We start from the raw sequence: 103,989 nt of genomic DNA, 5'->3' as shown, positions 1-103,989 counted from the left end.
GATTATTCATCTAAAGTTATTTGATGACTTATATACAGGCAGAATACCCCAAGGGTCTAATCTTATCTTTTTTACTTAAAAATAAAAATTATAATTTTTACTCAACAAATTATAAAAACATTAACGTGTCCACAAATCCCTTGATAAAAAATGACTCAAAAGCTTTGATATTCAACATAATACAATGTCCTATTTTCCTGAGACACAAAATTAGATCTATTAACCTCCAAACTGTTTCGGCTCCCACAAATGTTGGTATTCAGATGCAATTAAACATTTTTAAAAAGCCATTCATCAAAAGTGCTGAGATGAGATTGTGCCACCTATGGTCAGGAGAAAAAATTAAGGTGTGTACCCGTTACGTTACATAACTGTTATAATATTAAATATAATATTAAATTGAATTACTATACATAAATATATAACATGTATATTTTCAATATATATATATATATATATATATATATATATATATATATATATATATATATATATATAGTTTATATAGCCTGTATATAATATTTTTTTTAAGTATAAAGTAAATCATTATAAAATAACTAATAAAGTTATTGTGTGTTCTTTGTTATTTGGCCGGGGGAAATCATAAAGCTAAATACCTATGGACAAGGACAACGAAACAAAGCTGTCGCTTTAAGATTTCTTTTGGAAGCGCGCTCTAGTCTCGCGGGCGGACTGAAGCTCCACGCGCTTCAATCTGCAGAGCGCTGTCACACTCGACTCACTCGAGCATCTTATTCAAACGCCATGCAGTGAGCTGAATGGGAGAACAGCTTCTGAAGTCTGTGCGATATTAAATCCAAATGAGTGACAGATGGAGAGAACAAAATAGTTAGACATTAGAGTCATCATGCAATTTCTTAAGATCCGCGCGTTTCAGGTCAGGCATCACTGACTTTATCGCAATGCGCTGCTATGAATTTCTTCAAGAGAGCAGCTGAAGTGCTTTTTCCGCCGTTGTTTTATTTTACGAGTTTAAAATAGTTTCGCTTGGCATGTTCCAATGAGAATTTCTTTTGTTTAGAAACTGTACTAATGCCGTAGATAACAGCGCAAGTCTTGTTGGAAGCCGGACAAATGGCTTTTGTTGTCATAGGAACCCTGTTACTGATGCTCTCTAACATCTACAGCTCTTCAGGTGAGTTAAAACACTAGTTTATTGATCTGACTTTTGGTTCAATACTGCAGAGTAAATTTAATATGTTAGTTTAAGCCTCCGACTTTCATGTTAGTAGCCTGGTCACTACGTCAAGTCACCTTTATTTATATAGCGCTTTTTACAATGCAAGATTGTTTCAAAGCAGATTTACAGACAGTGGTACCAGGAAAATAATGCAACAAAGTTCGTTTTGGCTGTACAGCAGCTCTACAAGAAAGTAGTGTCGTTGAACAGCTTAAGTTCAGTGTTGATTAATTTCCGTTGTAAAAATCATTACTTATTTATTTAGTTAATGTATCTAGGCCTACAGCCGCTTTGGGGGAAACAGTGATGTCATCGTCCAGCTCAGTTCAGTTTTCATACAATGGTGTCAATGCATGCAGATCAGTAATATTGTTGAATATACAGCCAGATGACTTTAAGTTGTTGGATATTTAACTTATTGGATGTGAATTTTTAATACTGTTGTTGAAGCAACAAAAATTAAACATATATTAAAAACAAATCCACAAAAATGTATTTATTTTGCACTCGAAAATCTTCCATTTACTACCAACGTTGAGTTACATTAGGTCACATCTTGTTCCATAACCGCTGTCAACTGACTGCACATTGTATAAAATGTACATTTATGTATACATTCATTAATATTAGTTCATTGCACACATTTTCAACCACTTAAATTGTGATTTCTGATTAAGGAAAAATTAAGTTGAAACTCAAAAAAAAATCTAATCAAAATAAGTTTTTCTGACAAGTTAAATAAATAAAAAATAATGTTTTTTATAGTGAAATGTGAGACAATAATAAGAGAAAGTTTCCATTAAAGCATTAAAAAGATCATAATCACTCTGAATTTAACATAAGACAGCTGTGTTATAAAATATTCATGTTCAGGCACTTATCAAAGCGTATTACAAGAAAGACTACCGTATTTGATTTCTTCATTTGGTAGCTAATGATACAAAACAAGTACAGCAGTGCAAATACAAATTGTGTAAAGAAAAGCATGTTTAGTTATTAGAGATGGTGTTTATTTTTTTGTATCCAATTATAGCAGTACTCACAGGGGACGTGTCATAAGTCTGGACATAACACCAACTGTTACACTACTATATGAGTAAATATTTATATAAGAGACGTTTTCATGATCTCCTATAGCCTGGAGTATGTTTACCGTCTTTGATTGCGGTGAAATGACCTGTAAGAGACTGACCGAATATGTTTGGCGGGTGCAAAGAGGGATGCCACTGCTGTATCATCAGTCTGCAGGGCGGCATGATGTGTCCCCCCGCTGAGGCCAGCTTAATGGCCTTTTGCATTAAAGGAGACAGCGGCTGCTTTATACACTGCAAGCTTTAGAAATAGAATTTATGATTTATGCAAGTGTCTCCACATTGTGGGGGTGCCCGAGCTGAAAGGATACACAAAATAGAGCAAGGCTTGTATTAATATGCAGCGGGTTTATCAATTTGACTGTCAGCTGTGAATATGAAAAGCATTGTTTACTTGGAGAAAGTTCTGAGTTAAAACATACTATGAAAGATTATGGATAATACCAGATAATAGCAGACATAGTCTGGTTGCTAAGAGACGTCTGTACCACAGGCAGAGCTGTTTGTTGGATGAATTCACAAATTGTTTTTGAACGTGTCCTTAGTCTAAATCTGACCAAATATGACAAAGTTAATGATTTTTTTTTTAAATAATCCAATGTAATTCTCCATTTATATAGTGTATATATAGTATATACTTTGATTAACTGCAGCTCTTTTAATCCAATTATTATTTTAAGACATGTTGACACCATTTACGGTAACAACATCACATAATATCTCTATAGACCAATGAGTCATTCTGCTTATTGCTTTTCACTTAGCAAATAAGTGTTCCACATTTAATTTTTGTAAGTAAATGTGCTTGTTCCTTGAATAAGCAGGCATGTGGGTGTGTTTGTGTTTGTGTTTGTTCATTAGCAGAAAACGGCAGACTGCAAAAAATCTCCCGCAACTGTCATTAATTAATGTAAGAGATCTGAAGCTTAGAACTGACAAAACAAAAGCAGTTATGCTTGTGTTACTTAGCAGTTTCAGTCAGGTTAGGGCAAATGCCAACTACAAGAGGTTGAATGGGGTTGACGGAGATAATGGCGTTTCTGAAACGATGACAAATGGGCTGAGATGGATCACCCAGCAGAGATGTAAGCTGGCACAGTTAGTCGATAAAGAACAGTTTTTGCTACGCTGTGAAAAGCGATGTGCCTGGCGTAATAATGGATCTAGGATTCATACCATCAGATCTCTTTCATGAACAAATGTTTTGTTTTGTTCTTCGATCAATGTACACCAGTACGCACCCATTACTAATGTCTGTTGAGAAAAACATTGGATCATTACCGATCCCAGGGAGCCAGGTTGATGCTCATATTATTTGAATATGTTTGAGGCGAACAGTTTAGTAAATTCGACTGGGCACCGTTTTTCATAACGCATTAGTATTAGTGATGGTACATTTAAGCCCTAAGGAGAAAGATGGTGAAGCATGCCTGTCTAATATTTGTAAATATTAATTACTGTAATGCTTTGCATAACGCCATAGCTTGTAGCCATGCGCTAAATATAACTTGTCAACAGTATTCCAAAGGAAAACTTGATAATCCTCTGTTCAGATTAGCAAATGTTTAATAACATTTCTATCTGTCTGTCTGTCGATTGTTCTGTGTAGATACATTTTCAGGCATTAAGCCTAATGTTTGTTTTGACAAACTTTACTTTTTCATTTTAAAGTGATGGTTGTATGAACTTAGTTTGTTGTATGAACTTATCAATTATTTCAATTCATTTTAATTATTTCTTGCGATAAAAATGTCTGTATTATTTCATCATGTCACTTCATCAATTCCATCTAATCATTTCTATCTCAATTCTGAATGGTGCGGGTGCATACAACAGTTTTTTTACAGTTTCTGTTCTCCTAAAAAGACAGCCTTTATTAATTCCTGCTCTGTTCTGACATGGCAAAGTTTCTACGTTTTTAGGTTCAAGAATGTGAGGTAAATTTGCAGCTAATAAAATGTATCCGAAAAGTTTTTCCCATCAGTCAGGAAATCACTGAGAGATTCTGTGAGAATAATCTCTCAGAAATTTCTCATGTGATTTGCATGTGTAAATATGTTACAGCTCTATGTCTTACTGCATGGCACAATCTTCTCCAAATGTAACCTTTCCTGTAAGATGTGAACCTGTTAATGTGGTCTTATACCTCTCATTCACACTTTCCAAAGGAAGCAGCGACTGTGTCGTGAAATCACTGACGGATAATTATCCTTTCAAATCAGCATGACGTTTCATGTGTGATGGGATTGAAAAGCACGGCTTTTATTCGTTCCTTTCATTCTCTCACAAGGACCAATTAGCTTGCCATAACTTTAAAAATGATGATGCCTCAGAGTAGTGGGGAGTTATATTCTCGCGTGTTGTAAACGGATGGAAACATACTTATGAGTGTAATGTGCAGCGGGAGGCTGATGAACTATTTAGGTGTTCATGACTGAGTTTTTATGAAAGTCATTAGTAACTTATTGGATTTAACTTCACCAAGAATAAACACATTATGCTATCTAAGAACTGTTTACTTCCTCTAGAGTATTTTCAGACAAATTAAGTATTTGGTTTTCCATCCCATAGATGATATTATTTTATTGCTGCACACACTCACCAACTGTTGAGAATTTCCACCCCTTTAATGACAAGAAAAACCCAACACATGGCCACTGCTGTGCATTGCACTGCAAGTATTCCAACTCTTAAAAGCCCTCACACATAAATAAGAAACCCTCTCTGTCAGTTCTGTAGCCCCAGCTTGAGCAGAATTCGGCACTAATGGGCGGTGAGGTTTGGAGCCTTATTCAACCGCCGAAGCCATGCTAGACTCAGCCTTAATGTCAGCTTCTTTTAACTTCGCACTGATTTCATCTGGCTCTCTGGGCTGAAAGCTAAATAGGTGCTGAGTCATCAGCCTTTGAGAGGTTCATCCCCAGCTCCCTTTCCCACTGGCCATTAGAAGCCTCTCTCCTCTGGTTCCATCCTTTCACTGATGCTGGTGAAGACTATTTGTGTGGTTGAATGGTACACCCTGATACTCTGTTATGAAAGATTTTTTGTTGTTTTTTTAACAAAATGTTTTGTAAAATTTTTTACAAAGTTCCACACACCTGCTAAGCAGTTTTAGACCTGGTTAGTTTGTAGTACTTTACCAATTTTCAAGACTGAAAACTGCATCAGATGTAGTATATTTATTTAACAGACATGCATTTAGCTATTTCATTATAGCCCCATTCACACAGAATTTTACGGAAAATACACTGATAATGTTTCCTGGGGCCGTTTGATTTTGGTTCATTAACACTGTCATGTTACACTTTGGTTCATTGGAATCTGTGCGTGCGTTCACACACATCCCGTAAAGACACGTGACATCTCATGGGAAACCACGCTCTTGCATAATTTTTTCTGATTCAATCATAAACTAGTGCATCGCGTACCGTTCCACTAAGCTGGCGAATGATCTCAAACATCATCAGTACTACACACCCCTAACGCTTATGCTTGTGTTTAAGTAAAGAAAGCTGATTATGGCAATAAACTCAAGTAATGAAGGTTAACGTCCGTATAAATAATGTAGTCAATAATTTTGTCCCTTAAAACTCATCTTTGATCACCAAAATGGCATATTTAAACGTCTTTTTCCTGTGAAATAAATTATTTAAAATGGCTTTGAATGTAACTACAACCTTGCTTCATTAAGTATACGTGGGCCATGAATATGCAAATATTCCCACCTACCCTCACTCATACAGGCTCATCTACAAGTCGATGTATCAGAATAGTAATGCGTTTTATGTATCGCTCTCTACAACGTCGGACTCATTACATCAAACAGCTAATAATGTGTTGCTAATTTTACACAAACCATGTTCCTGTTCGCCATCTCAGAGTCAGACAGCTGCCTTCAAACAATCAGCATCCTTAGAAATGTTTTGAACAACTTGAACAAAGGCTACAATTAATGTACTATTGTTCATTATAACATCGTTATACACATCATATACATAATTCTCCGGCTATATTGCTTAATGTACATGATTATTTATATCAACAGAAAAATATACCGGGTTGGGTTCTCTTGAGACTCCCTTGCTTTGCAGCATAGTGAGGATGATATGCTAAAGCCCGCCAGCAAATTTATTTTTAACAAGAAGCTAGGTTTAACTGCCTGGTTTGGTTAATTAATTTACACTATAAGTGCCAAACATTCCTCCAGTATATCATATGTATGCTTTAACTGTCACTGTTGATTTCTCGCAGGGTCCCGTCCACGTTTGGAGGATGCTCCTCCCAGGATAGTGGAGGATCCCTCAGATCTGATCGTGTCAAAGGGTGAGCCAGCCACCCTGAACTGCAAGGCAGAGGGTCGGCCCATGCCCACGGTGGAGTGGTATAAAGACGGCGAGCACGTTGAAACTGATAAGGATGACCCTCGCTCCCACCGCATGCTGCTGCCAAGCGGCTCCCTTTTTTTCTTGCGCATCGTTCACGGACGCCGCAGCAAACCCGACGAGGGTGTTTACACTTGCGTCGCCCGCAATTACCTAGGAGAGGCTGTTAGCCGAAATGCCTCGCTGGAAGTAGCCAGTAAGTATTTTCTGATAAATTCCACCTTGTTCTGTGTTTCTAGATGGAGCATATCTGTGCTGAAATAGAAGTAATCTATTCCTCTCAGACATGTCCTGAGGTTTTGTTTGTTGAGTTCTTTGTGGCAGGCTGCTGCTGAGTTTTTGCGTGCTGTGACAGTGTGTCCTCCTGCTGTGCGACTCTGCTTTGGGCCTTTGGCTCAGTCGTAATCCAGCTCCTTGGCTCAAGAAAGGCACCATATCCAGCTTCTCCGCCAGAAGAAACTGGATTAGCAAGTTTATTGATTAGAATAGGAATGCAACGAAGTTTGCTCATTAACAAAAAAAGCCAAATGAATTTTTCTGGTGCCTGTTTTGCACATAATTTCCTCTTCTACAAACTGTGTCTTTTACAGTACACAATTACATTTCTCGTAGCTCCTTGTTCTTTTTAGGAGTCAGATTTTTGGCAATTTTGTGTGCCGCTTGGAGATGGAGGTGAGGCTGATCTGATGGGTCAATGTCATGTCAAGCCCATTTTGATGCATCTACCGACTTGCCGAAAGAAATTATTAAATTGTTTCCCTGTTCGAAGCGGAATGAGATCTTAAAATAGACATCTTTAACTGCTGAGGGAGAGTCAAGCCCTTAGAGCCATTACAGACTTTTGCTTACTGTCCCAGAGGATGCTGAGTAGCAAAGCATGCTGGGTGAAAATGATTTGCAATCATGCACTCTGTGGTAGATCCTATCCTGAAGTCTGCATACTTACACTCCCAAATAGCTGTTTGTATTTTTGGCCACCTAATAATAGCATGGAGGGGGAATACTAGCTGACTGCAGCACCTTATTTTAAGACCTAAATCGTGTTAAATCTCACTTTTCATTCAAAAATAAAACTGAATGTGGATTTTCTGATTCTCTAAATGATGCTACATGGCCTTTAATTCCAAGTCATAATTACATAACAGAAAATATGTCGTCTAAGCAAGACTTACAAGATGATTTATTATGTACGATTAAAGCCAGTAAGAGAAAGGACTCATAGCTCTCTAGAGTCTATATAGATCTACTCTCGGCACTCCTTTGAGCCTCAAATCAGGCTGGATATTAGCTCGTGCTGCACAATGCTCATGAATTAAGTGTTCGCCCTTGTGGAAGAGGAGACTGGGGTCATGCACCAGGAGACCCAGCTCACCACTGGCCGTATCTTCTCCTCAGCAGTGATTAATGTGCTAATTAGAGCTGGACAGTTGCCAGCGCGACCACGGCATGAGGGCAGAGTGGGTGGTTTATGAAGACGGAGGATCCTGAAGGGTACAACAGGTGAAGGCTGGGGCGAGAGCGAGCGATCCTTCTCACATCTTTGAGACCGCATGCATGTCCTGCAGGTCAGATTATAGCAGCAAACGGATTGAGGTGGAAAAAAAATAATGATAGTACATGGGATCAGCCTGTTTGTGATAAGTGAGCAATATTTGCCATGACAAGTCTGATGCGGCCATGTCCATCTGTGAGACATGTCATCTTATGGTACTCATAAACATAGAGAATTGTTGGTTTATGAAATGCTCACTTTGTGCTTTTTTGTTGGTGAGTCAATGGTGTTTTTCAGCATTAGACGTGTGATATAATTAACTGTTCTAGTAGAGACGTGAACATCCTTTGTGAGAGAAGTTTTGGATCCACATTAATAGTTTGATCTGTGGCCACACTTTCTGCAATGATAATAGCAATAATGAAAATTTCAAAATATCGTCTTTTGTGTTTTGCAGATAAAAGTGAGTCACGCAAGTTTGGAAACTTATATTATTTTAATATATATATACATACACTGTATAATATAGATATAAGTAAAAGTTTGCTGTTTGTTATGTGTTTTTTTGTCTTTTTCAAAGTTTTTTGTTTTTAAATAGCTTTCATTTATTTCTATTTCAGTTTTAGTGCTTTTACTTATTTCAGTTAGTCGCCAACAGTTCTAATTTTCATTGAAGTTTTTCATCATAATGATGAAATAATTCTATATAAATTATTTCATCATTATTTCAATTACTGATTAGGCTTATTTTTAATATTTTCAAGGTTTAGTTAACAGTACAACACAGGTTTGGAACAACATGGTGGTGAGGAACTTTTCCTTTATGCATTCAGACTTACCATTTTTTTTCAACATCATAGAGAAACCAGTGCTCGATTTGGGCTAGGGCGCACTAGGATGCATTACCGGCACTTAGAGTCAAAGCATCAGTGTCCCATTTTATTATTTAAGAATACGTATTTTTAACGGCAAGGCCAACTTTCATGTTAATTTATTACTTCCATGTTACTGCCAGGCACTTTTTCTTTTCCACTTCAAGCACTGAGAGAAATTATATTTGTTAATGGCGGACAAGGTCAAATGGCGATGCATGCATAGAGTCGAGAAGTAGGTTCTTCAAATTCAGTACATACTCTAACAGTACGTGTTTTCAAACAAAAGCCATTTACAGCAGTGAGTTGCAAGCAACACTCACATTTCCTCAAGAATATGTAAAAAGCGACTTTATTCTTCAAGGTTTAAACAGCCATAGCAAGTATAAAAAGCTCTCTAAATGCAACACTTCTGTTGTTCGTGGTGCTTTGACAAACAGAAGATCTGCGTTTTGTGAAAATCCAGTGTTGTTCTGTAATATTAAAGGATGCACCAGTGAGGGAAGGTTAAATCTGGGTCTTACACTAATATATTAATCCATCCCATTCTAGACTGTGGTATATTGGGGGATATAGTATTATCCATGTAACATATGTATGCCAAACGACCAATGCTTAATCTGACGCTTGTCATAAAGGCAGAATGACAAGTGGCAAGTGCGACTAGTGGTGCCTGTTATAATTTTTTTTGGCAGAGGTAGATATTTAGCTCTCAGCTTGAATACAAATCGATTCACGTATTCTTTTAAAATAGCAGCTTTGTGTTGAAGCTTTTATGCAAGAGAAAAGCCGTATCTATTTCAAAGCACTGAATGTGGCAGTCTGTCTGGGGTAGCAAACTGCCACGTTCCCTGAGCCTGGATTAAGATAAAGTAGGACAAATGAAAAATAAAACTTGCTTAAAAGGCTCTAGCCCAGCTGTCCCTCTTTCTCCCAGTGTGGGATTATAAAGTAATGATGCTCCGTGGCAGCTTTTCCCTAATACATCTTTCCCCATGCGCTCTTATCTAAACCCTCTGAAGGGCTGTTATGGGGTTTCTTGCATGCACAATGTTATTGAACATAACGCATTCACTATTTATCTTGCACATCTTCCATGCTCTTTGTCTGTTTCATGTACTATGCATAACATTTTCTGCTGTTGCACTGTGTAATTTTCAGAAGACAGTCTCTGGCTCTGTGACGCCAAGTTTCTGTCCAGTTATTGATTGTTCAAGAAAGCATGTAGAAGCCGGAAAGCGATATTAAATGGGATGTTATCAGTCCGAAAGGAAGTAAACACAAACGATGTGTGGATTAACCCAGTCACCCTTTCTCTGGGTGGGTCGATTAGCCCAGTCTCGAGATGGGGAGTAACGTGGCGTGGGATTAGCCCACCCCTGGGATGGATTTATTTATGTGGCTCTGAAATGAACAATAACAACATTCTGTCTAGTCTACACACACACTTCCAGCCATGTGTCGCAATGCCGGCCTGTCGTAACCCTTCGCAACCACATCCACTTTCATGCTCCGCCATATAATTACACGTTGTTACATGTAATTACGTAATTGTCAGGCTGAAAAGTGTAGGAATGCTTAAATTAGCCTGAAACATTTTTCAAGTCTCCTCCCACTTTCACACACACACACCACACACACACACACACACACACACACACACACACACACACACACACACACACACACACGCGTCGACAGATGGGCGCTTGTCAAAACCGTCACAGATTCTTCAGGTTAGAATGATTATCCTTTAAAGACCAACGCCTGAGTCACAAATGGGCGAATGTGTTGTGGGTCTCCATAGTGGGGGATGCAAATGAACGGCCGTGTGTAAGGGAGGAGACAGAGCGCGTGGTGAGTCAGTGGTGGGCTATTAATAATGTACATCCCAACAGGCTTGTCGTTTACAATCATTCCATGATCTCTACAGGGGGGCGGAGAAGAAAGACTTCTGGCCTTTTGAAATGAGCTCGACCTCAAAAATGTCCTTTCACTCCCGTAAGTCAAACGCATGAGTTGTGGAAATACCACTATCACATTTAGACAAATCCACTGTTTTTGGGTGCAGTGATGAATATGTTTATATTCACTGCAGGGTCTCCATGTTGTGTCATGTCTAACAACCTAACATGCTAACGCATGAAAATGGGTCAAATGCTCAAATGATTAGGTACTGATAACTTCTTGGTTGTGTCTCAAAACCTAGTAAACTATATATTAGGGCTGGGAATTTATTAGAAAAAATTAACTAATTAATCGCACAACTTGCTGTGTTTAATCGCAATTAATCGCATTTTCCCCAAAGCTGGTTATCAATACTTTTTACATTTACACAATGAAGTATATTTTAAACAGAACATTTTATTACAATGATCTTATGAACTGTAGACAGTCCCTCCTGGGAACTAGTATGGGTAATTCCCATAAAGTGCAACATTATAAAACAAAGTGTATAAGTGTAAGTTGAATTTTATCAGAACTCCTGAATCATCTTATAAACTAATGCAATAAGCCAAAAGCAATTTCTTCATATCCACCAACAATATAATTAAACAAAGTGTAAGTTTAAACTAACAAGATCATCAAAATGGTTAGAACTTAATCCGTGCAAAAACATTTTTTTTTTTATGCACCAAATATATAGCAGCCTTTGCAGTGCGAATAATACAAGGAGAATGTTACATATACCACAACATTCTTTAGCTTTGAGCCAGCAACTTAAGCCTTGTTTATACTCAACGCGTCCGCAAGAGCACGAAGGTGCGCGCGGCAAAAATGACGTCATTGCGGTGTGGGCAGTCGTGTGCGTTGGGTGCGCAAGAGCCCATTTCCCCTGGCGGTGTCCTCGGCACTTTTTGTAACATCGCGCGCGGCGCCGCATCCGAAGATGAACGATTTTGAGCCAAATCTGGCCGAACTGGTACGTCTGTACCAACATGTTTATGATCCTTCTATACAGAGACATTTGCATTGATGGGCGACCATAAAAGTCTCTCATTTTGTGAATAGGAATGCATTTGCATTAAGCACCCAGTTTGCACTTGGCTAAAGTAACTGCTCACATTTACAAAATAAGCCTACAATAGCAGAAGTAAGCCCTGCTGATGAAATTAAGGTTTAAACGCTCTTCAATAAGGCTTCAGTTGTTTAACTAGTTTACATGCAGTGAAAGTACAATAAACCCACTGCATTTATTACTCTTATATGAATCAGCAATTAATAAACGGAAAACTACTTCTTCACTGCTGATTCCTGGTGGTTTAGAGGAGAATTACTCCGAGTCGCCCCCTGTCGTTTCACAGAATAGCACAATGGCGAGTGCGTCAAGTGTAAACGCCTCGTCCGTTTGGAGAGGTGCGCGCGCAGTCAGCGGAAACTCGCGCTCGTGCGGACGCGTCGAGTATAAACAAGGCTTAAGACAGACCAGTTTGTTTACATTATCAGGAGACAAGGAAGCTCTCTTCTTTTGGACGATGTGGCCTGAGAGTGAGAACAACCTCTCACAAGGCACTGTGGTTGCAGGTGTGGACGGGTGCTTGCGTGCTATGCGTGCCCGATGGCCTCCTGTAGCCTCGCTAGTTGCGGCAATAACACCTGGGTGTTTTGTGTTTAAATGGTATAGTAAAGACGAATTGCTTCGGTGGTATTTAAATTCTGCTTTGCAAATTGTACATACCAGCACTTTTCTGTCTAAAGCGCCATCAGGACATTTTTTAAATGTAAAATTTCCATCTAAAACTCCACCGTTATCGCTCTACATCATGCAGTGTGATTTGGCTCAGTTAGCACACTCATCTGTCGCAACAGGAAGTTATAAAAATGGACGTGATTGGCTTGCGTCAACTGTGTTAATTTATTTTAATGCGTTAAACATATCAAATTAATCGCAGAGATTAATGCGTTAACTTTCCCAGCCCTACTATATATATATATATATATATATATATATATATATATATATATATATATATATATATATATATATATATATATATTCCCTGAAGGTGGTTTTTGTTTTGTTTTATTGTACTAATTCTTGTTGAATTAGTACAATATAAATGTAAAATAAAATTATAACAAAACCGGCATATATATATATATATATATATATATATATATATATGCCGGTTTTGTTATAATTTTATTTTACATTTATATTGTACTAATGCCAGAAGAGATTATTAATGTAACATCGTAGTTTCCAATGAAGAGGATCCAGCATCAAAGTCAAGGTTACATTTATTTAAATAGAATCCACTCAGGTACAAGCAAGAGTCCACGAAACAGAGTATTTAGCACAAACAATACCAGATGAACCAAACAGAAGGACAAAGGGGCCATTTACACGACAAATTATTCAGTTTACTGTTTAGACTTTTTATGCGTTTTGGCCGTTCATTTACACGACAACGGCGTTTTGGTGGCTTGGAAACGCAAACTTTTGAAAACGTCCTCGGGTTACGACTGTAACCCTTGTTCCCTGAGAAAGGGAATGAGGACTGCGTCGATTGACACTTTGGGGGGAACGCCCCTCAGCGTAGCGCCTCTGAAGTATGAATGAAACTAAGCCAATCTCTGATTGGTGTTGCGTCATGACGTAATGTGTGACGGCATACAAGCGGAAACTATAAAGGACGCCGGCACACATGAGATATCAGCTTCTGTGATGAAGCAAGCGCTCCCAGGCAGGGGAAGGCGTGGCGAAGGGACGCAGTCCTCGTTCCCTTTCTCAGGGAACAAGGGTTACAGTCGTAACCCGAGGACGTTCCCTTTCGAGGGAACTCGGACTGCGTCGATTGACACTTTGGGGGAACGAGTACCCACTATGCCACAACGCGCCCTGCCTGTCCTAGTGTGAAGCTGCTCAAAGGCACACATAGGACGAGAGCACGAGAGTGTCAGGTGTTGACGGAATGTCCAGGCTATAGAACCTAATAAAGGTATGAGGGGTGGCCCATCCAGCTGCAGACTTCCTGGATCGGGGCCTCCGCGAGAACGGCTCTAGAGGACGCCATGCCTCTGGTTGAATGAGCCCTCACGGGCCAAAGGTGAAGGCAAACTTCACACCTGGAAGGCCAAAGAAATAGCATGGACAATCCAGTTGCTGAGGGTCTGTTTGGAGGAGGGAAGACCCTTCTTAGGCGACCGGAAACACACCAGCAACTGGTCCGACTTCCGCCATGAAGAGGACCTCTGAATATAGAGTTTTAGAGCTCTGACAGAACAGAGCAGATGAAGTCTCTCCTCATGCGCCGCCACGTGAGGTGGAGGATGAAAGGCCTGCAGAACCGTAGGCCGTGCTGAATTGGATGGCACCTTAGGCAAATAGCCCGGTCAGGGATGTAGGATGGCTTTAATGTAGCCTGGAGCAAACTCCAGGCACCCGTTAGATATAGAGATCGCCTGGAGATCCCCTACCCTCCTCAGAGAAGTAATGGCCAACAGAAAAACCACCTTCAGGGAAAGGTTCTTGGCCTCAGCTGACTCCAATGGTTCGAAGGGGGCCTCGGCCAGCCCTTCGAGAACCACTGCCAGGTCCCATGTGGGAACCCTGGAACGAGCCGCAGGTCTCATCCTCCAGGCCCCACGGAGGAAGCATACGACCAACTGCTGTCTCCCAAGAGGTCCATCACCCAGTGGTGCGTGGAAAGCCGCAATGGCAGCCACGTACACCTTGAGTGGATCCACCTCATGCTCTCTACACCAGTTGGTAAAGACATTCCACTTTAAGCCGTACAATTTCCTCGTGGAGGGAGCTCTGGAGCAAAGTATGGTCTCCACTACTCCAGCTGATAGGCTGGCCTCTAGGTACTGTGCCCCCTCAGGGGCCAGACCCACAGTTTCCATAACTCGGGCCGAGGGTGAAACATTGAGCCCTCTCCCTGTGACAGCAGGTCCCTCCTGAGGGGAATCTCCCACGGAGGGCCGTCTAGGAGCGATACAATGTCTGAGAACCATACTCGGGCCGGCCACAACGGGGCTACCAGCAGTAGACTGATCCCGTCGCGACGGACCCTCTCTAGAACTCCCGGGAGCAGAGCGTTCGGGGGGGGAATGCATACAGACGCACCCTCGGCCACGTCTGCCTCATGTCATCCAACCCCAACGGGGCTGGATGAGTGAGGGAAAACCACAGTGGACAGTGGGTCGTCTCTCGAGACGCGAATAGGTCCACTTCCACTGGGCCAAACCTCTGAGATATTGACTCGGGGTGGAGTCTCCATTCCCCTGGCCTCAGCCCCTGTCTCGACAGGATGTCTGCTCCCTGATTTTGACTCCCTGGGATGTATGTTGCCCTTAGAGATAACAGCTTCCCCTGGGACCACAGGATGATCTGATGCGCCAGTCTGCATAGAGGGCGAGACCTCAGACCCCCCTGATGGTTTATATAGGCCACAACCGACATATTGTCTGACCTCACTAGGACATGATGACCTTTGAGGTCCAGCAGGAAGTTCCTCAGAGCTCGGAGCACCGCCAACATCACCAGTCAGTTTATGTGCCAGGAGGAATGATGGTCCTGCCATAGGCCTGTCGTAAAGCGGCCGTCCATGACCGCACCCCAGCCCGTGAGGGAGGTCCAACACTGGACCTCGGGACAGAAACCAAGCTTTTTTCCACATAGATAGGGAACGAAGGCATCTGCGCGCAACCCTGATCATGCAGAACGGGTCCCCCCTCGGGGAGAACCCCTTGGTTTTCAACCCTCACTGGAGGGCCCTCATGTGCAGCAGATCAAATGGAATAATGTTGGACGAAGTGCTGCCTGAGCCCCAACACTCTTTGAAAATGTTTCACTGTAATGGCTTGGCCTCGTTTTATCCTGGACACTGTGGCCAGAATGGACTCGGTTCGTGCAGGAGACAATCGTGCCCGCATCGTGACCGAGTCCCACACCACTCCCAGGAACGTGGTTCTCTGGGCTGGTGTCAACACGCTCTTTTTCGTGTTGAGTCTCAACCCCAGGCTTTGAATGTGGGCGAGGACAACATCTCGATGCCGAACCGCCAGCTCTTGTGACTGGGCCAGAATCAGCCAGTCGTCGATATAATTGAGCACCCTGATGGCCTGGAGCCTCAGCGGTGCTAGAGCTGCATCCATACATTTGGTAAATGTGCGTGGGGAGAAGGCTAGGCCGAACGGAAGAGCGATATTGGTACGCTTTGATAGCCCTGTTATTTTTGTCTCGTTTTCTATACCCTGAATCGGAGGACTGGCATGGAAGAATCGAAAAACGATTTTTGATGTGCAGAAGGAACACTGCATGGCCGCAAGCCTGCGTTTGCTGCTTATCATTTTAATTCCTCAGAAATAAAGCCATAAACGCTGTATAAGTGAAACACGGTCTGAATGGTAGATTGAATTAAAATATCTAACTTCCGATATTCAAAAGTCAGAAATATTTCATCATTTTAATTTCTTAAAATTAAATGCAGCCATAATTACCAGACAATACTGTTTTGTGTTAGACTATCTCGTAATCCACACGCTGCCTCGGCAACGCGAGATTCGAGTCGTTCATAATATATTTGGCTTCAAAAGGAAGGAAGTCAACAGGTGCGAGGCTTAAACATCCGACAGCGCACAGATATACGCGTCAAGATATTTCTCAATGAACACAGCCAGCACCCTCGGGAGCGACTGTTCATGGCTCGCGCACACACACAGAATCTTTATTGCAAAGTAGACACGTAATCTACGCGTTGCCTCGGCAAACGCGAGATCCGAGCAACTAGATTCTGTATTGCAATGTAGAACTTTGATCTACGCACTGCCTCGACAAACGCAAGATCCAAGTCACAGAATCTTATTGCAGAGTAGAACCGTAATCATGCTCTGCCTCGGCAAACGCGAGATCCGAGCCACTATAAATTCTATATAGCAACAGACCCATTTGCGAGCCCCATGAAGAGCGTTGCCGCGCCGCCTCAGCAGACGCGGGTCCCGCACCACGGGGCTCGCGAGCCTGACCATCCTCTCCTTTTTTTTTTTAAATGGCCAGGCGGGAGCGCAGCACACGGATTGGAAGTGTTTCACAATCCTCGCAAGCAGCCCCCTCGAGAGCTGCCAGCGTGTGCTGCACTCACAAACAATGTGTAGGCCTACACAAACCATGTGTGTCCCCACCCGTGATATAACGAGGGCAGGGATGCACACACCGAGTGAAACTTGGGCTCGCCATAATATATATATATATATATATATATATATATATATATATATATATATATATATATAGTTGTAATGCTTTGTGACAGACAACACCAAATAAGACAGACAAGTCAAACAGAGAGCGCTTTGCTGAAGAACAAAAAGCTGACATCTCATGTGTGCCGGCGTCCTTTTTAGCTTCCGCTTGTATGCCGTCACACATTACGTCATGACGCAACACCAATCAGAGATTGGCTTAGTTTCATTCATACTTCAGAGGCGCTACGCTAAGGGGCGTTCCCCCAAAGTGTGAATCGACGCAGTCCGAGTTCCCTCCAAAGGGAACGGGTTTCAAAGTGCAAGTTTTTGAAAATGACACCTTTATCATCTCCGTGTAAACTACAAAAACGCGAATCTGTGAAAACGGTGACGCCATGCACATGCGTAGGCTTTTACGTGTTTAGTCTATAAGTGGTTATAAGAATTATGCAAATCAGCAGCACAATATAACATTTTGTCATCATGAAAAATGAAGGTTCCTTACAACAGACTCAAGGATGATACATGTTTTCGACGCCTTTGTGTTGTGTTTGTTTTGACGTTTTCTTAAAGGAAGTAAAAAGGGACTTTATATTACAGGAGAAGATTGTAAATTTGGGATTACAGTGAATGTTTCTGGCTTTGTTAAGATGAAATTTACCCAGAAACCAAAGTAATAATACAGTATTATCAAGATTAACATCCTTAGAATAAAAATCGGACAATATAATAATAAACTATGTAATTTGTGTCTATAGTTATGTGTGTTCGGCTTGAGTGCACTGTAGTAAAAATGTGTGCGAGCGCGTAGTCTTTCTTTAAAGTGACATCGCCAACTACTTGTCTGGCATACAAAGTTTAGTCTTTTTCACGGATCCGTGTGAACAGGGATCGTTTTGATAATGTAGTCATCTGTACAAAGAAAAAATGTTTCCGTTTTTAGCACATTGTTGTCGTGTAAACGTTCCCTAAATAATGAACAAAATAGAAATAGGTGTGTTTGCATACATCAATAATCATGGTGACAAAAAAGTGGCGGAAAAATGAGAACAAAGGAAACAGGAAACCATGACCAAACGCCATGCCATGAGTCCATGAAAATGAAACAAGATAAACGTAACTGAATTGAATGTGACAATTAAAGTATTATGGAGTATTTATTAATTATGAATTAGCTTTTATTTCATATTTTCAGTTTTATTCTCAATTTTAGTTTGTTATTTGTATTGTGCTCAATTTTAGTTTGTTATTTGTATTGTGCTTTTGTAATTTTTTTTCCGTTTTTAAAAATATTTATAATTTGTTTTATTTTATTTTTATTACTGTTTTAGTTTGAATAATTTTAGCACTTAAACTAAACTTATTATAGCTTATTTTCGTTAGATGCCAAAGCAACATTTCTAATATTTTTAAGTTTAAGTTTTTCAATCTAATTTTTATATTTTATTTAATTTCATCTTCCCTTCAATTAACAAAAATGATATCTAATACTTTTAGGTTTTAGTGAACAGTAACACTTTTTGTATAAACCTAAACAGAAATTTTGTTGAAAAAAAAGTTGATTTTTACAATAGCTTTTTTTTTTTTCTCCTAAATTTTCTGCGGACCCACAACCACCAAATTGCAACCACCAAGTTTTAAAACGAGCCTAAATAGCATTTTTGGGCATTGTGGGGGCTGAATGTTGTCTTGGAAAGCATCTCGCTATATTTTGAGACACAGCCAATGTATAAGGAAGCAGTTCCTGCTAATTCATGTGGATTTATTTCCGTACATAATTTAAGCAGTAACAGTAATTGGTTTGTACTGCATATGTAAGGGAAGATGATGATTTTGCCTTGCATGGTCTGCTCAGTGGAAGGAAGCCAAGCAGAATTAAGAGAATGACCATAACGTTTTGTGCCGGTCACGTGACCCACCGGAGCTTTCAGCTGTAGCTAATGAGTCTCTCTGCTCATGTCAATCATCTCACAGATGATTAAAAATCAGATAGCTTCTTTTTTTTTTTCGTGCTTCATAATTGTGTAAAAGTGTAGAGGATGAGAGGGGGAACGAATGGCTTCCCGAACACACCGCCAAGAGGGACGAACCCTGTCAGAGCCAAGCGTGTATCATTCTTACCCATAACTAGGCAAGTGGTATGGCCGAGGGCACTTACGAGCTTTGTGTGCGGGCTGGCCGGCTCTAGGTAAACGTTGACACTATTTTACCCTCTCTTTTCTTAACCACTCATGAATAACACATGGCTTCGTCTCCTGAAAAATGCAACATGCTGTGGGCTGTTTTGGAACAGCCTGTCCTTGTCCTTGCTTGTGCATATGCCTCCTGCGAGTTAAATTCTGTTCAGGAGGTGACGGGCCACCACAATGGACTGCAGGGGACGGAGAATCTATGCACATTGCCAATTTGCAAGCTCATGCATGCATATATGCATTACCCCCCTGTTTTTATATTTCTGTTTTGGGGCCACCAGTCACCCTCAGCATTAGCTATCATTATCAGAGTGGCCATCGGATCTGCACTGATTGGAGGGTGTCCCATCGGATGGGTTTTGCGGAATTTGGCAGATGCCTGTATTGGGAGTACCGTTAGTCGGTTAGCCACTTTTCTGCAACATCTGTGCTCTTTCTCTCGTAAAACATGCTTTTATATGCTAGGGATGGCTTGCCTTGTGCTTTTTTTTGTACACTGTCAGAGTGGCCCAAGGGAATGAGTGGTTCCTGGCACATGGTATTCATTTTTATTAGTATATTTTGTATTAAAATGGCTATTTATAAATGATAAAATTATCCTTGGAAAAACATGACTTCCTTCAAAAATTTACCTTTACATACAATTCAGTGTGGTTCTCAGCTGAAATTGACCCTAGTGGCAGTAAAATACCAACTATTTTTATTCCTCTTCACACAAATTATGATTACAGGGGCAGATTATTGATTAATAAAGACTTGCGTGGTTTCTTCCACAATACATGTTATGACCTCAAAACATTAGTATGTATGGCATAGTAAAGTTGTTCAGTAGCTTACCTGGTACAGCATTACACTTGTGATGTGGAGCACACTGGTACGAGTCCCTTGAAACACAACACAAATCACGATAAAAGAGCTCAAAGACTTGTAGAAGGGCATGGTTGTTTGAGTAAATGCATTTTTATCCCACGTTTGCTTTTGTTAGGTTTAATGGGGTACATTATTTTCAAACACGAAAGAGCATTAACCTATGGGTGCCACTCATGGGGCATTTCCAAACTGCTGCAATATGTACAACAACCAACATAATAGAACAATATATTTTATGTTTAAGGTAATATGTGTATATATATACAAACATTTAAGTATTTTGAGAGCATAGTGATTGGGTGTTCCCTGCCAGGTCTTTTTGCTTGATTTGTTCGCTGTCATTCTCTTATTGGTCTAATTTTCTTCACAGCATCATGGGTAATGTAGTTTTTCACCAGGAATTTTGCTGTTAAACACGGTTCTTTAAGAAAAATACGTTGAAATAATGCAAACTGATGGCTTTAACAAAAGCATATACCAGCAATTAACAACCTCATTGCTCGCAACAGGTCTGTCCTTAAAAGTTTACGAGTTATTGTTAAAAATCAGTTTCCCTATGGAGAAAATGAATAGAATTTTGACTTCCAGAACCAAACTGCTGCACTCTATTAGCTTTTATGAGTAAAGCTGCACAATAAGGTTAATTTACATAGAAAGGATACACATTTGCTCTGAAAAGAATGAGAGTGGGCTAATTTCAACACATTTCCACCTGTTTAGACTGGATTGCGAGTGGTTAGTGAATAGGACGCAGGAAATACCATGGCACAAGTATCTAAAATGTGAAGATGGTTTGAGTAAACTAGAATGTGGCAGATTGGGTTGCATCATGGAGTGGTGAAGTTGTTTATGGCCAGGTTGGGTGCCCAGACGACTACTTCAAATCCTAACATGAGTCACTTACTGCCCATAGACAGACCCGCACTATTTGTCCCAGCCTGAAAGATATGAATATTCATAGGCGGGCGATGAGCATGAGTTTAACTAACAAAGAAAATGGAGCACTCTCTTCTCTGGATCTCACCAATAACATGACATTTCAATGAATATTTATAAGTAATTATCACAAGTCATTGCATTTATAAAAGTCTGCCAAAGGACGGTGTAGCCAGGACTCGGTATTACAGCAGAACTGCTGCAGAGGTCATATCATAATTATGAATCGATGGCTGAATGTATTTATTTAAAATCATTTTCATGCTTTACATTCTTCGGTTTCCTTTTGCAGCCAGTGACCACTGAAATTACACATTATTGAGGTGTTAATCGAAAAAATTCATCCACAAAGTGTTTAAGAGATAAGATAAGAAGATTTTGATGCCACACTCGTGATTACCGGTAATCTGTGAACATTGGTGTACATTTTTATTACGGAAATGCATTTATAATTCACTGAGATGAGAATATGAGTGGCATTTATGCGTGTGTGAGGCACTGTACCAGCCGCTGTTGTGAGTCTACAGCCCCGTAGGAGCTCCCCCTTTGATGTAGGAAACTCAAAGAGCCCCCTGAGGCAGCTGCCATAGGGCAGGGGTCGCATTTTTAATCTGTCAATAACCTATGGGGATTTATGGGTAACTTTTCCTGCCAAGCCAGGCAGTGGGGAATGCATCATTCTGCCATTCGGTCTCAGTGTGGTAATTGGGCATAGAAAAAAGAAGGGGCCAGAGTTCACTGTGTTTGCCATTAACACTGATGCTTACTAGTGAGGATAACTTAACCAACCATTGTTGAATTTGGTTGTCTGTAGATTTAAAAAAAAATTGGCTTTCCTGTTGGATTTTTGTTTTGTAAGACTTGTGTCCAAAACCTAGAGAGCTGCCTACTAATGGTGCATTGAAATTTTCCTGGGAAGTTCATATTTACAAGTCGGGAAGTCGTTATTCTGACGTCTGATGCGTTAAATTCACTTTGATCAGAACAAGACGGCGAGTTCTCTTGGTTGTGCAATGAGATCTCACGTTATTTTTGACAAGATGACAGAGTTGAGTTTCTGGCAAAGCCTTTCACAGTGTTTGCAGGGCTAGAAACTATCACTCATGCAGGGTTGTTCTCACGCCACACGTCCATTTTCTCAAGCGGTGAAAAACATCGCAGAGAAAAGAGGACACTGACAACGTGCCGAAAGACAAAACAGAGCAGGTTGCTTTTGATATGAAACAAGAATCAGCTTTCAAATACATCAATATATTTCTAAATATGTGAATTGTTCATCACAATTTCAAAATAAAAGTTTAAACGCTTGATCTGGTCTGGATCAGATTCAGCATGATGATCAAAACATAGATGGAGTAGATCGAGTCCTTCAAAACCCACAAAGCTTGCACATTCCTGACCACTTTCTGGGTCTGCATTTCATTCAATAACATTAGGACGTTCTGATTTAATTGCTGTTTATTGTTGATGATCGGATTATTTTTCATATGTGATCGCACGTTTCTGATTCTTTTTTGCCTGTGTTTTGATCAGCAGATACTGTACTTGTTCAGGGGATGCTTAATAACACCCCCTACCTTATGACAATGATAACATGGAAAGCCATAAAAATTCATTAATGGGAGGGAAGTGTTTTCTCATAAAACACGTGATAACTCTTCAATGGTGGGGAAAGAGTTCAAATATCAAGCATAAAATGCACATTATGAGGAGGTAATATAAACCAATGGGTAAGAAAACTAAATGAGGATTTTTCAAATGAAGCATGATATCAATAGGGTTACATTATCTACTAGTAATATCATAATATAAGTTATGCATAAAACTGTATACAGTACTAAAGACAATATACTAAACATTAATAATACACACAATATACTGGGAATATGCCTGTTCATTCATAGAAAGGTTTGTCTATGAATAAATGGAAAGTCCTTTTTTATTGAGAGCGGACTCTTTCTACATTCCTTTGGTTGGTAAACTGTAGCATCTGTGCTGGTTTGTCTTTGTTGCCATGGTAACCAGGGGCCTGTTCTGCCTTTGGGAGTTGTCACAGACATCTTGGCACCTAGTTTTGTTGTTAGGCGAGGGGTCTGTCTGTTGGATAATTCATTAAATATAATTAATAATTGTGTGTCTGATAGGTCCAGCTGCTACATTTGCAGCAAGGCAGTTTGACAAACTGATTGTTTGGTTAGCAAACATGCTAACGTCAATTGTAAACAGTTCTGAGTAAACAAGTTAAATGTTGGTATTAGTGTAGCTTTAGTTCTTTACTAAAGAAAAAAGCATAATTTTGCCAAATACAGTAAATTTGGTTTCTATGTATTTTATGCTTATTTCTGAATTGTGTTGTTAGATTAGTAACAGGCTAATGCCATACTTTATTGACATCAATTCTGTGTCGAATCTCTCATGCAGAGCAATATTTGTGTGGCACACAGAGTTGCTGCCTATTTAGAGCACTCCATATTGGTCACTTATGAGGTTCCTGCTTATACACGTTCAAAAGTTTGGGGTCGGTAAGATTATCAGTGTTTTTGATAAGTCCCTTATGCTCATGAAGGCTTTAGTTAAACAAAAATAAGTAAAAACATTAATATTGTAAAATGTAATAACAATTCCATTTTCAGCAGCCATTATTCCAGTCTTCAATGTCATATTATCCCTCAGAAATCATTCTAATATGCTGATTTGCTGCTCAAGAAACATTTATTGCTATTAATATTGTTAAAAACATATACTTTTTTGGAAATCGTGATCCACCTTTCTAGGAGTAGAAAGTTCAAAAGGACATCATTAATTCGAAATGTAAATCTTTTGTAACATTATAAATGTCTTTGTTCACCTTTGATCATTTTAATGATTTTTTTTATTTTATTAATTACTGAACCCAAACTTTTAAACAGTAGTGTAAATATTAGGCAGCTCACTAGGTTTTGGAACAGACCCCCAGTAATGTAATGTCTCTTTTTTTCTTTGGTCAATTATTCAGCTGTATTTTAATGTGAATGTGTTGTCATGAAAACACTTTATAATTGATAAGAAGAGAAAGCCAAGGCATTACATGCAGGAAGGAGCACAGGAGATTTGAGGACAGGAGCTGAGAAAATCTCTGACTCATAGTTCCCAAGTTCCTCAATGAATATCCATGAATAAACAACTCACACAGGGGAGCACAAAAAAACCCAAAAAACAACACAACATAGAGCTAACACTTGTCTCAATCTCCCATAGTTCTCAGGGATGATTTCCGCCAGCCTCCCAATGATGTGGTGGTGGCAGCCGGAGAGCCTGTTGTACTGGAGTGTGTCCCTCCCAGGGGTCACCCCGAGCCCACTGTTTCCTGGAAGAGGAACAATGTTCGTGTCAATGACAAGGACGACAGGATCTCTGTGAGTCAATAGCAGAAAGTGCAATGTTGGCACAGGAGTGATGATTAGGTTGTAGTGTAGCAGTGACATCACTCTACTCTGCAACCAGCATCGATTGGAACATAAATCAGCGTACTTAGTAACGTCCTGTTCTCCACCAACAAATGACATCACTGCCAAATACTAATTGAGTGTATGTAAAAGAAAGGTGCACTTTTGCAATTTTTTATGTTTTGCTGGTTAGCAGTGTCGTTAACTAAAACTATTAATAATTGTTTTTAAAAAGCTCAAATAAAATATAAGATTAAAAACTCAGAAATGAAAAAAAATTGGAAGTGTTGCTTTGGCAACTAATTGAAATAAATATGTTAAATTAGTTGAAGTCAAGTCAAGTCAAATATATTTATATAGCGCTTTTCACAATACAGATTGTATCAAAGCTGCTTCACAGTATCAATCAAAACCACTTAACAATGTTTGTTTATTACTGGAAAAAAAGACATCCAAGTTTGGTAGAGCTAATCAACGATATGATTGGTTAATTAATTTGAATCTCCCCAACTGAGCAAGCCAAAGGCAACAGTGGCAAGGAACCGAAAAACTCCATCCAGTGACCTAATGGTGTCCTAACACCCCATCAAATGACCCAATGGAGAAAAAAAAACCTTGAGAGAACCCAGGCTCAGTCGCGGGCCAGTTCTCCTGTGGCGTTTATGAACTAGAGGCCGAATTTACAGTAACTGTAAGATAAAAAATTTATATGAATGCCTGGCTAAATAGATGCGTCCTCAGTCTAGTTTTAAACTGGGAGAGAGAGTCTGAGCTACGAACAATATCAGGAAGGCTATTCCAGAGCTTCGGAGCTAAATGTGAAAATGCTCTGCCTCCTTTGGTGGATCTGGATATCCTAGCAATGACCAGAAGCCTCGAATCTAGTGATCTTAAAGAGCGCGATGGATTGTAAGGCGATAGAAGATCCGTTAAATAGACTGGAGCTAAACCATTTAGAGCTTTATAAGTCAAAAGCAATACCTTGTATTTAATACGGAACTTTATAGGTAACCAATGAAGTGATGATAAAATCGGTGTTATATGATCATATTTTCTTGATCTAGTAAGAACTCTAGCGGCTGCATTTTGGACTAACTGTAGCTTGTTAGTTGCTAACTGAAGTACTAAAACTGAAATAAAATAAGGTAAACATTTTTTATTTTTTTTACACGTCAAAGGCTAGAAAATAAACTAAATTTAAAATTAAAATCTAAAATTAAAAAAGAAAAGCTAATTCAACATATATAATAGTATATAATGACACTAAAATTACATAATACTAAAATGACACTGCTGGTTACTGAAAGAAACTGTTTGGTCATGTGACCTCAACATGGTGGCGCCCATGAGGCGATCAGAACCATTTAAAATAAAACCAGGCTTTTATTAGGCTTCTGAAATAAGTCTTTATGTCATGTATGTGTACATATTTGCCAAAGTTAAATGATGATATGGAGATATTTGTTATTATTTTTGTTTATTTTTTCTTCAGATGCGTGGTGGTAAGCTGATGATTTCTCACACCCGGAAAAGTGACGCAGGCATGTATGTGTGTGTGGGCACCAATATGGTGGGCGAGAGAGACAGTGATCCAGCCGAACTCGTTGTTTTTGGTAAGTTCAATTTCCTGGCTAGTTTTTGTTGTTGTTGTTGTTTGTTTGACAAAAGGGTGAAAATAAGCACAGTGTGATTTGTCTGTGTGATTGCGGGAGCAGAGAGGCCAGTGTTCATCCGCAGACCTGTGAATCAGATCGTTTTGGCTGAGGAGACTGTTGACTTCTTGTGTGAGGTTCATGGAGACCCGGCTCCGACTGTCCGCTGGAACAGAGACGAGGGAGAACTACCACGGGGGAGGCAAGACTCTGCTTACAAACATTTGTGATGCTTTTTTCCGTTGTAGTTCAGTTAGTGAAGGAGAAAGCTCAATAAACATCAAACTGGGATGGAACCTTATATACATACTACATTAACAAAGAGAAATGTTTTATTGCATTATACAACAACATACAAAAAAACATTTAAGGGATAGTTCATCCACAAATGACAATTCTGTCATTTACTTACCCGCGTGTCGTTCCAAACCCTTACAAATGAACATATTTTCAATAAAACCTGAGAGATTTCTGTCAATCCATTGAAAGTCCATTCCACTAAAAATTTATGAAGTTCACAAGTTCATAAAGACAGTTTTAGACAGTATGGTTGAGCTTCCATTTACCATATTGGATGAGCTCTACTGTACGTGTGTTGATTGATGTTTAAATGATAAACAGATTTAATTTAGGCTTTTATTCCCATATAAAATGGGTCTGCATAATATTGAAGAAAAATTAGATATGAGATAACTTGTTAAATAATGTTATTTGCAATATGACAATTATTTTTACATACAGTATATTTAAAAATGAAAATTATATAATTTTAGGGATAGTTAACATTAAAGGGATAATTCACCCAAAAATGAAAATGATCCCATAATTTACTCGCCCTCAAGCCATCCTAGGTGTATATGACTTTCTTCTTTCAGCCAAACACAATCGTTATATTAAAAAAAATATCCTTGTATTACCCAACCATTGTATAAACCAACCCTTTAAGTTTCAAATTTCCGAAGTAATAATTTTTGGTCGGCAGCAGATGGGGGTGATAAGGGTTATCTCTTCATCTCATACTAGATGAGATATATATAGTATATATGGCATATAGGGTGAAATAACACAGAAATGTCCTCTCAGAGAGTGGAAGGATGTAGACATGGTGTAGGAGAAAGGTGTGATGGCTGTTCAATCTGCTCTCTTCACGGACAACCATTGTCTCTTTTCACCCTCTCGGCTGAATAGATTTGAAATCCGTGGTGACAACAGCCTTCATTTGATGAGGGTCAGAGCGGAGGACGAGGGCACTTACACATGTGTCACCGAAAACAGCGTGGGCAGAACCGAAGCCTCCGCCGTGCTGCAGGTCCATGGTAAGATGTGCATGCATGCATTCTCAGCCATTTACATGTGTGTTGACACATCACAGAGCACATGAAATATGAATCACAAAGAAGTGAGCTGATATTCTTAGCTTAATACATATGTTGTTGCTCATCTCCATTAAACAGTCCTCACCGCAGCCATTTGAACCTGTCAGGCGCAATCAGTCTGATCTGTGTGAAGTCACATGGAAGAGTTTATCAGCTCCTCTGTTGCTGCCTAAATATTAGCTCTATTCTAGTGAACTGCCTCATTGCCTACACAGGCAGCCTACAGTAAAGTCTAGTTTTGACATACACGTTTGGCATAATGAACACATAGTGCTGCGTCTGAAATCGCATACTGTATATAACTTAAAGGTGGGGTATGTGATTTGGAAAACGACTGGCAGATTTTGAACATACACAATTCAAATGGTCCTACCTTCTTTTCTCCAACGCTGGCCCTGACTCCACCCATTCGAAGAACATGGATGCGCAATCATGCTCGAGCGAAAACTTAGATGCGTGAGAGATTGTAATGACGATTTACTACTAATCATGGAACCGGCTTTACTGACGAGATGCGGATGCGTCACAAGCTTTGAGTATGCGCACGAAGGGGGTGACGCGCGCTGGGGGGAGGGGGGTATGGTACAACCGTTTGATTGACGAACTTACTGTCCAATGATTCTAGGTGGTCTTGGAAATGATTGGCTGGAGTTTTTCGAGTCCTGCCCGTTCCACAGATGATTATATTGCTTAATTTTCATTTCAGTGCTTCTAACTGGATTTCAAGTTATTTAGAAAAAATGGACAAAAATGAGAATCACATACCCCACCTTTAATTCATGAACATAAAAAAAAATACATTCTATATAGTATGAATGTTTAGCCTGACGTCGTCATACTCTGAATGTGAGTCTGATACTGCTCCATTGGGGTGTGATTATGGGGCGTGTTTCAACCGAACCAGGAAAGAAAATGCCTCTGCACTCAATTGAATCGACAAATGCCTTGATGGCGGTTCTCTGTTCCTCTTTTAAAATGAATGCGCTGTCTACATCTTCTATAGCAGACATAATAGCTGAATCTACACATCTAAATTCACCAGTGGCAGCCATTCTTTGTTGTAAACGAATTTAACTCAAGCTTGATCATCTGTCCATCATCTTATAAAGTCCGCCCTGACAATTTGATTGGTCCGAACAGCTTTGGTTCGAGCACACTTGCTTCACAACGGATCAAGTCCAGACCGAACTTCCCATCCTCAAATGTTGTGGGCGGGGCTAAGTTCGGCTGACATCCAGGCTAATGAATGTGTTCAGTATGAATGAAATTTGGACGTACAGGTCCTTCTAAAAAAATTAGCATATTGTGATAAAGTTCATTATTTTCCATAATGTAATGATAAAAATTAAACTTTCATTTATTTTAGATTCATTGCACACCAACTGAAATATTTCAGGTCTTTTGTTTTAATACTGATGATTTTGGCATACAGCTCATGAAAACCCAAAATTCCTATCTCAAAAAATTAGCATATTTCATCCGACCAATAAAAGAAGTGTGTTTAATACAAAAAAAGTCAAAAAAACTTCAAATAATTATGTTCAGTTATGCACTCAATACTTGGTCGGGAATCCTTTTGCAGAAATGACTGGTTCAATGTGGCGTGGCATGGAGGCAATCAGCCTGTGGCACTGCTGAGGTGTTATGGAGGCCCAGGATGCTTCGATAGCGGCCTTAAGCTCATCCAGAGTGTTGGGTCTTGCGTCTCTCAACTTTCTCTTCACAATATCCCACAGATTCTCTATGGGGTTCAGGTCAGGAGAGTTGGCAGGCCAATTGAGCACAATAATACCATGGTCAGTAAACCATTTACCAGTGGTTTTGGCACTGTGAGCCGGTGCCAGGTCATGCTGAAAAATGAAATCTTCATCTCCATAAAGCTTTTCAGCAGATGGAAGCATGAAGTGCTCCCAAATCTCCTGATAGCTAGCTGCATTGACCCTACCCTTGATAAAACACAGTGGACCAACACCAGCAGCTGACATGGCACCCCAGACCATCACTGACTGTGGGTACTTGACACTGGTCTTCAGGCATTTTGGCATTTCCTTCTCCCCAGTCTACCTCCAGACCCTGGCACCTTGATTTCCGAATGACATGCAAAATTTGCTTTCATCCGAAAAAAGTACTTTGGACCACTGAGCAACAGTCCAGTGCTGCTTCTCTGTAGCCCAGGTCAAGCGCTTCTGCCGCTGTTTCTGGTTCAAAAGTGGCTTGACCTGGGGAATGCGGCACCTGTAGCCCATTTCCTGCACACGCCTGTGCACGGTGGGTCTGGATGTTTCTACTCCAGACTCAGTCCACTGCTTCCGCAGGTCCCCCAACGTCTGGAATCGGTCCTTCTCCACAATCTTCCTCAGGGTCCGGTCACCTCTTCTCGTTGTGCAGCATTTTTTGCCACACTTTTTCCTTCCCACAGACTTCCCACTGAGGTGCCTTGATACAGCACTCTGGGAACAGCCTATTTGTTCAGAAATTTCTTTCTGTGTCTTACCCTCTTGCTTGAGGGTGTCAATGATGGCCTTCTGGACAGCAGTCAGGTCGGCAGTCTTACCCATGATTGCGGTTTTGAGTAAAGAAACAGGCTGGGAGTTTTTAAAAGCCTCAGGAATCTTTTGCAGGTGTTTAGAGTTAATTAGTTGATTCAGATGATTAGGTTAATAGCTCGTTTAGAGATCCTTTTCATGATATGCTATTTTTTTGAGATAGGAATTTGGGGTTTTCATGAGCTGTATGCCAAAATCATCAGTATTAAAACAATAAAAGACCTGAAATATTTCAGTTGGTGTGCAATGAATCTAAAATATATGAAAGTTTAATTTTTATCATTACATTATGGAAAATAATGAACTTTATCACAATATGCTAATTTTTTTAGAAGGACCTGTACTACATCGATCATGTTACGTTGTCATGTGGCCTGCAGCGTCAGTTGCGTTGCTTTAGTGCCACTGACAAATCCTCTCCCATTGCCTCATGGGATAATAAAGTGTCCTTCGGTTGCGCACTTCAGAATTTCGCTGGAATTAATAGGTCATCCGGGTACTTTTTGCCTAATGTTTTATGAATACTTAGACATGAGCCCATACTTGGCTCACACACTGTTTTTTGCCTACTATATAGTATGGAACTAGGCATATTAGGGCACAGGGATCACCTCCTCCGCATGTGTGAGCTGTTCATACAGAGTACAGTTAGAAAGTTTTGGCTGTGTATATAGTATTGCACAAACGTTGCTGATGTACGCAACTCGCACTGTACGCGTACCCTAGCATACACATAAAAACCAGAGTATACTTTAAACTTAAGGTGGAATCTTAACTGTCATGGAAGCAACTGATTTAGAAACCTCTTCATAGGCAGCAATACAAAGCACAGCACAAGTAGTGAGAGACTCAATTCACAATTGACGTTAGTATGCTGCTAAGCTAACAACACAATACTGAAATGCGTATAAAAATACTTAGAATGGACAGACGTTTGCTACTTTTAATGTGATTTTAAACCATTCAAGTGCAAGAAGTAAAAGAGAACTCAGTTCAGCAGTCGAGCTCTGTTTTCTGTGCTGCGCACACAAAAAAACAATTATCATATAGTGTGCGAATACTGAATTGAGTTTCTCATTCGCATCTTGTTGCGCTTGAATGGACAAATACACACAAAGTTATGTCAAAATATCCTCGTAAACAGTCACACAGTTCCTTGTGTAACCATTCTTTTGGCTGATGATTTTTGTTCATGGTAGTCAGCTGCAACAAAAAGTTTTGCATAAGACAAAATAATATGATTGATATCTAAATATTTAACTTTTTTTTTTTTTTCCTATTTTGAATCGAAACTGGGAATCGTTAAGAATCGGAATCGATTAGCAGAATCGGAATTGGAATCACTAAAAAAAAAAAATGATACCCAACCCTAATAGAGACCAAGTGTTGTTTTAAACTTTGAGTTTCATTGTATGGACAAAAACAGTTGAAACATTCTTCAAAATGTATATCTTCCTCTGTATTCTGCTGAAGATAGACACTCATACAGGTTTGGAACAGCGTCAGGGTGAGTCAATTAAGGCAGAATTTTCTACTTAGGCAGATCACTATGTTTTGGAACAGAGCAACTATGTGGAGCTTATGTTAAAGCATGTGGATTACTGTATCTGACTGCTGTTATAGAGAGACGGTGTGCTTTAGAAAACTGCCAGAGTCCAGAGGCAGTGTTAATAGAACGTGGAAAAATGTGTTTTTGCGTGTGTGTAGAGATGAGAGAGAGGAAGACTGAGCAAGACAGAACTGGATGGGAATCTAACTGGCACAAGCTGGGGGAAGCAGCTGTAGCAGACCTGATTCAATTCATCCTCCAGTTATTTTGCCAGTCTGAATTAAGATGAGACCAAGCAACTCTGCCTCCATCTCCTGCCTACTGCCTCCTTTTTCTGCCTCCCTCTCTCTCTCTATCTCTCTCTCTCTCTCCATTTTCTGACTCAAGGCCATTTTCTTGATGTTTCATTTGTGAATTTTCTGTCTCATTTGCCTTTATGTTTTGTTGCCCTTCATCATTTCATCTTTACCAACCTTTCCTTCCTCTTCACTGCATGCTGCCACATCTCACAAGGTGGCAAAGGCAGGCTGTTTTATGTCCGCTGCTTTGCATAGTGTGTGTGAATACTTCAAAAAGACATTTTAAGTCATTACTATGATTCTGCCATTAGATTAATGGGGATTATATAGCTAAAAAAAAAAAAGCAGCCGCTTAACATTTATATAATTGAAACATGAACATTCAAACGTTTTAAAAAGGAGAGACTACTACATTTCATAACTGAAGTGATTGATTTAGGCAAATTTGGCATTTAATATTCATGTATTTGGCAGACACTTTTATTCAAAACAACCTATAATGCATTTAAGCAGAACATTGTATCAGTAGCTACTAGTATTACCTGAATATCGAACTTGCGTCATCCTCTACAAGTTGAGCGGCAAGAATTTTGAGACTAAATTTAGGTGATGTGCCATCATCTCAGACTATAGAAAAATGGTGTAAAATAGAGGTAAAAAATAGGAGCTTTTGAATGTGGTGTATTAATTAGTCCACATGCTTTACCACAATAATTTGTGGCACCAATGCTTGTGACGTTAATTTGATTTGTGACTTTTACCGATCCTGTTCCCACACATCTCCTTTCCTCTCTCTCACTGTCTATATCAATAAAAAATAAAAATAAAAAGATTAAAATAATCAAATTTACTTACAGCTACACAAAATAATTATGTATTATGCACATGCAAACAGGATCCAAAATGACTGTTTTACCATACCTGTGAATGGCGAATAAAATGAGATAATTTCCAGTTTTTTTTTTTTTGCATATTTGTGACAAATCTTCTAATCCATTTGTTAATCCACCAACGCTAAATTACGAGGAACAAAATCCCAATGTGTTGTTTTTTGTGTCCCTGTTTTAGTGATTATGACAGTGTCCATCTCTCAGTAGAACTGCACCTGTCACAAAAATCAGGATTTCATTCTTCACGTTTTCTTTTTGCGGATTAACATTAAAAAAATAAATTCCACTTATGTGGCTATAATTCTTACAGATGTAGAAATGCATTATGCAACAGTATTATGCAAAAGTCTCCAGCCAAGTAATTTGTTTCATTTACTCTCCAAAGCTGTTTTTACTCACTTGGCGAGTGTTAAGTTTGGCCCTGATCATCAGTCCCATATGTTAATGCACAGTAACATTTTATTTTCAGGAACTTATTTAAGTAACATAAGGGGCTTTCGCACGAGAGGAACCTTTTCATAGTTCCTAGAACTAATGGGGGAAGTACCTGCTTTTTGGTGTGTTCAGGAACTGGGAACTGGGAATTTTAGTTCTAAGATAGGGATGGGCGTATCGATACTGAGGTATCGATATATTGATACTGATGTGAGTATTACATTCCAAAGAGCGACCATTATCAGCCCCACTGTGGAAAATGAAACCGTAACCGTACCGGCTGGCCCGGATCGACACGGAATAGAACGGTTACGCAATGAGAATCGTTCAGCCCGATGGTGGACAAGCGGCTTTTGAGGGGACCAAGCGAAACACAATTGGGCATCAACCACACGGCAAACACTAATACTTTTTCATATACTGTCTACATTCTTTGTTTAGCAGTTCTATCTAATAACGTATTAGACAGGACTGTTAAACAAATAAAAAACTAATGAAGAAACCAGAAAAATTGCCCTACGGGAACATTTATTTCTCAGGGAATCACCCTAGTGGCTAGTTCCAGAACTAAGTTCCTAGAACTACTCGGTGCGAAAGCCCCAATAGTTATGTATTCAGTCTGTCAACGTTCATTTCCTGTGTGGTGTTATGAGAACACCTGTGCTCGTATAAGATTGACAGGGCCTGTGTCTGTCAGGAGAAAGCTGTCTTCTCTGATCCTCTCAGCAGATGTTTGCTGCCTTCTTGCCTAACATTTTCCCAACATACCAGGGATCAAAGCCACGGCATGAGTGACTTAACGCCTGAAGATTACGACTGACCACACACATCTGCTGTTTTTACACTCATCACACAAGTGTACACGATGAGCGGTCATGTGCATGAGAGCTTTTACCAAGCCCAACAACAAAATGCCTACTGGATGAGTCAAACGCATCCTCGTTCACTGGATCATCTCAAATGTGAACATTAAAAACATTAAAAACAGGAAATGGTGAGGTTTAATTCTGTGGCTTTTAAAGGGATAATTTGCCCAAAAATTAAAATCATATCAGATAATCACTCTCATGTCATTCCAAACCCATAAGACTTTTGTTCATCTTTAGAATGCTTGAGATTCCATTTACCAAATAGGTACAAATATGTGAATAAAATCCTAAATTATACCTGTTCATCATATAAAGTGATCATGTCTTTTCAGACGACTTGGATTAACTGCTCAATTAAATTTTCAACTGCTCAAAATTTATTTTACGATCTTTTTATGACGGTTTGGGTGAATACTTCCAATAAAAATTAAAATTTGTGTTCTGAAGATTTACAAAAGCTGTATTGGTTTGGACAGACATAAAGGGAGATTAATTGAAGACAGAATTTTCTTTTTTGGGTGAACTAACCCTTTAAATGGACAATTCTGTCATATTTTATGTGGTTCCAAACCTGGATAAATTTCTTTCTTCTGTGGAGCACTGTGGAGACGTATTTTTTGTCCAAAGAATGAAAGTCAATAGGGTGCAAAATAATATTCCCATTGGACCTAATTGACTTTCATTGTATGGACAACTAAATACTGAGACATTTTTTAAAAATATCTTCTGTCCCTTTAAGGCTCCAGAATTGCATTCTACATAGAAGCATTTCTTTAACTCGTTATTTCAGTCCCCAAAACTGACATGCATACATACATACATACAATATATTATGTCGCATGGGAATTGTCACCTGCAGAAGCGTTCAGTAGCTCCATTAGCCCAGAGCACTTTTCCACACACAATTATTCTCCTCCGGTTTTCGTGATCTTTGTCGGCTTCTCGTCATAAGCTGTTATTTGTGTAGGAGCTTGTAGCCCCATCAGAAAAAAATGTGAAAATGGAGAAACAACACGAATGAGTCAGATCTCGTGCTTTTCTCCCTGTTTCCCTTTCACGCTCTCATACGCCTTCTCTCACTTGAATCTGGTGTGCAAACCTACTGTGAAGTTTCTGAACAGCAGGGTAGCGGTCGGGTTATCTAAACAAAGACACACAGCTCTGAGCCCAGCGCCGTACTAAAAAGTGGGTGGGAAATGGCTGCTGGATAACGCTGGTGGTTCTGTTTGGCTTACAGAGCGATAAACCAAGCAATAGCCACCTCAAACATTGCAGTTAAAAGCAGATGTTTTTCGATACCGTTCATCCGCCGCTGTCCCAGCATGAGCCACGGACTCCAGCATCGGAATCTACTTGGCGGTCACAACTAATTACTTGCTTTAATCTGGGCTGAGTGGAGACTCTATATGTTTTAATCCAACGGCTCTCACACTAATGTGGAAATCACAGAGCTGATGAGCCACAGAAGACAGCACTTAACTGATAAGTGATTTAAAATACTGGAAAAAGCACTTCATTTTTTCATATAGTGGGTTATTCATAGATGCTATTTGGTGAGGGTTATATTCAATCAAACCAAGTTTAAGTAGGAGTCGTAATTGTTAGAGACACCCACAGGAATGACAAATCACTAATGATGTGTCTTCAACATCACAATTGCTAGAAAGCTTTGATTAAAAAAATAATTGAAAGGTGTTTCACACAAAACAGCTGCAAAGTATCATGCCAGTAAATTAGGCCAAATTTCGGCAGTCTGCTGTAGCCTTTTGGATTGGAAACTGATTTTAGGGTGTTGTTACCTGTTGTTACCATTAGCATAGTTCCTTTAGTGAATCAGGTGCTAAAACAACACAGTGTTTGCAAATAAATGACTCCCCCTGAGACGTTTGCTTGTCTTCTACTTCACAGATGTTTCTGAGAAAAATGCCTTACCTCTTCTAGAACTTTCAGAATATTTCTGAAATCTTCAATAATCTCCAATTCATAATATTTCTTATGAAATTCTATGCTGTCCATGTTAATTGTATAGCTTTGGACCTTTACTGAATATCAACAATTGTCTCACTTGTTTATATTTTAATTTTTATTTAATTTTTTCTGATATATACCACCGTTCAAATGTTTGGGGTTTAGGAAGTAGGGTTTTTTTCTGAATACTTTTATGTAGCAGGAATGTATTCAATTGTAACGATTTTTACAATATTTTATGTTTTTAATCCTTACCAAGGCTGAATTTATTTGATCAATAAATACAATAAAAACTGGAATATTAACAGTAATAACATTGCAATTTAAAATAAACTTTATTCCTATTTAAATATATTTTAAAATGTAATTTATTCCTGTAATATAAAGAACAGCATTTTTTTTAAATAGAAATCTTTTGTACAATTATAAATGTCTTATAAATATCAGTTTAATGCATTCTTGCTGAATAGAATTATTAATTTCTTTTAAAAAATAGTACTCACCCCAAACTTTTCAACGATAGTGTATGTTTGTTGCTTAAACAAAATATCTTTAATATCTCTTTGATTTAGTAGATTTGTGCTGGCTTCACATGCTATCGGAAATTTTCTACTTCCCACTTTTAAAATTGTGATTACGAGCTTGTTGCATTCAAGTGCTTTGTTTTATGAAAGAACAGGAATCATGGAGGACACCATGTTTATTCTTGCCTACTTATTAGGACATTCATTGACAATCATATAAACATTCATTGGTATTTAGATTTAGATTAAGATAACCAAACTGACAATTCTGGAATTTCGGTCAAACACATGCTATTTTACATGCAGGGTATAAAACATACAATATGCTTTCAAATGATTATTCATATATGTAAATATGCACTACTTTAACAATAAGACAAGGTGATGTAGCTGTTGTGGAAAAAAATAGTAAAGAATAGCAGTCACAGCAGCAATCGTTTTCCCCTCCGCCATGTTTAAAATGTTTGGCCCACCCAACTCGGGGAACTTGGGTATCAAAATTATCCCCAAGTTTCCAAGTGGTAAATACGAATTGAGAGAGCATTCGTGTCTAATTTTTAACTAGGAAACTTGTATTGTGATAATTCCGGTAGCACGTGAAGGGCAGCATTAGTCTACAGGACAATACACTTTTCCTCTGTCCGTGCCATAGTGGATGGTGCATGTGTGCACCTGTAGTTCTTAGCAGCTTGTGTTATTTTGTCAACACCATTTGCCATTATTTTTTTGTCCTTCCTCCAATATCTGTATAAAAAAAGGTAGCAAAAATGAAAAACACACAGGAAAATCATAAAGCATTTGCAAATTCTCTAACCAGTCCCATTCGGTTCTCTATGGTCTCAGTTCCTCCGCAGATTGATGTACGTCCCCTGGATCAAGTCGCTGTTCAAGGACGGACCGTTACTTTTCAGTGTGGCACCCAGGGAAACCCCCTTCCTGCAGTTTTCTGGCAGAAAGAAGGCAGTCAGGTGAGTGTGCAACTTATGCTTCCTACCTACAATATCTAACTACCAAACAGCTGCTGAAAATTCAGCTTTGCCATCACACGAATAAATTACTGTTTTTTTGATTCAATAAATGCTGCCTTGGTGAGCTTAAGAAAAAAAATCTTTTAAAGGGTACTGTATGTACAGTATAGAATATATTACCCTTTGAAATTCATTCCGTATATAGTCAAGCACTTCAAGTACACAATCTTTTGTACATGATTTTAGACGCAGCTTATGAGATTGATCAGCATTGTCAGTCAATAATCCAATACTTCTCTGTATGTCATGCGTGGGTTTAAAGAGCCTGATTGAGATCAAAGGCAGATCTCTTCATATAAAGATGTTTTATTTGCATCTCAGAGCATGTTTATCTTGTGACTCATTAACTTTGCCAGAGCTTGAAAACAAGTCTAGAGCCTCTCGATGATTATATTTACCCTTGTTGATGCTGATTAGTTGTGTATTGCTGATTGCATTGAAGAGATGATTCAGAGCGTTGGATTGTTGGAACCGGGTCCTTTGACAACGCAGCATGTTTTCAGAGCCATTATGGGAAACCACCGGTGAGAGTTGGGCCTCCTAAGAGGAAAAAGAAGAGACTCGTGAAAGAGTAGGAAGAGAAAATTTGACACAGAGGAACATCAGGTGTCAGAGCAGCTCCCACAAGCCAGCAAAAGCGTAGCATTCAGTGTAATGGCAGTCAGGAGCTTGTTTCCACTCTAAAAATAGACCTCCGTCAGTGCAGCGGAGAGCTAAAGACCACTCAGCCTTGATGGCTCACATCATTTTTGAGTGATTTGGGGTGGTGCCTGTGCAATGGATTTTATAGCACGTCCCCTGTGTTCACGTTTGTAAACCATTTGCAGCTGTGTTCCAGATTACGCTGTGGCCTTTTCACCTTGGTCCATTACTTGCCAAGTTTAAGCCTCTTAAGAGAAGTGGATGGATTCCCCATCATGCATATACCCCGAGTTAACCTAACTGAAGTTCCACAAAGGAGCAAGCAGCTTCGGTCAGCGCATTAAACTGCCAGAAAGACACATGACCAAGCACTCAAATCAGCTGATGTGCAGTGGGGATGGAGATGAGATCTTTAATCGTCACCATATTCAATGCCTTTTACTTTTTAGATTTGTTCATGTATGTTAGTCAGCAGCATCATAATTTAATAACACACAGGGCCATAGCTTGGGTACCCGTGGCCCCGGCTCGGGTTGTTGCTGTGTAGGGGTTCCCCTCAGTTGAAATCACGTTTTTAGGGGGATGGTGGTGTTAGGATAATCGTCACCACCTTTCACCCCTCTAGCGATGACCCTGGTAACACATCAGAAGATTCAATGGCTAATATAAACTAAGAATGAAAATACTTTTACAGCATTTAGGTATTGTGGCTAATGTGAATTTTTGCATACAACTGTTTTCAACATTGATAATAATAAGAAATGTTTCTTGAGCATCAAATCAGAATATTAGAATGAAGGATCATGTGACACTGAAGATTCAGCTTTACCATCATAGACAGGAATAAATTACATTTTGAAATATATTCAAATAGAAAATTACAATCATTTTTCAGTTTTAATAATATTTCACAATATTACGGTTTTACTGTATATTTGAGACTTCTTTCAAAAACATTAAAAGTTTTTGCCAAAACCCCAAACTTTTCAACGGCACGGTATGATTTGTATTATGTAAATGTATTATGACATGAGTGAACATAAATTAAAATTGAACAATTATTTATTTATAAATGAATATTAACCTAGATTAATAAATGCTTTAAAAAAGATTGTGTATTGTTTGATCATGATGCACAAACTGATGTTAATGAATTGAGTCTTAAAGTATAGGAACAAATTAAATTTGATCATTTAATCATTAAAATGATTAAACTCCGAATTATGTTAATGTTATGGCTGATGAATGATAAATGGTGGATATTAAAATAATTGAAATTTATTGTAAATATATACAATTATACAATTATTTTCATGCTATTGCCAGTTCTATTTTTTTCTTTGTCTGAATAAATGAAAAATAAACCAAAATGAATTAATTTAAATGCTATAAGTGCTTTAGGCATCACAACATTATGTACAGTATGAAAAAAATATATTATTTTGACATTTGTAAAGATTACATTTAACAGTACATTAACAGCTATTAAATTCATTATTAGTGCTTTCAAATATTAACGTTTTAAGTGACCGTTGGGTGACAAATATAATCTAAATGTAAAATCAGAGGAAATGAGAATAAACAATTAATTACAATAAATTCAAACTCTTTCACTTCAAAAGAACAAAGACAATCCTGTTTTCCATGGCCATGTGTAACTTGTAAAACAGACTTTCAATCCCTCTGAACACTGGGTATTTTGCCCACGGTGTGGTGTGAACTCAAGAGTCTGTCCTCTGGTGTAGATGCTGCTTTTCCCCGGCCAACCTCCTTCCAAGTCGGGCCGTTATTCTGTGTCCATGAGTGGAGAGCTGTCCATCTCTGATGTTCACTCTGAGGACTCAGGCCACTATATCTGCCAGGCCATCAGCGTGGCAGGAAGTGTCATCGCCAAGGCTCTGCTGGAAGTGGAAGCTGGTGAGTATCTGGGATTACTGTTCATCCCACCCAGCAAATGGCGTCTCCGGAGATAATTGTGAAGAAAACCCCTAGTATTAACAAACTGCCTGAGCGTGAACGCACACAGTGTACACAGCTCTCAATTTTGATGTGTGTATTACTTAAATCATGAAGCCTGTTTTTAATTAATGGTGCTTTTCAGGATAACTAAAAGTGAAATGTACTTAAAAACCTATTTTTAAAAACTTTGCAGTATCTCGTAATTCACCCTCCTAAAAATATATATTTTTAATAAACAAGTTGACGATTTTTTTACTGCGTATTTTTGTCTTGTTTTCAAGTCTAAACAATAAATCTAAACTTATCTAAACAATCTTAAATCAAGATACGTTTACTTGAGAAGCAAAATTACATTTTCTAAAAAAAAAAATATCTGCCAATATCTTTTTTACCCCACTGACTGATTTTTTTCTTCTTGTTTTAAGTATAAACATGCTTAATTTTGATGACTTTTTCAAAAAACAAGACTTAGGGCCAAATTTACTAACAGCTTGCATCAGTGCAAACCCTCTTTTGGTGTTAAAAATGACAGGATTTACTAAAGAAACGCTGTGAAATGTTTGCAATGAAAAGGCATGGACAGTTATTTTTGTGGGTGTCCTTAACACAAATGCATTTGTAGAAGTTTATCTTTCAGACAAAAAAATGATAGAAGAAGAGTACTTTAATTATGCAACTTGATTTACTAAGGTTTGGCGCTAGTCAGTTTACTGGTATTTGTGTCATTATTTAATGCCCCGAAAAAACATGTCTTAACCCAATTTCGCCTGTGTTGTTAGTAGATCACATCACACGCTCCTGATTTTCATCGGCTCTGCTTGTTTGCGATCCTACGCAGATTTGCGCTGCTCTTGATAGATTGCATTGGTCATTATGGAAATGATCCGGTTGTGTCTGTGTTCTTTAATTTGCACATTGTCAGTAGATCACTCGCAGAACTTTCAACTCCCATGGGTGCTTTTATGGGATTTGCCCTGTTTAGTAAATCTGGCCCTTAATATCTTTAGTAATTTTGCCTCTCAAGTATATGTATCTTGATTCAAGAATGTTTAGATATTTTTACTAGAAAACAAGACAAATGTGCAAAGTAAGAAACACAGTGTAGTCTTCTAGTCTACCATCCTGACCCATCACCCCAATTCCAGAATCTTCTTTGCCATTGTGTTCTCAAAGTGTGATTAACTCTGACTGCCAGTTGTGCTTCCCTAGCCGTACGAGTAAGTAAGGCTGATCTTTGAATGCCAGAGGCACTATTAGACAACTGAACAGATGCAAACACACTCCTCACAAACACACTCTGCTGTTTATCCTCCAGGCCCATCAGATCTCGTCCCTCCAATTATCCGACAGGGTCCAGCCAACCAGACGCTCGCTATAGGCTCCAGCGCCCTACTCCAGTGCCATGTGATGGGCAGGCCAATCCCCAGCGTCAGGTGGGAGAAGGACGGGCAAAGCGTTCTGAGCGATGACATTCACATAAGCCTAATGGAAAACGGCACTTTACACATCAGCGGTGTGAAGGTATTTGACAGACTCTTCAGACAAAGATGTGAATTGTTTGCTTTGATTAGGGCTGTTAAAGGCAAAATCTCCCTGGACAGAGAGGCTCTGAGAAAACATTTCAAACTGAGTGAGACGTTCACAAGCACACCTGAAATAATGGTGTCCACTTGAGCGTTTCTTATACTCGAGGCAGGGTTTCCATCAACGCATGCAAAACACATTTAGCCATGCAATGTTCATAAATCAATAACCAACAGATTTGATCGCTCTGAGAAGCTCTGCGTACATTTAGCTCAAGTGTAATTACGCACACAAAATTACGCTGATAAAGTGGAAGTGACACTAATCTGCAGTTTCCTTCCAAGATCGGAGTAAAGAGTAAGATTTGTTTTAATTGATTCTGGCATTCATTCATCAAGTAGATTCAGTGGAAAAATAGCTGAGGACTTAAAGCTCTGGGTTCCATACATCTGACCAAGCAGCCAAATCGGTCATGTCATGATATAGTGTTTGACATAATAGATATATTAGCCTATCAAATAATCAGATATAGGACTGAAATATTTAATTTGCAAATATAACTTTGTGGAGCTCTTTTGAATGTTAAAGCAGCCTATCATACATCATATATCATAACATATAACGTATCATACCTGTATATCACAACGTATAAGAAAGGTTGTGTGCCATTCAGAAGTGGTAGTAATAATAATTATATTATATTATTATTAAAAAACAATAGTTTTTAACTTTTTTGTACTTCATACACATAGCATGGATTATGGATTAGTTCCAGAAACATTTTATCATTTATATTAACATTTATATTAGTTATTAATATTTAAATATTATTGTGTTTAAGTATATGTGCATTTTATTAAATAAATTTACTTTCATTCTTATTGACTAGAGTGGAGCAAAACACAATTTCCCATTATGCGCTAATTTAGTCAAAATTTTACTCAAAAGTCAAAAATAGTCATAAGTTATGCCTATTTATTTTGTAATTTGTTGCAGTGTATGATTTTACGTTTTAAAACTAATGAAAGTGAAGAATGTGTTTCACTGTATGAAAATGCCTAATTAGAGAAAAATGTATTCCACCTTTCAGGGTATATAGTAAATACCTATAGGCATAATTCGTTTTTCAACATTCTTGTGTTGAACTATTGATATTCCTCTGTCTCCGTGTTAATTGCAATTCCAACTCCTTTTCCTGTTGTTCTAATTCAAATTTCTGTAGCATGTCGCCAGTTCTATTCAAATTCATAGTGAAAGGGAGCTAGTTCTTAAATTCATAGTTTTGTTCAATGCTGACATTAAATAATGTTCAAAAGACTTTGTCATTCAAAAGTTATTTTAAGTAAGAGATGCAGCTGTGTATCGTACAGCTTTTATTTGCTTTGGGTTTCAAAAACATTCCAATGAACTGAATGCCATCTGTGGTACCAGGTCTGTATATCTTAATTGAGACATTTGACAGATTACACTGCAGTATGCAGAATATAAAACAGGCGTTGAGAATGTCAAAAATGATCTCAGTGGAGTTCTAACATTCACGACCTCTAACTAACTGAAAACAAACTGATCGGCTGAAACAATACATTTGATCCGCATCAGAACTTCTTCAGAAACATTGCATGCTCGCAATTATCTTTGTCGTCTTTCAGTGATGACTTTGTCTTCTCTGTTGCTAGGAGACCGACTCAGGAATGTACACCTGTGTTGCATCCAGTTCCACTGGTGAGACAAGTTGGAGTGGGACCGTGACAGTGAAAGGTAGCATACAAGCATTCTTCACTGTAACACAGCTCTTTAATAGACTTGACTGAAAAGGATGACACTTCAAGGAACACATTGTACTGATGATTTCAATGTGCAGTCAAACGTCCTTGGACATGAATGCACCCTTGACGGAATAGTCAGGCAGTCACATTTGACTCTGTTTCTTGTGTTTAGCGACTGGAACGTCCTCTGTCCCGCGGGTCTCGCAGTCCCTGCAGCTGCCTGGTCCTCCACAGAAGCCCGTGGTAACCGATGTGACCTCAAATAGCGTCACTCTCACTTGGCAGCCCAACCCACATGAGGGCGGAGCTGCTGTCACTTCCTACATCATCGAGGCTTTCAGGTTTATATGATGCAATTAACACAAACGTACTACTTTTTAATAGCTTTTCATTTTTTTCCCTAATTTAAAGGGCTCAAAAATATATATAATTTATATAATATTATATTATATTTTTATTTTATTGACCCTTTTTCGCTTTATCCACCAAGGAGTCCCCCTGGCGGGTTTAAAAGTAGAAATGTGCAGCTTTCTTTTTTTTCCATAGAAATGTGTTATTTGAGCTATGATATATAAATCATCCTTTTGAGTTTTTTTGAATACTTTTCTAGGTGGACAAACTTCTGGATATGTAATTCCTATTGGATTTTTTTCTCAGTGTAAACAACCCTTCTCTAGTCTCTTCATGAGACGGTTTATTCCAGTGCAAGACATTGCCCTGTTGACTTCCATTGTAATGCATTACTATACACACTTTCAGTGTCAGAAATCCAATTTTCCATTAACGGACAATATTGGCCCCCTGGATTTGATTTTCAAGGGCATTTTTTTTCTTCCCTTTATGAGGTTGTGTTTATTTTTAACCATATAAAATCACTCTGTCATCTTTTTATGTTTTATAATTGGATGTTAGGGTGTCACCAGTAAAACTAAATCAATATGAACTCGTATTTTCTGTCATATTACAGATAACTAGGCCTAGAATAAAATTGTAAGAGCTATATCAGATGTTACAAACGAGAAAAACAGAGGAACTCATTACGGAGCATTTCTTGCCCCTGTTTTTTTTATTCAGGGGCATTTTTTCCTCTGAGCCACCTTTAATTTCTCACCATGCATGCATTATGTATGATTTTTGCTTGTGTTTACAAAGTGAGGGCCGAGATTGGTGGTAATCAAAAGCATGTCAAAGATGCTCTCGATACAGCTTAACTTGTACTGAGCCTGGAACATTCCTCTACTGCAAATTTTACTCTACTGCAAATTTTGCACTTTTATCTCATATTCGGAAATGCATTCAATCAGTTCCTGCATGGATTTAAAGTCTCCGGCACTGCTGCATATTTAAAAGAAATATAAGGGGAATGGGGTTCTACACCCTCTCCAGTGACTTGATGGGTTGAGTGAGTGGCAGACGTTCTCATTATTGTGCCGGGGTAAGTTGGAGGCGTCATTCAGAGTGTCAGAGCGGAAGGAAGTTTATGGTGAAGAGAGAGTGAAGCAATGCTCTCTTCCAGGCTGGATGTTCCCTGGGGTTGCATTTAGAATTCAGCAGAACTTGTCCCTCTAGGCTCTGTAGAGGTCAGATGAACAGAAGGTTCTATTATTGTCCCGCCAGGAGAGCAGCAGGGAGGCAGAGAGTAGAGGCCTAGTCATAATTTAGCTCTGCTCTGACATCTTGTTAAGGAGACACTCAGATTTATGTTGCAGCTCGCTATGTTGAGAGGTCAGGGTCGTGTGCACAGTCCGAGAAGTCAAGTGGGCAGCCCTTATGTGCTCACGGTGCATGGAGACGAGGCCAGATCCTCTCCATTGTCCTTCACCCGGCCTCATGCTAATTTTTTCTCAACAAAGGCCAATGTGTCCAATTCAGTTTGATAGTGAAGCTTTTAGGATCGGTGTTGGTTAGTAACTAAATAAATGCTACATTTTTCATTTGCATGACAATAGCTCAGCTTTTTTTTTAAATACTGCAGGTTTTCTAGTAACATGCTATTTTTCCGACAAGTAGCGGTGTAGCATGACTGTGTTTATATTCTACACACAGCCTTGCAACCGACCAAGCTGAGGGAATAAACAAGGACTCTACTAGAACGTATCTATCTCTCAAAGTGTGTTGGGAAGTCAGATTCGTTTAGAGAGTCAGTTCTTTCAGATGGTTCATTTTAATGAACTGGTTCAAAACCATAACATAAATACCGTTATTTAACACTGTTATTCAGCTGTCTGTATGCTATACGGCTGTTGTTTAGTTTTATTAGTTCAGTGTTTAATATAAATGTATGTATTAAGTTTTAAAGTTATATCATTTCTTAATTGATAAATACTGCTCTTTTTAACTGTCTTAATAATAGATTTGTATATTATATTTTAACTTTGGGTGTCTGGAAGATTGCTGAAAAAGTCTCTTATGCCCTGAGTTTGTTTGATTAAAAATACTAAGATTAAAATTTTTATATATTTCTTTTTTAAATATTATTTATTCCTGTGATGGTAAAGCTGAATATTCAGCTTCATTACTCCAGTCTTCAGTGTCACATGATCCTTCAGAAATCATTCTAATATGCTGATTTGGTGCTCAAGAAACATTATTATTATCAATGTTGAAAATGGTTGGGAAATATTAACAACTTATGACTTTATGATTAATTATGAATATTTGGGTCAGTTAATTGGATTAACTTGATGTTGCTAAAAAAAATTTTTTTTCATTTTATTAGAGGATAACCCCTTGAGATGGAACATCTCATTTTCGAGGGGGTCCTCAAGATAACACCAAACACTTACACATTCGCACATATTAAAGCTCTTCCTCACAACCAACCACCCCAACCTGTCCCACCTCTGTCCAAAGCATTTTCACATAAACAATATAGTATGACATTAAGATATTACAGGAGAGAACCATATTTGACGAAACCACAAAAACAAACAAATATAACCTACATATATAGATACCAATACAAAAATACATACCTATATACACATATGCACACAAACGTGCATGCACATACATAAATTCTTACTAAGGGCATTAAAGACTCATTTCATTAAAAAAAAAAAAGCTCATATACTAGGAAAACATATACATTGGTCACAAGGTTGCAAATAAGTTAAAAGGGCTGACTTAAAGAGTGGAAAGGAAGAGATGGACCTTACGGAACCAGGTAAACTGTTCCAATCTGAGGGGGCTTTGAATTTGAAAGCACGTCTTCCAATTTCTTTAGATATCTTTGGGACAGAAAAAAAGGGATGAAATTAATATTACAATCAATTAATCAGTTTGTCCAATGACCTCTTTTGATTATTCATTTATTCTAAGAAAAGGGTATTTTTCATGGCCACAGAAAAATAATTCTTTCTTAGCATGTACAGCGCTTAGAGCATGTAACAAGATCAATATCGTAAAATAAACTTTTTTGCAAGCAGAGGATCAGAACCAAATACATATTGTGCACAAGTTTTATTAACAAAATCACGAACACATAACTAACATACAAACAATTACACATACATGGGTAGATGGTAGATGACAGAATGAAACCGGAAATGAAATGAAGCTACGGAAAAGATTCATTGATCTATGGTTGCATGTGCAGCTGGATTGGTTGCTGATGAAGAAACTATGAAAGATTCTTGTAATACTAATATGTTGCGCAGCTATCAACATATCATATACACGATCATTTCAATCTTCAAAGTACCAATTTATAAAGACCAAACATGGTATAGGTGAGGTTACATTGACCGCTGGTTCTATTATAAAATACACAGTATATATATGTATAAAAAAATAATAATAGTATTAAAAGACACTACACAAGACAGTAAATTATAACACACAATGTCCTGAGATGCATGTTCATTTATAGATCAGTTTGTATATAAATGAATGCAGGAAGGTCTGTAGGTCTTTCCTGTGGCTTCCGTCTTGACCACATGACCACATTTTTCATAGCAATAAAGCCAACTTATCTGATCGTAGTCATGGTAACCAAGACCCTTTTTGCCCTTTTTGGGGGTATGGGACCATAGATCCCTGAGTGAGTTTTAAAGATTATTTGTTAAATATAAAAAAATAATTGTGTCTGATTTGTCTCAGTTGTCACAGCTGCTTAATATTTTTTGTGGAGATAATGGTACATTTCTTCAGGATTCTTTGATGAATAGAAAGTTAAAAAGAACAGCATTTATTTGGAACAGAAACATTATAAATGTCTTTACTGTCACATTTAATCAATTCTTACTGACCTCAAACCCCCACATTTATATCTGATAAAGCTCCCTAATATTGCTTCATTGTCTTTGGTAGTAGCTTGCAATGCAGCTAACTAATTTTTACTACTAAAGAGCAGCTTTAATATAGTTTAAATTATGAATAGTTTGACTTGACAAGCTACAGTTTCAAAGTAGCATCCCCAACACATAAGAGAATCACTAATATCACTATTCTTTGAATATGCATATCCTCTGTTGTATAATTGAACCCATACATAATTCTAATAACTTCTTTTTATGTGTACGGATGAGCTTCACAGTGATTTTAATACAGTTAAAGGGATGTTGTTAGGCACGATGCAAGGCACAGCGCAGCCTTGAATGATTTAGTCCTTTTATAAATCAATAGCAAAGATTAAAGAAACTAATTTTAAATAATTGCATTCAATACTGTACATCTAATATAGCTCTTTAGCCTAACTGTAAGCTGCAACTTGGCACATTAGTATAGAATTCAATTGATGTACAATCAACAGCTTTAAACATGGCTAATCCATTCTATTTTTAAAGCTGGAGAGGTGTTTTGTGAATTAATGTAGTGTTAATTTTGTGTCTTGTTCCAGTCAGTCAGTGGGCAGCACATGGCAAACTGTAGCTGACCTTGTGAGGCAGGAGAAGCACACAGTGTCTGGGCTTTACCCCAATACTGTGTACCTGTTCATCATCAGAGCGGTCAACTCCTACGGCCTGAGTGACCCCAGCCCCATCTCAGAGCCAGTCCGAACACAAGGTTTGAATAGTTTCTGATGTCATGTGTGTGTGTGTGTGTGTGTGATGGCTGATTTTATCATTTGTGCATATCTGCATGATATTTTGTACACATTTTCAGATGGCCCAGATGGTCAGGGAAAAGACCAGGCACATGTACAGATTGATTTAGGAGGGGTGAAGGTTCGTCTACAGACACTGGAAGTCTTGAGCCCTTCCAGTGTTCAGATCACATGGACTGTGAGTATGTGACGTGCTGTACGTATGTATGTGAAGTGAACATGCATTTTGAATCATTTTTACCAGGCTTAATATTTTGGTTACTATAGATCATTAATAGTATACATTTATAATATCAGCCATCATATTACTTATCTGCAGTAACATACAAATTATTATTCATGATTTGTTGTCACTGTCTGCCGAAATTGCCAATGAAACTGAATCTCCTGACCCGATATCATATGTATATGTATGATATTTCAGCTTGACCGGCACCCTCGCTACATTCAAGGCTACAGGCTGTATTACAGGCCTGTGGGGAGCGCATGGATGATCCAGGACATAAAAGCAGGTTCCCCACACACTGCTGTCCTAACAGAGCTACACAGAGGAAAAGAATACGAGCTCAAAATGAGACCGTATTATAACGAGTTCCAGGGGATTGACAGTGAAATAGCATTGGTTCGCACTCCTGATGAAGGTAAGACTTGTTTTGATACTCTAGTCTTTAGCTTTTACTTTGAATGACTTTTAATTTAACCTCTAACTTTTGCTGTAATGTTAATGTTTTGACATTTGCCCATCATATTTCTGTTTTTAGTGCTCAGCGGCCCTCCTCAGGGAGTCAGCGTGGTGCAGTTAAGCAAAAGTTCGACCGTGCGAGTGTCCTGGCAGCCTCCTCCCCCTGATTTGCAGGAAGAACTCATACTAGAGTACAGGGTGAGAACGGTGAAGCCTTTATGCAGACACCCTGTCTGTGGCCACTAGGTAAAATGGTAACACTGAAGTCTGGTTCTGTGTCATACAGGTGTGGTGTGTAGGAAACGAGTCTCAGCAGGTGGTCAACAGGACCGTGGATGGGGATATGCTGTGGGTGCTGTTGGACGGGCTGTTGCCCGAGTCAATGTATCGTGTACAGGTTGCAGCGGTGACAATTGCAGGAGTGGGCATTCATAGCCAACCTGTGTTCATCTTCCTGAGTGAGTATCGCCATCATTTCCACCAAAGAAAATCTAACTTAACCTAGTTGTTGTGTTTTGGAACATGGTAGCTGGTTTCTAGCTGGTTTAAGCTAGTCAACAAACTAGTTACCAGGTGGTCATAGTAGCTTAAGATGGCCAAGCAGCTGATGACCAGCTTGATTCAGCTAAAAATCAGCTTGATTCAGCTAATGACGGGCTTGTTTCAACTAATAATTAGACCCACTAAGAACCATTTTGGCTAGCTAATAACATCTCTGGCAGCTATTATCAGACTTGATTCAGCTAATAACCAGCTTGGCCAGCTAATACATTTCTTGAATGAATGAATGAACATCTTGACCATCTTATGACTGGCTTAATCCAACTAATAACAACTTTAGACACATACATTTTGGCTAGCTAATAGGCTACTTTGCCAGTTATTTACAGGCTTGATCCAACTACTAACCAGCTTGGCCAGCTAATTGCCAGATTGCAAGCTACAGTATTATCAAGCTAATCATTGACTTAATTCAGCTAATAACCAGCTATTAATCCTGCTACCATGTCCCAAACACAGCTACAAGTTTAAGATGGATTTTTACAGCAGGTTTAGGGAAAAAAAATACCACGCAACTCTGATGGTGACATTTATCCCATCTGACAGATTCTTATCTTAGCATTTACTCGTATTTTATTTTAAGCAAGCGAAAATGTTAAGGGATTTCCATGTTGGGTGTCAGTCGAAGATAGATTGAGTGAAATATATTTTGATCAAATGTTTCCTGTATAAGACAGGAAGTATTTACTCTTCTGTCTCTTTTCCAATTTAACATAATCCCTCTTATTCACTTTTTTCCATTTCCTCCTATCTTCTATCAGAAGTAGCAATAGATCAGTCCTTGTCAGCTGTGAAGGATGATAGTGTTAGCCTATCCGAGCAGATCACAGAGGTGGTCCGTCAGCCAGCCTTCATCGCTGGGATTGGTGTATCGTCCTGGATGGTTCTAATGGGCTTTAGCGCCTGGATCTACTGCAAACACAGAAGGAGGAAAGAACTTGGACACTATACTACTTCCTTTGCATACACGCCTGCAGGTACCTTCTGCTAGCACAAAACTAGCAGTGCACCATGTTTTCAAATGAGCTTTGTGATGATTTCTTTCTCTCATTTTGTTGCTTAGTTGCACTCTCTCATGGTGATGGGTCAGATCTTATAAATGGAAGGTCTGTATCATTAACATTCTATTCATCCAAGAATCCTGAAAAGTGTATCATGGTTTCCACCAAAAATATTACACATTTTTGTTTTAATAAGAAATGTTTCTTAAGCACCAGCATCAGTAAATTGGAAGGATTTCTGAAGGGTCATGTAACACTTTGCCATCACAGGAATAAATTACATTTGAAAATATTAAAATGTATAAATAATAATAAAATAAAATAAAACAGTTATTTTAAATTGTAAAAATTTCACAGTATTACTGTATTAAAAAATGAATGGTACTGTATGTGTAAATGTCTAATATAATTCAATGCGATTATCATTAAATGGGTCATATTATGGATTTATTTTATTATCGGATAAAAAGGGGAATATAGCATCTTACAAACACTGCAGCATAAAAAGTAGAACATGGAAAGCGATCACAAAAAAAGTATATTTAAAAAAACTTGACTAACATTAAAATTAATATTATCCCTTTAAAAATAATGTAATAATTAATTATTAATAATTAAATATTTAACAATTAATAATTAAATAAATAATTTAAGAAAACGATATAAAAATATATTATATTTTATGTATAATAATATTTATTACATTAAATATTTCCCTTTCCTGACAGGCCATGTTTGCTGGACTCCCACTTGGGTAGTTACCCTTGGCTGGCTGACTCGTGGCCCGCCAGCAACTTCTCTCGAAATGGAAAAGACTCAGTCAACTGCTGTGCAGGCAGACTTGAATCCAAAGATCAATACTACAACAGTAAGATCTCTGTCATGGGCGGTCCTCTACATTATGGTACTGTCACACATACAAATCATATCTCCCATAACTCATTAATCTGTATTCCAGCTTCAGGATTATCAAATTATCTGAACCAGAATGGGAAGTACAGCCCAGCCTCTAATGAAGGTGACATATACTGTACCATCAACCCAACCGATGCAGATGGGCATGACCTGTGCAGCCTGTACTCTCAGGGTCCAGACCCGTACACCAGCACACCTGTCCTCTCCAAAACTGACCTCTACAGTATGGAGCAGGACCTGGACCAGTGGAGCCTTCAGTCCAGCCACAGTGGAGCAGAATATGCAAAACTTCAATACCCAAGAGGCGAAAATGGTAGGGGCGACATTGATTTCAATCATGAAGGTTAAGGGATTAATCCTTTAGGTATTAGGCAGGAATTATGCAAACAGATTGGATCAACAAGTGCTGCAACAAATGCTGATGCTGAATTTTATGCAAATGGACTTGAGTTCGGCCTTGTGACTGTTTCATGCTATTTTACAGCTAAACTGACAAAGCAGAAGTCTCTGGGACAAACCTCCTCACCCCAGTGGTCTGATGTGTTGTCCCTACATTCAGCACAAAACAAGGAGGTTCAGAACACAGACAAAACACACAGGTAATAACCACCGCCATACTGTGGCAGGGTATTGGTAGACGTCCAAATAAACATGGTAGTTTCGGTAAATTTTTTTTTTTTTTTTAAACATGGTACTATTACATGTTCAAGCATGTCAAAAAACAAACGTGGCAAGTATGGCATTGCAATGGTATTTGTCCAAAACATGTCATAAAACCTTTGTGAATCCATGGTGCGTCCAAAAACTGTGGACAATTAAAAAATGTAAAAACATGCTAATACCATGTTAAATGTAAAAAAAAAAAAAAAACATGGCACCATGTCAAAAGATCATGGTATTTGTTCAAAAAATACCTTTCCAAACATTTCCAAACTCATGGTACCATGTCACAAAACATTATAATCATACAGTAGATATCCAAAAAAAACCATGATATTTCATTACCAAGGTGCATTTCCAAAACCATAATAACATGCCATAAAACCATTGTAATATTATGGTAAATGTCCAAAACATGGTATCATGCCAAAATGCCATGGTAGTACCATGGTGCCATGTCAAACGACCATGGTACTTGTTCAAAAAGCAATGTTAATACCATGGTACATTTTCTGGTACCATGATACAGCTCGTGGTACCATGTCAGAGTACATATCTAAAAAACATGGTATTACCATGGTGCATGCCCCAAACCATAGTATGACATTGTTTTTATGACATGGTACTATGGTGCATGTCCAATTGGTACTATGCTAAAAATGCTATGGTAATACCATGGTATTGCTGTGGCTTTTGAACATGTACCATGGTATTACCATAGAATTTTATTCCAAACACAAAGTACCATGTCAAAAAACATTATAATCCTATGGTACATATCTAAAAAAATAAAAATAAAAATATGGTATTACCATGGTGCATGTCCAAAACCATGGTGCCATGTCATAAAACTATTGTAGTACCTCTATACATGTCCAAAAACAAATGATAAAATACAATTTAAAAATAAAACATGATAATACCATGGCAAATGTCTGATAACCATGGTACCTTGTCATAATTCTATGGTAATAACATGGTATATGTCCAAACATCATGGTAATATCATGTTACTTTTTGATACTTTTTTCAGTCTGTCAGCCAAGTTCCAGAAGATTTCATAAGCTTATATATGTACTTTTCAGTAGCTGTCATTCTTCTTTTTTTTCTTCCTTTTTTTTTCTTCTTTTTGACACTTTTGGATATAATTCTCCTTCTCTGAAAAGTGACCCAGTATGGAACCTGTGCAACATGGTAAAATGTAGTCTGGGCGATAAATTGAGGTCTTATCTAATCTTATTTGATGTTTCAGCTCAAAGTGACAGGGGCTAATGATGTTAGCGCTTAGAGCCAAGCCTTTCTGGCTGTTTGAGAAGGGGCCGAGAGGCAGGTCACCAGACGTGGCTTCCCAGAATGAACCTTTAAGAATAGCCACGGCTTGGAATGAAGCAAATCCACGCATTCCAACCTTTGTCCTCAATGCTTTCTTCCTTTCACAGCATATTTTTATCATCACCCTCCATGAATGAAACTGCTTTGACAAATTTTTGATACGCTTTTTTACAATGCAGTCTTTTGTGCCCACATTGGATTCTCTTTGATATGATTTATTTTTATTTATTTTTCAAAGGACCACAGTCTGGTTTTATTTACCGCAGTCTTTTATCGTGTAATGAAATCTGTGTTTGATACATCAGGGGCCCTGAGTGTTTTGATATGTGTTCTTTTTATGTGCTTTTTTAGCCCTTGCTTAGTTTGTGTTTTTGTAGTATATTGAGTTTATAAATTTAACTAGCATCCTAATCAGTTTACATCCCTATAGCTCTGAGAAGGATGAAGAGTGGTGTCCTCCTCTGCCTGAGCGAACTTATCTGATCGAGGGTCTGGAGGACGCAGCCACTCTGCCTTTGAGAGGAGAGGAAACCAACAGGTCCACAACCTACAGTTTGCAGTCCACTGCAACTCTCACACCCTCCCCCAGCGAGGAGCAATACCCTGTTAACCCACGCCTGCAGCATCCAGACCTGCTGCCACGGTAAAAACACACATACACACATCAGGGCTCGAGAATATAAAGGAATTGTTTACCCTTAAAGTCAGCATGAAAAATAAGTTTCTTCTTCCATTGTGATGTATATCCAAGTAAAACGGCTTGTCAAACAAGAAAACAATTAGGGCTGGGCTTGATTTTGTCCATGGGGAATTGATTAGAGGGTTGTGGTTTGCTATTGGTAGATCTCATATGAGTGACAGGTTGTCCCGCCCTCACGCCAGTGAACACGTCATCAGAGAAGAGGTGTTGCTGCAAGAGGGAGGGGTTAAGTTATTTTGAATAATTATTACAAGGGCACATGAATTATAATAATGATGTGAATGGATAAATCATTTATAGTAAATACTGTAAAATTCAATAAAAAATTGAATTGTCCATTTTGATTTCATGATGACTTTAAAAAAAATCTCAGTTGCTGTTCATCTTCATGTCATGATTTTCATTCTTCTGTGGAACATACATTTTTGAAGAATATCCTGGCTGCATCCTAAAAAAGTCACCCTGAACGTTTTAAAAAAGTCTTCTGAAGTGATGTGAAATTTAAGATATTCATTAAGTTGACCAACCATATTTAACTTGACAGCTCAACATTATCAATGAATAATAATAAATGGATACAATACAGCAATTTTCTGAAGGATCATGTGACACTATAGACTGGAGTAATGATACTGAAAATTCAGCTTTGACATTTCAGAAATAAATTACATTTTAAAGTATATTCAAATAGAAAATAGTTCTAGTAGTTTAGGGATATATCACAATTGATACTGTTCTTGCTGTATTTTTGATCAAATAAATGCAGCCTTGGTGAACAAATGTTTTCTAAAACATCTTACTGAACCCAAACTTTTTAACAGAAGTATATACAGTGTAAGACTACACTGTTGTGTAGTGTAAAATAATGTTTATTAAATTATTTAAATACAAATTTTTTCTTGTTCTTTTTTTTCTGAGTTTACCATGTTTTGCAATGACATTAGCCTTAGAGTCTAAAATGGCATAAAACAAACAAAAAACAAAATTGTTAATGTGTTTTGTTCAACAGGAAAGCACAGTGTACACACAGTGCACAGTTTGCTCTCTCCAACCCAAAGCCGTTAACCAAGACAGAGTCTCTTATTGGCAGTGTTCCCCACCACAACGGCCCCTGGAGAGACATTGCAGGAATGGAGGAACTATTCTCCAACTACACAGGTACAAGTAGGCCCTTCAACACTGCAAAAATTACAGTTTTTATTACATTTATTGCTAATGATTACGGATGGAGAAAATAATCTTTGTTTTCTTACTGCTTTTAGGAGAATATACATCATTTACATCCTCAATTCAGAAGCCAAGGCCTAAGAAGAAATCTCATAGGGATGGCCTTGTGAGACGAGAAGTGTTGAAACCAGGCAGTAAGAACCCACAGTTAATAAATTATTGATTGAAAACAACTAAAGCAGTTGTGTCTCTAATCAGTGATAGAAAGTAACAAGGTGGTTTTACTTTGTTACTGTACTTAAGTACATTTTTCAAGTGTACTTTATTTTATTTTAGGAAACTTTTATTTTTACTTCACTACATTCCAAAGATTAATATAATATTTTTTACTTTACTACATTTCATAAAAGCATGTCGTTCCTCATTATTTTGATTTGAAGAAATCGTCACCCGAGACGCGATAGCGGTGTTCACAAATCATTACAAATGAATGATTCATTTGTAAATTTGGACTGATCCGATAACGCAAATTAATGCTCATAAATCTTCCCCGTCTCTGTAGCAGTTTCTAATAATGTGAAACTAGGATGTTTGTATAGTGTTCTTTTTAAAATGTTAACACATTTTGCCCTATCTGTTTTTATGTTTACATTTGTCAACACACATTTTGATTTCCCCATTTTTATTTTGCAAAATAAATAAACTTTCATCAATCAGTACTTTTAATACTTAAGTACATCAAAAGTCAAGTACTTTTGTACTTTTTCCCGAGTAAAATTGAAAAGGAGTACTTAATACTTTTACTAGAGGTATATTTTATTAGCCTATCTGTATTTTTACTCAAGTGCTTAATTTGTGTACTTTGTCCACCATTGTCTGTAATAATGGAGTGTATAAATGATCATTCACACTTTCGGTTTCTGCATGTGTGCAGACCTACCGCCTCCACCTGAGCCTCCTCTAACAGAGGACCCTCTCAAGCACCTGACAGACATAGTGGACAGTGTCGGGAGCAGGACGGCCCCGCACCACAGAGAGAGAAGATCAGACCGCAGAACAGCTGCACAGTGGAGCACGGAAGGTCAGACTACTGTTACTATTAAAAATCAGCCCCAAAACACCTACATAGCAATGCAATAAAATATAGGATGCAGTTTTTAAAATAAAACAAAAAATGGTTAAAAAAGTATTTTTTTTTAAAATATATATATTTTAAAAAAGTAACATTATAGGATCATGGATGGGAGTTAAGCACTGGCAAACATCACTCTAATTTTCTTCATAATGTGTGGTGACATAAAAATATTGTTCTGTGTTGCTTTTTTTTGTTTCTTGTATTTGACTGTTGAATATTTTACTGCATAGACGAAGATTTGATCCAGTATTTCAAAGCAAACCTGCTGTCCAACGGTCAGATGTCCAGCCACTGTTCCCTCGTGAGAAGCTCTGCCTCTCAATCCTCCACAACCTTGCGTTCCTTGGGGGCTGGAAGGAGGAGAAATGAGGTTAGATGAGTTTGTCTTGTCTGGTCGCACATGGTCTGAATAAGTTCATTAGTCGATCACCACGCATGGGGGCCTTGGAGTGTTGTAGTAAATTAGCAATCGATAAGCTCCAGGACACTGAGGGTTCAGAGCTGGAAACACACTAAATGAATCCGGCAAATGATTACATTTCCACTCTTTTAAAGAACTGCAATGTCTCATGTAGTCTCAATGGTATTGATATTCCAATGAATATTAAAAATACGACCCATGTTTGTCTGTAAGAATATCACTGCATGTGCTTTCATATTCCAGGATTAGATTGCTTGGCAACAAAATGATGATTTTATGTCATTTTGGGCTTGTTTATTTTCAGAACATGATATGAGGAGAGGAAGTTGTCCTTGTGTCCTGTTGTTCACCGCTTGACATGCAACATACGCCATGCAGTGTATATGCCTCCACGCTCTGGTCCTTCACCCCTCTGACTTTTGTCTAGGTATATTTTTAGAAAACGTTTTTAAATGATCCATTGTTGTCCTACCTCTGTATGTATATATTTTTACAATGTTTTTTGTGTCAGGAAAAAGCATTCTGGATGGTGTGCTATTTTATTTATTATTATTTATTGTATTTATTAGTTAAAAAAAAATGTTTTAGATGAAAACTAAAACACAAATCTAAATTTTAGATGAACATGATGTTTGAATGTATCTGGTTCATACATGTATGCCTCAATGTCTACATGTGATAAAAAGCTGTTTCAACATTTTCGTGAAAAATATAGCAGATGTTATCAGGATATGTGAACAAACCATGCAATTATACATTAGTAAGCCTGTAGAATACCAGATGTTTCTTGTTGTAAATCCTCACTAGGACTGTCACCTTATTATCCTGTGCTCACTGAAGGGTTTTTCTTTTCTCCTGAAGAATGATTTGCACCATGTCAGACTGTTTTCCACAAATGCATCAATCATATGGAGATTGCATCCAAAACAATAAAATTCATGTTCTAAGACATGTTTTACATTACTGTTGCTGATATAGATTTCTTATTTTATTATTTTGTCAATAACTGTGCACTTGTGTGTGGAGAATGGAAAATGAATAATGTAAATCTCAGTCTAATTGAATTTAATTGGCTAAGCGGAATTACAGGAGCACTGATTCCGCTGATATCACTGATGGTGCGATCACTTTTACATTTGTACGTTGAAATTCCGTGGGCAAAGTATTTGTCTCAGTTGGAATTCATGTGATTCAAGTATGTTTCAATTTTTAACATGCAAATTCACCTCATTTACAAATATAAAACTGTTTGGTTTAGAAGTGAACTCTGATTAAGCTTTTTTTTTCATTATGGCTATTCATCGTTCAACTACTGACATTGAATTACTGCAAGTTACATCGATATGTCAGTAGGTGGCGACAAGCGGGCTGTCTTTTTAAATGAATCATTCAACCAGTTCTTCAAAAACACTGATGCATTCATGAACAAAACATGTCAATGTTGCATTTATGAGTGACTCATCATTTAATCATTCTTTCATGCCAAAGATGGTAAATTAGTAAAGATAGTATGCCAAAATGCAGTTCCCTTTCGAGGGAACTCGCGATGCGTCACTTGACGCTTTGGGAACGCCCCCAGCGTGCATGCGTCTGAGCATCAATGTCAACTAGTCCAATGGAAAGAATGAGCGTCACGGGCGGGTGACGTCATGACCAGGAAGGGATAAAGGCTCACCCGGTGAAACGCGGCATTAGCTTCTGTGTCTCAGCAAGCGATCTGTGTCATTTTGTCTCTGTCTATTTACTGTTGTCTGTTGCGGAAAAGGATGGAAACTAAGCAAGTGTACAAACTGTGTGTTTCTCCCTGCCCGCGTTATTTAACGGGTGGGGACACACACGAGCTTTGTGTCGTTTGTTTGGGAGTGGAGCATGCGGTCTCAGCCTTCGAGGGGGCTGAGTGCCAGCACTGTGAGATGTTACCGCTTCGCATGCTCCGCTCTCGCCTGTCACTCTTTGATAAAGTGAGTGGGCAGGCTCGCGATCCACAGGGATCAGGACCCGCGTCTGCTGAGGCGGCGCGGAGAATGCATTCCTGGGGATCGCAAAAGGATCTTTCGGAGGGGTTGGAGACGGGTCCGAGGGCTCTTTCTCCTTCCTTACCCGAGAGATCCAGTGCTCTCTCCCCGGTGTCGGAAGCACGCTCTGCGGTTTCTTTCGCCCGGGGAGAGAGCCCTCCACTACTTTGTTGCTCTTCCTCCGAGGAGGTTGATGTGATGAGTGTGGAGAGTGTAAGCACACACATGGGGGAAAGGGATTCACAATTTATTTCCCCAGCATATGATGAGCTGGTGGATGTTATGTCGCGGGCTGTAGAGAAATTAAATATTGAATGGCCATCTGAGAATAAGGGCGCTCGTCCTAAAAGCAAATTAGATGAGCGCTTTTTATCTTCAACCACATTATCTCCACCACGAGGGCTTCCATTTTTTCCCGATTTACACAATGAGATTTCAAAATCGTGGAATAAACCATACTCATCACGTCTTTTCAGCCCTCATGTTAACACTTATTCGAGAATAAGAGGGCTGAAAGAGTATGGTTATGAGGCGATGCCCCAGGCGGAAGAGAATTTAGCCAGTTATCTTTCCCCTGGTCCCGCATCGTCTCTGAAAGCCTCGGCTTTGCCCACTAGACCGCTTAAAGCCACTTCGGTGTTAGTGGGCAAAGCTTATACGGCAGCAGGTCAAGCTGGAGCATGTCTGCATACTATGGCAGTGCTCCAGGCTTATCAAGCTGACCTGCTGGGGGATCTGGATAGTAGTGAGGGAGTCAGTCATGACGAGATTCGTGAACTTCGTCGGGCTACCGATCTTTCTCTCAGGGCTACTAAGGAGACCGCCAGAGCAATTGGGCGGTCTATGGCAGCCTTGGTAGCTACTGAGAGACATTTATGGTTGAATCTGTCTGAAATCAAAGAAAAAGATCGAGCTTTTTTATTAGATGCTCCGCTTGAACCTTCTGGTCTCTTCGGCGACGCAGTCCACGCGGTCGTCGAGAGATTTCAGGAGTCAAAAAAACAAGCGGACGTTTTTAAAAAGTTTATCCCTCGCCGGGTCCAGCCCCCTGGGGCTGCTGGGCGTGAGCAGCCCCAGCCGTCAAGCTCATCATATCGTGTGCATCAGAAAGAGAGTGTTGCGTCTCGTGCACCTCCACGTAGAGACTGGAGACAGACGCAACCCTCTCAACCGAAGTCTTCTAAGTCGAAGCCGGATCTGAGGACCGTTCTTCAGGCGAAGAAGACTTCGGTTCAAAAAAAAAAAAGGTCCTGATGTTCACGCATCAGGCCTGTGAGGACAGCCCCGACCGAAGTGGAGCGGTGTACACCTCATTTTACGGTGCCCGTTCCATTTCGGGGTCCTCACGAGACCGTTCTGCCAACCCTGCCACCCTCGGTGCTTCAGTGCGCAGCGGTCTCCAGCGAGTCGCTGATGCTATGCTGCGGCACAGCATCGGTTTCGCGCCCTCTGAGGGGGGCCTTAGAGCGGCCAGTTCAGGTAGTTCCTGCCATTATGTTTCAGGCTCCGGAATTGGCTGTCTCGATAACACCAGAGACCAGCCTCGAGAGGCTGGTTCCCTTAGTAAATTTTCTGGCAGCGTGGAAGCTTCTGCCGAATATTTCTCATTGGGTCCTGCAGATTGTAGAGAAAGGATACAGAATCCAGTTTGGTTCTCGTCCTCCTCGTTACAACGGGGTGCTGCCCACAGTGGTGCATCCCGAGCAGGCTCTGGTAATGGAGCAAGAGGTAAAGGCCCTGTTAGCAAAGGAAGCTATAGAACAGGTGTACTCACCCGACAGAGAGTCGGGTTTTTACAGCCGTTATTTCATTGTTCCAAAAAAGGATGGGGGGTTGCGTCCCATTTTAGATCTTCGTCTGTTGAATCGTTCAGTACAGAAACTCAAGTTCAAGATGCTGACACTCAAACAGATCGCGACTCAAATCAGATCCGAGGACTGGTTTGTCACGATAGATCTGAAGGACGCCTACTTCCATATCTCCATCCTCCCTCAGCACAGGAAGTTCCTAAGGTTTTCTTTCGGGGGCAAAGAATACCAATATCGGGTTCTTCCTTTCGGTCTAGCTTTATCACCCCGCACGTTCACGAAATGCGTGGATGCAGCTCTAGCCCCTCTCAGGCTTCAGGGCATACGTATTCTGAACTACATCGACGACTGGCTGGTTCTGGCGGAATCAGAGCAGTCGGCGGTTCGGCACCGAGGTGTCGTTCTCGCTCATATGCAGATGTTGGGGTTGAGGCTCAACGCCAAGAAGAGTGTTCTTTCTCCAGTACAGAGAACCACTTTCCTTGGTGTGGTATGGGATTCAGTGACGATGCGGGCCACTCTATCGCCCGTTCGTGTAGCTGCTATCCTGACAGCCACCAAAGAGCTAAAGCTAGGCCAGTCACGCACTGTGAAACAGTTCGAGAGACTGTTGGGTCTCTTGGCGGCAGCGTCCAACGTGATTCCTTTTGGCCTGCTGTACATGAGACCTTTACAGTGGTGGCTAAGGACCAGAGGGTTCTCCCCGAGGGGAAACCCACTTCGTATGATCAAGGTCACGCGGCGGTGCCTTCGTGCCTTAATTATATGGAGGAAACATTGGTTCTTAACCCAGGGTCCGGTATTGGGAGCTCTTTGCCATCGTGTTACGATCTCGACAGATGCTTCCCTCACCGGCTGGGGAGCGGTAATGGAAGGCCGCTCGGTTCAGGGTCTGTGGAAAAGTCATCATCTTTCGTGGCACATCAATTGCCTGGAGATGATGGCTGTCTTCAATGCGTTGAGACAGTTTCTCCCAGACCTGAGGGGCCATCATGTGCTTGTACGAACAGACAACACATCAGTGGTCTCTTATCTGAACCGTCAGGGGGGTCTGCGGTCGCGTCCGCTCTGCAAACTGGCGCACCAGATCCTCCTGTGGTCTCTGGGGAAGGTACTCTCCCTGAGGGCAGTGTATATTCCTGGGGACCAGAATGTGGGGGCAGACATCCTGTCGAGGCAGGAGCTGAGGCCAGGGGACTGGAGACTCCACCCCGAGGCGGTGGAGAAAATTTGGGAGTTTTACGGCCAAGCAGAGGTGGATCTGTTTGCGTCTCAGCACACGACGCACTGTCCACTTTGGTTCTCCCTTACTCACCCAGCCCCCCTGGGGCTGGATGCTATGGTGCAGACGTGGCCGAGGCTACGTCTGTACGCATTTCCCCCTGTTGCTCTGCTCCCAGGAGTTCTGGAACGAGTCCGCCAGTACGGAATAAGCCTACTGCTTGTAGCACCACGCTGGCCGAGTCGGATCTGGTTTGCGGACCTGATCCATCTCTTAGACGGTCCTCCCTTGGAGATCCCGATCAGGAGAGACCTTCTGTCTCAGGCCGGGGGCACAATATTTCACCCTCGGCCAGAGATTTGGAACCTGTGGGTTTGGCCTCTGAGGGGGCCCAACTCATAGAGAGTGGTCTCTCAGCTGAGGCTGCTGAGACCATCCTAAGCTCCAGAGCTCCAGCTACTAGGAAACTATATGCGCTGAAATGGAAAGTTTTTTCTGTATGGTGTCACCGACATCAGTGGGATCCGGTTAACTGTTCTGTGAACACAGTACTCGAGTTCTTGCAGGAGCGCTTTACGTCAGGTTTATGTCCTTCCACACTTAAGGTTTACGTGGCGGCCATTGCGGCTTACCACGCCCTGGTTGGGGGTACATCGTTGGGTCGAGACCCCCTGATTACACGTTTCCTTCGTGGCACACTGAGGCTGAGGCCTGCAACTCGCACTAGGGTGCCAGCTTGGGATTTGGCATTAGTACTAGAAGGCCTGTCTAGGGCTCCATTCGAGCCCTTAGATTCGGTTTCAGAGAAATTTCTTACCCTTAAGACTATCTTTCTGCTAGCTATTTCGTCCCTTAAGAGAGTTGGAGACCTTCAGGCCCTTTCGGTTTCCCCCACTTGCCTTGAGTTTGCACCGGGGATGGTCAAGGCATTCTTATATCCAAAACAGGGATACGTCCCTAAGGTGCCGACCTTGATTCCGAGGCCTATCGTGCTGCAGGCTTTCTGTCCTCCTCCTTTTACATCTGCGGACCAGGAAAGGCTGAACCTCTTGTGTCCAGTGCGAGCACTGGATACTTATGTTCATCGGACATCTTCTATGAGGAAGTCCGACCAGTTATTTATTTGCTTTGGATCACCTAAGAAGGGTCTTCCTGCTTCTAAACAGACGGTTAGCAAGTGGATAGTCGAGGCTATTTCACTTGCATACGAGTACTCTGACCATCCGTGTCCCTTGGTGGTCAGAGCTCACTCAACGAGGGGTATGGCGGCCTCTAAAGCCTTGTTATTTGGGGTTTCCCTCCAAGACGTTTGTGATGCGGCAGGCTGGTCCTCACCGCTCACATTCGTCAGGTTTTACAGTTTGGACCTGGATGCTGCCCCAGGTTCTCAGGTGCTTAGTGCTTAGTTCCAACAGACTGACACTCAGGTACTTGGAATTCTGGCGTTTTGGGTATTCTCGTTCCCAAAGCGTCAAGTGACGCATCGCGAGTTCCCTCGAAAGGGAACGTCTCAGGTTACTACTGTAACCATAGTTCCCTGAGAAAGGGAACGAGACGATGCGTCACCCTGCCATACTTCCTGCTTCCCTGTGATCGGCTTGCTTCGACTTTTTGAAGCTAATGCCGCGTTTCACCGGGTGAGCCTTTATCCCTTCCTGGTCATGACGTCACCCGCCCGTGACGCTCATTCTTTCCATTGGACTAGTTGACATTGATGCTCAGACGCATGCACGCTGGGGGCGTTCCCAAAGCGTCAAGTGACGCATCGTCTCGTTCCCTTTCTCAGGGAACTATGGTTACAGTAGTAACCTGAGACGTTCTGAGTTCAGCGATTATCTTCCTGAACGAGTCATTGAAACATTAACTCAGCCAATTTGTTCACACACACTGATTCATTCATTTGTTCTGAGATGAACAACGGTTTTTGCTTTCGATTCTTTTGGAACTAGTTTTGTTGGTGGAGACAGTTGAAGCCCATTTTTGAGCACTTCCGTTCCTGACGCACAGACTCAAACTGACTCAAACTAATCTTGATGACGTGTGCAACCTGTCTATAAAGACGTAAATCTTCTAGTAGCTGTGCGTGAAAAATTGCCAACATTAATCACTTCATATGTATTCACTTACCACATACCGAATTATTTCCAATTCCCCAAAAACGTTGTTGAAATATTTTGTCCCGTTGCTTTTATGGACTCATTATTAGGGCTGGGTAAAAAATATCGATTTCTCGATTTTAATCGATTCTCATTTTTACGAACCGATATCGATTCTTAAATCCCAAGAATCGATTAGTCATCCTGTTTTCAGTTGATGAATGAATGGAACATTGTAGCGCCCATCCCATCCAATACACGCAATAATCTTTGTGCTTTGTTACTATTGATATGAAACAAAGTCTCAGATTTCAAATTACGTCCATTTTCTTACGAAATTCAAAAACATAAATACCGTTTTGGCGCTGTGGCGTGAGAGATCGCTCTGGCGCAGCTCAAGAGAAGCAGCAGCGGCGAGCACACATAATCTTCTCTTCCGCCTTAATATTACCAGTTACAGCGTGAAATAAACATGAATGAGCATCTGAAAGTGTGTTAAAAGATAGAGTTTAACTTATCGAAATCTTTGTTGTCACATGGAATCGCTCAATCATTGTTTCAAACGAGGAAAGACGTCAGTGAAACAGCTTGTAAACAATGTCATGTAACGTCAGAAAAACCATATCCAGTGACCATGAACTCGTTAGTCAGCTAGAAAAATTAACTCTAGAGAGGAGCATTTTGCTAAATATATGCACCATATTACATATGCATTTTATGTTATTTTATAATTATTTTATGTTTTTCAATATTTAATGCATGTTTGAATAAATCTGGCAAGTTTTTATGACAGCCACCATTTAAATATTTATATTTCATATAACTTTATTATTAGAAAAATAAATAAAAGTGTAATTGTTTGTATACAAATCAGTAAATCTTTACCTTTAATATTAGGCTATAGTAGGCTAATGAAACAATTTTAATGATACAACTGACTCCCATAGTTTACAGCATTGGTTAAGAGATATGTTTTCCTTGAGAAAATTTGCCATGTATTGTACCTGATATCCAAAATAATCAATATTGAATCGAATCGAATCGTAATCGAATCGAATTGCAAGCTTGTGAATCGAAATCGAATCGAATTGTGAAATTTGTGTCAATACCCAGCCCTACTCATTATCTATGGGCTTGCTTCTCCTTTGACGGGACGTCCCCCCGATTGCCTGCGAGCTTCTCCTACCTATTATACGGTAATGTCTCTATTGTGCGACATAAAGTCGCGTGGTTATGACGCAATCGTTAGCATGTTTTTAACAAAAACGGCTTCTACTGGGCCATAACGTAAGATACAAAGTAATGGAGCCTTTTATACATTGTCGTGTTCATTTAGAAATAAATAATGGACGAATGAAGTCTTTGGACGCCTCAGATGTAAAGTTATTCGCTGTCAAAGTGACGCCAAAATGAATGGGAGTCAATGGAATGCTAACAGCAGGTGAAGTTCTGCTACAATGGCGGCTCCCGCGAGGCTTCAACTTCCGGCTGATGGATTACCCCCTTGGTGTAAAAAGAAGTTCACAAAAGGATGTAGAAAAACTGCCAACAGGTTGTAATTCAAGCCCTATAAGTAGTAATTTATATGTTCAATTGTCGCTATTCCTGTTTTCTCCTAGGCAAGAGTAACTTAATTCTTCTATTAGTGTTGTCAAAAGAACCGGTAATGTTACTTCTGTAAGTTAAGTTACCAAGTCGGTACTGGAATTTTGAAAATGGGACGATACCACCATTTCTGCAGTACCGGGTAACTTATATTCTCGGTACCTACTAATAGCTGCTTTCAATCGCTTCAGTGTTTATCTAAGCGCGATCGAGCCTCCAGACTAACTTTTTCACTAGGAGCACTTTAGCCAATGTAGCCTATACCACGATATATTATACTAGTGTCTGTAAATATTAAACAGCAAAAAACATGGCTATTAACCCTGCATGTTCTGCTTGTCTCTGTGGGAATGAATGGCGCAGACAGACGCGCGGTTTAATTTACCACACACACACAGAAGCACGCGTGACGCTCGCACAGGTTTCAGTCTCTGCTGCCTCACGATATGAGGACATGATGAACTTCAACTTCCTCTCCAGAGCCGATTTGAGAGTCACTTCATGAGCATTTTACCGCTTCATTTGAGAAAAACTCGTCATAACACACACAGAAACTCAAAGGTCTTCACGGCAACCCGTCAAAATAAAAGTTCGGTTTAGCTTGAAGAAATTGACTGAAATAATTATATTTGCCTACTGTTGTACAGTAGATTTAGCTACATCTTAATGTAATGCATTTTTAATAAGCAGGAAAAATTTTCGACTTTAAACAAATATCCGTTTTTAATGCTTAGGGTGTTTGAGTGGTAAGAATGTACAGGGAGACTTTAGATTTTAAAACGGTGTCTCCTTAGGCAATGTTTTCTCAGTCAAATCATACAATTTCATTGTTGATTCAATAGAACGCATGAGCTCACTAGGGAATACCAATATGGCGGCGTGGTGGCTTCACTGTTTATGACGTCATAAGCTATCCAGTCATTCTATCCACCTTTTTCCTGGTTAGCGAATTTACGCATGATTCATTGCGGGTTTGAACCGGAAGCCGGTTGTCCTTTTCCGGTTCGAAGCTTTATGAAGATTAAGCGCCGCTTGCTCAGAACGTCGGAGTGATGTGCTGGTTAGAAAATATGTGAAATTAGTATGGCTGCCCCTGCCCGTGCACGACTGAAGTTGGTTTGGAAGTTATGTATACTGTATGGGAGAGAATGCTAAACCATAATGAGCGTTTTTCATAATATATTGCCTATTCTGCATCTCAACGCACGCATAAGCTTGCCACAAAAAACCCGGCAAAAGTAATGATTATGCATTAAACATTTGAATTGTTTATTAATAACTAGTGTTTTCTGTAAGTGTCGACTGCAAAGATAAATTTGATGATACTGACTCGCCATCTTCGCAGTAGTGAACGCGCCTATAGAGAGAAATGCACACTTCTTAACCTATAGCTACATAAGCAGAGAGCAGCCCATTTCTCGTTTTTAATTATTTTGTTTAAAAGTACACATTTCAAGCTTTCTATAGATATACTTATCATGTATGGGAGGCAAGTAACTTATACGCTGAGTTTCGTTGATTAATAAGACGCGCTCCAGTTCACACGCCCGCGCCTCCGTGTCCTGTATATCTACTATTTGTGCTTCTTATTTATTATTCCAGGCAATTTGTTGATAAAAAATGAAGATACAATTTATACTAAACGAAATTCACTTTAAAGAAATGCTTTCTACAAAACAAAACTTGATAAGTGGTCAAAATCATGTCTGAGCCATTCCAAATGTTTTCCGATATATTGGCCATCTTATGATCATATCTGACTCATCTTATGCGGTTCCCTTTTCATATAATCAACATAGATTAAATAAATTTTAAAAAAACATTATATTGTGAAACTTAAATATAAAACGTATGTTTAGTTGTTTTTTGTTTAACTTATATTTAAGCGTCACATTGCTCCGCTTTGTTCATGTGCTCTGGTGTGTAGCCTATAGCCTTTACAGGCGTGTGTGCTTGACGTGATGGAGGGGTGCGATTCTCGAATATTAATTGCATAATACCCAGCGATCTTCGAATATTATTTTTGCTTGAAATGCCCATCCCTACTGGTAAAGTATTACACCTTTTTCGTTGGATGCTTCAGTTTTAGCGCAGCTAACCAAAAACGTCTACTCTCTGGTATTGAATGTAGCTGATACGAACCGGACATAGCTATGCATTCTCTCCTTTTTATCTTATGCTCAAAGCACCCAGTTTCTAAAAAGTTTTTTATCTTCTTTGAATTGTTAAAACTCCCAACAACAGCACATGTAGAGCCTGAACTCATTCTCTCACTGCTAATACAGTACGAACCGGAAGTAGGCAACCGGAGTCGTCGTCATGGCGGCGCCCATTGTTTAGAGCAGAATAAGGTGGATATAGATCAATGAAACAACCCCATTTCCGTTTCCGGTGGCGGAGTAATACCGTTACCGCACAGAACATCCTATACAAGTCAATGGGGTTGGACAAAAAACACGATAAAACCTGTTGGAAAGCATCTTTTGCAGCGATTATTGTGTGAGCATATCAGTGAACACCCCAGACCACTCGGTGAGTTTCACGTCTTTGTAAAGTAAAGTTTAATGCGTTTATATGAATGATTGTTCCAGTGCCCCCTGTGAAACCATTGTGGAGGTGGTGCTAACACAAAAACCGAAAATTCTCAGGACAGCAGCATGTGTCCAAATTTTAATCTTAACTGTTCGATTTCATCAGAAACGATCTTAAAACAGGGCTTTACTTGTAAAACGCCGAACTTACCCTTTAAATATGTGTCATTAAGTGAATCGGCCTGTCCTTATACTCTGTCATTTAACACATATGATGCCATATGAAATATCTCCATCCCAGTTGGTTCTTTGAGACATTTGAAGATGTTTAAAATCTCTGCATTGATTGGTGGGGAGCTTTTTGTTATGATTGTATTGCAGTGGGATCCCTCATTGCTGGGATATAATCTAGAGAATTTGTGGAAGAGACTTGAAATAGAGGCCTTTGTTGTTAAACTCAGCATGAAACAGAAGTTTGGATAGTCTTTTCAAGAGTGAAACGGCTTCTCGAACAAGAACATTTTTTGGGCGGGGCTTGATTTTGTCCATTGGGAATTGATTGGATGCGGTTTGCTATTGGTGGATCTCATGTGAATGACAGGTTATCATGTATTGAGAAAATAAAGATGAATTTTTATTTCATGCTGACTTTGATGTAAATGATAAATAAATGACCCATCAATCAGTAATTTTACTTTAAATACTTGCATTAAAAAGTCAGCTCTTTTGTACTTCTACTCAAGTATAATTTAAAAGAAGTAATTGTATTTTTACTGGAGTAATATTGGAACAGGTTCCGCACTTCTACCATGTTTGAGCGCAGTTTATCAGGGTTTTATACTGTTGTTTTCAATCCACAAGACAAATGGAACCGAAGAGAGGCTGGTTGACTCTAACTTTGAGTAATTTCCCATTTCAATTCATTTGGATTAACTGAGCTACAGCAAGGCCTGTGTTGGATCATAGTCTAATGAGGAGAAATGACTGACAGTGCCTTAATTCAGACATATGGGAAAATGTGCTCCAGAGTGTGTAATGAACTTGCATCTCTATCTAAGATGTAAATGACTGTTACTTTTGATTTATTATTGAAATGTGAAACTAAAAATACAGTTCCAGTCAGAGGCAGAAGTAATAGTCAGACTGAAAATATCACAATTTTCCAATTCTGGCACTGAATTTGCTAGTCAGTCAGTATTGCAAGGAAAATAAAATTGGTTTTTGCTGAAATGCTAAGCTGCTTAATTATGATGAGATAAATAGAGGCAGATAGATTGTTTATTTTCCTGCTTACAGACCCATTTATATTGTTTGAGAAAAATAATATAGTTTGTGATAAAGACTTTATGCAATACATGGCATGTTGTTTGCAAAAGTAAATAATTTTGGTATATTTATAGTTAAAATAATTTGAAACGATTTCAAATATTTATTTATTTATAAGAATTTTAATAATTGCATTTAATAATATATAATTTAGATTATCATTCCACTAAAGCCAAAAGGCTTTCGATTTCAGACGCAGCGATTGGAAGGCTCTGCATTCGGCAGTACGCATACGCTAGTGTACGTGTAAAACAGAAGTATATACTTTGGGCTTAGATGTATAAAGATGTATTAAGATCTAGGCTATAAACCTGAAGAGAAACACTTTTAGTTAATTTAAATGTATTTGTATAATGTTCTATATATGTAAAGTGTTTTGAGGCATTTAAATAGCGCTTTCATATGTACTAATGTACACCCAAAGCGCTTTATGTCAGGGGTCTCTCCTCAACCATCACCAAAAGCCATTTTTTAGAAGGTTTATTTCAGAATGTCTTCTAAAATTAAGGCCGTCTTTCTTACTGATTACCATTACTTGCTTATTCAGTGTTTGAGCTCATTTTTGCACCGTTGAAAAAGCACTAGGAGAAGATTGGAAACTCATTTGCTTGAAGCCATTGTTTCAGTTGTAAAATGGATTTAGATGAGCACAAATCTAATTAGCCAATTAGTTAGCCAGAAGCTCTGATCCACAGTGACGTTTAGCCTAATGAATCTGACACACTGCGTTGTTTGCCGCAGTTCTCTCTGCACTCTGAAAGGAATCGTGTATCCCAACGTGAGCTTTCAGCACCTTAGAAGCCATTCAGACAAAACACAGAAGGATTACGGTGCATGTGATCATATAGCCATTGTTGCATTTTTTCAAAATCAATGCCTATGACACAAAGGTTGACGTCAGGATGCATTGCTTGCTATGCTGAGGGCATCCTGCCTTGTACAATGTCACCCCTGGGAACAAATACAATGAAGCTTGTATAATTGAGGAGTCAATTAATACTACATCACAAACTCCTCATTATACATTATAAGCTCCGATTTCTCTCTTGTACCCCATGGATCTAGTTTCGATGGCCACAAATCATTAATTTAAAAAGCCCCTTTCTTTATGTCTGTTCCAGTAAGCAATAATCTAGTCTAGTTTGTGTATGTGTATTTATTTTTAGTCGTAGTCCATCTTTTTTTCTTCTTTTTTTACAAAGCAGGTACATAACATTTTGTTTTATATGTTCACAAAAAGAACAAAACAAAATAGATAAAACAATAGGCCTATATAAAGTACAACATTGGATGGGATCTTATTTCACAAAAGGAGAAAGAGTAATAACTAAAGAGTATTTCAGGCTTAATAACCATCCTGTCTATTTGAAGCCAAATAAAAAAAAATGGTCTCATATATCTGAAGTCATGACCACTATACTTATTTATTATAATTATTATGAATTAATTTATTATTCTAATACATTTTCACATTGCTTGATTTAAATCCAACAACATTTTTTGAGTGTAATGTACAGTGATTACATATTTCATGACACTTGTAAATTTTGAACCCTGCATACAATTCCCAGAAGTAAAAACCTAAACGTAGGTTATAAACAAACATCTACACCACAGTCACATGACTTCAGTGTCACCACACATCAGCTTAAGCTTCTGACCAGCAGAGGTGTAAAGAGGACCTAAAAAGAGGTAAAAGTTCCTTAGCAAAAATGACTCCAATACAAGTCACCAATTTCAATACGACTTGAGTAACAGTCTTAGAGAATCTGATTTTAACAATACTCAAGTATTTTACTCATAGCGAATGTATGCTCAAAGATGCACTAGTCCTCAACACACCTATAAGACACATGCCAGTGAAAAACAAGAAACAGTTGATTTGTAAGGAGAGCAAATCACATGTTTATTTTCTAAAATCAAAATAAAACTGAGCAACTCAATATTGCAATAAATCAAGGTCGACACAACAGCCTCTTAAACGTCTACAAACACTCAAGTCTCAGTTGAGCTCAAGTGCTCAAAAAGGCCATAGTAAACCAATATCCTTCAAAAAGGTTAATGCTAACGGATAAATAAGAATAAATAAAATAAAATAGTCAAAGCCTACTTGCACTGCACGTGCTGGTTTTCGGGCTCATCTCATATGAAACACCTGTGATTCAGCAACTACACTAATGCACACACATTTGTGTAAAGTATAGCCTTGTTGACAAGTCTGGGTGAGTAAGGGCAAAACACACATGATGTACTGTAGTACCCTGTAGATCACTTCTTTATAGCAGAAATAAAGTCCTGTAGAAAAAGTTAGGTGCCATGCAAGTAATTGCACTACTCATCACAAATGTACTGTAGTAAACAGTATACATATTCAAAAATGTAGTCAAAAAGAGAGTAAAAGTTGCTAATATCTTTGATACTCAGTAAAATCTACAAAGTAGCCAAGAAGATAATTAAGTACAGTAACTAATAATATTTACTCAAATACTTTACACCACTGCCATCTGAATCTTTTCCCGAAACAATCAAACGAAAACTTAAAAGATTTAAGAGGCTTCATTTCTCCATCCCTACTTCTGACAACTTTTTCAGTCTTTATTTAAAAAACAATTTCCCTATAAGTATTTCATAGAATAGTTCCCAAGAGCGCTTTTATAAACTCAATGAGTCTGTGAAAGCAGACTAATGTGTAGATGAGTTTACACCTGTTTGGCGCTATAACGTCCGACAACCTCTATTCCCATTTACTGTAGCCACTTGTTAACAACCTCCTTTTTCAAAACAAGTAAAAGGAGAGTATTATTGATGTATTTTATTTTACAGTTATTTTTCAAATAAAATATTAAAATTTCTTAGATTGTTGTAACCACAGATAGTATTTTTAAGCAACCCATAAAAAACCCATTGACTTCAGGACGCAACCAAGCTGCCTCTGGCTCCAAGGAAACAGGTAAGTGTTGCACAGCACACTCAGACCCCGCTACGGGCCGCCTCCCAGAGAGAGCCTCCCGAGCCGCTTCCCTGCGTTCCACCTCGCTGCCCCACTGCAGGGTACGCCTACGGTCCCTTTGATCCCGCTTGTACGGTCTCTGTGAGCGTGGTTAGCGCTCCCCAGTCCGTCTCGCTGGCTCATTCGGACCATCAGTCTCGGCGATGCGATTCAGTTCGCCCGGCGTCCCCCCAAGTTTCAGGCCATCCTCTCCACTACAGTGAAAGCAGCCGATGCCCATGACTTGCGGGTGGAGATTGCAGTCCTATTGGCGAAGGACACGATAGAGCCGTTCCCTCCAGCCGATATGAAGTCAGGGTACTACAGTCCCTACTTCATTGTACCCAAGAAAGGCGGTGGGTTACGACCATCGATCGACCCGAAGGACGCGTACTTTCATGTCTCGATTCTTCCTCAACACGTTTCTGCGCTTTGCGTTCAAGGGTCGAGCATATCAGTATCCTGCCCTTCGGGCTGTCCCTGTCTTCCCGTGTCTTCACGAAAGTCAAGGAGGGGGCCCTTGTTCCCATGAGTGAACAGTGTGTACACAGGGACCTCGTGCTCAGGCACCTCAGCCAGTTGGGTCTTCAGGTCAACTGGGAAAAGGGCAAACTGTCCCCCGTGCAGAGGTTCTCTTTTCTCGGTATGGAGTTGGATTTGGTCGCACAGACAATGCGCCTCACAGAGGAATGACACCCTCCAACACCCTCGGCCCAGACATGGCAGAGTGTCCAACGCCAGGCCTTTATCCGTTGAATCCTTGAGAACCGCGTCTAGGCTGGGTCCCATATGTGTGACCCTACGGGGATCCAATATGTGTATTTTCTCCACGGCTGCTCCTAAACGGAAGCCCATTTCCCTTGGGCTAAGTCACCCAGTATTCATATGCAGTAAAACCTTCGGGTTAGTCCATATGTATATCTCCACATAACTCCTTCGGGGAAGAATGTGGGTTCCACAGCGTTCTCTTTCCTAACAGAAAGTACACGCTTTCCCAGTGTTATCCAAGAATCTCACTGTATGGGTTTTCACGGAACAACAGTGACAGATATACTTTGTGTAAGCCCTCTCTTATCGTCCTTCCAGACAAGAAGGGGCAAGAGGCTTGCATAGGGCGCTGAATGGGGACAGCAGCTGTGGCGCTTTGGTAGGGATTCCTATTCATTGGTCTTGACGTTGCGTCAACTGACCGACTGAAGAGGAACTTCTAGGTTACATATGGTAACCCTCGTTTCCTGAAGGAGGGAACAGAGATGCCACGTCCCATCGCCACATCAGAAAAAAAACGAAGTACAATCGCACCTGCTTCTCATTATATACCCGCGCTGCGTGGCTGAACAGCTGATGCAAATGATTGCACGCCTATGTGCATTGGCTTGTTTAGTTTCACTCAAAGTAGATTGGCCTCTCTAGCGAGATTCCTATTCACCGGTCTCGGCGTGGCGTCTCCGTTCCCTCCTAGACGATTTTACATTGCTTTAACTCATCAAAATAAGTTAAGCAATTTTCAACTTTTTTTGTTATGCAAGTTTCAACTCATTTTTTTAAGTCAGTTTAATGTAATTCAAGTTAAAATGACTTAAAAATCCAAGTTGATTGTACCTAAAAATTTAAGGCAGCAACTTTTTTTTACAGTGTGTGTATTCAGAAAACGACAAGCACTACTTGATGCTGTTAAAAAAGGATATCCGTAGGGATTCCCCTTGCAGTTTGGCCACAGATGTATAAGCTGCTTTCTCCCTATTTATCCTACACTCAGAAAATAAGGTACAAAATAAGTACATTATGGTATTGACCAGTGACAGCTCTGTACCTTTTTTTCTGAGAGTGTATATGGTAAAAAGTCTCCCTCTGCTGGTTGTAAAATGTGTCAGCATCCTCATCAACTAGAAATAGAAACCATTTAACCACACTGTTTTTAATCGAAGCTGTTTAGGATCATATGAATAATGTGTATGAGTAAGGTGCTACTGCTCTTTAATCCTTTCACAAATACAAATATAAAAAAGTCAAACCTTTATCTTCTTTCCTGAAAAGGAAAATATCATTACGGTGTTAGTGGTATATTTATGAAGTTCCAACTGTTATTATGTTCAATGTCCTGCAGAGGATTTATGTTTTATTATTTCCTGTTCGGCAGATGAGCTTTATTTTTATCTGTTCATTACTTTCTATGTTCAGTCTATTGCATTACTGTAATGTGAAGGCTCTGGGTGGCATCTAATGTCTAAGAAGACATGGAGCTTTCAAAGGTTCACTGAAGAAGCTCTTAAAATAAAGGCCCAGAACTGTGTAATAAAAATTAACTGTTTAGTGATCAGTAGGGGGAAATACATTTCTAAATGTTAATGTTTTGGTATCATTGTGTATGCTTAAAATCATTCACATATTCATTTTGTAAAATATTTTTTTTTATATAAATTACGGCAAAAGTTGTTTGCACGTTTCTTCTTTCGTAATCTGTTTTATGGACCTTCTTAAATTAACAGAAATAAGAAATAAAAATAAAATGATTATAATGAGAAACAATAATTAGTTTTTTTCTGAATCACCTGAAAAACTGCTTGTCAGTTTGCTGTCAACTTTCCTATGATGCTTTATATTGTCAATTGAAAGCACTTTGTCATCAGTATTAGTGAAAACTACTGCAAAATAGTTTTGTATTTTCAGCAGATTCTCTTAAGCACTCATTGGGCCTCTCTGATTGGCTGCTGGTCTGACAGCTCCATTGTTCCTCTCCGCTCTCCACACAGCTCCTGTGCCCTCACAAAAAATAACTGCCAATAGCTCATGGAAATCTGCCTGCCTTGGCATAATTGAGCTACACACTATTCAGTTAAATAATATTATTTGGGGAAGAAAAAAAACAGGTAGGTTATTCTTTTTCATATTATATGTTTGGTTGTTGTTCGGGTTGGGGTTACAAAAGTTAGTGTCAGGCCATCAATCACGTTTTTGTGGACGCAGATGATTTGATGGGGTTTAAATGCTGTAAATTTGTATGTAAATAGTGTTCTGAAACTAGTTTATCTTTATTTACAGTATACCAGAAAAATATAAGGGTAAAATTTTGGGCATCATTCATTCATGGACAAATGAAACCAAAATTACTTTGAAATGAGTTTTTTCAGAATTTATTTAAACAACTGTAAAGATTTTTTATTATTATTATTATTAATTGTAATTTAAGCTCTGCTCTTTTTGATGGAAAACCTAATAAATTGCTATTGTTCACTAAAACTAAAAATTGTTTTCGTTCATCGAAATTAAGCTGAAATAAAGTATATTAGATGAAAAATGTGTAAATATATATATATATATAAAGAATATTAACAAAAGCACATGACAAAATTGATTGTTAATTTGTTAACATTAGTTAATGTATTAATTAACATGAACTATAACCATGAGCAATACATTTGTTACTGTATTTGTTCATCTTTGTTAATATTAATAACGATCCAGCTGTTCATTGTTTGTTCATGATAGTTCACAGTGCATTAACTAATGTTAACAAATTCAACTTTTTATTTTAATAATGTATTAGTAAATGTTGAAATTAACATTAACAAAGAATAATAAATGATGTAGAAATGCAGCTCAGTTTTTCATGTTAACTTATGTTAACAAATGAAACCTTATTGTAAAGTCTTACCAACATAACAATAAAAGATCATTTGAAATATTATCAATACTATAGTAAATAAAAATTTGTTAATAAATCCATGATTGATCAATCTTGTGTTTAAAAATATATCACCTTGATGAATTCATTTTAGCATTGACTCGTTTTTTTGTCAGTGTGTTTGTAGGTGCAAGATGTACAGCTTTATGGGAGGTGGATTGTTTTGTGCAGGAGTAGGGAATATTCTCCTGGTGATCTCCACCGCCACCGACTACTGGATGCAGTACCGCCAGTCGAGCAGTTACATGCATCAGGGTCTGTGGCGCTACTGTGTGCCTGGAAAATGCATGACGCACACAGACAGCATCGGTGAGACCATCACATCATGGACTAAAATGTAATCATTAGGATGTTGTACAAGGTACTTATGTACTGACTAGTCTCTGGTTGATTTTGGAACAGCATACTGGGATGCGACCCGGGCCTTCATGATCCTGGCTATCCTAGCTTGCTTCTTTGGCATCATCATTGGTGTCATGGCTTTCATCAATTACTCCCCCTTAAGCACCTTTGACAAAACTTTTTCTGCAGGAATTCTCTATTTCATCTCATGTAAGAATGTTTTATTTATTCCTAAAATGTATCTGAAGTCACAGTTTATTTGCGAACCTGAATTGGATTTTGTGGCTGTACCTTCCAGGCATCTTTGTGTTGCTGGCCATGGCTGTCTACACTGGCATGACAGTCAACTACTATGGAAAACGATATGGGAACTGGCGGTTCTCTTGGTCCTACATAATGGGTTGGGTTTCTGTGGTGCTCACATTCTTTTCAGGTACACTAGACAAAGCGTGTGATTAACATAGTAACAGTTTTATTGAGAGCATATTACTACAGAAAAATGTGTATAAAAGTGCACATTTAAAATTGTGCAGTATAAGTGCAATTCAAAATAGACATTCATTAGGCGTCCCATAGACATCTAGTGTTTGTTTTTAAAAACACTCACCAATATTTTCTGTGGGATGTTTCTTTATAGAACAAACATTAATACAAAAAAAACCTGAAATGTTGCATCATAAACGTATGGTTAATGTCTCTCAGTAATTTTTAAGGATTATGTTGCTTATCATTCCTGGTCTTTCTCTGCAGGGATCTTCTATATGTGTGCTTACCGGATGCAAGAGCCAAGAGGCCCAATGTCACGCTGATGCTTCTCATCCTAGATCTGCTATTCGAACCATTCAGTTTGAATGTGAACCATCATCCCTGACCCCTTCCTTTTAGACCTGTCATTTATTGTTTATTTTAAAATCGCAGAATACAAACTAATAAATGACTAATACAAATGTTCAGTTGATTTTATGTACATACATAATCTAATTTCCAATACATATAATGTATAATGGGCAGGTATTATTTAGGTTGGTATTAAAATATAAGATATTATAAATATTTAGGTTGGTATTAAAATATAAGACTTTATAAATATTTAGGTTTGGAAAATAAATGAAAAAAGAAAATTGTAGAATTAAAGGCTTTTTATTGTGAAGTGTAGATCATTAATTGAAGTCGAATTTATTTTATAATTTAATCTGCACTATTCAAAAGTTGGTAAGATTTTTAATGTTTTTGAAAAAAAAAAGTAAAACAGTACTATTGTAAAATATGTATAATGCAATTGTCTGAACTTGGCATGTGATGGCAAAGTGTGATCCTTCAGAAATCATTCCAATTTGATGATTTGCTGCTCAAGAAATATTTATCATTAACAAAGTTGAAAACAGTTGTGCTGTTTAATATTTTGGTGGAAAACGTGACATTTTCTGGATTCTTTAATGAATAGAAAGTTTTAAAAAAATACATTTATTTGAAATAGAAATCTTTTGTAACGTTATACATGTCTTTACTGTCATTTTTGCTCAATTTAATGCTGTAACTATTGAATTCACTGGAAGCAAGCTGGTGAGAACCCAAACGCAACTTTAATAGAAACACTAGTCAAAACACAAAACAAAGGCATGGCAAGGCATGAAACAGAAACTGGAACAACAACAAGCAACCTGGACAAGAAACATTCAATCCACAACAAAGACCCAGGGCTTAAAGGGATAGTTCACCCAAAAATGAAAATTCTGTCAGTATTTACTCACCCTCACGTTGTTCCAATCTTCGGAACACGAATTGAGATATTTTTGATGAAATCTGAGAGCTGGATCACTCCTCCATACTAGTCCATAGGCTTCTTCAGGGATTGAAACTTGCCGGCCTCGAAAAGTTATTAAAGACATTGTTAAAATAGTCCAAGTGACTACAGTGGCTCAATCTTAAGTTTATCAAGCGACGAGAATACTTTTTGAGCGCAAAAACAAACGTAAATAACGACTTTATTTCAACTATTCATTTCCTTCTCTTTGGGCCTCTAGTCAGTTAAACTAATTGCGTAGAGCTACGTCACACGTAGGCTGACGCTGGTCGTGTGTGATGCGTGTGACGTACAACAACAGAAGCGTACGCTGTTAAACTAGTAACCTGACTCGAGGCCCAGAGAGAAGGAAATGAATAGTTGAAATAAAGTCGCTATTTTTGAAGGTTTTGCGCACAAAAAGTGTTCTCGTCGCTTGATAAAATTAAGATTGAGCCACTGTATTCACTTGGACTATTTTAACGATGTCTTTAATAACTTTGAGGCCGGCAAGTTCAATCCCTGAAGAAGCCTATGGAGGAGTATGGAGAAATGGCCAGCTCTCACATTTTATCAAAAATATCTTAATTTTGTGTTCCGAAGATGAACGAAGGTCTTACGGGGTTGGAACAACATGAGGGTGAGTAAATACAGACAGAAGTTTCATTTTTGGGTGAACTAACCATTTAAGATGAGGGCTTAAATACACTGACTAATTACAAGACAAGGAACGCCTGTGAACAATGATCAGACAATTAACAAATGAAAAGACACATGGTAGGATCACATGACAGAGAGGGAATCATGTGACAGACAAGAACAGGGAACAAGACACAAAACCCACACCGTGACATAGCCCCCATAACCCCCCCCCCCCCCCCCCCCACCTCCCTCCCACCTCCCTTTATGGGCGGCTACCGATGCCCATCAAAACAAAAAACACAATAGTTCAGGAGGGTGGTGAAGCGGACGTGGTCTTGGGGAGGGATGGAGGGCCAGGTCCGTGCAGGGGAACAGGACCAGGGCATTGCAATGACGGACCTAGGCCGTGGGGCGTGACGTGAAGATCAGGCTGAACAGGCATGTCGTGAAGATCAGGCTGAACAGGCATGGAATGAAGATCAGACATGACAAAGATCAGGCTGGCCAGGTGTGACGTGAAGATCAGGCATGACGTGAGGATTAGGCATGGCGTGAATGAACTCAGGCTCGGCAGGTCTGACATGAAGTTCGGCAGGACTGACGTGAAGTGCAAGCTCGGCAGGACTGACGTGAAGCAGCTCAGGCTCTGCAGAACTGACGTGAATATCAGGCTGAGGGGATCTTGCCTCCAGGCAAAAGGTATTCCAGGAGGTCAGTAAGGCCATAGAGGAACATGTCCTTTAAGACATTGTCATTAAAACTCACCCCATGACAGAGCTTGCAAAATTCTTCCACATACTTCTTAATCGGGCGGTCACCTTGGCTGAGGCAAAAGAGACGGACTGCTGGGTCCATATTTTGAACAACGACAGGCAACCTGGACAAGAAAAATTCACACGTAACATTCAATCCATGACAAAGACCCAGGGCAACATGAGGGCTTAAATACACTGACTCATTACAAGACAAGGAACACCTGTGAACAATGATCAGACAATTAACAAATGACAAGACACATGGCAGGATCACATGACAAACAGGGAATCACGTGACAGACAAGAACAAGGAACAAGACACAAAACCCACACCGACAAATGCATCCTTGCAGAATAAAAGTATTACATTTAAAAAACAAATCTTACTGACCCCAAAATGTTGAACAATGGTATATTTTATCAGTTTAGAGTTGACTTTATTTCATACATTTTGTAAAGTCTTTAAGGAAGAACTGAGAACACACCGCATTGACTTTGTGAACAGCAAATCCTTTATTGTCAGAAGTGTTAGACACAACAGGATGTGATGCATTTACAGCAGCATTTTTAACACAAATTTAACACATGAACAAAAACATGCTGCTCGAAACAGCTACAAATAAAACTGGTTCTAAATGCGCATGAGTTAAACAAAAACTCACAGCTGGTCCAAATTAAAGCTGAGATGTTTATATCAACAGCTACAAAGAAAACTGGTAATAAATTCTCACGAATTACACAACACACAACTGGACCAAATTAAAGCTTTGAGATGTTTAAATCACTGAAACATGCAAAAGAGAATACAATGGCTTATAAAGTGATCTGAAACAACACAGTAAGGTGCTCCACACAGTGAAATCATTTCTCAGAATGATTTAATCAACTTCCTCAATGGTCGGTCCAGAGGATCCACCTCCACCAGGGGCACCACCAGCTCCTGGGAAGCCTCCAGGCATGCCCTCTGGCATCCCACCAGGCATCCCACCAGCGCTCTGGTACAGCTTTGTGATGATAGGGTTGCACACCTTCTCTAGCTCCTTCTGCTGATGCTCAAACTCCTCCTTCTCAGCGGTCTATACAGAAATTATAAGATGAAGTAAGTTCTATGGATGCATAAAGACCTCAGAGACAAAAGTTGAGTACCATACCTGGTTTTTGTCCAGCCAGCTTATGACCTCATTGCACTTGTCGAGGATCTTCTGCTTGTCCTCTTCACTAATCTTGCCTTTGAGTTTCTCATCTTCAACAGTGGATTTCATGTTGAAGGCATAGGACTCTAGGCCATTCTTAGCAGAAACCTTTTCTCTTTGAACATCATCCTCAGACTTGTACTTCTCAGCTTCCTGCACCATGCGCTCAATGTCCTCCTTGCTTAGACGTCCTAGAAGAGTTGGAACCACTGATTAGGTTTCAAATAATAAATAGTAGGTACGGTCACATGTACCGTTGCTCTATGTCATTTCACGGGAGAAATCCAGTCATTCCAATAAGAGTTTTGCGTGAGGGCGAAAAAGTTCCCCTCACAGATTTAGCTCATTTTAAAGTCTTAACCAACAGAAAGCTGGTAGATGTGCGAGTCTATTCTGTGTGAGCAGTGCTTCATACATCTCTACACAACTGAAAATAGATTAAGGCTGCCTTCAACTAGTAGTCGTTCATTTAAGAGATTAGTCGACTAATCGCACGTATATATTAATAGGCCATATAAAACTTATTATAATGAGCCTTTGATTGCCTATATATAACACAGCAAATTTCTTGTTATTGTGAGTTTACGCAAATAAAAGTAGACCCTTGACAGTTTCGAATGCAATACAGTTACTCTTATCTGTATGACCAAAAATGACAGATTATTTTAAATTGTTCCCTCTATTATCAGAAAAAATGCAAAGCAGCGGAGCCTCCATATTGTGCAGTAAGCGCGTTATACTTAAGCTTCCACACTCTGCATGAACACTGGGATTTGCGCATAATAATACCGGACATTTTAGGTTAACATTAGAGTGAGCGGCCATGTAAAGTTGCTACTTACGTTTCAAATGATAAGCCATATTTGAGGTTGACAGATGATAGGCGAACGTTTGGATTTCCTAACGACCTGTCCCTAAGGGACTGCATGACATAGGCACAAAGTTTTTTGTTTTTTCTGCGACTAACCGACTAATAACATTTTTGGTCAAGTAAGCCTCTTCTAGTCGACTAACTATTAGTCGAATATGAGGGAGCAGCCCTACAATAGAACTTTTGCTTTTGCAGCAATTCCACTAATGTAACTGCACATTAAGAGACACTCAGGAAGTCAAGAGTTCTGCTACCTTTGTCATTTGTGATGGTGATCTTGTTCTCCTTGCCGGTGCTCTTGTCTACAGCGGAGACATTCATGATGCCATTGGCATCAATATCAAAGGTTACTTCAATCTGGGGGACACCACGAGGAGCAGGAGGGATGCCTGTCAGCTCGAACTTTCCGAGCAAGTTATTGTCCTTAGTCATGGCTCTCTCACCCTCGTACACCTAGAAGAATTCAATTAAACATGAAACTTTGCAAGAAACTATGGACAAAATCAATGTACATCAGGTGTTGCTCACCTGAATGAGGACGCCAGGCTGATTGTCAGAGTAGGTGGTGAACGTCTGTGTTTGTTTGGTTGGGATGGTAGTGTTACGTTTGATCAGGATGGTCATAACGCCACCAGCTGTCTCAATTCCCAAGGACAGAGGGGTAACGTCCAAGAGCAACAGGTCTTGGACATTCTCAGACTTGTCTCCAGACAAAATGGCTGCCTGGACAGCTGTAAAAGAAGAAATATGTCTATAATTCAAAAGAGATTCACGAAAAAATAGGACATTCAGAATGAAGTCCATTTTGATTACCTGCTCCATATGCAACAGCCTCATCCGGATTGATGCTCTTGTTCAGTTCCTTCCCATTAAAAAAATCCTGCAGGAGCTTTTGGATCTTTGGGATACGGGTGGACCCTCCGACAAGGACAATCTCATGAACCTGTGACTTGTCCATTTTAGCATCACGAAGGGATTTCTCTACCGGATCCAACGTGCCACGGAAAAGATCGGCATTGAGCTCTTCAAAACGAGCCCTGGTGATGGAAGTGTAGAAGTCGATTCCCTCATAAAGAGAGTCAATCTCAATACTGGCCTGAGTGCTGGATGACAAAGTGCGTTTCGCCCTCTCGCATGCTGTGCGCAGCCGACGTACAGCCCTTTTGTTGTCGCTGATGTCTTTTTTGTACTTGCGCTTGAACTCCGAGATGAAATGGTTGACCATGCGATTGTCGAAGTCTTCTCCCCCAAGGTGAGTGTCTCCGGCTGTAGACTTGACCTCAAAGATGCCATCCTCAATGGTAAGAATGGACACATCAAAAGTGCCACCACCAAGATCGAAGATCAAGACATTTCTCTCAGAGCCAACCTGGTATAGGAAAAATAAATCAGTTTTATTTCAAAATTACTGTCTTTAAGTGTAAAATAGCTATTCGTGCATGTAATTTGTGCATGATTTGTACAGTTACAAAGAACAAAGTCCAAGACAAATGGTAGTTATTATGGTAAGGACGTTTCTGACCAGCGGTTGCCCAATCACAGCAGACTGGGTCAGCTGACCAATCAGAGTAGACTGGGTGTTTCAGAAGGAGGGCTTTAAAGAGACAGGAACTAGAACGCCATCAGGCAGATGGTGACAAAAGGTGGTGCAGGAATGTACAGAATGTAAAAAATGTTGTTTGTTTTATTGTTGTTGTTTTTTAAATCATGTAAATGTATTCCTAAAGATCCCCAAAAATAAAATGATGAACTTGTAAATAAGCATAATATGCACACTTTAATATTGCAATATTTTAAAAGTAACAATCTTACTTTCTTGTCCAGGCCATAGGCAATGGCAGCAGCAGTCGGTTCATTGATAATTCTTAGAACATTGAGACCAGAGATAGTCCCAGCATCCTTTGTGGCCTGGCGCTGAGAGTCATTGAAGTAAGCAGGTACCGTGACAACAGCATTTGTGATGGTCTGCAAAAACAGATTCATGCCTTTTGTGAAATGTAACATTGTGCAAAGTTTTGATTATTTTTACTGAAGTCATCCACTAAATCAGAAGGCACTTTTCTCCACAAATGTTTAAGATACAGTATGTTGTTCACACAGGCCTTCATTCTCTAATATATTGCCATTTGACAGGTTAAATATGTCAACCTCTTTAGACCTAATACAGCAACATTCTCAACACCATTACTACAAATACCGGTGTTTGTATAGAATGATTGTCTATTTTTTTCAGTATGCTGAGTATGAGGGCAAGGTATTTGACAGAAACCTACTTTTCCAAGGTATGCCTCTGCAATTTCCTTCATCTTTGTAAGCACCATGGAAGAAATCTCCTCTGGGTAAAAGGCCTTGGTCTCCCCTTTGTATTCAACTTGAACTTTGGGGCGTGTGTTGTCATTTATAACAGTGAATGGCCAATGCTTCATGTCTGACTGTACAACAGTGTCATCAAACCTCCGTCCAATAAGCCTTTTTGCATCTAGAGAAGCAAATATGGCAACAATCTTAGCAACTTCATTGTATCCTTATATAACAATTTTTGAAAACATGAAAAAAACGTAATGTCAGCACAGGGATGCACAGCTATTATAATTCTTGCTGATCCCTAAGCTGATGGTTATTTTCAGATAAATAAGCCGACAAATATGTTATGGCAAAAAAAAAGATGAATGGCAAAAATGGATAAAATTTTGCCTAAATTAATTAAATTAATAAAGGCATCACACCGTTATAATGTACAATATAACAAATTGATTCTCATTTTGAGATTTGCTTACAATTGCATTTAACTGTGTTATTTATTTATTTTTTTTGCTGTGTTTTTAAAGTTAAATCTAACTGTAAAATTGCAGGAAAATGCATGCACAATTAATTATTCAAAATCAGTCAATATAAAAAAACCTCAAATGTATAGCATCCATCAAATCACTTACCAAAGACTGTATTGGTGGGGTTCATTGCTACTTGATTTTTGGCAGCATCTCCAATCAGTCTCTCTGTGTCTGTGAATGCTACATAACTTGGTGTGGTCCTGTTGCCCTGGTCATTGGCAATGATTTCAACTTTGCCATGCTGAAAGACCCCCACACAGGAGTAGGTGGTCCCTAGGTCAATGCCAACTGCTGGTCCTTTTGACATGGTTTCTGCTGGCAGCAAACAGACATTATGGCAAGGGTTAATATTCATTATGAAACATTTTAGGCATTTAACTCAAGCCTTCCAAATAAGGGATATACGTTTTGTTTATATCCTATTCATAGCTAAAATATATTTAACGTTGTGACTGTTCACTCAAAAGCTTTTCTGGCTCACAAGACATAAGATCCTCCCGTGGCCTGCATGAACCACAGAGCATATCAGCTGTCACGGTGTTAAAGGATGCGACGTCAAACTCAAACAGAGCTGAGGAAAGCACTTCACAATAGTTTGATCATTCATTCTGTTTCATTACTGATGATTTTATTTTACTTTCCAAGTAAATCACATTATCATTGACTAATTTCGTTCCATTACCTGACTTTTTTTCTTCTTATATATTGTACACTAAATTTGTCAGACGGAATAACAGCCTGAGAACCATTTACTTTCATCTCCTTTTGAAAAAATTTAATTTTCTGTTTTGAGTGACCTAAGTTATCCCTTTAGGATAACTGACTACACCTGAGGGAAAGTCAAGGTTTAGTTTCCTCGTTTGCGCAACACTATTATGCAACATTCAAGATTACAGTGAGCAATCGGAATTGGAAGAAATGGGAGTGTTTTCTGGAATCATCTAGCACGCGCGCACGTAGGCTACTCAACACCGCGAGGACGTACAAATGTCATGAATTATTACAGCTCTAGAACATTCCACGGCCATGGTTTAGTATGCAAATCGGGTGCAAATCAAGATAATATGGGCGATTAAAATTGGTGATCCATTTTGCTAACGTTATATCTTGACAAGCATTAGCAAGTGTAAAATAGTTTATATATAATTATAATCCCAAACTCGTTTACTTTTGATGCATAATAGTAATCGTGATAATTCTCACCAGATAAAACGCTGACTCTGTCAATCACTTGCTGTGTCGCAGCTCGAAATGCGCACGATCTCTCTGCAGCAGAACTGTCTGTGTGTGTGTGAGAGAGAGCAAGCTGTGCTGTAGGGCGCTACTGTGCGGTAACGCGCTTTAAGACTTCCTGAGAGAACAGTCCAGAACCTGATGGAACGAGCGCAGCAGCCAATCAAATCGCGCGGTCGCTGACGCATTCAGAGATGGAGAATATGCCTGCAGAATTCAGCCTATAACACAACCCAATGTTCAGAAATATAATAAAGTATCGATCCATGGAGTTCCAGAACATTCCCATGTGATTCAGAGAAGTTTTGCACTAATCTGAAATCCAGTCAAAATGGAATGGCAATGAAAATCTAACGTATTGGCCATGGTGAACGATGAAGAAAATATATAAAAAATAAAATAAGAAGAGAACAGACAGACACTGTTTTTAAAGCAAGTGATTAATCGAAAACAGCCCACAGGGTAAAACATAGGCTAGTTCCCTGTAACGGAATTTTACTCCAGTGTCGTCTTTGTTTCGAATTTCTAAAAAACAGACTACGGTCGCAAAAAAACCCTGTGAGTAATAAAAGAAAACTATTTTTGATAATATCCTTACAAGTACAACGAAACACTTCTTAACACGATATTTGAGAACGCAAGAGCTTAACGTTACTGGCAGGGGGTGGCGCTGTTGTTACGCTATGGGATACCTCCTCAGGTAAGGTCTTTTTCTATACGCCAGCGGTGCAGTTATCTAACATTTTCGGTTACTGAAACACTATAACGTTAATGTGTATGAGCAATGTCTAATTTCGAAGGCTGCGTCCTCCGGGTGTTGCATGTCGGCCGCATCCGTCATTGATCTGCTTCATTTCCGTAAACTGACCACCACCATTACAAAGTCATTAATAAATTACAACAATTTACGCTTGAATAGGAATAACGGTTAATTTTATAATGGTTAGCTTCTGTTCCGACTGTTCTCCGGAGGACGCCGCCTTCGAAATGAAGAATTGCCTAGGCCTACATAAATTTGAGACACCTACCTAGCCTTTTTGTTTAGGCTACTGGTGTTTTCCAGCAAATGCTCTCACACACGTGACGTCAAAAGAATTTGGAGCTATTCCCTTGGGTTTATGCATGCTTTTAAAAACTGTAATTACTCCTCCCCAGTAGGCTATCTACTGCATCCTTTCCTAAACATTGTGATAGTAGGCCTACTCCTGTTGGTCAAATGTCGAAAGCTGAAAACCTATCAAATAAGATGTTTATTTCTTAAGGATTTGTTTTCTGTTCCACCTATTTACTTTTGGAATAATTTGTTTGTTAACCTTATTTGGAAAAAATCGGGTCTTTACTGCAGAAATTCTTCTCACAAATAAAGTGAAAGAAATGTCTTTTTAAGCTCATACACAGGTACTACCCAGTTAAGAAATGTATCGCTACAAATATTTAAAGCTGACATTGAGATATCAAGCTCTTTTTGGTTGAATTATATTGAAACAGTGGTTCAATTATTTGGTCGTGTCACTACACTCAGAAGCTTTGAAATGATATTGGTATATTTGTCAAGTGTAAGATTTTGTCAGGCTTACGAAACATTATCTTTGGGTATTTGGACTCAGACCCCAAAAATGAAAATATCTGTTTTGTTTATTAATTTTTTCTAAGCAAATTTTACATTCACGAATGCTAATTTTCAAATTGTTAACCTGTCTTTTCTGTCTTCTTAAAATAAATGGAAAATTATTTAAATGTGATTTCAGTATCTAATAAGAAAGCTAGGACTGTTAGGATTTGCTCTGCCTTTGATCTCATCATGTGAACATTTGCTCATTTTTTCACATCTAATTTTTTGTCTTTCATTCTTTTATTTATTTTTATTTCTCTTTTTTTGCTGTTGTCTCCTTTATTATTGTTGTGGTTGATATTATGTGATGTATGGTTATTTTTTGTTTTATGTTCCCATTCTCTGCAATAAAAAAATAAAATAAAACCAAAACGTTTCGGATCAACTTAATTAATGAATATAGAAATTAATGATTAATAATATTACGTGCAACTTGTTGTCCCACAAAACCTGTATTAACCTCATATTGCACTTCAATTTATTTATTCGGCTATATTTGATAGCTTTTATTAATAATAATTATTTGATTTTATTATTAGGCTATACATTTCTTATTGAGTTGGCAACAGCTGCTCCATATTGCACTGCAGTATAGCTTCATTGTAAAAGATGCCACATCAACAAGTGTCCACACGGTGGCATATTTGTGGAAAACCCTGTCAGTCAGAGACCAGAGACCTGACAGGGTCTTACTAACATCATGTACAGTACTCTGACTGAGTATTATGACATCACAATCGTCAATAGTGTACTGTACATTATGTTAGTAAGACAACCAGTCTACATACACTGAAAACAATATGTGAAAGTGGAAACTAAAAGTCTTTAAAAAGGGATGCAGGTATTGTATAGAGGGTGTGATGAGTTCAGCTTAAACAGAAAGCACAGAAAATCGACACACCCTTGTGCACCAGACAAAGCAAAGAGGTTGATCATTTCAAATCCTCTGGGATGTGATATTTTCAACAAAAGAGAGGTCAATTAGAAAACGATATTGTATTCACAATAGCATTTGTACCTGACCTGGATAAAGCTAAAGGGTAGACAAGCATGCAATCTTTCCATGTCATAATAAACAACAAAATAAGGTTTGAAATCACCATTTACACTACACTAAAAACTATACACTGAACACTCACAGGTTAACCAAAAAACCCAATATCTGGAAATTAATTATAAGTTCCATTTCCTCTATGAATGAAATACCCCTTTTTTATACATTTATAAATAAAAAAAAGTGTGATGTACTAAATGTTGAATGCCAAAAGTGGCATTTTGTAACTATTTTGGAGAAAGTCTTTGAGAATCTTTGTTCTGCCTCTGCCTTACAAGAGGAATTCCCTTTTTTATGTCCTGTAAGAATCTTTGAAAAGGTGCTTGGTTTCATCAAGAGAATGTCCTGTACGTGTTTGCTGACCTGAGAAAGGAAACGGTGCATGGCCAGCTTTTTGTTAAAATAAGTGTTTAACTATGATGTATAGCATTAGTGTCAATATTCATAAAGAGAAACTCTACCTCTAAAATACCTTGACCAACACCTTTCTTTAACACCCTACCTGGCGACAAAGTGACTACACCCGTCAAACATTATCTACAACTCTAAAAACATAATTCCATTGTGAATTGAGTGGGAAACACATTTAAAAATAGTGAGGCCAGTTTTCATATAATACACTATATCTAATATCAAATATTTATTATATCAACATACTCTTATTTCATTTGTTAAAAGGATAGTTCAACCAAAAATGAATTTAAAAAAGGTGTCATCATTTACTCTCCCTGAATGTCACCCTGATATTTTGAAGGGAAAAAATTAGTTACTATTTACTTTCATATTATAGACCAAACCAAACAAATTAACAAACAAAACATTTTTTTTCCAAAATATGGTCTTTTTACACTTAAACGTACCTCGAGTCTTCAGCGACCCGGGACGTCATTCACCCTCCCCGTCATTAATTTTTTCATACGGGTTTTGAAATGACGTCAAGGTGAGTAAATTAATTTAAAATGTAAATTTAAAACTAAATTGAATTATAATTGAGCCTATGTCAATTCCGTCAGATATCCCCCCTATCAATCCACCAGAATACCAAATGAAGGTCTGTGCACCTAAGTGGAAAGAGATAGAGCAGGTTGTGAGAAAGGCAAGGGCTTCATCATCTCCAGGACCTAATGGAGTTCCGTACAGAGTGTACAAGACTGGTTCAGGAGTTCTACGAATTCTGTGGAAATTGATAAAAGTGGCATGGGAAAAGCAGGTTGTACCTAGAGCATGCGCCGAGCAGGTGGAGTCTTTATACCTAAAGAAAAAGATGCTACAAGCATCAGTCAGTTTCGTCCTATTTCACTATTAAACTTCGAAGGTAAGATTTTCTTCAGCATTATTGCTCAGAGATTGTCAACCTACCTATTAAAGAATGGCTTCATTGACACTTCAGTTCAAAAAGCGGGCATTCCAGGGTTCTCAGGATGCTTAGAACACATCAATGTTATCTGGCTACGAATTCAATCAGCTAAAAAGGAGAGGAAGGAGCTCCATGTGACATTCCTGGACATTCCATAATGCATATGGTTCAGTGCCACATGAGCTTCTTTGGGCAGCATTTGATTTTTTTAGAGTACCAATGTCAATAACAAATTTAGTGAAAGCCTATTTTGGAGATTTGCAATTTAGTTTCTCAACTCCAAAATTCAGCACCGCATGGCAATGCTTAGAGGTTGGAATAATGGCAGGATGCACCATTTCTCCACTGGCTTTTACCATGGCAATGGAAGTTATCATTAGGGTGATTGAATCATACAAGATGGGTAGTAGGAGGAGAGCGCTTGGCTTCTGGGATGCGATTACCACCAATCAGAGCATACATGGATGACATGACAACAACAGTAGCCTGCACTAATCGGTTATTCGGGAAGTTAACAGATAATATCGTATGGGCACGAATGCAATTTAAGCCCTCTTAATCAAGGAGCATCTCGATAGTTAAAGGAAAGGCAGTAGATAAAACATTCTTCATTAATGGTTAGGCAATACCAACAGTTTCTGAGAAGCCAGTGAAGAGTCTTGGGAGGTGGTACGATGGGGATCAAAAGGACACAGTTCGAGTGGGAGAAGTTAGACGACAAGCAGTGGAAGGGTTGAAGAGCATTTACAGCTGTACTCTACCAGGCAAACTAAAACGCTGGTGCTTTCGGTTTGGTCTACTGCCGAGGTTGCTGTGGCCACTGACTGTGTACGAGGTTTCTTTGACAACAGTGGATAAGCTGGAAGCGTTAATAAGTTCATACATCAGGAAATGGTTGGGAGTTCCACGCTGCCTCAGCAGAGTGGGACTTTATAGTAAAGGAGTATTGTAGCTGCCAGTCTCTGCTTTAACCGAGGAGTTTAAGTGTGCCAAGGTCAGACTGGAAATGACTTTAGCAGAGTCACGCAACAAATGTGTAAGGGAGGCAGCCCCTGTGGTAAAAACTGGTAGAAAGTGGTCAGCAAAGAAATCTGTAGTAGAGGCAAAGGCTGACCTTCAAATTGGGGATATCGTGGGACAGGTACAGCATGGAAGAGGGGGTTTTGGGCTCAGTTTAGCTCCTCCTAAATGGCACAAGGCAGGCCCAGCTCAAAGGAGGAAGCTGGTAGTCAACGAGGTGTGAAAGCAGGAGGAGAGAATGAGATGTATAAAGGCCATTTCCCAGGCCAAGCAGGGAGAGTGGATCAGATGGGAGAGTGTGGAACAACGCAAAATGGGCTGGCAAGACCTTTGGTCAATGGAAGAGGGTAGGATCAGTTTCCTTATTAGGTCAACATATGATGTTCTCCCATCACAGAACCTAAACCCCTGGGTAGGAGAGGATCCCTCTTGTCCTTTGTGTTCATAACCTGCCACATTAAGGCACATTTTGACAGGATGTAAGGTGGCTCTTAGCCAAGGTCGGTTTACTTGGCGCCATGACCAAGTAATGTGATGTTTGGCTTTAGCATTGGAAGGCAAGCGTAGTATGACCAATACGTTGCCGCCTGTTCTAGCAAAACATTACACGCAGAAGACAATATTCCTTCGCCCAGGCGAGCAACCACCAAGAAAAGGTGCTAACACCAATTCTCGCCCAGGACAACTGGAAGCTGCTAGGGACTGGAAGATATTGTTTTGTGGTCTGGATCAGCACGCATTGTTCAACTGATAGAGTTAACAGTGCCATGGGAGGATGCGTTAGATGAGGCATATGAGAGGAAGAAACTGCGGTATGCTCATCTGGCCACTGAAGCAGAACAGCGAGGATGGAGAGTCCAGGTTTATCCAGTTGAAGTGGGTTGTCAAGGTTTTGTGGCACACTCTACAACCCGGTTCCTCAGAGACGTCGGATTCAGTGGCCAAGAGTTGCGTCGCACAGTAAAGAACTTATCTGAAGCAGCAGAAAGGAGCAGCAACTGGCTGTGGTTGAGACGGAAAGATTCTAGCTGGCTGTGTACAGGCCGCCATGCTACGGTTTCGTAGAATACTTGAAAACTTGAAGAGTCTGTTGGTTTATTTGTATAGGTTGTATAGTATTTACAGTCATTACGTTCCTTTGTATATTGCGTGAATGACGGGTGATTGGGCAGATATTGTGTTTTGCGGTAGGTGGTATCCCATACGGAACCGTTGCCACTGAAACTGCATATTAACGCACCAGTGGGGCTCGACAGCCTTAGTCAAACGGGTTGGCGCGTATGGTTGGGTTGCAGAGAGATTGTGAGATTGTGGTTAGGTCTCAGCAGCAGGAGGGATGTAGAGGTCAGTAAGCTGGGCTGAGTTGAGTGGGGGACGGAGGGGGGTGACTCTGGGACGCCAGAGTCACTGTCGAGCCCTCTTGAGGTGTCGTGGGCTCGTCGACGAAACACTGAGGACGGAAGGTGCCCACTTGAAGACCCTAGAGATGTCCCCTACTCAGCTCAATCCAGACGGTTGTCATGGGGGGACCGCACTGTGGTTGCAGCCGTTGTGTGTGCTGACGCGTGTTAACACTAGACAGAAGGAGATTTACATCACCATATGGAAAGAAGCGTAAATGGATGGAGAAGCATAGGCTACTGTAAAGCTATGTCTTAGTTGGTGCTTATCTTGGCGAAAGCCGAGTACAAATCAGCATGAAGTTTTAACATCTTCTCTCGTGTAATGGAAATCATTTTTAACAAATAATTTTAATACAACCCCAAATTCAGAAAATCTGGGGCACATTGTAAAATGTAATAAAATCAAGGCTTAAAACGTAAAATGTATCTTTAACCTTTATTTAAATGACAAATGTACACAAAAAAATCAAATGTTTTCACTGCCCAAATTAATTGCATTTTGTACATAAACAAATTTTGATTTTAATGGATGTTATACACTCCAAAAAAGTTGGGACAGAGGAATGTTTACCACTGTGTCAGGTCACCTTTCCTTTTAATTATATGAGGTTAATTAATTGGGGTTGTATGAATATTAATTATAATATGTCAAACATTAACAGGAAAATGAAAATGTAAAATGACACATTCTTCATGCTGTCTGAGGAGATCATTGCAGTTGCAAATGTCAATAAAATAAGCATATAACCCTGAATTGGTATTGTTATATTGAGCTTTTGAATGATTTGGGTGGCTCGATTGAATAGGATAAATTGACATTCTTTAATTTCCATGTGTCAGTTTCAGTTGTTGCCCTAGAACTATCTGTTCAGTCAGCAATACTGATGACAAAATTGTTTTGTAAACTTAGTTACTAGATCTGAATAGCTATCAGTGAAAAGATCACTGGAGAGTCTCATATTCTCTTCTTTGTCAATTTTTCTCTCACACCCTTTCCCTCTGTATAAATACTGAATCTGGAAGAATCTGGAAGAAAGGAAGGTGAAGTTACTCATTAAGATTCTGTGCATCCTAAAGGTAACATCTCTTTTATTCTTTCAAATGTGATGTGAGAACACTTTTATTTAAAATCTTATTTTTATATAGATGAAAAATGTCTGAAAGAAGTATTTGCTGTTTTGGTTTGTGTATATTTTCTAATGGTTTGTCTTCTTCAGTTTGTCTCAGGATGATCAGGCTGCTCCAGTTATTGTGTCTTGCTGGCGTTCTTCTACAGTGTGAAGGTCAGGTTCAGGGTCTCCAAGCATGCCTTAATAGCCCCTCGTACAAACCGGCAGGTCAGTCGTTTATTACTCTTTCTGTATGCAGGGTAGAAATCTTATTGATGATGATTTTGATGATGATTTGTCTTGTTTTCCAGTAAATATTATCTAGATATACGTTAAAAATGCCTAAAAGTTTAATTGAGAAGCAAAATTGCCTGATTTAAGTTAAAAATGCCTAAATGTTTAATTGAGAAGCAAAATTGCGTGATATAAAAATGTTTCAGACCATATATACAGTACATGTCAAAAGTTTGGAAACATTATACGTTTTCTCTCATTCTCACCCAGGCTGCATTTATTGAATATAATAATAATATTTCGCAATCTTACTGTTTTAACTGTATTTTTTTTTATTAAAGAAATGACACTATGGTGAGCATAAGAGACTTCTTTCAAAAACATTAACAAATTTTTATGTTTTTGACAGGTACTATATATCTTGAGTTAAGTTTATTCTTACTCCACTAGCAAATCAAAACGTTGTTGTTTTTTTCAAAACCAGCTGGTAAGGTAGAAAAAAATAAAATTATAAATAAAAGATACAAATGTCTTGTTTTAGAAGACATTTCTTATTTTCTTTTTAATCTTATACAATTAAAATGATCTTAGACAATTATACTTCTCAAATACATGTAACTTGTTTTAAGGATACTTTGATATTTTCACTAGAAAACAAAATGATTTTGTAGAAAATGAACACAGAATCGAGACAGAATCTTGAGCAACAATATTTACTGTGTATTTTTAAAATCTTTCAGAAAACGCTGATATGACAGTGACTTGTGGAACCAATCAGATGTTTTTAAAAGTTTTACTGTGTCCAATGTATTTTGGGGGATACAACGAATCTCTAATGGCCCTCAATGGTAAGTTTAACATCCCAGCCTGCCGTGGAGTAGCAGACTGGTCTGTCAATCCTCCCGTCTTGATGTTCAACACCTCAATCTCTCAGGATGCGCTCAACCTTTGTGGCAACAATATGAACGTAAGAGCATTTTTCACTTAAAAGCAATCAATTTTTAAACTTTGAATGCCACAGATTTCTAAAATGTATGTGTGTGTGTGGCTTGTTTGTTGGTTAGATCACAAATCAATTGGGCACAGGATACTTCTCAGAGTTCTCCCAAGTCCAGTCCGTTAATATCTCTGGATTAATCAATGCCTGGGATCCCAGCATTAGCACAATCACTTACAGGCAACAACTGATGTACCAGTTTTCATGTATGTATCCGCTCCAGTATTTGATCAACAACACTGAGCTCAGCGTGTGAGTATATATTGCAAGAAACTGTTTCTATGTTGAGGTTTCTGTGCTGCAACTTTCATGACAAAAGCATGTCTTCATGCCAACAGGTCAGGAGTGAGTCTAGCTGTTAAGGACAACAATGGCACCTTCATCAGTACTCTAAGCATGAGTCTTTTCAGTGTAAGGATCTTTTCATGAAATTACACTAACACTTGAGTTAGTAAATGCAACTTTCTTGACATCCTCCCTTTCTTTTGGACATTAGAATGTCAACTATACTACCAGACTCCAGATACCAGGATCTGGGCTGATGTTGAAAACTCGCATATATGTGAAGGTCAAGGCAACAAATCTCACAAACAAGTAAGAATTCAACTCTCCAGTGTTAGTTTAGAATTATTTATATACTATTATTGTATTTAGGCTACTTATGCTACTAATTTATTCATATTTTTAATTAGCTTTTAATATTTTCAGTTCAAAGTTAATTTTGGTTTGTGATTGTCATTGTTTTGTTTTTTCAAATATTTACCTTTTTACCTCAATTTATTTTTATTTCAGTTTTAGTAATAGCTAATAACTTAACTAGTTAAAAAAACTTATTCAATGTTATTCAACATTTTACATTTTTGTTTGAGGTTTTTAAGTTTAAGTGTTTCACCTAATATTTATATTTGGTTTTATTTCAGCTTTATTTCAATTAAAGTTTATATCAATAGTCAGTCAACAATGACAGCACAGTAACTCTTGAATGTATAAATCTGAAAATGAACACAGCTGGTTATACCTTTATAGATCAATCAAATCTAATTCTTTGTCTTATTGTGTATTGTAAGGTTCAATGTGTTGCTGGACCGTTGCTATGCCACTACAAACCCATATCCAGTCAGCAGCACCTCATATGATCTTTTTGTTGGGTGAGTCATTTATTAAAAAAAGAGAGCGTTTAAGAAGACAATTCTCTTGTAAGAACCACATCTATTGTTGTTTATAGGTGTACTCGTGATCCCCAGACAGTAATCGACTTGAATGGGATATCCCAAGAAGGTCGCTTCTCTTTTGAGGCTTTCCGCTTTGTGGAACATAAGAACATGACCATCTCCACTTTCTTCCTGCATTGTGTTACCCGACTCTGTGAGAACTCCACTTGTGCCTCCTTGCTTCCGGTAATTAATCATTTATGATGCCATCATGTAATTTATTAATTATTTACATTTTTTTGTATTTTTTTATTTAGATTTTGTTTGGTTCGACTTTTTTTGGTTGTTTTTGGTGATTATGGTTGTGTGTGGATATTATCAGACCTCTGTATATGTGTGTTTTGTAGAGATGCCAAAAGAAGAGAGAAGTAAGAGATGTAGACTCTCCAGAGAACATCTCTAATGATGTAGCCACTGTCACCTCAGGACCAATCACAACCAGAGTTGACAACGGTACAAAGAATCATCCTATATTTACATATAAACTTCAGAAATAATATATATATATATATATATATATATATATATATATATATATATATATATATATATACAAATAACTAAAGTTACTGATTTAAATATTTATTCTCTGTTATTTTTCCAGCAGGTGGCCTTGTGCCCGCTAGATGTAAGAATTCTCTTTACCAACACCTCATTTTAATAAACACAATATGAACCTTATCTAAATAGTTATGTTTCTTAATGTTTCAGTATGATGATGTGATTTGATGTTGATTTTTCCCCCTATGTATACATAGTGACCTCATCAGTATCCATCCCTCAACTGACGTATGTTGGCATGGCCACTGGCTTGCTGAGCTTCTTTCTACTTGACTGGTTCTCTACATCAGGACTTGCATGAGGATCTACATCAGGATTTGGGAATTCATTGCCTCTTGATTGAACACAACAGCCTTAGAAGATCTCTCACATGATGCAAAAATGTGAGAATATGTCAGTTATCAACACCTCTGTTTTTCAATTTGGTAGATAGAATATTTTTTTGTAATTCTGACCTTTTTTGTCCTATGTTTTATGATCTTCTATGAGAACAAGGAAAAAGAGAAAAGAAACGTATTCAGTGTGTAGTATACAAAATGCCTTTTTAAATTGAAAAGTCTATAATGCATGCAATCCTGTTTTGGGGGGAAATATATGCACTTTGTATGTAATAACTTAACATTTAAACTTGAATAAAAGTGTTAGAAACTGTCTGTGTCCCTGGTATTTTCACTCATCCAGGTCATCATAGCCTAATGTTAGGATTTAATTTCAATTACAATATTTGCTCACATAACATTAAATACAGGTTAAGGTTAAATAGTAAATGGCCACAAAGCGTGTAATATTTTAAGACTACCATGTGCATGACTGAAACCCGTTACCGCTGTTAGTTAAATAATATACAGAAAGTCTGGGCATAAGATATTAGGCTGAAAAATACGCCACGCAAGCTGGCTGGCAAAATAAATAAAACAAGTAAAATAAATAAAACTCAGAAGGCCTATATAATATTGCATATATATATATATATATATATACCTCCAGACCAAGAAAAAAATAGGAGAACCCATTTATAAAAGGAAATCTCTAGAAAACATCTTATTAAATCGGGAAAGCAAGACAATAATGAATGGCCTCTTAAGGCCTTCTGAAAAAAAACAGGCACATTCAATTACACAAAACATTCCTTTTTTCTTCAGTTTTGTTAATTAATGGCTACATTTATATTAGGACTTTGCAGCCTACCTTTCAAACCTAACAGGGAAAATGTTTCTTTCAAACATGTCTTATATAATTCAATTGAACAATGTTTATGTAAGTAGGCTATACTATATTACTATAATTCTGATTACTATATACTAATTTGTAATATTTTAATATGATTTTTTGTGTGTGTAAATCTTACAAAAATACACTGTATCAAACTAAACCCATTCACACCCCTTTCTTAAAGGGATAGTTCACCCAAAAATGAAAAATCTGTTATCATTTACTCACCCTCATGTTCTTCCAAACCTGTGATGAACATAAAAGAAGATATTTAGAAGAATTTTGGTAACCAAACAGTTGATGGTACCCGTTGACCCATAGTTTCTCTTACGAGAGTATCTCTCGTACTGCGTAATATCTTACGCTATGGGGAAAACCTTTTTTCCACGAGATATTGAAGCCAAAAAATATCCTTAATTTTGAATTAATGTAAAACGCTGTGCAGCAGCATGCAGACATAGGCAAGACGGATGCGCGCGTATTGGCTGCCCTGCGGCAACAGCAGCAGCCTATCGAGAGAGGCTCTGCGTGACACATATCCAATGGGGGCATTTCGCGGCCATTTCGTCACGTCCCGCCAGAAAGGGCGTGGTCTCGCCCTATAAACATAGCTCGATTAGGGTACAACTGATTTTCATCTCTTCAGCGAAGCATCACCGCATCGCTGGATCCGGAGTGAGAAGCCACGCTGTCTGAGAAAAAGCACACAGCGGGACGAGCCTTGAGTCTGGAGTGTCTGTGGCATCGCCGCCTTTAGTCGCCGTACCTGCTACGCTTTCCGGCGTTATATCCTTTTCTGCAAGTGTGTGTGTGTGTTCGCCGCTGCAACACACATTTTTTCACTGTCTCTCTCCCTCTCCTAAAAGAGCTGCGTCTTTTTCAAGATGCATAGATCCTGCGGCTCGTGCCGAGCCACACTCAGTGAAGAGGATCGCCATGTCATCTGCGTTTCCTGCCTGGGTGAGGATCATGCGGCTCTCGCTCTCGTCGACGGCGGATAACCTCACTGTGAGCTACTGCCGATGGTGAATTTGAGGACTCGCCTGGCATCATTCTCAGAGCCTGCACTTCAGCCCGCTGTAGCGCCGCGCCGTAAAAGCGCCGTGCCCAGTGCGGCCCCAAACCTTCTCCTGCCCGTCAAAGGCATCGCTCGAGTCCCTCACCGACGGACAGCGGCGGCAGACGGCCATTGAGGTCGACGAATCAGCCCCGAGCCTTCTCCAGCCCGTGATAGCTCGCCAGTTCGCCCGCCAGCTTCACCAGCTTCACTCGAGTCGCTCGCTGATGGACATTAATGACGACGAGATAGCTGCATCTGTAGAGAAGGCCAGCTGCTCTGGCGTCGGACAGTGAGGACTGGGCGAGCTCTGTGGACCTCCCCCCCTCTGCCCGCGAGTCGTCAGGGAAACGGGCCAGCATCAAAACCGCTGCACGGCTAGCTTACTTTACGTTACAAGAAAGCTACCCCGCCCCCCGTGGACATGCGTCACTGGCGAAATGACGAAAGAGTGTGTTTTGGTCCCGCTGAGGCCGGACCAATCTCCATTTCTCAAACATTTCTCAGCTCCTCTTAGTTTGAGCGGCTGAAAATGTCAACATTGCAGCAATGAGCCTGTTGTATAACACGCACGCCTGCAAACAAACGCCAACACACACAAACTGTGATGACGCTCTCTTATCTGCTCGAGCTATTTTAAGCTTTTGTCGTTTCCCCCTGTGGCTCAGTGGCGAAACCCAAAGCCTTCGCACGGGAGAACGTGTTCGATCCCAGGTCTCGCAGCAGATAAAATTTAGTCTCGCCAGACTTGCACCGAAACTTTTCGCTCGTTCAGTTCCAAGAAAATGCGACTGTTCCAGTGTATTTTGCAGTAAACAAGCCGGTACCATGACCTGCTTTCCACGGCGACCCAGAAAAATCATATAAGCAGTGTATTTTCTGGTATTCCGGCCACAGCCGATGGTGTTATGAGTGTAATAAAAATGCCCACAGCCCAGTGTTCATTTCTACACACAAACAGAGCCCGCCACAGTGCAGGGCTCGCACAAATGAGATCGACTCATGTCATTGTGCATTAAATGTATTGAATGTGCCCACAACCCAGTGCCCACAAACACTACACACTGCATGTGCCACGTTTTCTGTAAAACGTAACCAACACACATACAGTCAGCTAAGACCCACGGTGTTTAAGTCTCGCCGCGTCAGACTCCACCGAAACTTCTCGCTCGTTCAGTTCCAAACAATGTGACTAGCGAAACTGCTGAGCAAAGGGGGCATAGAACCTTTATCTCAGGCTCAGAGCGAAGGGGGGCTATACAGCAGATATTTTCTGGTACCGAAAAAAGACGGGGGTCTCAGACCCATTCCAGATCTCCGACAGCTGAACAGAGTGCTTATGAAGCGCCAGTTCAGAATGCTGACAACCAGGAAAATCCTCGCGCAAGTGCGCCAGGGAGACTGGTTTATGTCAATAGATCTGAAAAACGGCTATTTCCAAATACAAATAGCGTCACGTCACAGGCGATTCTTGAGATTTGCCTTTGAGGGCCAGGCATATCAACACACAGTCCTACCATTCGGCCTATCCCTAGCACCCCGTACATTTACGAAGTGCATTGATGCGGCCCCCGCACCCCTGAGACTTCAGGGCATGCGAGTTTTGAACTACTTGGACGATTGGCTGATTCTAGCTCGATCACATTCAGAGCTCATCAAACACAGAACCACATTACTCGAGCATCTCGAGGATCTGGGTCTCACAGTCAATTGGGCGAAGAGTTCGCTGTTTCCCAGCCAGAAAATCTCTTTTCTGGGAACAGTGCGGGACTCGCTGTCTATGACAGCACGTCTGTCGCCAGAGTGAGAACTGGACATTCAGCGCGCCGCGAAATCCTTTCGCCACGGCTCTATAGTCCCGCTTAAAAGTTTTCAGAAAATGCTGGGCCTCATGGCCTCGGCATCTTCAGTACTCCAGCTGGGCCTGCTTCGCATACGCCCACTGCAGTTATGGCTGAAAGTGCGAGTTCCACCCCGGGCATGGACCTCTGGTCTGTTTCGCCTCAGGGTCGACATGAAATGCGTTTCGGCTCTGGAACCTTGGAAAATAGCCGACTGGTATCAGTCAGGCGTGAGTCTGGGGACTCTCTCGAGTGTGACGGTGGTGTCCACGGACGCCTCCACCTCGGGATGGGGAGCGCTGCTCGAGGGCAGACCGTTCTTCGGCCAGTGGTCAGAACGGGAAAAGCTACTACGCATAAACTGTCTAGAAATGCTGGCAGTGGACAACGCGCTATGGCGCTTTTGTCCCCAGATAAAAGGCCGCCACGTCTTAATCCGGTCGGACAACATGTCAGTGGTGGCATACATAAATCACCAGGGTGGCGTCAGGTCCCGAAACCTTTACAGGCTGACGGAACGCCTCCTGGTCTGGGCTCAGCACAACCTGCTTTCACTGAAAGCAGCGCATGTGCCTGGTCGCCTGAATCTGGGACCAGACCGTCTGTCCAGAAACAATGTCCCAGCAGGGGAATGGTCGCTGCACCTGCAGACGATCCAACTGCTGTGGGAGACATTCGGCAGAGCGCAGGTGGAGCTGTTCGCGTCCCAAGAAAGCGCTCACTGGCCGAACTTTTTCTCCAAGAGCAGGGATGCGCTGTCCCACATATGGCCCTGCTGCCCCCTCTATGCTTTTCCCCCTGTCTCGCTCCAGCCTCCAGCCTCAAGTACTGTAACGAATCAGGGAAAACGGATGCCCAGTGCTACTCGTGGCTCCGCTCTGGACAAACCAGAATTGGTTCCCAGTCCTAATGCGGCGGACCAGCACTGCCCCGTGGCCGATACCGATGAGGAGAGAACTCCTCTCTCTGGCAAAGGGCTCGATTTGGCATCCTCGCCCGGAATTATGGTCCCTACATGCATGGGCCATCAACGGGTACCCGCTAACCTCCCAGAGGGAGTGTTAAATACAATCTCGTAGGCTAGAGCCCCGTCTACTAGACGGCTATATTCCTCAAAGTGGTCACTGTTCTCTGCCTGGTGTCAAGCTCAGGGCTTTTCACCCGCAGACTGCAGCGTTACGGAAGTGCTCTCCTTCCTTCAGGAGCTGCTGGATAAGGGCAGAACCCCATCCACGCTCAAAGTATACGTGGCGGCCATAGCGGCGTTTGCAAAACCGACGTCTGGCCAGTCACTAGGGAAAAAGACCTGGTCGTGCGATTCCTCAGGGGAGCTTGGAGGCTGAATCCTCCCAGACCCCCCTCAGTCCCTGTGTGGGACCTTTCTACGGTTTTGGAAGCCATGAAAGGTGCCCCATTCGAGCCAATCCATTTGACAGACATGAAACATCTGTCTCTCAAAACGGTATTCCTTATGGCTCTCGCTTCAGTGAAGCGCCCAGGGGACTTGCAAGCGCTTTCGGTAAGCACGTCATGCATGGAGTTTGGGCCTAATGGCTCAAAAGTTATACTCAAACCAAGGGACGGGTACGTGCCCACATCCCTCAACACACCGTTCAGGGCCCAGGTTATTTCCCTGTGCGCCCTCCCGGTTCGTGATGAAGAGAAGGATGCGAGTCTCCTCAGCCCTGTCAGGGCACTGAGAGCTTATGTCTCCCGCTCGTCGGTCTTCAGACAGACTGAGCAGCTCTTCGTTTTGTTTGGCGGACACTCCATCAAAACAGAGCCTATCCAGATGGATAGTCGACGCCATAGAACTGGCTTACACTTCTAAGGGCCTGCAGTGTCCTTTGGGTGTCAGAGGGCACTCCACGAGAGGCGTGGCCTCATTGTGGGCGTGGTATAGTGGGGTTACCGATATCTGTACGGCCGCGGGCTGGGCCTCGCCGTCTACATTTATAAGGTTTTACAACCTAGAGGTTTCCGCCTTACAAGCCAAGCTTCTGTCGGTATAGAATTCAGTGCTATCTGCCCCGCTGTGCAGGCCCAGATGCTGAGTTTCGCTTGTGCATCGCTCACTGAGCGATAAAACAGCTCAATGGGTGTTGACTAACCCGTACTATTACCCAGTTCAGGCTGAACACATTCACCCTGTCTGCGTGAAACACTGTTAACATAACTAGCTCCTGTAAGATGCTATTTCATGGGGAATGATGCTTGCAGCCTCTCTTCTCCGACTCTCTGTGAGTCTATGGTGATTATGCACTATATGAGCCCCGGGCTACTGCCCTTGGGACTTTGGTGTCGGATCCCAGTACGCACGGCGTTTTGCATTGTGTTCCCCATAGCGTAAGATATTACGCAGTATGAGAGATACTCTCGTAAGAGAACGTACTCGGTTACTAACGTAACCTCGGTTCTCTCTAGAGAGGGAAAGAGTACTGCGTATCTTGCCGTGCATACACAGCTCTGGTTCGCTTCGGCGATGAAAACCAGTTGTACCAGCCTAATCGAGCTATGTTAATAGGGCGAGACCACGCCCTTTCTGGCGGGACGTGACGAAATGGGCGCAAAATGCCCACATTGGATATGTGTCACGCCGAGCCTCTCTCGATAGGCTGCTGCTGTTGCCGCAGGGCAGCCAATAGGCGTGCAAGCAGTCTTGCCTATGTCTGCATGCTGCTGCACAGCGTTTTACATTAATTCAAAATTAAGGGTAATTTTTGGCTTCAATATCTCGTGGAAAAGAGGTTTTCCCCATAGCGTAAGATATTACGCAGTACTCGTTCCCTTTCTAGAGAGAACCGAGGTTACGTTAGTAACCCAGTACGTTTTCTACCCTTTTGAACCAAAAAAAAATTGTTTTTTTTTGTTTTTGTCCAACAGAAGAAAGAAACTCATACTGGTTTGGAAACAACTTGAGGGTGAGTAAATGATCACAGAATATTTATTTATTGTTGAACTATCCCTTTAAAAGATGTCAGACAGCCGACGCCTCTCTTATCGTCTTATTACAGGCATCAAAATATTAAATTAACTGCTTCCCATCTTTGGGTTAGCATTAATATATTTTAATTATCTGTTTCCAGATTATT

At 39.7% G+C, this 103,989-nt stretch overlaps 4 protein-coding genes across 8 annotated transcripts; 3 read left to right on the top strand and 1 right to left on the bottom strand.

Annotated features, from left to right (window-relative positions):
• The first annotated feature begins 678 nt into the window (after positions 1-678).
• LOC143716290 (roundabout homolog 2) lies at positions 679-58,265 on the top strand. The gene is made up of 27 exons (XM_077208683.1): positions 679-1,156; positions 6,544-6,870; positions 24,467-24,624; positions 26,147-26,267; positions 26,370-26,508; positions 27,495-27,622; positions 37,606-37,730; positions 40,178-40,349; positions 41,707-41,912; positions 43,592-43,673; positions 43,854-44,022; positions 48,522-48,688; positions 48,788-48,906; positions 49,153-49,369; positions 49,490-49,608; positions 49,697-49,868; positions 50,733-50,948; positions 51,035-51,077; positions 51,701-51,840; positions 51,931-52,200; positions 52,372-52,486; positions 54,310-54,522; positions 55,589-55,737; positions 55,842-55,940; positions 56,681-56,827; positions 57,112-57,251; positions 57,607-58,265. Exons 1-27 carry the CDS (start codon positions 1,096-1,098, stop codon positions 57,616-57,618), a joined length of 4,026 nt encoding a protein of 1,341 aa, XP_077064798.1. The 5' UTR covers positions 679-1,095; the 3' UTR covers positions 57,619-58,265.
• An 18,448-nt stretch (positions 58,266-76,713) lies between these two features.
• Positions 76,714-77,800, top strand: lim2.3 (lens intrinsic membrane protein 2.3). Its single transcript, XM_077207429.1, has 4 exons — positions 76,714-76,888; positions 76,982-77,131; positions 77,220-77,354; positions 77,672-77,800. The coding sequence occupies exons 1-4, from the start codon at positions 76,714-76,716 to the stop codon at positions 77,728-77,730; spliced, it is 519 nt and encodes a 172-aa protein (XP_077063544.1). The 3' UTR covers positions 77,731-77,800.
• A 2,790-nt stretch (positions 77,801-80,590) lies between these two features.
• Positions 80,591-87,259, bottom strand: hspa8b (heat shock protein family A (Hsp70) member 8b). 2 transcript variants are annotated; one of them, XM_077208657.1, is made up of 9 exons: positions 86,200-87,259; positions 85,099-85,308; positions 84,439-84,644; positions 83,978-84,130; positions 82,979-83,534; positions 82,694-82,896; positions 82,420-82,618; positions 81,253-81,485; positions 80,591-81,177 (listed from the first exon to the last, which is right to left on the bottom strand). In XM_077208657.1, the coding sequence occupies exons 2-9, from the start codon at positions 85,301-85,303 to the stop codon at positions 80,980-80,982; spliced, it is 1,953 nt and encodes a 650-aa protein (XP_077064772.1). In that variant the 5' UTR covers positions 85,304-85,308; positions 86,200-87,259; the 3' UTR covers positions 80,591-80,979. The 2 variants fall into 2 exon arrangements, with proteins under 2 accessions (XP_077064772.1, XP_077064774.1); XM_077208659.1 differs by having other exon boundaries at positions 85,099-85,311; positions 86,200-86,885.
• A 6,251-nt stretch (positions 87,260-93,510) lies between these two features.
• On the top strand, positions 93,511-97,438 carry LOC143716276 (zona pellucida-like domain-containing protein 1). 4 transcript variants are annotated; one of them, XM_077208656.1, is made up of 11 exons: positions 93,511-93,752; positions 93,893-94,012; positions 94,759-94,985; positions 95,083-95,267; positions 95,354-95,426; positions 95,512-95,609; positions 96,083-96,163; positions 96,241-96,412; positions 96,574-96,679; positions 96,834-96,854; positions 96,985-97,438. In XM_077208656.1, exons 2-11 carry the CDS (start codon positions 93,904-93,906, stop codon positions 97,086-97,088), a joined length of 1,176 nt encoding a protein of 391 aa, XP_077064771.1. In that variant the 5' UTR covers positions 93,511-93,752; positions 93,893-93,903; the 3' UTR covers positions 97,089-97,438. The 4 variants fall into 4 exon arrangements, with proteins under 4 accessions (XP_077064771.1, XP_077064770.1, XP_077064769.1 ...); XM_077208655.1 differs by having other exon boundaries at positions 93,699-93,752; positions 96,831-96,854; XM_077208654.1 differs by having other exon boundaries at positions 93,708-94,012.
• Positions 97,439-103,989: the final 6,551 nt, after the last annotated feature.

The sequence above is a fragment of the Siphateles boraxobius genome, unplaced genomic scaffold, assembly GCF_051911475.1.
Source record: "Siphateles boraxobius isolate OS27281-9 unplaced genomic scaffold, OSU_SipBor_1 6, whole genome shotgun sequence".
Lineage (NCBI taxonomy): Eukaryota > Metazoa > Chordata > Actinopteri > Cypriniformes > Leuciscidae > Siphateles > Siphateles boraxobius.
Note: the sequence above shows the minus strand (reverse complement) of the source record. Positions and strands in the feature narration are given on the sequence as shown.

Excerpts from the sequence above, each read along its gene's own strand:
- hspa8b (XM_077208657.1), bottom strand. The coding sequence starts at position 85,303 with ATGTCAAAAGGACCAGCAGTTGGCATTGACCTAGGGACCACCTACTCC. Across the intron at positions 84,645-85,098 it reads CCCCACCAATACAGTCTTTG|ATGCAAAAAGGCTTATTGGA; the intron begins GTAAGTGATTTG and ends TTGCTTCTCTAG. Across the intron at positions 82,619-82,693 it reads AGCCTGGCGTCCTCATTCAG|GTGTACGAGGGTGAGAGAGC; the intron begins GTGAGCAACACC and ends GAATTCTTCTAG.
- LOC143716276 (XM_077208653.1), top strand. The coding sequence starts at position 93,829 with ATGTCTGAAAGAAGTATTTGCTGTTTTGGTTTGTGTATATTTTCTAAT. Across the intron at positions 94,986-95,082 it reads TTTGTGGCAACAATATGAAC|ATCACAAATCAATTGGGCAC; the intron begins GTAAGAGCATTT and ends TTTGTTGGTTAG. Across the intron at positions 96,680-96,830 it reads CACAACCAGAGTTGACAACG|CAGGTGGCCTTGTGCCCGCT; the intron begins GTACAAAGAATC and ends TTATTTTTCCAG.
- LOC143716290 (XM_077208683.1), top strand. The coding sequence starts at position 1,096 with ATGGCTTTTGTTGTCATAGGAACCCTGTTACTGATGCTCTCTAACATC. Across the intron at positions 51,078-51,700 it reads TCAGATCTTATAAATGGAAG|GCCATGTTTGCTGGACTCCC; the intron begins GTCTGTATCATT and ends CTTTCCTGACAG. Across the intron at positions 56,828-57,111 it reads TGCACAGTGGAGCACGGAAG|ACGAAGATTTGATCCAGTAT; the intron begins GTCAGACTACTG and ends TTTACTGCATAG.
- lim2.3 (XM_077207429.1), top strand. The coding sequence starts at position 76,714 with ATGTACAGCTTTATGGGAGGTGGATTGTTTTGTGCAGGAGTAGGGAAT. Across the intron at positions 76,889-76,981 it reads GACGCACACAGACAGCATCG|CATACTGGGATGCGACCCGG; the intron begins GTGAGACCATCA and ends ATTTTGGAACAG. Across the intron at positions 77,132-77,219 it reads AATTCTCTATTTCATCTCAT|GCATCTTTGTGTTGCTGGCC; the intron begins GTAAGAATGTTT and ends TGTACCTTCCAG.